The sequence below is a fragment of the Oenanthe melanoleuca genome, chromosome 2 (genome assembly GCF_029582105.1).
Source record: "Oenanthe melanoleuca isolate GR-GAL-2019-014 chromosome 2, OMel1.0, whole genome shotgun sequence".
NCBI lineage: Eukaryota > Metazoa > Chordata > Aves > Passeriformes > Muscicapidae > Oenanthe > Oenanthe melanoleuca.
In genome coordinates this window covers 114,094,720-114,213,439 of record NC_079335.1, presented here as the reverse complement: position 1 = coordinate 114,213,439, position 118,720 = coordinate 114,094,720, and the positions used below count along the sequence as shown (strand labels likewise).

General features: G+C 39.2%; 2 protein-coding genes across 4 annotated transcripts in view; both read right to left on the bottom strand.

Annotated features, from left to right (window-relative positions):
- Positions 1–3,202: 3,202 nt before the first annotated feature.
- RFTN1 (raftlin, lipid raft linker 1) lies at positions 3,203–98,457 on the bottom strand. 2 transcript variants are annotated; one of them, XM_056483379.1, is made up of 10 exons: positions 98,085–98,457; positions 87,938–88,093; positions 58,685–58,871; positions 48,165–48,273; positions 34,421–34,844; positions 29,979–30,182; positions 21,491–21,606; positions 10,865–10,968; positions 9,446–9,527; positions 3,203–5,616 (listed from the first exon to the last, which is right to left on the bottom strand). In XM_056483379.1, the coding sequence occupies exons 2-10, from the start codon at positions 88,080–88,082 to the stop codon at positions 5,176–5,178; spliced, it is 1,812 nt and encodes a 603-aa protein (XP_056339354.1). In that variant the 5' UTR covers positions 88,083–88,093; positions 98,085–98,457; the 3' UTR covers positions 3,203–5,175. The 2 variants fall into 2 exon arrangements, with proteins under 2 accessions (XP_056339354.1, XP_056339353.1); XM_056483378.1 differs by having other exon boundaries at positions 98,124–98,217.
- An 18,820-nt stretch (positions 98,458–117,277) lies between these two features.
- The window catches only part of DAZL (deleted in azoospermia like), a 15,486-nt gene continuing 14,043 nt past the window's right edge, over positions 117,278–118,720 (bottom strand). For both annotated transcript variants that reach the window (XM_056483387.1, XM_056483386.1), the window contains exon 11: positions 117,278–118,119. In XM_056483387.1, coding sequence (XP_056339362.1) covers positions 118,066–118,119 — 54 coding nt within the window. In that variant the 3' untranslated portion in view covers positions 117,278–118,065. The remainder of the gene's footprint in view (positions 118,120–118,720) is intronic.

Sequence of the window (118,720 nt, the reverse complement as noted above, 5' to 3'; positions counted from 1 at the left end):
CACTTCCTGGGTGTTGCAGACAGCAGGCCATACCTACTGCTACTCGGAACACACAGGACTTGAGGACAGGCTCTATTTTCCATCAGGAGGGGTGAATCTGATGCATCTTTAAGAGTTGCCTTTTTGGGACAATACTGTCTGATGTCGATGAAGCTTTGCCTCCAAGTTTGTGCCTTCTGCTGCCTACACCTAGGTCTGTGCTTCTGTTCCATGCAGTTCCACTGCCAGCTGCCATTGCTACCCCACTGCACGCCCGGGGGGATGTCTCATCCAATCCCTCCTCTTCAAATGAGAGGAAGATTCCTTCCGAGTACCCCCACTTCAGTGAATGCCTCCTTGTTTGTTCACTCTAGAATGTACATAGGACAGCGTGCTTGTCACAAAAAATAACACCAAGGGGGCTTTGTGTTCCCAGAGATCACAGTTGACACGTCAGAGTTTGATGCTCAAAAGCAGCAGGGTTTTCCTAGGAACGTGCAATACATTGCTACCAGGAAGTACTGGTGCCCTAAAATAGCCATGCACCAGGCTTGTCTGTATTTTAACAGTGTCATGGTAAAAAGATCTGAGAAGCCTTTAAATGTTGTTTTTCTTATGACTTCTAGATCATTTCATGAATTATAAACTGGTACAGCTTTCTTCCCTTAATGCAGAGGCTTTCTGCAGCCCAAATTACATCTCTTTCACAAACCCTTCCTCAGACCTGCACCAAAATGTCCATTTAACAAAAGGCATTTTGAAACCCTTTGCCTCTGTCATCATCCTGTTTTCCTTCTAACCTCCTTCTGTCATCCCCTGTTACCCTCAGCCTGAGTGCTGTGAGGCAAGGACACATCTCTGTAATTGTGTGGGCTCACCCACTAGAAGAGCTGGACAAAACACACATAGACTGCTCTGAAACATGGACAAGAACAATTACTTCATACCCCCCACCCCCCAAAAAGTGGTAACCTCTGTTACAGTGAGCAAGAATTCCTTTCTTACCTTGTAATAAATGTCATTTCTGAGCCAAGAAATTGGGAAAGTTGTTAACATCCCCTTCCTCCACAGCCTTTTCCTGTTGACACTTAACAATCTTTTGGAAGTCTCTTTCTAAAGAGTTTAGTGGTCTTTTAGGGAGATGCCAGTTTCACCTTTAAGTCTGTTATAGGATCTGACTCTGCCATAATTGAAGATAAAAATAACATCCCAGAAACATTAGCCCATATAAATGCACGGTGTGCAAGTAATTCAATAAACCTGAGATTGGCCTGCACTGGCAGGAACAAAGAGCAGCTGCTGCTGTTCAACTGCTACTGAGTCAGAGAAATATTCTCATCACTTTGGTGAATCTTGTCATTGTAGAAAATGTTTATTCCTCTTACATTTGTGCCATCAGCTAAGGAGAGACTGAAGGAGAAAAAGTAGACTGATAAAATTTTTTATGCAATAACAGATGAGGAGTGAGAGATGTGTCCATCTATACATTTATATTTAAACTTAAGGAGATGGGAGTGTAAGTTACCTGGTGTTGCAGCCTTATTAGACTTAATCTTTCTCTTCTCCCTGTGACACATATTGTATCAGTTTGCTGTGTGCTCATCTGATACAATGACTATCAAATATTCCTATAGTATTTGCATCAATTAGCTGGGAAAAGAGTGGCTATTCAGTAATCATTACATCATTTTAGTTAGTAGGGTGCTTTTATAAGTGAGTGACAGAAAGCATTTAAAATTGAAAAGCCTTTTTTCCCCCTTCACTGTGTAGGTAAGGTACTGATTAGAGTCAGCTGCCATATCCAGCACCACAGGCACCTTCCTGAGGATGGAGGCTTTGGCAACGTTCACCTTTTAAAGCCAAAAGCACATCTTCAGTAACAGCCTCAGAGACATGAATTGTGTCGACAACTACAATTCACAGGTGTGTTGTTTGCTGGCATTCCTCATACTTTTGAGAAACATTTATCAGCAATAGGTTAGTATTTGCTCTTCTTATGCTCTTCAATTCTGTGAGGATGAAATCCCTGCATGAAAGGCTGATCATGCTTCATTTCTGCCCTATAATTGGCTCCCTGAGGCAAATGTAGAGTCACAGCAACTACAAAGAAAAAGCAGGGTATCCAAATGCAGAGCCCTGCCTCTGCTCACCTCAGAAATCAAGGCTGACAGAGGAGCCAAATTGTTTTCTACTTAGCTTCATTTCCACACATATATTAAGCTACTTTGGGCTATTTCATTTATTCTGTTTTCAAGTGCACAGATCCAATAATGAAAGAATATTGCAAGTTGAAGTACCAGTCCCATTGTCTGTGCACTTAACCCCTCTTAACACACCTATTTTCACCATGATCCTTCAAGAGTTTGGACACCCTGTCCATCACAGTTGTACCCTTCTGCCTCCTGTTTGTTGCAGTTTTAAAACCCTTTTCCATCTTTCATTTAATTCAGCCACTCCTCTTTGACATTCCTCATTTGCCTCATCCAGTCTTTTCTTAAACACCTCCAGGGATGGTGACTCCACCTCCACCATTTGCCTCACAACCTCTGCCTCGGGCAGCCCATTCCAATGCCTGAGCAGGATTTTCTCCTTTGAACTTCTCCTATGTGACAGCTGGGGCTTGTTTGGGCTTGTTCAGATGAGCACTTGCTGACTGCTGTCTTTCACTTCCCTGGCCACTCTGGTGGTCCTGCTCTTTCAGGCCCAAAATGGCAAAGGCAGCTGATATAAAATGCAGATAACAGCTGTGGAGCGTTTCTGCTGCACCACAGGCCTGCCTTCCCCAGCCCTCATCACATCTGGATCATCTATCTGAGAGATGATTTAGGCTCTCTCACTCTCCTTGGGATGGGGGCAAGCACGTGCACAACTTCAGAGAGCTGAACCAGCTCAGAATAATTCAAAGTCACAAGTCGGAACTGATGATGAGATTATAAACCCCAAACCAGCTGCCCTTTTGAAACTGAAAAAACATGTTCTCTTTGACTCTTCCCAACCATAGCCCGGCTTTTAGGGGAAAAAAGTTTTAAATGAAGCCTTCACTTAAACAGGTGCAACTTCCCCACAGGCCCTTCTGCTCTGTTGGGAAAGGAAAACCAAGTAGCCAGTTCTGTAGCACCAGTAACTACTGCTATTTCAGTAGTAAGGAGCTTCCCCTCATCACCACTTAGCCGAGTTCCTCCTTTTGGGGATGAATAATTGGCATTTGTGCAAACACCACAAATAAGGAATCTCCTCATGACCTTTATTTCTCTTTAGTTTTGTAAGCACTTGGAATTCAGTTAAACAAGGTCAAATTGCAATCCAATAAACGTTTTCTATTAAAAAGTATTTGGAGAGGTCTTTCTACTGCAACACTTTGTACTAGCAAAACGTTCATTAAATATAGTGATAATAATAAAATAACACAAAGCTGGTCCTTGAGATAGAAACCATCAGTAAAAAGATCTTATGCTAATAAAATCTGCAAACAGGAACTTAAAAGTTGTACAAAGCAGAGACCTTGTATTTAAGCAGAACAACTGCAGCAACCTATTTTTGAGGCTATTGGAACCCCAGTGTAATCTAAATACCAAATGAAACAATTGAAAAATAGCATCAGAGCATCAGAAACTGAAGTTACTTACAGTCCTCTGGTTAAACCACTGAATTCAAAATAAAACACTCTTTAATCAATGACAAAACTACCACTGTGCTTTGTGTGTGTGAAATCAAATGGTTTAAACTTGAGTGCCTTCATCCCAATTAAATGAATATTTAAGTGATGTAATTTTTCCCTTCTCTGCAATGTTTTGCCAACTGAGTAATTTTTAGGCATGAAGGATGCATTTAAACCACTCTAGATGCACATCTGATACAAAACATATTCCTTTGTACAGCATTTTGATTTGAAGACTAAGGAAAATTATCAAGCACAAATCAGTCAAGGGAAAAAACAGCAAACCACTTACAGAGCTCTACCTCTTGCTTTAAAACAAGAAAAAGGGGAATTTACAATGTTTTTCTCACCTTGTTACCAGATTACTTGACCACTTCTAAATAAGGATGAAGGTGGTTAAGAAGAGAGAAACCATTCCTTCCTACATTTGTTAAAATACTGAAGTACTTGGAGAACATTGGCACAGAACCTATATTACATGTACATTCACTTGTAAATATTTTTATGTAACTTCAAACATAAAAATGTTGGTAATTTTTACAGAATTCTGTTAGGTATCAGTCCAGAATATGGTTACTTGTATGAAAAAAGGGTCTGCTAAGGTATTTTCATTTTGGAAGGTCTGTTTAGTAACATTTGTTGGCCACGGACCCCTGTGTACATTTTCAGTTCTTTACCACAAGGTATTTCATAACAGTGAGGAAGTGGTGCAGAACCACCTGGAAAAGGTAAAGAGGTAATATCTAATTCCAATTTTAGTGAGGATAACCACTGACAGAAGTACTTTTTACCTGCCTTTTCGTTTCCTGTTTTTCTGTCTTCTGAAGCCCCCACAGTTACTGATGAACTGTTGATTGGCAAAGACCAAATAGGAAATTGCATTTTGTAGTGGAATCATCCATCTCACAGATTCACCATGGGGTTTGTTTACCCACAGGTACACGATTTGCTGATTGCTTAAAGATCTGTAAGGGTTAATAAAATTCAGAAGAGAGTATTGTCAGTGAGTGTGCTCCTGGAGAAATGTATGGATAACAGCCATCTTACCTAAGCTTTCCAACTTCAGATTCAACCTCTTGAAGTCCAAGTATAATTTTTATGACATTACAAGCCTAGTGACAAAAAAACATCTGGCACAATAACTTCTCCAGAAAGTGGACAAGAAAGTACTACATAGTAAAATCTGACCGAACGGAACACTTGCCCTGACCCAGGCTCAAAGCTGGCTTGCTAAGTTTGGTCATGGAAAAAAGTTTGATTTCTGTCCCTTCCTGCTTTTTAGTTTAAAGTGTAGCTCTAGAAGAGCATTTCTCAGTACGTACAGTGAAAGGAATTTTGCAGTTTCTGTATGTTGAAAGGACTGGGCCCTGTGGATACTTAAAACATTAAGATACCAGAGTGCTAAGGAGCAAAGTAAGTCAAAGAAATGCAAAAGAAACGCTGAGTTGAGCAATGGAGTTAGTGGTGGGGATTATCAAAATCTGTTCTTCTGTCTTTGCAAAGTATCAGCCACTCACAGGGTTCCTGGACAGCAGCTCTTATTCGCAGGAGCAGTCCATGTCCAGCGCTGCCCCGTCGCTGCTGCAGCCGTCCAGCCCTGGCACGCAGCCCCCGCCCTCTGCAGCCTCCCCCGCAAGGCAGCTGGGCACGCTCTGGCTGAGGCAGCCCTGCCCAGCACTGTCACCAGTGTCACAGCTGCCACTGGCAGGACACGTCTCCGCTGACGCCCCGTTCTGGTGGGCACCTCTGTCGTTGGCCCCGGCCACCTCGTCTCCCAAGTCTATGACATCATCTGGCTGCTGTTCTGGATCAGGCTTGGCTGCTCTTGACATCTGTGCTTCTAAGTTTCTCGTGTTCTCAGTGACTTCAAATTCCTGCTTCTCCTGTGCCCTTTGCTTCTCCCTAGTACTTAATTTAGCCTTTGTGGAATTCTTCATTTTTCTGTTGTGCATGTCTTCTTTGGAGAACCTCCAGTGAAACTACAAAGAAGGGATCCAAATGTTAAAGACCATTAGAGGCAATCTCACATGGACATTTACTTCCTGAGTAGACTTGTTTTGATGAGTTAGTTTTAATTCCAAGAATAAAGGGTTTGACGAGAAAGACCCAAGATTAAAAGAAGTGCCTGACCAAATCAGATGGCCTAAGATTATTTCTGCCCACACAAGTATCTGCTACGCAGAGGAAGGAAAGCTCAATGCTTTCTGCTTCTGCATGTGCCTGATGGATTCCTCTCTACACTGTGTGGAAGGCAAGGATATGCAAAGCTGAATACGTACAGACAGAAGAAGCAATCCTATGGCATTATTCCAGTGTTTTTCACCAGGTTAGCAGAACTAACACCACATCCACAACCATACCCAAACAGAAAAACATTCTGAACCATCTGTATGAATGTCTTTTGATGAGAAAGTGAGGGTACTACTTGCAGCACTCCCCTTGCCACAGCCACCATTTCAGAACTGTTTTAACTACTATTAAAAAACAAAAAGGGAACTAGCAATACCTGAAATACTAACTTGACAGGTGTAATGTATATAAAGGCTGACAAATACGTTACTATTATATCTGCTTCATTTGTCAAAAAATTAATCAAGCTTTCCAAAGAAAGCCAGACCACACAATCATAAAAAGGTTTGGACTGGAAGGACCTTAAAGGTAATCTAGTTCTAACTACCCTGCCACAGGCAGAGACTCCTCCTAGTTGTTGCTCCATGTTCCATCCAACCTGGCCTTCAACAGGGAGTCAGGGGAGTGGGGCACCCACAACTTCTCTGGGCAACCTGTGCCAGTGTCTCACCACCCTCACAGTAAAGAATTTCTTTCTACCATCTAATCTAAACCTGCCCTATTTCAGCTTGAAGCCATTAAAGAAGCTGGCTTGAAGCCATTTCAGCCATTGAAGCCACCCCTGTCCTATCGCTACACTTCCTGGCCAAGAGTCCCTTTATTACTTCCCTGCAGGCCCCCTACAGATACTGGAAGGCTGCTGTGAGGTCTCCATTCAACCTTCTGTTCTCCAAGCTGAACAGCCCAAACTTCCTCAGCTTGTCTTCAGAGAAGAGGTGCTCCAGTCCCCTTAACAATTTTGAGGCCTCTTCTGGACTTGCTCCATGATTCCAAGCCACTCCTAAGGCATCCTACACAAGTTTGCTACCTCTGAATGTGCACAACCATTTTTTCACCAGTGTCAGTTGCTGATGGAAGCTTAGGAATGGATTATGAAGCAATATTTGGATGGATAAATAATCTCAGGACATTCAGCAAACCCAGCCATGTTAAAAAAAGACATTTTCTCCAGTGAAACTGGGTCTGTGCTGAAGTTGGCCAAAAGATTTTGTATTCATAAATCTTTGATCTAGCTATTTATTCCTTAATCAAAAAGCCATTCAAAACTTCATATTAGATTACAAAGCTGGAACAATGTTCTTTCCTCCTGGTAGCCAGAACTTAATGTAAAAGGAGAAGGGGAAAAAAAAGAAAGAAACTGGCTTTCACAAAACTCTTCTTGGTTTTACTTAAAGGAAGTTATCTTTCTCTTCAATAGCACTGCAATTTAGAGAAAGAGGAACGATAACATCTCAGTTCTAGAGCTCAGCTGTTTAAAATTCAGACACCTGAGGTTTTTCCTCTTTGATTTGCAGAAGTGCTGGGCACCCACTACTGTACTTAACTCAAAGCTCTCTTTGACAGAAGGTAAGATCAGGGCCCTAAATGTGAGAAAGATCCAGCTGTAGGAGGTGTGAGTGCGTAAATGTACTCAGTCAGGTACTTACACCATTATTTCACAAAAATACATTCAGCCAGTTTCTGCTGAAATAAGCAACAGTTTTGTATAAAGTGAATGAACACAATTACCTCATCTCTGAATGAATATTACACTAATAGAAGTACTTTTCAATGAAGAGAGAAGTTGTACCACTCCTTGCATATTTCCTTTTCTGTTCCTCTGACTACCTTGAACAGCAGTTTCTTGATGTGCAAAGATAGGACAGAACATTTTCCATCACTGCAATATCTTTTTAATGTTATCTTCCTATTTCCTTCCTCTGAGGGTTATCTACAAAGATTTTAGACATGCCATAGCTTAAGTTAAAAAAAAATCCCTGAGAGCCTGGGATGTTGTATGTGCAGAATATTCAGCAACTTTTAATCAAATGCTTGGGTTGGCATCTTTGATGTGACACAACAACCACGTACGGACGTTGAACCAGTCTTACATCCCTTGACAGAACTATAATCAAGGTATGTCATCCTTCCTTGACCTTTGGTATGAAAATGTGCTGTAGTGATTCTTGCCCTCAAATATGCCTGTATATTTAACACTGCCAACAAGTGAGTCCTTTGTTTTGTCATCCAGACATTGTTAAATAAGTTTTTATAACCCAGAATGAAAAAAACTCAAAGTTTTAAGTCATCTGGATGGTATGTATGTGTTATTATAATACAAGAAATCAGCATCATACTTCTTTCTCTATTTGAGGATGAGCAACCACATATGGGTTCCCATCCCTTCCACTAAAACCACACACACAGTGGTAGAAAAAGAATGACCAAATACAGGCACTCAAACACTAATCCCAAGATCTCTTTAATCACTTGAAAACAGAGAGAGAAAACAAGGAAAACAGGCCTTGTAACAAGTTCACACAATATTCTGGACTGCAGCTTCGCTAATGAGAGAGGGTAAATCCTAAATCAGTCACACTCCCAGCAGTTCTCTCCTGCTTCAGTCAGTTCAAACACTCCCCTGGTCTGCACTGTATCAAAAAGACAACTTTCACAGAAACAGGCACCAAAACAGTGAGGGCTTCATAGATGAAAACTATCTGCAATTATCTGAACTGTTGGGTAAAATGCTCCTGGTGCTCAGCTCTGCTCAGAATTTCTGATCTCCCATTGCAGCTCAGCTCTGCATGGCCTCAAGCACCCACTGCTGCAGGTGACACTGGGCTAGCAGCACTCTCCAAAGCCCACAGAGACAGAACAAAAACGAGACTACACTGGTCAGCAACCTCACTGTCATATGGTTCCAGAGATCTTTTCCATACTTCACCTGGCTTTCCTGATCCCTTGCATACTGAAAGGGCAAGGCAAATTCGACCACTGTAGGAAGGCCATCACTTTCTCAGTTTCTAGTTCCTGTATTTCTGTCTCCAGCTGTATGGCATGAGAGGTTTGGGCAGGGGCTCCCACAGCTATGTGCTTAAAAATGGAAGTGGAAATATGTACACATATTCACATCCATACATCATTAGCTGCCAACTATGCCTTTGGATAATTTAGCTGGATTCTAGAGGCTTTTCTTGGGGAAACTGCAGCAGAATTAATTAATATTCACATAATATAAACACCAGCCAAGATCAGACCTACACTGTGCCAGGTTCTACCAAAACAGAGAGAGAGAGAGAGAGAGAGAGAGAGAGAGAGAGAGAGAGAGAGAGAGAGAGAAAGAGAGCAGTTTAAACAGAAAATACAGAAAATGAGTGAGAGAAAATATGTTGGTTTCATCTTACAGGCACTGAACATGAGAGAATTTTAGGTCTAAATTGAGGTGTATGCCTGGTTTACATGAAGAAAAATCTGCATTTCTTATACTACTGTGAGTTCAACAGAGAATGAAACCTCGGAGCTTTGACACCATTTGAGCATTTTTTGTTTCTTTCATTTGAGCAGTTCCTTTCCTTGTGTCTCACTACTGTATCACAGAAACATTGAATAGGCCATTTTACTTCTATGGGAAATCAATTTCAATATAAAAATACCACCAGCAAAACCCAAAGAAACCAGAAACTCAAGGTTATTTACCTTAGATTCTTTCTTCTTTGCTTTCTGGGGCAAAGAAGGTCTCTGAAGAAATACAATTTGCTTTGTAGATAAATTCCCCTCCCTGAAAAGAAACAAATGCACACTCCTGAGAATGAATTAAATTCACATCCAGCATCATTCAAAGCAAAAATCCATCTCAGTCATTTATTTCTGCAGGTCAAAGAACAAAATGAAGAATGATCCTCACATTGCCTGTCCCTGGTGTCTCTGAGCAGCCTGGTACTTTGTGGGGCAGGGAGAGGGGAATGTTCAGAGTGATAGAGCCTGTCAGCCTATGACAGAGTTTTGCTGAATGTTTTAGCATTAGTGTGTAAACACAGAATAAATTGTTTGGAAAAAAATGGAAGAAACCCAAGAGCCCCAGTGCCTGTGTCTCAGCAACACCAGAGTATTCCCTCCCTCCCTCCCTCCTGGGGCACTGATCTGGAATGGGGCTGGGTGCTCCCTGTGGGTCTGCAGCATGGCAGGAGGAACAACCTGCACTGACCTACCTCTGTTACTCAAGGTATTACTGGGATACAGAAAGTTGGAAGAAAATTATATATATCTTTAAGAGTCAGGGATTACAAATCATAACTGTGATTTTCTATTCATTCTTATATTTAAACATTTATGTAAAACTTAAATACAGTTTCTCCCTCAACACAGATGGCCTTTTACTTTTTAGGTTTTCATGTGTAGGAGTAGTCTTCATCCAAATCTCAAAGAGCTCGGTATATTTTTACTCCTTTAAGATAAAAAAATCATGATTGATTATATTGGTGTATAGGTACATATATATATATTCCTGACCAGTGAAAATTCAGAAAGCACCACCTTCAAGATTAACAAGAGGTATGATTGTTTTTCACCAGTTACGAAGATTAAGTGATTTGCATTTATATTTAAAAACTCAGAATATAAATAATAGCAAAGTAGACCACAGAATTATTATATATCTGCACACAAGGCTACTAGAGCAGTGACACACTAATCTCACAGGGTTCTGCTCAGCTAGACACTATCAGCAGCATTAGACAGACATCTATTAAGAATAAAATTACTTTTCTTCAGCTAGACAACATCTCACTCCAAACATTATGACACATTTTGTCTTTGCTCTAAAGGACTTTATTGGAAGATCCAGAGCAGGAATTCTACAGTCACGGAGTTAACAGAGAGGCAAAAACAACACTCAGAAAATTCATGCAGAAACCACATTGCCACCTTGCAGTCCTTCTGCCCACCAGCCATGTGCTTCCTGCCACATGTGGCTTGTGATGCTCGGAAAACCCCGAGAACAGCTGCAGCAGGCTTTGCAAGGAAATCCACACTGACTGCACGGGGAATTGCCTGTGCAGACTGCAGTGCTTGTACAGCAACTTCCCTGGCCCAAAGGCAGCACCCACCCCTCCCTACCTGTTTGTCTTCACAATAGGAGTAGGAAGCACACACGTCAGCTGCCAGCCGTACATGGCAAGGGAATTCAGCAGCGGAACGTAATCTGTCTGCACTTCAACTCCCTGGGGAAGGAAAAGCAACAGTTGGCATCATCACTTGGAGTGCGACATTCAGCTTGACACCAAAAAAGAAAACAACCCAAGAAAAAAATACATGTGTAGGTTTTCTCAGAGGGAGAAAGGGGTTTTGCATTGAAGTGGGTCATGTTTTACGTTCAGCTAGGCAGGAAGGAAAACGTTCAAAAACATGAGACAAATGATCGACCGCCCATGCATCCCAAACTGTTAAAGGAGTTTGTTTAAAATGGTAAACATCTGTGATCTTGTTTTTACACTGCCTGACTCATCCATCTAGCTTTAGATCGTTCCAGATCTGAACAGGATAAATTCATTGTGTGTTATCAATTATCTCCTCCCGAGAAAAATTATGTTCAAGTATGTTAAAAAATGACAGTATTGCCTCGCTCGGATTCTGCACTTGTCTAAGCTTCAGCAAATCCTGAATATCTGCTCTGAAATCAGTTGTGTTACCCTACCATGATGGATCAAAAGGAAAAACTAGCCAACAACAGCAACAAAAAATACAAGTATGAGTCTGTTCCTTTTATCGCCCACAAATACGCATCGCTGCCTTCTTATTTTGAATCAGGAAATCTGTGGGCGAGACAAAAAGCTTTGCCTTTCAGTGCAGGAGTCTGGCTCCTGCTGCACATGTACCCAGCAGAGCCTTGCTCATTCCCTTTCAACTGAATGGCAGACCCTGCAATCCACACAGAAAGAACCACTGGTGGTTTCACAAAGATTATTCCAGTGAGGTGTCTAATTACCAAGACTGCCAGTAATTTAATGAATAGATGCTACAGCATATTTACTAGTTTTTAATTTTAATAAACACAAAGCAGACAAATGCTAACTACTAGTTTCTACAAATATAACTAAATTTGATTGGAATAACAATTACATTTGCCAAAAAGCTCAGGCACTTACACTGGTTTCGTGTGCACGTAAGGAGTTTTAACTGCCAATTCGCAACACTAGGGAAGGCACAATAGTTTTCCAGCTCCAAAAAATCCATTTATTCCACAGTAATGAAACAGTCATTTGATCAGAACTAATCCAAATCCTGCTGTAGTTATTTCAAGGTATTTTAGTGAATTCCAATCTCAGCTGTTCCTTTCTTCTAGGGAATGTAATTTAGGTCACTTATATCTTTATAACTGAATGGCTGCCTGACTATACCTATTAAAAACCTGATCATGACTACAAGTGCAAATAGCTGAAGAAGCTGCATCTATCCTGCTTAAAAGGAGAATGTTTTAAATCTCTACCCCAGAAAGTGCCTGCAAGAGAACACTGTTACTTCTGTACAGAGGCTTGTGGGGATTTAGAAAGGTGGTGCTACTTTAAAACATCACCCTGTACAAACTGGAATTTGTAACTCTGGGAGAGGAATGAGACACCCTGTGAGAAGGGCGTAATACTACATGGCCCTTAACTCGTGTCCACTGGAGCAAAGAGGACTTATCCTGCAGCTGAGATCATGGTACATTCAGAGTCTCCTTTGACTCCCACTTCTCTCTGGAACACAGATACTTGTGCACTCTTTCCAGTTTTTAAAATAGAGTTTCCAAGTGTAATAAAAAAATCATGACATCTTAGATGCCTTTAAGCTGTAATTTCTCAAAAAGACATATTAATAACACACTGAGATTTATGAGATTGGTCAACAACACCCTCAAAAAATAAAGATGCAAACACACAACATGATGATTAAGAATAAGGTAAGAGCATCCACCATCACAAGCTCTTCATGAGGTGCCACATAAAAGGACCTGTCTAAAACATTCCCTCCATCAAACAGTGTTTGCAGAGGAAAAACCAGAAGGAGCTCACTCATTTAGAGGAGGAAAGCAGATCAGGAAAGACTGGCACAGCAGAGCTTGTCTGTGCCCTGAGGAACATCTTGTGTTGTAAAGAGTATTTCTATTTTGAATTCATTGCCTAAGGTGGGTGATTAGCAGGGAGAACCTTCTTCTTGCATCAGGATGTGCAACAAATGTCAGAAATCAGAGGCAGATTATGGCAATGAGGAAGGACATCAATACCACGCAGAGCTCATTTGGCTGCTGTAGAAGCCAAATTGTTTCAGGGACATGCCATCACTCCTGCCACAGCCCTGTCCCTGCAGGCTCTGAGCAGCGAGACAGGGCTGGCTTTGGACCTGTCTGACTTGTCAGGATGAAGCATCATCTGCAGCAGATGATGGTGTATTTCACAACCCAGTGGTGCGGAAAGTAAACAAGCAGGTAAGCACATTCAAAAGGATAAAGTTATCAGAAAATAAATTCAAGTCAATTAGGCCTAAAAAAAAGGGTTTTTTAAAAAAATCTGGCAATGTAAAAAAATCAAAACCAACCAACCTATTTAAAGAATTCTACACAGCTGTTACAAAAAGGTGACCCTCTGTTTTTCCCACATGCTGGTAGCCAACACCCCAGTGTGCCTGTTGGGCTGTCTGGAGGCAGGAGGTGTGTATGTGATGCAGAGGTGTTCCCTCCTCTGAGCTCCTCAGGCCCTCTAAGGAGCTCCCTCCAACTCCACAATCTTCACTGAAGTCAGACACTGCACCTCATCTCCTGTTCCTTGGGGAATAGATTATTGCCAATTATTGGCTGAGTTTGAAGATGACAAGACAAGAGGAAGGAGTCACTCCAAAACAAACAGGTTAATCCACATGGGCTTCGAACTCCCTACTTGCAGATACAGATAAGCTTTTTTTAAGACCACGTTAAATTATTTCTCCCTCCCCCTCCTGAATCATCAGCTGTAATTCTATCCCACGACTGGAATTTGTGTACCAGCAGGAGTCACAGTTATACAGACCTTTAATTGGTGTCATATTAAATGCTTTCTAAAGCAAAAATGCTTCTAAACAAACAGTACACTGGGGGTTGGGTGCAGAGGAAAAGAGTAATCTTGTACTCGTTTTATATTTAATACAGTAATTATTTTATCTACTATTATCAGAAACAATAGAAATGAAATTTCAAACACACCGTTCCCTCAAATAAAAGTGCAATGCTCTTTCTAACTAGCAAATACTGGATTTTAACACAAGTAGAAGTAGGAAAAAACCATGCCAGAGCTCTCCTGAAAAAGAAGTGTTTAAACAATGCGTCTCAAACTGGGAGACATTTCATTCACTGAAAGGGTGGAAAATTTTAATTAACTTGTTTCCCACTCTCCTGTGGATGATAAGTAATCTCTGATCACACCTTGAGTGTCAAGAAGCCAGAGCATATTGAGCTAGGATTTTCCCTTGACTTGCATCACATGAAAAGAATTCTTTCTATTTGTAGTTGTATTGTTTGTTTCCAGCATTTTTTCCTTTCACAGTTGTTTCTGCTCATTAGGAAAAGAAAAAAAAAAAAGATAAAAAAATTACAAGAATAATATCTAGGGCAAGCCACACAAACAACTGCATTAACAATTTTTCTTTTCTTTTCCCCTCCTACTGTGGCAATTTTAACCACAGCAAGATAATAAACAAGACAACTACTAAGCTCTTGTGAGACAGAAGTTCTTCAGAAATCATTCTTTCCTGGGCTAAGTGAATGTGATTTAGTTAGAAGGCAGCTATGGATTGTGACTATTTAATATTTTTTTCCAACATGGATTAAAGAGTGGTAGATTGAAAATCCCATTAAATAAAACTTAATAAAACCTTTATCAGCAATCCTAACAGACTGCATACCAAAATCTACTGACAGATGGCAAAGAGGATGGGAAGTAAAAAAAAAAAAAAAAAAAAAAAAAAAAAAAAAAAAAAAAAATCAAGTTGCTTTGAAAGTGTAACCTACTGTTTGTTACAGAAAATGGGCACTGCATTCAAACCCAGCTCCTTACAAAAAATAGAGAGGAGAGCCCACGAGGGCAGCACAACACACTCCCAGCCAAGGCTGGCTACCACTCCCCAGCTCTGCTAAAGCCAAAGCTTTTCTGTCCCTGGCCAATGAAGGGAGGAAGTGGAAGTGCAAAGGCAGGACTTGCACCATAGTGGAAAAGAAAGAAAATGCAATGAGAGAAATTGAGTATCTGGACTGTGCAGGAATGACCCAGTAAAATCGTGCTGCAAACGTTTTATGTTTGCAGTAACACAGCTGACAGAGGGACTAAATTCAAGCTCTAAATTTGTGAATTATTTGCCTTTTTCTTTTCCAGACTTCTTCCAAGAGGTAACTTCTGATGACAGTGTAACAGTATTGAACCATTAAAAATATTTATTGGAAGCAAAAGAGAAATTTCACAAATGCTTCAGCAATAAAAAAGTTGGACTTTGTTCTTCTAGTACTGAGATGCTCCTGAATTTCCATGTGTAGCACACCACAGCACCTTGCTGGCAGACACTTGCTATACATCCATTAGCTGTGGAGCAAAGGGCTGTGGGATGACTCCTGCATCCTTGGAAACCACCACCAGTAGCTTTGGGAAGCAGATGGGTCACTGACCAACAATGAGTAGCTGCCAAATGGGGATCTTAGTGGAATGGTAACAGAAGAAAAAAGAAGAGAAATAAATCCACATGCAGGCTTTTCCCTCAATATTCTGGGCATATGTAATTTAAAGTTATTTACAATTACTAATATATATTAGTGAATTCCCGCAATGTGAAATATTTTGGAGAGTATAATAAGGCTGTAACACTATATGAGGCAGCATCTTGTTAAGAGAGTGTTTCTGCAATTCAGCTGTATCCAGTCACAATTTCAGTACACACAGGCTGCTGAGGAACATTCACACCTGGCTCCATATCTAGAGTAAAATTAAAACAACCAAAAATTTCTTCTGTGCTCACAATGCCTGCTTCTCTCAGTGACTTCTGTGGATGCAAATCCTATATTCTAGCATATAAACTAATAAAAACATCAGAGTGCTCCTGATACTGCATGCACCTGTAACACAGAAGTATATCTGCACAGCAACACAATTCTGCATTTACAGAAGCACAGGGTCAGCAGCAAAAGCTGGACAATGTAAATGTGTTGACACAGAGAGTTCTCCATACTGGAAACATTCTATGAAATGTGTTGAACTTACCACTGCACAGACAATGTACAAATGATGAAACAACTCCATGTAACTGTCCATGAAACACAAGAAATAAATGTGATCTAGCAATCCATCAGTACAGTTTCTTCAATAAATCTGGCATTTTTACTTTCACAATTCCTGCAACACTTAAAATGCCACCTTAAGGTGAGCATTGATTTTACTGTTTGTCCATCAATTTTCCTCTGGGGGAAAAGAAACAACATAAAAAACCACTATCTGAGAACTTACACAGCCCAGTGTGCCCTACACACGCAGCTTAATCATCCCCAGGCAGCTTCCCTGACACAATTCCCTTTGGTTATAATTTATTCCCAAACAACATGTGGCTTTTCCCAAAAGGCTCTGTGCACCACTCCCCAGTTATGCAAGTAATCATCTATTTCCATGCAAGCACCACAGCTGAAGCCTGGACCCTCTGCTGCCAATGGCTCACACAGTAGGAAGGCAAGTGCTGTGCTGCCCCTCAAACTGTGTGTGGCCTCTGGGGTCCCAGCACCCACTCCACAGCCCTCAACATCCTCACACATGCAGTATCCAGGGCACTACTGCCCAGCTGGAGTCAGCTGCTGGGCAAACAAAACCTGTGCCCTGTGTGGTTTTATAGAAAGTATAGAAGAGGACTGAATTACTTTTCCTCAGCTTGTTTTTAAGTGGGAAGTTTAGATCTGGGATGTTCACTTTTCCCTTGAAGATTTTATGAACAGAGAACTAATTCTTAGGAAAATGTGACAGCTAGGAACAATTTTTTAATATATATTGTGCTTTTCAGTCCCTATACTTCAAGTGCCCTTTACTCCCATGGAAGAAGCATTCACCTTGTTACATGTTCACTACCAAAGCCACAGGAAATCACGGATGTTCCAAGTTCATATTGCTAGATTTTGTTACTACATTAATCATCAAAACCAATGAACATATTACCCTATGGATTTTAAAAGATTTTAAACCTATGTCTACTGAGTTCAGCAGACAAATATGTATGTATATATGTGACTTTCATATCTTATATAAAGGAATGAAACAAGAATTACAGAACCTTTGAAAGATAAGAGGCTCCTGAAGGTTTTTGTTCAGTTCTTCTTAAAAAGCAACAAGAATTCAGAAACAGACATTGCTGAAATATTATGCCCAGGCAGCACATCTGTCCTTTGAGTGGTAAAGAGGGTCACACACATGACTCCCCTGGGCTTTTCATGCCATCAGCTCCTTGGCTGACCTGGTCATGCCTTTCTCCCATGGCCAGAGACAGCAGAACATGGCTTAACTGACATATGACCTAAATCAGATTTACAGACAAATCAAATCCTCATTTCCAGAGAATTTGTTCCAAGGCTTACATTAAGGCAACTTGCAACCTAGGCTCAGCAGAGATAAATTTTTAAATCTTTTGTTATGTCGCACTTTAAAAGGTTTACCATGCCTTTGGTGGAGACTAACCCCATTCAAGTCTGCCAGGGAAATGGCAACACCACAATATATTTGAGATTTTAATTAATGTCATTACACCAATGATATAGCATAGCAGCAAATTCAAAGTGATGAATCAGCAGCTCAAGATTTTCAGTGAGAAAATACGTGTAAATTAAGGACAATATTTTCAAAATAAACACAGCTTCAGAGGCAGAACAATGCAGCAATATAAAATAAATGTTATAGCACTCTGTTTTAAAGACAGTATTAGCTATTTTGTCTTGGGTAATGGGGAAGGGAAGGTGACAGATTTAGAGTTGGGGAGAGGGAAATCATGCAGGCTCTGATTAATCAGAACTGTCTACCCACATTTGCCTACACAAGCAGAATTAAAACCATCAAACAAGTTTTAGGGCCAGATCTCAGAGACTGCAGTGGAAATAATATGTCCTGACATTTTTAGAGTTAAAGTGATAAGGATGAGTGCAGTATTTTGTCATAACAAGTCCTGTGGTCATTTGTAGGGGATACCACAGCTCTATGAGAAGAAAGAGTTAAATTACTCAGAGCTATTACATCCTGTCTGCTGCTTGGCGGGACCACATACTGTGACAGCTGCGAGCTTTACATCCTCTACAAACTGACATTTTACACACATACTGAGTGCATCACACTGTTCAGCTTGTTTTCTCTATTAGCCTTAGCAATTAAAAAGGCAGCACTTTCCCTGCTAAGAGGTGTGCCATCCCCTCTCTTTTGTGTTAATGGTTAAACAGCAACCCTTTACCTTTTCATTTAGAAAGGTTTTCTTTCTAAAGGGCATTGATACATGCTACATGTCTCTCTTTCTAAAAAAGCTTTCTTTTGTTGCGGCTGGGATTCTTTTGTTTGTTTCTTCTTCTTCTTCTTAATTAGGATACAGCACAATAAATTTACATTCAGTTCAGATCACATCTGAACAACTCCAAAGCCCATTCGGATAACCAAATCTGATACAAATTTAAAATAAGGATCCACTATATAAATTTATGTCATGCTGCCCATCAGGGCTTCTTCCACTGCCTTGGTAGAAATGGAAATAGCAAATAGAAAATGTTAATGTAGATCAGAGCTGAATGTACACCAAAAGAGCCCAAATCTTCTACATAATGAGTAATTTACTGCTCCATAACTATCTCTGTAAAATTATACTTTGTAACACTCAGAAAGAAACCTTTACTGGCTCTTGGACATCTTCTGTCACCTCTGAACTCTGTCTCCTTCCCCATATTACAGTCCCTTCCTCTGCCACTGCATTATTCCATGTTGATGGTAAATAAAGGTGAATTCCAACAGGGTTTAACACTTGGTCTTCCGGGTACAACACTGTGCAAGTGCCTACAGATCCCCCAGCTTCCAGTCCTTTCATCGTTTCCATGACTTGACCTACCCACACCTATTATGTCCCAGAAAGCATGAGACAAGATATATCCTGGCAGTTAATCAAACTGCAGGAGGAGAAAATCAAGGTGGCTCTGCTCTTTCTCTAAATAGGTAAGACCTTTGCAAGACTTCCCTAATGCCTCAACTTTCTTCCTTCAGAAAGTTGTTTCTTCCCCATATTCTTCCCCTTTCAGCTTGCTGGGGAACATTTTCATAATGCCCACAGAACAGCCACACTTGACCTCAAAAGAGCAAAACTACCAGGGAACACCCAGCATCCAAATTTTTAATTACAGCAGAGAATAATCTGATCACACTGACGAGCTCCGTACATGCTATTAGTCAGTTTCTGAAATTGCACATCCCAAATCTTACGTCTGGGACAGGAGATTCTCCGCATTAGCCCTCACAAAGACATGGTGTGTCACAGTACAGCATCGCCTGACACACCAGATGGCACTGGGAGGTTCATTCCTTAATCTGCTGACCAGCTGTGTTCTCCAGCATGGAATTTCTAGAATTGAAAGCGAATTATACTCCACCTACGAGGCCTCTAACACTTCAAAGAGCCCTGCTAGAAAATACTCTCTGCTGTGTCCTGGTGTTTGGTCAGTGCTCTGCCAACACAAGATCCCCATTGTCCTTGTCATACAGCTTGACAGAAGCTGTCTTGTGTCCACACAGATTATGCCTAACTTTGTGACAATATCCTACTGAGATGGAAAACCTTGGATTGGTTGTTTGAGATCCAAACTGGCTCTGGCCAAGAATTTGTTTATAACTCAGAAAGCTATTTTCAACATGGCTCTAAGTGATGGTTAAGGAAAAGTAATATATATTAGGTCAAGCATGCCCCAAATATTTTGCGTACTTAGCGTGTCTGGTTTAGTTTCTATGCAAGAAATCCGGTTTGTGCACTGTGGGACCATTCTGTGAGGTGAAGTGAGGCATATCAAGGATGGATCAGTGGGTTCACGTCAAAAAGGCACCTCTGATCTGAATTAAAATGCTTCCATTGCTATCTGAATCCACAACCCTGTCCAGAAAAGAGTTCCACAGATCTGCTGCATAAATAATTATTGAAATATCTCTCTTTTGTTTGCTTCGCACCTGGCCCTGACTACTGCCATTTGGCACTTACACTGGAAGAGATGGCAAACAATCCCTATTTACCTCTTTCCCATGTTTTAGGAGCTCTCTACCTATTCCATTCTTTTCTTTTCCAGGCTGAAAGGACACACATGTAAAATCTTCCAAATATGGAAGCTGTGTGTTATCACTGACCATGCCCACTCTCTTCTCTGGACAATTACTGTGCTAACACAGCCTTCTGAAATAAGGTGCTGTCAAACACAGCTTACACAGTAGTATGAAGTTGTATATACTTGCTGTTTCACCCTCTATTCATTTCCTAACAGTTTTAAACATATGGTTAACATTAATGCTTCTTAACATTTGCCTTCTTGATCAGCCCTAAACTAATGCACTCAATGAAATCATCTGTCATTACCCCAAAACCTTGTTCCTGAGTGGCAACACTGCAATTTGACCCTAAAAATGAACAAGAAGTATGTCATAACTGGAATAACATTTAATGCAATAGAGGAATAATTTTTCAGACACATATCAGCAACAAGAAAAGCTGCTACTAATGCACAAAACCGTTCTGCAAGTTGTTTGTAGCTATTACCATTTGGCCATTTATTGCTGCACTACAAAATCATCATCTAATAACAAAACTCTTAATCTTAGTCTCCTGGAATTTTACACACATACTCTAGCATCTGTCCATTTTCCCCTAATCTGTTCTTCTGGCGTGTGTGTGCCAAAATGAGGGATTATCTGTCTAAGGATTTTACAACCTTTCCAATAAATTTCAAGTGAAATGATCAAGTATTTCCTTTATAGATACACAGCACCTATTTCTAGCAGACATCAGACTGAACAAAAAAAACCTTCTAAGAGTTAAGCAACTACTTTCCCCCCCACCCACCACCATGTTCAGGTCTCAAAGAATTTAAGCCCAGCTTTTCAAACACAGAGGTACTGTGTGTATCAAATTTGCTGTGGAAGATGGGTGCTGACCAATCAGGCCTAAGCAGTGCTTCTACTGATCTGCGTGGCCACCTGGATCTGCAGAAGGCCAAGTTGTGACACATGTGGTTTGTCTACAGGGGCCTATCCAGAACATTCAGATTTTCAGCATATGAAGGAAGACAGACAGAGCCAAGGCAATTCTCCATGCTATCCTGCTGCAGCTAAACCTGCCTACCTAAAGTGCTGCTTTCTTTAGAACTGCAATGCTACAACGACTTGTGTGATCATGTTGCCCTGACAACCAATGGAGATCCTCTGTGCAGTTAATCTAACACACATCTGTAATTTTGAGACAGACAGCCCTGAGTGGCTCACTGCCACTCACAATTCCTACCCTCCAAAACAAGCATGAGGTCAAGATCAGAAGTGTGTTGTACAAATCCAGAGAGTGGCGATCTGGCATTACTGTTAACATTGCATCCCTTCGTTCTGGCTGCCCGGCTGGTACTACTGGAGCACAGATCAGTACTTGAGAGTCTGTCTCACAGTCTTGGAGTGTTTTGATTTACAAAAGGAGGTCAAAGAAGAAAGACTGTACACATACCTTCAAGACAGTCCACTGCTCTACCACAATTGCATCATAGCCCTGCGTAGTTTTACTGTCTTCCACAGCAACATCTTCAAAGATAAATACTCCATCCATTGTCCCGTGTAAAGAATCTGTGAAAACACAGGGCTGCCTGTAAGCTTTACAGTGTAGTGAGGCATCTGAATTTATTAATAACATATTCTTCCCAGGAGATTACTACAACGTTCAAAGACATTCTCTGATAGTCTAGCTCTATTAAATGAAAGAGACTTGTATCTCTAGCAGTTTTAAGAGCAATCCTACTCCCTAATAACAAACCTTGCTGTCCAGTCTCTTATTCTACCCTCTGCCATCAAGAAACTATACCTCCCCCATTCTGAGCAGGCAAAAATGATTCAGTCCTCAGTTCAGCAGTACTGCTCACCTACCTGAAGTTATAAACACACTAAGGATCATGGATTATGTCAATGTATTATTTTCAAGGGGTTTTGAAGGTATACTGATTTATTTTTATGATATTTATGATATTGATACTTGTGACTATATCCATTTATTCACACAAGTCAGAACCCTGCATATGGATCAGTCATTGCAGATACAGTGATCCACACGGACTAGGGATGATCTGGCATATCTGAACAGTCTGAGAGAAAAGATACATTCATAACTATTTAATCAATTTACGAAGGCATTTTGACCATCTGGTTTAGTGCCTCTCTGTTCTCATTTGCATTCCCTACACATTCAGCCTTTTTTCAGACAACACATACTCTTAAAGTTACTTGAGCAGCACTTTCTCCTTTAACTCAGCCACACACTCCATAACCTGCAATCACTCCCATATACCAGAACTGAGGTTTTGTCGGCTCCATGACAGAACAGAAACAGAATAACTGGGGAAAAAAAAATATTCATCTTTCTTTGTTAAGATAAGCTGATTGATGGAACAATAGAATTATGTTTTGGAAAACAGTAAATAAGCAGGACTGTGCTCTTTATAAACAGAGAAAACTCTTCTCACATTGTCAAAAAGTGTCTTTTTCAGCCTTTCTAATATGAACAGTATATTTACCCTTTCTGACTGATTATAAAGACCTTGCTTATCCCCTCCCCAAATGCTGTATTTTGCATGATAGCTTCCTTATATTTCTAGCAACACTATATTTCTTGAGCTGGTATGATACATGTTTTTGAAATGCAGTCACACATGCCAAACTGACAGATTCTTGAACTGACAGGGAAGTCTTCTGGATAAGCCTGCTTAGGTGTTTCATCAGGGTCATCCTGCTTTCCTGGTGGATGTTACAAGGTCAAGAAATGCCAGCAGGAAGGAATCACTGCCTCCAAGAGAAAACATATATCAAACTCAGAAACAATTTTCACAAAGGAAGCAGTGAGAAGGATTAAGAGGCTTCTTACCTCTTGCAGACACAATCTCAGTCAACATCTTCCAATGTCATTATATTATCTAAATTCAATTTATTATCTGGAAATGACAAATCTGCTGCAGGCAAAGCCCACAGCAGACCAGACTCCTACATCTGGAGGCTTATGTCTACACACACACACTGCAGCACGACTGCTGCTGCAGGTGTCAGTGCACAATCCCTCTGTTTGTATTTGCACAGTTCCTTATCCTCTTTTGCTGCTGTTGCAGTCAAGCCATTAAGTTGCAAGTCAGGAGATGCAAATACTTGTCTCTAAAATAACACAGCTTTCTTTTTTTTTTTTTTTTTTTTTTTTTTTTTTTTTTTGTTCACTTGTAAAAGAAAAAAGTTGTAAACCACTTACTAGGGATTAAAAATCCCTGAGATTCTGTTCGGAGTCTGAAAGAAGAAGAAAAACTCTTTGTCTACTTTCACACTATTTCCACAGGCAGGTTTCCTGCAACTTTATTTAAAAGAGAGAGCCAAAGACTCCTCGCCACTACAGCAAGCTGGGATTACACACTGCTCCAAGGTGGATGAGCTGGACTACAAAGCAGTAACTCCTGTCATCCAGACAGATTTCTCATCCAAGTGAGAAGAACTGACATTTTTGTTGTGAAATAACAGGCCAGAGTACTAAGTAACTGGGTTACAGGTTTGAAAACACAGGGAGAGCAAGCCTGCCACATACCAAAGGAACAAGATTTAATTACTGGATTTCATTCAAAAACAGCACTTTGTTAGATCCGACACTACAAAGAGGGAACCAACTCAATTTCTGTAAAATATCACATTCCAACACCCAAACCCATATCCAAATCTATTTCAGGACACTAATGCACAAATAGCACTTTAATTTTCCAAAGCACGGATGACAGGACAGCACCTAAGATTGAAAGCAGATCCCTACTAGACACAAACATCCAGATCTTGCCAGGTCAGCTTTATACAGCACCAGTGCACTGCTCCTGTACTGTGAATTCCCTTAATGAAATTCAGTGTCACACTGTTGGCACAACTGCAGCTTGAGCTCTCCCCTCACCACGTGTTTGCCAGCTAATTAATAAGCGATCAAAACACAATCAGCAGGCGCGTGTTTGCACTCACTCGTAAATCATCCTTTATGTTTCATTCTGCTGCACATTCCACTCATGTAATTTACAGCTTCCACATATGTGAATATGATGGCACATATGCAATGTTTTAGAAACCAATAGCTGAGCTCAGGAGACCCAACAGGCAGCAGAAACTTCACTTGGCAGTGTTGAGTTTATGGCTGGACTCGTGATCCTAAAGGTCTTTTCCAACCTAAATTATTCTAAGATTCTGCTTCCTTGTTGGAAGTACAATGATTACTGTCGAAGGCTACATCCATCAATCACACAATCCATTCATTTTTAATGACGTTTTTTGCTAGTAAAGAAATCCATGGAAAATGAGAAAACTGGAAGGTGAAAATTGTGACGGAAAGACAGCTGCAAATGTAAAGAACAGTGTCTATTCAACAGAGTGATGCTGGTGAAAAACTCTACAGAAACTGGCTGATGACAATCACTGAGATTTCCCTCTCAACCAACCTCCTCTACCTGTCATGCCACAGTGTTTTAAAGATTCATGCCATGAATGCACACCTGCCAATTCTCACATCTCACACCCTGGCCACACATTTTACCTTTTACAGGTCATGTACTACACTTCCAGAGAAAAAGAGAGGCACAGGAAAGAATAATTGGATCATTAACTCCTTTACATGTGAAGCATTTGGGGTGCTGAGAATAATGGGGGAAAGGAGAATGCAGAAGAGAGAAGGCTAGCAGAGTCAAGTTTTGAAGAGAAGGCACTTATAACCCATGCTATGTGGTCAGGATCAGCAGAATTTCAGGGAAACTCTTACACAGAGCTGTGGAAGGGCAAGGAAATTAGCAGATGCACTGAGTGTGTCTGCAGTACCTTTATCACATAGATCTAAGAGCAACTTCAGTTGACAGTCACATATTCTAGAGCTGGCCCACTAAGTGAGATGTTCCTGATCCAACAGTTTCATAGAATCATAGAATAATTCAGCTGGATGGGGACCTCAGGATGCTCAAAGCAGGTTCAATATACAACTGCAGACCAGACCACTCATGGCTTTATCCAGCTGCATCTTCAAAATCTCCAAGAATGGACATGGCACAACTTCTTGGGCAGCCTCCTCCAGAGAGCGACTGCTTTCATGGTAAGAAAGTGTTTTTTTATATCCAAAAAGGACCTCTCTTATATTAATTTATGTATAAGTTTTCCAGTCCTCCTACCACACACTACAATCAAGGGCCTGGATCCACCTTTTTGATTGTCTTCTCATAGGCACTGCCAAGCACTGTTAGGTCCCCCAAAGCTGTCCTTTCTCCAGGCTGAACTAACTCTCTCAAGTGCAGGTTCATCTTGCTTGCTGCCTACTAAAATTCCCTGGACCTTTCAACAGAGCTGCTACCCAGCCAGGCTGGGGAAAGCCTGGATTAGTGAAAAGGCCTCTCCCTTCCCAGAGGCAGGACATTTGTCCTCATGGAATTTCAAACAGCTCCTGCTGGCATGTTTTTCCAGCCTGCCCAGGTCCTTCTGGACAGCAGCCCAGTTATGAGGCACAGCTGTCTGTCTCCTGAGTAAGGGATCATCCAGAAATTTGACAAAAGCAAGCCTCGTTGCCTCCTGTGCATCATTGATAAAATTCTTAAACACAACAGGTCCCAGGATAGATCTCTGTGATACTCCCCTTTTTACTGCAGGTAAACTGTGACCTATTAACCACAAACCTGAGTTTTAGCCATGTAACTAGATCTTTTAGGCTGCATGGTCCTAGCTTGGATACAAAAATATTGTGGGAGCTAATGCCAAACTCCCTTGATGAATTCACCCAAAATGACATCTACTGCTTTCTCTTCACTCACAAATCATTATTTTATCACAGAGGACAATAATTTTCAAGTATGTTTTACTCTTGTTAAATCCATGCTGAATGCCCCAGTCACTGTCCTCTCCTTCATGTGTCCAGGAGGTCCAAGAGGACCTACTCAGTGATCCAGCCAGAAATGAAGTGAGGCTGACCACTCTGTAGGTCTCTGGTTTGTCCTTTTGGCCTTTTTTTTAAAGACAGGTGCAACCTTTGCCTGTGAAGACTAAGGCAAAGGAAGTACCAGGTATCTCAGTCTTATCTAGATGTATCTGATCTCTTTTGCACATCCTGATATAGGACGAGGTGGATCACAAGACAAATCCTAACTCTATCAGTCCAAGCCTACATTTCCACTGATTACACTGGCACTTTAGGCTGTCAACTCATACACAGATTCCTGCAGGCCAGATTTTAGAGATACATTTATTCAACTGGATGCTACCTGCCTAGAAAGATCAGTTATCTAAAGCTTTAGATGGTAAGTTGGTTTTTCCAGTTTTCACTGTTTCCTATGTAAAGTATTTCCTGATTCAGATGCAGTTGTATTCTCCTTTAGTAATCCCTTGTTAGACAAGATTCAGCTCCTGGAATGTAGCTTAAGTTAAGACATTACTTGGAAATTCCAAATATTCATCCACTTGCAATAGGGTGGTAAGAAATGCCAATAAAACAAAACATTTTAACTTTGCTGTTTGTAGTATCATTTTCCAATCTCTACTCTTGAACTTCACTCTTTCTTAAAGAAAAGGCTCCAAAAGTAGAGGTTACAAACAATGTCCTTCCTCTGAAAATGTTCCATTACCACTGCATCTTTTATTAAGGTTTCCTACTGTGCACAAAAAGCTATTTTCACTGGGTTGTATAAATATTTGATGTAGCTCGATTGACAAAAACGTATTTTGATGTTCTTGCTTCTGATTTAAAGGAGGTATATGGGAAAAGATTACTTACTTCACCATGACAGCTGTCTTAGCAGGCGACAATTTTCCCCCTGCTGTCTTTGAACTACAAATTCTCCTTATCTACGAAAACTAACCTTTAGGCTGCTGTTGCTCTCAATGAGGAAAACTAGCTCTCTGTGGCTTTATGGGGCACGTGACATGAATGTCTGCCTTTTCTTTGTATTTGCATTCCTGCCCCCTTCTGAATCTTTTCACCTTCAATACACACAGAGAGAGTAATTCCATATGGGTGATAAAACTCCCAGTACTTCAGTGGCTAAGGTGACAATAACTGGTCAAAGGGATCACCAGCACATCTCTGTTGGAGGCAGATGACAGAGACAATCAATTGGACTCTCTTAAAAACCTTACTACTTTCCTCTTCCAAGCAGCTCACGTTTTGCTACTTTTGCTTTGTGTTTAAGAACTGTCAGTGTTTTCTGGCTGGTTGGCTGGCTTTTTTGAGGTTTGAAAGGCAGAAAATTCACAGACAGAATGGTACAACAAATACAAAAATGCTAGGCACTTAAAGAGCTGCAGTTCAAAACAACTGAGGATGAACCGGCTTGTGATTACTCTGTTAAGGCATCAAAATATAACCTTGAAGAGGTTTGACTCTCCCTGCCTTCTCACAGTGCTGACTGGAGACTTGCTGTTACAGGAACAAAGGAGACCCACCTGTTACTTCCTTTCCATTTGGTACTAATCTGTAGCTTGCTGCTACAGACTCCATTCCCACTAGAAGAGGGCAAGGGTGAATTCCTACAGTCACTTCAGATCACTGGGTAGGATCAGTTTGCATCTGGGACTATAGGCAGAATTATCAATTACATGAGCTGGATGAAAAACACCAGCAAGTAACTGAAGTGCAGATTTAAATAAATAACTGTTATCTGCCAACATAAGAACATTCAAGGACCAAGCAGGCTGCTGTTTCTAACTTACCAACAAAATCTGAATACATTTAATATATGGTGTAACTCTGCATGGTTTATATATTGCGATCAGCAATTGTGTAATATTTCTGTTTATAATTATCTGCTACAATAAGCAAAAAGAGACAATTGTTACCAGTGAACTTTAAAACTCCTTTAAAGACTAATTATTAAACTGTTAGCAGAAGGAAGAAACAGATTTATGACTACTGACAATCTGGAAATCTTCACTTCACTGGGTATTCCAAGGACAAGGGGGAAAAGAAGAAGATAATAACCCTGCTTTTAAGTCTAATAAGCAAAATAATGAATTCATACTTTCATCCAAAAAGAAAATCAGCCCCCAGAACAAAGAAATGTGATATGGCCAATTAAAGAAAGTATGCTGATACTACCTTAATTTGGAGGAGGATTAATCAGCGAAAAAGACCAGATATGAGGAGCTGGACAGGCTACCATAGAAGTCTAGACAAAAGCAAGGAGCTGAGAAGTCCTCAGACCCCTACTTCTCTCGTCCCTATTCTGTGTTGTTCGACTGGCATATGAGTAAAAAAGCTCTTCTATTTCTCTGCAGCATAGAAAAAAATTAGGATTTAAATGATAAATCATTTAACTGCAATTAATAGCAACTTACAGATATTCTTAGTAAATGTTCTTCTAATAGCATAATACACTTTTAGAAACCTTGTTTCAGCTTTTTGATTTTAAAACTTGTTCCTCCTGTAACCATAAAATGCTAATAAAAATGTTTATTAATTGTTCTTCAATCACTAATCTAACTTAATCCTGAGTCTGTCCACTTTTACATAATTTGTCACCCTGTTTGGTTTGAAACTTTATTGCCAGCACTCAAGCCTACTTTATCTATGTCCACAGGCAGTTATCCAGCACTCCTCACTCTGGTATCCAAGTACATGAACCTCCCACAGGGCTCTGCTACATAAATGAACTCTAAAAGTTTAAGTAACAGAAAAATGCTGTGTTTAAAACATTTTAGAAAGAACTGACAAGCAGATTTTATTTAAAAAAACTCACTGAGTCTGACAACTGAGCCTGATAGAGCCAATTAGGTTTGCCTCTGTGCAATTTATATACATAAAGCAAATGACCATTTGTTTTTAAGCAAGTTAACTAGCAATTACAAGGCTTTCCAGGAAGCCGTGTGAAAGCATCCCATCAGCTGAACTTTAGACCTTCCTTTTTTTTTGCTACTTGTTTGTAAAATGAAAAATTAGGATTGCCTGTTAATTTCCTGATTGACTTTTACCAGAACTGAGTCATATTCCTGTGTTTCATCCTGGGTTCTGGATTCAGACCAACAGTAAAAGATGCTCTGGAAACAGCTGCCCTGTAATTTTGAGGCATAAACCAACTAATCTAAGTAGGAACGTGCAATCTCTGGGTTACCACCATTCCTCTTGAAAAATGCAAAACCAACCAAAATTATGCTAAAGATTCAGGCGTAAGTACTTTAATCATGAAGTACACCACTCACATAATTTTCCAATAAAGTTAATCCAGCTGCAACTTCAACATTTTTATGTTGAAGTAGTTCCTGTTCTCATGGCTCATTGGTTATGTCTCTTGGATCTCTGTACACAAGTCTTTATCTGTACAACAGGCTTGCCTTCAAAGCCATGATGACCACAAGTGTGGTACAGACTGGCTACAGTACTAAGCTGGACCCAGTGCCACTCTTCCACAACATGCAAAAATCTAGGAATTTAAATCTTCTTAAATTAAAACCAACATTTATCCATCACTCATAGCTAAGATGAAACAAACACAGAAGACAATTTTGTAAAACAGTGTACCATCCAGGTGGAAGAGGTCTCTGCAAGAACTGGAATTAACTGACTTCTTGCTGGACAGATAAAACTCCAGTCCTTGCACTGACCTGCAATCAGAGCCAGATGCAGTGTGTGGTCGGACAGCAAAGTCACTCTTCTATTTATGTCATCTGTTTTGCAATCTTATTAATTTAATTCACTTTACTTGGTACTGTTTATTAACTCTGTATATTTCTGCAATTATAAAATAATCTCTAGAATGTTTATAAAATACAATACATGATCTGTTTTCCTTATTCAAATGCCAAAATATTTTTTGTACTTTCATTCCATTTCACTGAAAGAGGATGATCTAATAAAAATCTGCCCCAAGTCTACATTAAAACACCTCCCAAATATCTTCTCTTCAAAGATAATGGCCTTTATTAGAGGAGAAAGGAAAATAATCACAGCATAATGCTTTCTGTAATTTCCATACCATTTACCATTCCAAGGCTGAAGATGGCGTTTACCAGTGAGCCTCCTTTCCTGAAGTGATCTGTCATGTGCTCCAGCCAATTTGCTTCTAAGCTGTTGACAGTCTGCCCATTCCTGGAGATCCTCATAGGGATAGTCACTGTATAGTACTGGCTGCATTTTTGTGGGGTTTTGGGCTTGTTGAAGAGAGCGAAGATCTCTGCTTCTACCAAAGAGTAAAAAAAATGGAATAATGCAACAACCGAACCATAAAATTTCACCTACAATAATGCATAACCCACTGTTTGACCTTGACTAATTACACTATGCAACTGCAAAAAATTCTTCTCCTTAATACATTTCTGCAGTCCAACACAGTAGGACTCTCTCAAAACCCAATACAGTATTTTGTTTGCTTTTACAGTATTTTTTATTCACAATGCATTCACTGTTGATAATAAAACATTTAAAGACAGTAATACCTGAGTACTAATGCAACATTCCTCTGTGGGAATCATCAGTTCAAACATGAAATCTTACTGTAAATTTAGAAGGAATTGCATTCTGTAGATCATGGCCATTAAAGTATTAAATAACTTGGTTTTGATAACACAAAAGCATGGAACAAGCCAATGGCAGTCTCATCTCAAGAAAATGCAGTGAATCATTTATGTAAACTCTGGTATCTGCTTTGTTGATTTATTCTAGATCTGAGCCAAGGTGAGATATTAACATAACAGCAAATGAATTTTAAAAATGGAATTGTGAAGGGTCTCAAAAATTAGAACATCTAGATTATTTTCCATGTCTCCTCCAGTATATTTTAGGAGCAGTTACTAGAGGCAAAAAAGTCATTGCTGACAGAAAAGCTGAGCTTTCACAGTCCTAAACTGGAATCAACTTTAAAGCAGATATCCCTCTTGGAAGGGTATAACCATAATTAAAATAACTAACTAACTAAAATAACTAACTAAAAAAATTTTTGAGATTGTCATTTTACTTATTAATGGACATGGAAAGCAGCAGTAGAATGTCTATTGACTTCCAAATGCCAAAAATTCTCCCCAAATATATTAATATGAAAAGTAAAGACATTACATGAAATTCCTTCACTCAACAAGATCCTCATTTCCAAGTTATTAGGTTCTAACCTCAAGCAAAAGTAAACAAAGAGATGTCAAGAGAAATGTTAAGATTGCTCTCTAACAAAAATCACTAAGCAAGAAGCAGTGTGGAAATTGAAAAAGAGATCAGAAGGGAGATGCTCAGAAACAGGCTGGCAGCACTTGAAGAGAAGAGCTGGAAGCTCATAACCAAAATGAAAAGAGACCTGATGATCTCAGACATGAGCTAAATTTCAAAACAGTAGAAAGGAATAAACATTAATGTGAATCCTCTTGCTGTTCATCACTTGTTTAGAAAGAATGAAATTATGATAATCCTAGCTCAGAAAAGCACACACAGAATACTTCTCTCATCACTTTGATTCTGACCTCCAGAACAGTCTTTTGTTGGAAAAGGAGATCTTTCTGGTGGGTATTAAGACACTGATTTGAGAAGCAGGACATGACCCTGCAATGTGTGTTCACAGCCCTGAGATCCAACCCTACCCTGGGCTGCACCCAAAGCAGCGTGGCCAGCAGGGCCAGGGAGGGGATTCTGGCCCTCTGCTCTGCTCTGGTGAGACCCCCACCTGGAGTACTGCATCCAGCTCTGGGCTCCCAGCACAGAAGGACATTTGCAATGCATCCAGAGGAGGCCATGAAGATGATTAGAAGAATGAGGTACCTTTTCTGTGAGGAAAGGCTGAGAAAATTTGGGCTGTTCAGCCTGGAAAGAGCTCAGAGCAACCTTCCAGTACATGAAGGGAGCCTAAAAGAGAGCTGGAGTGAGACGTTTTACTGGGCATGATAGGACATGGGGGGACAGCTTCAGACTGAAAGAAGGCAGAGTTAGATTAGATATTAGGGAGAAATTCTTCATGGTAAGGGTGGTGAGGCCCTGGAACAGACTGCTCAGGGACATTGTAACTGCCCTGTCCCTGGACAACCTGGTCTAGTGGAAGGTGCTGTCTAACCCAAGTCACTACTAACAACAATTTTCACCAGTGACACCAAATCCTCAAGCATAGCCAAACACACCCTTCAGCTTGGTTCCAAGTAACACAGCACTTTAGGATATATTATTGGAATATCTGTGCCTTGTCCACAGGCAAATATTTTTCAACATTGCATTGAAAAGCTTTTTAAAAATGGGGGAAGTGAAGGAGCACTACAATACATTCAGGAATCAAGTGAAGAAGCATAAAAATAACACTTGAATAATATAAAACCTAAAATAAAGAACATATTTAAGATTCCACAAGTAGTAAGGAATATTAATTTTTTTCCTGAAGTTTTATGTAGGGGAGAAGCAGTTTAAGAATGGTAACTTCCTACAGAATACGTAGGAAAAAAACCAACCACGTGATGCTTTCAATCTTCACACTCCCAAGGAAGGATGGAGAACTAGTGCCAAAAACTGAAATACATTTTCCATGGGAGGAAAAGGGAGTGCTGTAATAACAAAAATTAATTCAAGAGTAATAAAGAAATCAGCAGTGTTGTACAGGATTTGGAAAAATTCTAACTTACATGAGCTATCACATAAAACTGCTTTCTCAGACCTTGAGTCTTGGAAAGTATTTGCATAACTCAGCAATTAAAAAAATGCATGAAAAAATAAAGCCAAAAAGCACCCAAAGAAAGATAATTGAGGAAGCTTAATACATTTTCAAAATAAACTCTCTTTTCTGGAAAATCAGCCGCAATCCTGGGGTGTTACAGACAAAAGTTGGGAAGACTGGAGGTGATCAGCTTCACATTATGCAGAAATATTAACAACATGGTTACTTGTAGCAATAGAATTTCAATATTGAGTAAGGAGAGGAACAGAATCAAAGAGATAATTAAACTTGCTAAGTTAACTCTCTCAAAGACAGCATAAGAAAAAGAGAAAGAACTATATCTTGTTAGACTCTGGTTAGTTAGATAACTAATTTTTAACTATAAGAGACGTTTTACATGTAAAATTGTAGAGTTGGGACAGCCCACCTCTAAGGCTGTAGACCAGAAGAGATTGTTTAAACAACAGCTATGCTTTAACCCAATCTGACTGACCCCTTGCCCAACAAAAACTGAAAAAAGTATGTTGGAAGGTTATTAGAGGGTGATCCAAATTGGATCCAAAAGCTAATTACACCAAACTGCAACGGAAACCAAGACAATAATCCAACGAGCACAATGCAAAGTCATTCTGGGTCCTATATACGAAATTCCCAAAGGGGTAGGATTGTTTGACTGAATCTATGTAGAGTCTTAGAGAATAGGGATAAATTAAAGTCAAGGACAGTACCAGCTTTAGAAATTTCACCTACATTCCCCCTGCATAGATTTGTAGCGTGTAAGGAAATTAAGGAAAGCAGTAAGAGAAATTAGTGTAAACATGGTTTTCTTGGATTTAAACAAACATAGAAATGTATTTTGAGGCTTAAACTGGAAACAGAGCAAGAATATTCTTCATTTCAGTTTTCTAAATTACTCTGGTCTGCATCCTATTTTGAACTACAGTTCCTGCTATGGAAGTAACCTTTGAGCAACAAACACCTTAAGGAGGGTATTTTAGACCTCAGCTAAGACTTGTAGTCTTCGATGGCATTTAAAAAGTGGAAAGCCCACCTGAGGAAAAAAGATGTCAAAGAAATGAAAGAAATAAAACTAGTATATGGGTAAAAATCTTTAAAAAAAAACCCCAAAAACTGGAAGGCAAATTATTATGAGCCCCATTACCAAAATTCTAATATGAATTAGCAAACATGAGTCATTAACATAAATAACTGCTGTTTTCCAGTAATTACAATTCTGACTGGAGCACTGACCCACACACTGACTGTAGGATACCAGGAGATATCAGAGTCCAGATCACATATATTTATGCTATTCCTGAGGTGGTTTAATTCCAGCTATCTATTCACCTGCTACAAAGGGACTAACTGTGACAAGTCTTTGTGAATTACTCCTTCTATGGCTGCAAAAGCTTGTCAGGCAGATTAACAGGGCTTTTTATTCAAACAGACAAAAAGGACACAAAGATCAAGAGCTCTTAGGGTATGGCAACAAATACAGAAATGAACCAATTCAGCTGAACATCAGACAAAAATAATCTTCACACTCAGGCATACATATAGGCCATTACAAGGCTGCACATGCTTATATCATCTCCTCCTTTGCCATCTGACTCCTGCACAGTTGTTGTGAACTGTGTAACCATGCTGAAATCAGGTTAAGTGGCTCATTTTGGGCATCTTTTCTTCACTATCTCAGTGGCAATGTCCCCCCTGCATCCCCACCCCCAAAAGGAGGTGGGAATGTAACTGAGGTGATTTTAACTTTGCTTTTATGTACAAGAGGTCACTGCAGTACTTACTGCCAGTAAGTGGTTTCAAGCATCGTGCAGGCGTTTCACTCTCTGCAAGTCCATTCGTCTTGTCAGCTGCTTCTCTCACACTCGGGCTCTCACACTGGGACTGTTCTTCACTTCCCTCCACAGGTTTGGAATGCAGCTCTTCAGTAGCCTGTCCTTCACCTCTACAGCCCTCTCTGGATGTGGCACATTGGTCAGCACTTTGCTCACTCTGTGTTGGTGTACTGCATCCATCAGTGCTGTCTATTTTCTCGCCATCCAGTGAAGCATGATCCTCAGGGTAATTTGAAACATTTTTATTATCTCTTGATTGCACAGAGTTGTTACTGGCAGGTGTCAGGGAGGTGCTGACAAGGCAGTTCTTTCGGGAATGGTACTGAGGTATAATTCCAACAAATTTCAAGCCTTGACTTGCAGCATCTTGAATCTACAAGTTGAAGAAGATTAGATTTTTAACTGTCAAGCTGTCTTAGCTAAATAGAAACACAGAAAATAACACCCTTCAAGGCAGTGAGCATGTAATTTTGCTACTTTTGTCCACTATCGCTAGAAATTGCCGTGTTGCATTTATATAAAAAGGTACATTCTAAAGAAGCAGGATGAAAAGTTGCCCAAACCATCTGATATAATGTGAAAATGGGAGGGGGAAGGAAAAAAGAAAATGCCTACATATTTCTTCACAAGAGATAAAGCTTATTTATAATAAAATACTAGAAGTGGTATTTTTTACCAAAAAAAAGTTTTTGTTTTGATCTTAAGAAATCAGAGACTTATTATTTTATCTTCTGCTGTATTAGGTGTGTGATTATGACATTTATGCAAGGAAGAGCTTATTAATTCTATAACAACAGTTGTTGTTTGTCCTATTTTGGATTGAGACACAAATGGCAAACTTTCACATAATGAGCGCATAAAAGCAAAGCTATTTTAATACACCACTTTGGGGAAGATACAGAACTCAGAACAGAAAAAGGTGTTGTGACATGAGCTAAGAAGAAGAAAAAGGAAACTAAAAGGCTCTATAATTAACACTTTACACTTCAGGTAAAGGAGGAAAATGAAGGAATCAGATCACAAATGATCCTAAGAAAAAAATGATCAGGCTAGTAGTAATGACAATTAGATAAAGCCAGCATTAGCTAACGAATGTTTGAGATAAAGCAGAAAGAGAAATCTCTTTCAGGCAGGCTCAGCACTGTGGAGTCATCAGCCTCACACTCTTCAAACCCAGGAGAAGTGTGAGTGCGAGACAGACTTCTGTGAAAACATATGAGTGTCTACTGCTTCATTTATCAAAACCATTCACCAAAGTGAAAAGGCTTCCATTTAATGCATACTCTTCACATAATGTAAAGTACAAATACACATAAATCTTTTAAAAATAAATGCTTGAGAATGGAGAAATAATTTCACTTTGCATAACACAAAATTGCAGAGTTAAAAGTCAAAATTCTTTGCCCGTGCTCAAATTAGCATGAATTTAAGAAAAGCAGTTCAGCCGGACTTTTTTTGGTAGCAAGTAAAAATGAAGAATTTTGTATCTTTTTCCAATTTAAAAGGAAGCTCATTTTTGCATCTTCTCTACACACTTTTTTCCCCCCTTAGTCTGTTTTTTTTCTAGTGAATCATTTACTTCCTGGTAACATGTTACTGCTCCAAACACACAAACCTACAGATGACTGATCAACAAGAACTTCCTCTTTCAAACCTCTATTATATTTTCCATGTTAAATTAACTCTTAATTTCATGATCACAGGAATTTAAACAGAGGCCTCCAGGAAACAAGGCAATGGCCTTCACAGGTGTTTAGCCTGGAAACATGGGATGCTGACTTAAGTAAAGCTCATTGCTAAACAGGACAATAAAAATACCATTAGCAGTATCCTGGCCAAAAGGGTATCTGTCTACAAAGAAAGTTAGCTTTTACTTTGCTCAGGAAGGTTTAAGTATCAGTGACAGATGCATTTATATTGTACTCAATGGTCCCGGCTCTCCACTGTATCTCAATTAACTTTTATACAAAGTTTATATACTTAGTGATAGAGTTAGAAATTAATTTCATCTCTTAACACTCATGTATAGACACAACACTACATTTGTTCAGTAGGCTGCAGGGCAGCTAATTATAGAAATCTAACTAGTGTGCAACTGTTAGAGAATTTGAGGACAGTACATATGTGGTAATATTACTGGTCCTGGTCAATAAAGACTGCTTGTCAATCTACATCAGACTCCCACGCTGTGATATGGAGGAGAGAGAACAGCTTTCACAGATACTGCTGCAGTGTTTTACAGTCTTAGCTTACTCAAAAACATTGTCCTTGTTCTAAAGAATACCTGAAGCTGAGGTGTTTCTTTTGAGGCTCTTGTTCTCAGAACAGAAATGTGAGGAACTGAAAACCAAATTACAGTCTTACCTGTATTGGCCAAACAGCTTAGCAGGAAGATTGCAAAAAAAGAGTTTGCATCTTCAAGGCCCTTTCCAAACAAAGTTAATACTGTACACTACAGAACACAAAATCTTATTTAAACATATATTTCAAATTTTCCCAATGACATATGGCAAAACCAAACATATCCTTCTTCTCAATAAAGCAAAATGTAGCAGGAAATGCTACATCAAAAGTGTGATGCAAACTGCAGAACAGGAAAGTGATGTATCAGGAGACACAGTCTCTCAACTTCTCACAAAACCATGAAGAAGCTAGCCTTCATTAGAAAGTGTAAAGACTGAAAATATTCAAACTACAAGGGCAATTTGTTTTTCAGGATCCCGCTGAGAGCTTAAATATTATGCAATTTTAGTTGCCTTCACATCCAGACTGGATCATGCCATTCAATAGAATCATATTTTCTGTTTCCTGCATTTCAAAGATTGAATATACAAATTTAAAAAAAAAAAAAAAAAGAAAAAGAAAAAAAAGAAGCAAAACTAACCCAACTGACCAAACAAACCAACCAACCAATCAAACAAAAAAGCCCCACAAAACCAAACCCACACCTCAGTAACTGGAGATATACAGAAGGACTTTTTCTGCAAGCCACCTGCAGATTTTGGACCTTCTTGTGGTATTCTGTGCTGGTACACAGACAGTTATGTCTGTCACAGCCTTCTGGGAAAATATCTCAGCAGATGTGGTGCTGGGAATGAGTGAGAAGGCAAAGTACAGGAGAAAGAAGGGGTAAAGCTGAAGTGGATGGGAAGAACATGATACTACTTGGACAGAGTCACCCAAGATTTATTCCAGCTCAGATAAATAACACAATTACTTGTCTTTACACGCCAGTGTAGAGCATTAACAAAGAGGCCTAACAAAGGTCTGTGTCACACTGCACTGTTTGACTAAATGAAAAGAAAAAATGTAGAAACAACAACTACATCGCTGCCACTTTTCACATCAGATAAAAATCTAGATTTTAAATACCCTTATGCTAAGTGATCAATATTAACTTCAACTGTTTTATGACAATGTTATATCTCAAATATACTATATACTTGCTCTTTACACCTTGGGAAATTTTGTAAAGGGAAATTCCAGCAAGATTTAAAAAAGAAAATTCTTTGCTTCTTTCCCCAGATGGGAACAGAAACATTTTCACTGCCTCATAAAGTGCTGCTTGGATGATATTAACTACAAATACAAGACCAGATCTCCATCACAAAGGACGTTATTGTTCAACCACAGAAGCAGAACTTAACTCATTTATTTCAATCTGGATAAACCCTCAAGTGGGTACATACAAATTCATTTGCAACTGGCTCGCAACAAATTGGATTTATGGCAGTTTAAAAATAGAATCAGCTTAAAGATGGGGTGAAATTTCATGTGTACAGAGGGCCAAGGCAGTTAAAGAATTTAATGTCATCCCTATAATTTGCTTGATTAGAAACCTGGCATTTTCCCCGAGGGGAAAAAAATGACAGATTTAGCCTTCACTGTCTGTGAAATAAATACCAAATCTCCCACGAACTTTAGAAGGAATAGGAACAAGCACCATGTCCAACCCTGATGTCACTACCTTAATTGAATTTTAGCTGGGGCACTTGTGTTAACATTCTTAACATTTGGGAAGTGTTATTGTTTATTTCAGAACTGCCTGACCGCTGTTTTAATACTGCATTTGGAAGAAAAGGAACCTTCAGCAGCACAAAGCAGTGTCTCTAAACATTATGTTGATGTAGCAAATTTATGTCTCATCTTTTTAAATACTTCTCATTCTCTTGAAGGCTCCCTACTCAAAATGGCTGACAGTCCAAATTAAAGATCTGTAAAACCACACCTGGCAACAGCACGGCTGAATGATGAAATCTTCTTTTCTGGAAAGTACTTGCTTTACTCTGTGGCTCTTACAGTCATGTGAGAACTCATGTTCAAAAGCTCATTTTGAACAGTCATATACAGCCCACATAATATTTGATTCTGTTTCTTGTTCTGTTGTCAGCTCCATAATAATCTCCTATTGACAGCAAGCACTATGGTACTCTTATAAATATGGAAACTCAAGGATATGGATCCCATGCTGAACAGAATCATACACTTTTGTCAGCAATTGCTTACAAGGAGATCCTGATCACATCCCTGTGGGATGCCACACAGAGTATCAAACACTTCCAGCAAGCTCAGGGTAGTATTCCACCAAAACCCATAAAAATGTGAAATTTAATAATGAGGATCTCTCCCAGATAAGAATCTCGAACAAATTATTTACTAAGTGTTAGGGATTTCTCTTCACTCTTTAATGCCAGGAGCTGGACATTTCTGAGATGTGTCCAGAGAAGGAGCAGTTTTACTAATATCATCAAGGCACTTGAATTTACAGCAGTCCTAAATGGTCTCAAGGCTTACACTTTCTGACGACCTAGAGAAAAAACACCTTCAAAATTTAGGCACTAGGACTAAACATTTCATTAGCAGGTTTGTTAGATGGTTCATTAGATAACAAGGTACCGAAAGAATTTCACAGAAACACAGAAACAATTTATGAAGAGCACACGTATCAAAAATGCTCTTAGAGGAGCAAGGAACTGATTTTCTGATGGTCAGATGCATTTAGTAAGCTCTGCTGTGAACTTTGGGAAAGACTGCTACTTAATCATACTGATGGCCAAACATATGGCCTTGGAAACAATAGCTGGTTAATTTTGCTCAGAGCTGTCTATTTAAACAAAGTATGAACAGCTTAGCAGTAAAAGAAATGCTTGCCTGTCTGTTTATTTAGTTGTTGTTTTTAAAAGAACCAAGTTAAAGACATTAGGTGTGTCATAATGTGCACCAGAAACCAGATCAGTACATTTCTCTACCTTCTTCTTAGGATTCAAGCAAATCTCCTTTGAAAACAGACAGAACCAGGGATCTTCATGCAAAAAACACGATCTTGTGGTTTGAGGAGAATGCTATGTACTGCATGCCAGGAGTTGGAACTGGAAAAGTATGCTCAAGAATACAGTCTTCCAACTCTGTCCTCCTTCATTAATATTTAGTAGAACATGTTTCATCATAAATACTGCACATCCCCCTCCTAGTTTACTCATTTATGGAAACAGATGTTTAAAATTAAGACAAGCTTTTAGTCTGCCTCTTATATTTTCCGTAGGTCTCATATGCTCCTTAGCAGACAGGAACAGTCATCAAGAGTTTACTGCTTATTTTAAAACCAACTAAGCTTAGCTAATGTTCTAAAGGAGGATTTAGTTCTTTCTATATGACTCAAAACTTCTGAAACTTTGGTATTTTTGCATCTCAATGCAAACACATTACAAAAAAAAATAAAAAAGGTAATTCTGCTAATCAAATAGCAAAGCATTCAACTTGCTCATCATTTTCCTATCTGATTACTCTGGACTAGTTCACTGCTTGCAGATTTCCAAACCATGAAACCCTTCTGACTAGAATGCCTCTTTGTTTAAGCCTGTATTTCCCCTGCATTTTTAACCTGTTCCAGTTTACATTCATCAAATTTTGAATTTGAGATGGATGGTTCACATTCATATACACAGAAGCAAATATAAATGCAGCTTTTAGAAAGTAAAATCCCAGTCTGCATTCAAGTTTTCAAATTATCAAGTATTTTCACTGACAATTACATCAAAATAGGCCATGAGGGATAAAACACTGGAGGGATGCCTTGGAAAATGCTGCCATAATCCCATTGATTTGCCATTTTAAGATCTCACTGCAGTTGTGGCAGACGCACAAGAATTAGAACAGGAACAATGTGGAGAACAAGGCACTGAACAGGGTAAGAAAGCAAGCTTTGAGTTTTACAACATGTTTCTTGGTAGTAGCCTCTGCAGAAGGGAACTGAAGCCTACAAACAGCACAGGGAGAAACGTACTGAAGCCAGGAGCTACTGCAACTTACTGCTGTGCTGAATGAAACAGAAGGTGGGATCCTAAGGCAGTGCTGCAGGAGATACTAAATTACAGAAAGCTATACATCTCCTGCTACTCAAGCCAATAAAGTAGTGAGATTAACAACTTGAAATTCCTCTCCAGCTCGCATTGTATTCACTCTATAACCACGCTAAACATGCAGCGCAGCATGGCACAAGTACACTGGCTTCCTTCAGCATATTTCATTACATGACAGATCTTGAAACCAGTCTCATCCTCTGTGGTCCTGGGTATGATGATTCTTCTCAAATCACCTCCTTTTAGCACCTTCGCTGAAGGCAAAGAGTGAACATTGCTGGCCACATGCTACAAAGATTCAGTGAGTGTGGTATTTGTCCAAAAGCAACATAATGTACCTGCATACTCCCACCCTTCTCCTAACTCTGAAAATAAAGTCTTGAAATTATTCACATAATCTAGGATTTATTCCCTACAATCTGTTTTAGACTTGGGAACAACTGCTAGAGAGCAGCCAGCTATGCTCAGTCAACTCAAATATTTGATATTCACTTATTTTTAAAGTGTAGAAATTGTGTCCCAAGCTCTTGGTCAAGAGAACTATCATTTTTAAAATGCAGACCATGTTCTGTGCAAGAATCTTTTGTGAGTAATTCCTACACTAACTGGTGAACACAAGCAAGGGGAAAATACAGATTTACAGAGGAGTGTCGTTGATGGTTGTATGTAAAAACCATTTTAGCAAGTAGCAATAATGTGATTCATTGTGAGTGATTCTAGTCCATCTCTGTTCTACGCAGTGGAAACAAACAAATAAAAAGGTTCAGGACAACAGGGGTACTTTAAAAAGTAGGAATTCAGTCTGAAACTTGCAGATTTTACATTTAATTTGCAGGGAATACTATTTTCAACTTTATATCAACTGAAGAGTGTTTCTTTAAAATCACATTGTTTCATCAACCCATCTGTTACTCATAGCCAAAATTACAATTTGAACAATTTGCTGGTAATTTATTTTAGCATGGTATAAAACATTATCATATTTACTGTTATTTAAAAAGCTATTTTTTCCCACCAGACAGAAGTAGGATCATTAAAAATATCAACTGCATACTTTATAATATCTATTTTTATCTTGGGCAAGGGGATGACTCTGAAAGCTGATGGGGGCAAAGGATTATAAAAGCACTACCAGACTCCTGGGAGAGTCCTGAAAATAGTTTTGCAATGTCCATGGAAGATATATATCAACACCACTCTTACAGGGCTTAGTCAAAAGAACACAAGTTGAAAGAAGCTTAAGCAGGAACAGATGTTTCCCTTCACACCAGGCTGTTTAAAATAGAGTATATGCTATTTTTTACCATCTCTTGTTATATATACACTTAGAAAATGTTAACAAAATGCACTTTAATAAATATTATCACAGCAGATTACAAACAGCTGAACTATTGATGTTGAGTTTTAAGTTCTGCTTCATGACCATATCTACTGCTAACATCTAAATGCTTAAAAAAATAAAATAGGGGTTCTGCTTGCACTGGAAACATGCAGAAAACAAAGCTGTCAGCTAAGTGCTCAGCAATGGTTTTCATTACAATGCACTACAGAAATAATGTTGTATTGTTCTCCTGCAAATACCCTAGAGAGTGAAGGTTTTGTGGTGGGATTTTTTGTGTTTGTTTTAAAGGTGGAAATTATTTTAGAAGAGATTGAGATCACATTTAGGTAAATAATCCTAGGTAATAAACAAGACTCTAGAAGGGTCATTTTTTTAGCCACAGAGATAAATTTGAACTGCTTATTTATTGGAAGAACAAACCTCTGTGCAGTATTAAAGACTCAATTTTTTCCCCTTTTCTCTTTCACTGCCACCTGCTCTGACTGTACACCCTGCAGAAAACTTCTGAACAGACCAGCTAAAGCATATGTGAAATAAAGAATAAAGCTTAGGATTACAATAACCATCTAAGGACCCCTGGTACCAACAAAGCAAACACAGACTTCACAGAGAAGATCCCTGTAAGACTGCAGCATCCAAGCCAAGAAATCCACCAACATATTAGTGTTCCTTAGAACACATAAGCTGCATCTCTTTGTTCCTTCTAAAACATAAATCTCAATGTAAACATTAAGAGATGAACAATAAGTAATGAAAGAGACAAGACAAGTGCTGGAACAGTTATATGAACCCCAGCATTTTTCTTCTTGCTTTTCTTATTATAAGTAAAAAAATACAGTATCAGTACTTTTCACATTCATTATTTTCTAGGAAATTGCAGACTTTTGTCTTTTCATTTCTTGTCAGGCTTTTAACAAAAAAATAATAATATAAATACATATTATTATGGAGACATTGATATGTTTCTCATCTTCCACATCCTCTTGCCATTTCCTAATAAGATGCTGAAGAGTTTAAAAACTCAGAAGCTGAGAGTTCAAAATAATTTCTTACTGCTCTTACAAATAATACAGGTATGTGAAGCCCCTTGTTTTTATCACACAAAACAAATGTTCATTCTGATGAAAATATGTAGAAAATAAGTGAATCACTCCCCTGACTAGAAACATTCACAGAAAAGATTTTTAAAGTTCTTGACAATTTCAGTAGGTATTTAGCTGTTATTTTAGAGGAGAAACAGAAGTCCTCCTAAATACTTCAAGCCTGCTTCTATCTTGCAACTTCAAAGAAGCTGGAGAATTAACCTATCTTTTAAGAGCAACACTAACACAAAAATTCTTCACCAGTTAGAATCGTTACACAGACGACTCTCCAGAAAACAATGTGCATGAACTAAGATAGCAGAAATCCTGAAAGCTCTGAAACAGCTACAGATCAATGGAAGGGAAAAAATCAAGAGAGCAGGAAAAGAAGGCTCTCAGTATTTTAATTAAATTACCAAAGCAGAGACACATGCAGTGAGAGTGACCTGTAGTTTTTCAGGGGGTGCAGCAGTTCCTTATCCAACCACCAAGCCAGTCTCCTGCCTGAGGCTCCCTCCAATGGAGAGAGAGCAGATAAAAGGGCAGGGGAATCAAACTGCTCCACGAAATGTCTCGCCCCTCAGGAGCACACTGAATTCAACTACAAATTAGCAATGCATATTAATTTCCAGTGCATAAACTTGAAACAGACTAATACCTCATGGCAGTTTATTTCTGGCAACATTTACTTTTCAATGAAATTGTCAAGAAGGGGTTCAAATACAGTAGATCCCTTCAGCAATGGAGGATGAGAGCTCTTCACACAAATCTCAGTATTGTACAGCCTTTCTTTCAAAAAGTGCAATTCTCTGCTCAACTTGCCTTTGTACCAGAGAGAACTGAGGATCACTATTTCAAAGGTCAATTCTAAATCAAGTACATGGGTAGCAGCATCCTTGAAATGTATTCTGTTGGCAGATTCCCCCTTGGGGTCCCACTCACTCACATCTTAGAGGTACCATTGCTTCCATAGCCCACCAATGCTATTATAGGCAATAAAATAAATGTCAAAAAACTTACTGGCAAAATCACTGCATCTGCAGGAGTCAAGATTATTCATAGAGTGCTTTGGACTACAGAAGTTGTTCTGAGGATCAGTTAAGGCAGTGACATGTTACTGGCAGCTTTGGCACCAGTGGTAATGATTTGTACTCACTGAACTTGACCAAGACACAAGAGAGGGAGCAGCAACAAGCAGAATTGACGCACACAGTCTCGCCCAGCAGATTTCATGGCACAGTAAGCATTGCAAGGTGTTTCACAATGGCAGGCCAGTTATAAGTGGAACCAGTCCACATCTGAAAATGCAGAACCAATTACTCATCTGTACTGCCTTAGGTTTGCTGGAAGAAATTAGACTCTGAATTTCTGAAGCAAGTAAGGACAGACATAGAGAAATCCATGTCTAGTCAAAACCACAATGGAAGATGCCTGCATTTGGATTTCAGTTAAGCTGCACCATTTTTAAACCACACGCTCTTCTCTACTTATCATGCTTCCTGCTTCCACAAAGACAAGAAATGTGAATCCTGCAATGGTGTCACATTGAAAAAAAGATACTGTACAAGAATTCCCTCGGATGGTGCATTATTAAGGAGATAACCAAGGATGATCCAAGGATGTACTTCCTAAATTTTAAGAAGTCAAAACTGGGGAGACATGGTACAGAAAGAATCCTCCATTTCCTAACCTGTCACCAACCTGTGAAAGACGTGAACATAGGAGTAAAACCTTCTGCCTGTTACAGTTCTAAACATGTACCTCAGATTGATACAGAAAACAGAGGTCATGAGAAATATATTTGGCATTCATAAATGACTTTGTGTCCAAAAAAACCTTTACTTGGGATGTCAGCCTAGCTTCTCCTTCCCTTACTTGTCTCCACAGACTCCAGAGAACACTCTCAGAAGAAAAAATGATAACAGGATACATAGAAACAAAAAGCAACTAGGGAAGTAATTAAAGGCTATCCTATTTGACATGAGATATAAGTCTAAATATTACAAAATATGGTACCCTAGAAGTAACATCGCTACTTTCCACAATTTCAGAATGATCTGAGCCCCGGTGATCAAAAGTTCAAAAGCTAGCTTTGCTTATTAAAAAGCAGATGAGCCAATCTTTAATCTCTGTTTAGCCTGAGAGCTAAAGACAGGAGTGTTTACCCAACACAGCAGTACAATATATACATAACAGTTTAGTTACTTCTTTCACTGCCCACAAATTATGTATCAAAGACACCATGGGACTGTTTGAGCTCTTTAGGACAGGTTAAGTTGCACTAGATACACATGGGTATCAAAGATCAAGCACAGTGTGGTATGTTCACATGATTTTAAAGTAGGAGTAGAGTGTATTTTATGCTACATCATGTCCCCAATATTAAAATGTTGCCTGCCTTGCCACAGCCAGAGACCATGGCAGAAAAGCAATGGAGAGAGTGAAGAACTGGAACAAGGTCCAGCAGCACAGAAAGATCTCAGCAACAGAACAGAGGTTTGACCAGAGAGTCTTCTTTGACTTTTCCTAAATGTTTTATAGTCAGCACTAAGGTACTTTGTTTCAGTGAGCAAGAAGTGTTCTCCAGGTGAAATAACCTCCTTGTTACACATTTATATAGAGCTACAGAAGAAAAAAGCACATATTACCTATGCTGCATGCCACTGCAAAACTGTATTGTGTTTGCAGAAAGAAGCAGTTAATATTCAATATTATGTACAATTTCAATGCAACAAAAAGTCAATCCAGAAAAGTTATTAAAATTGCGTCCTTGTTCAAACTCAAGGTAAGTCATACTTGCTCAGCAGCACACAATAAAATTAATAAAATTATTTTTCTCAGTGTATAGGAATTTTTTTAGGAAGCTCAGGGAGAAATTCCTGTTATTCTGTTTTGAAAATATGGCTATTCTATTTGGTTTGGGGTTTTTAAATACATTAATTTGCAACACAGTAAGATGGTAAGCCTGTGCTAAAAGGCTCTGTTATGAAAAGCTTATGAAAACATAAAGGATTTCCCTATTTAATTAAAATATTCTATTAACTTCAATTGCATTCTACAGTTTGAGAAGAATTAGAAGGCTGTTCATTTTTTAAAGAAAGGAATTGCCTTCTCTAACAGTTCTTTGTTACTACTTTGTTTGAAGAACATCTTTTCTTTTTCCATTTTTTTTGTAAACATCTAGTTTATATGCCCTTAAAAGCAATGGATATTTTTGTTGCTCAGACAAATTAGTTAATATGACAATTAATTCCTACTCCCAAACAAGTCTTGTTTCCTGAATTAGATCTGCATAAAAGTGTTGAGACTTTCACAATGTGTATAATCAGATACAGTGACACAGCATGCACTTGACAGCAACAGCTTCAAAGAGCTTCAAATTTCTCTACATCAAATAACATCTTAGGATGAGCGACATACTCAACCTACAGAGAAAAAGTAAATATACATTCTAGCTATTAAAATTTAAATTATTATCTTTCAAAAAGGGATCTTCATAACCCCATAATCAAATGGCTTCTATCAACAGAAACATTTCTATGTCTAGAAAAGCATTCTAAAGAGTCTCAGAATTGGATATTTATGGAAATAAGATGACTCCTGGATTGTCATTTTGTTTTCATGTTCTCCATACTCCTTCTGAAGTTACAAATGCAAAGAAATTTTCTGTTTCAATGATGCACAATTTTGCTACCAGTTGTGACAGTTATGCCTATATTTCTACTCTGACTCAAAGAACTGAGGAACAAAATCAAACATGTTGAAACTGGTACACAATAACTACACCAGTTTTTCCTGAGTGTGAATATATTGAAATAATCCAAGATAACATCAGAATAGTAGTGTAATAACACAGTTAAACCTGAAACAAAATTTGGGCTCAAATTTTTGAATATTATTATGTGTTCAGAAAACTTCAGTTTGTTCTGATACTAAAATCTATAATGTTTAAGTATTAGATAGTTACAGCTGCATTATTTTTCATCCAGTTCTTACAATTTACAGTAAAAATGGAAGGCTGAAGATGACTGTGGTCTGTCAAGCTGAGTCCCCTTTAAGCTCATAAAGCCTGTGCTGTAGTTTATTCTAAAAATTTTCTTAACTATTATCACTTCAAATGGACTAAACTTAAACCAGTATGCCTACCCACACCCTGTGGCTAAATAAATACACTACTCAGTGCTAGTTTATATAATATGCAACCGGACACAGCAGATGCTGCAGAATTTGAAACAAGCATAATCTGAATAATTTTTTCATTAAAATGAACATAAACTGCTAATTTCCGGTCTGGCAGAATATTATAGTGTCAATAATAATTTTTAAAAGGAGGCAAGAGATAAAGAATTGCAGTATTCTCTTCAAATTCCCAAGTATATATTTAATACTTCATTGTAAGCAACACTCTTTTGGTTCACAAAAGTATATAGGTTATCAATACCAACTCTATCAAACACCATGTGATATTGAAACAAAAATTAAATAATCTGGGGGTTTCCCAGGAGGTAAAAGGCCTTTTAGGTAAAGAACTATCCAATAGGGTATCTGGACACTAAAATGGGAACTAGATATATTGTTTCAACATAAAATGTTGTCCATTATAGGACCATTTTCTATATTGATATCATCTGTAGGAGGTTATTCTCCTGTGACACTACAAATATAATAATAGTAGTAATAATAATAACAAAAATAATAATAATAATCATAGGATCAGACCTGTTTCTCTCAAGAAATATAACTGCTGTTCAGATACTTAAAATTCACCAAATTCTAGTGCAGTATTTCAGCTGGTCCAAATGATACGTACCCCTATTGCCAAGCTGACAGAACTAGAAACAGTAATTATAGTGCAAATAAAAGCACACTGTGTTTTGGAGTTTGCCCCCCCCCCTTTTCTTTTTACTCACTTTTTTAATAAAATCAGGGATCTCCTTTTTCTCTGAAAGGTGGTTTAAAGAGGAGCAGCATTCTACCTCCAAGACATATCCTTCATTATTGACGTCACCTTTTGAAGACCTAAAGAGGCAGACAAAAAAGAAGGATCAATTTCTATTGTTACAACTGGATACCCAGACATCCCATTTATAAGTATTTCTCGTGGAGAGCTAAATTTCAGATAAACCTTTGATTCCAATGCATTCTCCCGCACTGAGCTCAATACAGTTCTGACAAGTGGCAGCTACAGTATCGGACCCCCATGCTAGGGGATCACTTCAGGGACTTCCAGACTTCTTTTTCTGTCCAAGAAATATTTTCAGCAGCATGGCATCTAGGGCCAACACCAAGGAGATGCATGGATAATATAACTCAGGATATACAAAAAGAATGTTCCAATGCAATGCTCTGACAGATGCTCTGTGCCCCACAGGGCAGCCTGACAGAAGATTTATTTCAGACAGCAATTAAAAGAAACCCCATCTCTTTATCTAGAATCATTCCAAGTCAACATCTGAAATCAGGGGCTAATCAAAATAGTTTAACCTTCAGACTTACGTTCTGTTTCTGAGAAATATAAAGTTGTGCCTGAAGTCCCTTCTCTTTCAGAAGAAACTAATTCCTAAAATAATTCAAAGCAAATGGCACCTGCCACATGCATTTGCTGAACAAATGAGCACTGTGGAAATAAGGTATTGATCAAAATATGCCACGGGAATGTTTGGAAGTTATACTGAATGATCTTCAGAAACAGTCTGCAGGCAGTGTTACTGAAGGCAGTTTTCTTCTCCTCCAGACTCCCATGAAAGGAAACTGATACACCTGATCAATAGAGGACATCTCAACAACCACTCACTTTCTCAGTTTTTCAGAAAAATGCATGGAAGAACATTAAAAATAAAACCTAGCCTGTCGTTCTTGAGATTAGTAACAAAGCAGTTATCTAACACTTCACAGAGAATCAAAACATCTAGTTCCAAGTGAAGAACTAATCCTGGCCAGCAGTTGTTTCATACCCAGGTACCTAGAGGACAGGAAGAAAGGTACAGAAGCTTGAACTGGGAGCGCTGAGGAAGCAGCAAACCAGCAAAACAGGGGTTGGCAGGCTTGCCATGCTTGCAAAAGCAAGCCAGTGCAAAAGGGCTGTTCTGGGGACTGGGACTGTGTGACACGTAGGACACGCTTCAGCTACAGATGGTCCCAGGGGCTTTCCCGAGACATTTACAGCTCCCCCGAGCCAAGGGATGCGTAGGCTGCTGACTGCAAACTGGCAGTGTTTCCTAGGCAATACTGCAGACACCTGCTATATTTGATCCTCCCACTTTCATACAGGCTACACTCTCACTTCACTTCTCTTCTCTCACTTATACCTGAACAGGTGGTAGCAGACTGTGCATTGTTTGGTAACTATGAAGTCCTTTCCTTATTTGTTTTTCCCCTCTTTTCCAGGTTCTTCTTATAACTTGTGTTCCATTCTCTACTTCATTCTCGACAAAAATGAAGCATTAGTGTTCATGAAAATTCTCCAAACATCTTTACAGAATTTACACAAGTCATTACTGGGGGACTAACAGTATTCCAGCACTACTCCTCTGCAACAGGCCCACATAAATGAATTTAAGTAGCGAGAACAACTTTGTCAAGAAAATAAAAAATCATTTTGAGAGGGACAACACGTGTACTGCACACAACCATTTTTGGTGCTCTAAAGTTCTACATAAAAAAACCTATTTTGTGCAGACTTTCTGCCACAGATAAACTTGAGAACAGAAATAAACTTCAAAAAACTGCCCTGCTAGTGTTTTACTGCTTACAGCTGGAGCTACGTTTTTTTTTTTTTTTTTTCAATCTGAATATGACTAACAGGAAAAGTAGCCCTGATGTTATCTAGCCATTTTCCAGACAGAAAAAATATGAACTAGGGCTCTCTGATACTCAAGCAATAAATAAACATCAAAATTGCCATTCAATATTGCAGTCCATACAACATCAAGTGGAGCAAATATAACTCACCAGTGCTTTGGCTGTTGCATCACAAACCAGAAGTGTGCTACCAGCAACAGGCAGCAAGGAACCAAGCCCTTTTTAGACAACCAATCCCATTTTAAGGGGTTAACTGCAAAATTCTACAAATGCAAGGAACAAACATCTCCACTATTTCACTTCTTGGATAGAAGCTCCCTTCCAGTCCAGCTGAGGAAGCCTCTCCCCTCCCAGAGACTGTAAAATACGCCAGCTCAAACTCAAAGTAAAGATATCAAATCCCAGAAATTAAGTACATGTCATGCTATTTCTGTGCCCACCCATTTGGCAAAGGCTGTTCACAACTCAGGCACTGCTATGACCTACATGAAAACACACTATTATAATTACTCTGAAAGAATGAGAAAGACTATTTTAATGTTTGAATCTCTTGGCTACCTGAAAAATAAATCCTTTTCAACCTATATTGGTAAAGTTTATAGACAGGTATAAGGAATAGAGAAGCTGGCCTTGAACCACTCTCTCCTAATTCCTCTTCTCTCCTGAACAGCTTCTGAGCTCTGATTTTGTGCAATTTTTTTGAGAACCTGCCTCCAAACTCTTTGAAAGGAGTAAGAGTTATCTGAGATATAGATTATATCCATAAAAATACAGTGATTATTATTACAGCTGATTAAAATGTCCCGTTTAACTCCTTCAAGAAGCACTTACTTTAAAATACACTTCTGCTTGGAAATATTTAACTGGAAACAATTCCTTCTTTAACAGTTTGAGGGCTACCTCTGCACTAGGGCTCATGAAAGATACGGTATCAAATACAATTGCACTCTGTTAAGAACATTATTTTACAGAACACACTTAATAGATCCTACTAAAAGCTATAAAAACCTTAGTTAAAATCTTCCAATAGAAGGACTCTATATTTCCAAGAAGTATTTTTCTATGTTCTCAAGTAAATTATGTTTACATATGTTAAAAGCAAGTCTTTGTCTATACTGGTAGTTTACATCTTTTTAGGAAAACTTTAAAAGCCTCTTATTCTGCCAAAAACAAACAAACAGAATACGAGCCATAGCTTTTCACACAAAAATAACAAATACCTGTGGATGTCACAGACCACAAAAACAATTTTCTAAGCAAAGCAAGGTAAGCAAGTAATTGTTCCTAGTCTCTATGCAATAAATGGTGCATTTCATACATGTATCACAAAGTAGTTCATAAAGATCATAAAAGTCTGTCATTAAACTCTGAATATTGTTAATATAGTCATAGAGAAGTAGATAAATATAGGTACAGGTAACTTCTGCATTAACAGAAATTAATATAGTTTTAGTTTTATTAATTTAATGGGACTACTTTTAGGACCACTTTCATTAGAAACTATGAAATAGGATCCCCACAAAAGGTACATCTATCAAGATCCCAGAAGCAAGAGAAAGAGTCCAAAGAACACAGTTCTGTGCACTTGCATTCCTCTGCTCTCTTCTGAAAAAGGATTGATGTCAATCGTGAGAAAAAAACCAATAATCCATACCCTGGAGTCTCTTACCATTTTTATGGCACAGGAAGTTACTGGGTGTCCAACACATAAAATATTTTAAAATTAAAGCAATGGTTTTATGTAAAGTTGATTTTTACTTTCCCATCATAAAATATTTCTCAACAAAAAGCAGAAGAGAGAGAAATGCTGAGATCAGTTTAGTCAAAAATACGCGTAAGCTTCAGCTGCTCTAAAGATCTTCCTTTTCTTCTGGATTAACAGTCAGCATGTTCTTCCTTTTCCTTTCATCCTCCTAAGTTGGAAAATTGAATCTTCCTCCTTTCATTCCTGCAAACATTTGGGGGTTTTGTACTACACTACTTTTATTCCTCTCATTAAAAAAAAATTGCTGGGTTAGTTAAAGAAGGTCCAGCCCTGAAAGAAGCACACCTGGATACACTAATGCTGTACCCTTCCTGGAAGCCAGGATGAACTGGAGAAGCTGCTACATCCAGACTCACTCCAACACCCTGTACTCACTGCAACACATTTTGGGATTCCAGAGAGGGAACACAAGGGACAGCATGAACAATATGAGCACTTTTCCCGCAGTGAGGAAGGGCAGTCTCCTGCCTCCTACCCCAAGAGAGGACAACCACTGGTTGATTGGCAGAAAACTGCATTGCAACTTATACACCCTGGGCTTTCATTTGTTTTTCTTCATTATACATTGTTTGCTTATCATTTACAATTTACCTGAAGAAGAGCTCTTCTGCCACTGTAGGTGCCCCCAGTGCTCACCATGGACAACTTTAATTATAGGATGGCAAAGAATTGAGGTGGAATTTCAGTCCACCTGATGCTGAGCAGAGGGACAGCATTTGCAGGACTCTGGGGTGGGGGTAGAGAGTACTCCGAAGTTTTACCAATACGGAAAGGGCTCAGTACCACAGACTTCCAAAGTGTCATCCTGAATCCTAAAAAGGGCTTCTAGTGCCACTAAACAAGAGGATTATACATAGAATAAATAAGATTTTAACTTATAATTGTAAATTCACTGGCCAAAAATATGTTACAATGGTTGTTTCACTAGGTTATCATTTCCTGCACAGCTGTTTGCTGTTAAGCACTGTTTCATGGTAGAAAAACCATAACCAGCTGTGGTGAACCAGTAACTTACAGAGTAACTATTACAGCTGACAACTTGGTGTCCGTTACAAACTGGATTTACAATCCTTTTCAGATTCAAGAAGGAATTGAGAAAGCCAACATTTGGTCCTAATCTTCCTGAAGTTCCTTATGCCCATGAGCTCAGCAAGCCAAAACACACTTGTAAATTGCATAGGCACTCTAAAATTACTATTTCATTAGAATGATGCTAAGAATGTAAGTGCAGTTTTGAGATTTTCCACTACACTACACAGGAAGAGCTCTACCATTCAAATAGAGCTGTAAATTCACAACAAACTGGTCTACATTACAAAATCAATAAAACCACACCAAAGTGATTAACATGAGCAGCTGGTATCTCTACTATTTCAGGTTTAAAATCCAGCAAAATTCTGAAAACCAAGAAAGCAACAACTAAAAATCCATAGGTTTTATGATGTCCAGCCAAATACCACACCATTTTTTATAAAAATAAAAAAGCAAGTTTATTGCATCCTAAGAACCTGAAGTCTAACCCATGTGCCACTGTTTTAATGTTATGACATAAACATTTTCTTTACTATAGGAAACCTTAACACTGGAATATGTATTATTTGTTAGCAAAATTTATAAACTTTTTTTAATGGCAGTATATAACGTTTCTTCAGAAAAGTTTGGGCATGTATTGATACACAGGCATCTTTAATGTGCAGTGTTTATAATGTTCAGAATACAGATGAAAGAACATTTATTTTGGGTCACTGTTACAAGTTATTGTGAGGAAATATGTATTTCTTTGAACTTGTAACAAATAACAAGCCTTCAAAACTCAAACCATTGTCCTTTGAGCTAAAGGAAGATATCTGTTGAATCTTGGGCATGGAATAAATATTATCTTTTCATTACATTGAAATCAGCCTGCTGAGAGCAACAACACACACTCCACTTGCACAAAAACTTGTTTGATCCTAATGCTCATGAAGATAAATTCAGACATTTCTCATCTTCAAGCTTAAATCCTACATGAAAACCAAACAGACACACACGCATACACATTTATATTAAAAATAAAAATATATTGTATCAATGCAGAGTACCCACTTTCACCAAAGTGAAAAACCAGCAAAATCAGGAAACCGTAAAAATCTTAATTTACTATTAAACTTTTGAACTCACTCTGTCATATTCCCTTGCAGATAAGCAGAGTTCTTGTTATCCAAGTGATGATAGTTTGCATTTTGCCAGGACTAACGGATACAGGAATTACAGAAATAGAATTAGACCTATCTCATCAAGTGAATACCTGACACCTCATTATTTTGCAGAAAGGGAAAACAGCTGCAAAGCTCTTTGAAGTAAACAGAGAAATTTAGAACATTTAGAAACTCTAAAAAATCATGGTTAAATTATACTACTTAGTCTACTTCTGCATAGCAATGTTTCCCCGTTGGTTGCTTTACTGACTGAAGGCAAAACCTGTAGATGGAATGTCCTAACACATAGGTGGAACAATGGAGAGAAATTCTTTGGAATACTATTCATATGCCCTGCTTCTCTATCATGGTGAAATGAAGCATCTGCAAACAAGTCAAAACTAATCTAGGCAGACAGTTTATGAGACCAGACCCTATATCTTTTCTGGTAAAAGAGAATGGAGGTTGCCTTCCAGTGCTGAGTACTTAGAAGAGACACCAAAACATTTTGCCTGACATTGAATTTCAAAACATTAAGATACCAGACAGGGGTATCATACCACAGGTTGCTGGGAACAAGTTAAAACTGCTTTGTTCTATGGTTTTGTCATAATTTTGTTCAGGGGCTGACTTAGCAATTTCTCTGCAGGGAACAGGTAATCTGCAACAGCCACAAGCTGTCCAAAGTAAGAATGCACCCAAGACCCCTGCACAGAGATTGTTAAAGCAAAACAACAGTGAGTGTGGAAATAAAAGGCCAAGGAGAAAAAGGTTATTGTACACACAAGAACTACTGATTTCTGTTCCTCAGGGGAATCTAAGCAACATGTGTTACTTTCCTCATCTTGGTTATCCAGAACGTCCAAATACCCGGACCTTCCCCCATCCCTTCAATCAGCAGAGATGCACCGTCACATGTTCATGCTTCTCAGCTTTTATTCCCTTTCCTGAGATTCTAAGTGTCAGAGTGAATCTACTCTTCTCAACTGCAAGTGTGAACAGCAAGCCACATCTATGCTTCACTCCTGTGGCCTTCCCTAAATTCAGAAAAAAAACCCCTGTAAAACCCTGGGCTCTAAGAGTTTTCTTCGCACAACTGATACAAGATTTTTCAAGATTTCTTCTTCAAGAAGCCCACAAATCTCAGAACTCAGCAAAGACAATAGAACAGACAACTGCTTTTTAGTTAAGTCTACTAAAATTTAGAGGGGGAAGAAAGTATTCATGACCATTGAATTTATTATTTTTTTATCTGACTCTATTCTATGTAACTTTCAAAGCACTTTCCAATCAACTGCTTAGTGTATGCCATTAGATGCTACAGAAATATTTAAATTTATTATGTTAAATTTAATGAGAGCAATGGCAGAGTTGTTTAGCAACTTGGTAGACTACCTTCATGCCTAGTGCCTCTAAAGAATTAAACACTCCTACATTTAAATGATTATGCCTTTTGCACTGCAAACAATTGCACCATTGAGTTTTTAAAAATATGTCCCTTAATTCCCTATTTTCCCTAACACTTCCAGTGGATAATCCTTGGTTTTCAACATGTACAACTCTCATGTATGTTAGGGATGTGTTTCTTCAAACGTCCTACAGCAGGAATGACTCCTATTCCCATATTTACCACACATGATTACATAGCCAACAAAGCCAGAGATACCAGTACAGATTAAACACAAAGCTATCAAAGTGACTTTAAAGTCACCTTAACGTACAATGCCACATGTACAATGTAAATTCACTAGAAGTATTTTGAAACTACAGGACAATGGCAAAATAGGATAAAAGTAACACTAACAGGTATTGTTTCCACAAATTCTAACTCACAACATGCCTCAGCACTACCTTTTCCATTTTATTGTTGAACAAATTCAGTCACTGCAAATCTCATTGACAGCAGCAGCGTGGTGTTACTGATACCCATCATCTGCTGCAGCTGGCATAGCCTTTTTCTACCTTTGGAGAGGCAGAGCTATAAAACCAAGTCCTCAAAGCACAAGTCAACAGTATTAATTTTACACCATGAAACTGACATGGAAAGGTGCAACAGTGACTAAAGACTAATTCAAGCATGCAGTTCTGTCTCTGAATAGATGGAACTGGCATTACTGTAGGCACTAACACAATGATTTCATTCCTGTTCCATTCAGGGAAGAAAAAAGGAAGATGGAAAACACACTCGGTATCTGCCAGACAATGGACAGATGAAGTGCAGGGTGTTGGAGCCACCTGTGGTGAAACACCTGCAGTGAGAAAAGAGCTACAACCTCAGGTGTTCTGCACAAAGTGCCCAGGAAGCTCAAGGGTGTGCCCCACATCACCAAGGCACAGAGTTTTTTATGACACTTGGCTCCCCATGAACACCATACCACCAAAGGGATGGATTTGTGCTCCACAGCATAAATGACGTTACCAGTAATCCTACAACTGTGGCTGGACTACTTTCACTCCTAAAATCTTCTGACAGAAATAAACACTCATCTGATCTTAGCCTAAGCAGACCTAACTTCTACCCATGATTAAACTGTTATAGACAGAAACTGCCTTGAGATGACAAGACACTTGACAGTCCTCAAGGGAAAAAATATAATTTAATCATTATCAGCAGTGTAATGAGAAAGGTTAATTAAAAAAATTAACAGTATGTCTCTTTTTTTTCCATGCTGTTGCATATTTTTAGTCCTCAGCTAATGACATAAACTTGCAGTTCAGATACAGGTGGACTCTATGCAGGCCATAGTCATCATCTGAAATCTGTGCAACACCCATCTCTCTTCATCACACTTGGCAATGCAAATATTTGTTGCACCCACACACGATGGGAGAAGCTGCTTTCATACTCTCAGCCAAATTCAGGAACATTTAAGCTACATGAAACATCAAATTGATGTAATTTCCCTTTCTGGAACTTGTTTTTTTCCTGCTTCACCACGTCTCTTCCGCTTCCCTAGGCAGTCAGAAATGACAGATAAAGAGAATGCAGAGAAAGAGACTGTGAATGTAAAAGGAAATATAATTGGTTCAAGACTCTCTACTGTCTTCAATTTTGTACAGTCATTTACAGCTGTCTAAAATGTGTGACACTGGCACCCAAGTGATTGAGCAGGCAATTAAGATTTTGTACTCTTCCACAATCACTCTGCACAGATGTAAACTATTGGATACAGTGTGAGAGCAGTGACACGCTGAGTGTTCTGGCTTGAGGACCACATCACTCCACTGAGAAGGAAGCTGCTCTTCCCTGACAGGTCTTCAGAGCTCAGACCTGGAACATGTTGAACCCTCAGACCCTTAACTAACAGAAGTCATTAAGTGCTTGCTTAACATTACAAACTCATGCATAGCAATACTTTCATTGCTTGCAGCAAGGTATTGTATAGGCAGGGAAGGCAAGGCCCCAAAACCACACAAGCTCAGCCCAACATCACTCAGCAAGGCCACTGCTCGCCAAACACTCTATGTTTTAACCACAAAAATGGAAGCCATTTAAACAATAATATCAGGCAAGCCAGCATGCAGTTCTGTATGAATAAAACTAAAATCAAGTCAAGGTAAATTAACAGTTATTTTAGAAGCTCAAATTGCCTGTGACACCTAATGCCTACATATACTTGCTAACAAAATGCAGAACTTTTTCCTTAGGTCAGAGGCTGAGTTTCAACTCTGTCCATAACCTCTATCAACTGACTACTAAGCAGAAGCAAATTGAATGGTGAATGGTTTGCTTTTTAAATAGAGGTATAAACAAGTTACATCCTTTCCTTCAAGCATCAGCACAAAGAGAGGGACTAGGATTGGCAGATGGGAGGTTTAATTATCTGCCAGCTTTCAGAATTGGTAATTTTAAGAAGGGCTGGACTGGGGAACACAGCTAATGTAGGAAACCATAGAGAATGACTGCAACAATACAGCTAGTTGCAGAGCTGGGAGTGGTCAAATAATATTAAATTAAGTTTTAACCATAAATCATATGTTTACAAATATCCACATTTTCATTTTCTTCTGGGCTATTTAACAGCACATCTTTTTTTTTTTTTTTTTTTTTTTTTTTTTAAGAAATCACATTAAATCATAAAAGAAAAGAATTCCTGTTTCTTTATTAATCTTCAGACTTTGATTATGAAAAATATTCTTAATACATTTTAAGAAGTGAATAAAGCAGGGAAGCAATCTTATTTATGGAGTTTGCACTGGCTAAAAATTTGAAAGAACTTGTACTGTTTAGAGGAAAGAAGGGCCTAAAGTCTACACATAAATTTAAGAAGTATGCTTTAGTACTACAGCTCTCAAATTAATTGCGTTAACTGCAACCATCTAAACACAAAATATGCCTTTTCTAAGCAAACAATCCTCCTGCCATAATTTAATCTAATAAATTCTTAAAGGATACCAACAAGACCATCCTCACAAACTGTCATGCATAGGGCTTGTTTGTTTGCCTCTCATGACAACACATCCCAAAATACAGAGCGTATTTCAACTTATTATTCTCCAAGTCGCCTGCCAAACTGCAGACAAACTGTAAACATGAAGAACATGTTAAGCCTATTCAAGCCCACAAAAAAAAATCCCCCAAAAAAATCTTGCACAGTAAACTCTGCTATAATTTCCTGATGTAGGTCAAAACTCAGCAGGAAATCACATTGTCTATTTTTATCCCAGTTCACTGGAAGTGCTTTACCTTTCTGTTTTCTTGATAAGCACAGCCCTGAAGATTTGTTCCTGGGGAGTTTTCTCTTTTTCATCAGTTGGTTGCACAAAAGGGTGGACAGCAGCCAAGACAAAGCCCTGCTGGTACAATTCTTCCAGCTGAGCTGGAAGATCACACAAGGAGGATAGCTTGATTGCAGATGATCCTGGCAGCTCAGCTGGAAAGAAAAAAAGAAATTGGTCAATAATCTGACACTGGACTACATGTATTTTAAAATCCAGGCTCTTCAGAGTCAAGTAGGCTTCACACTGATCTACAATATTAACACCAAAACTGACATTTCCTGAGACTCATTTTGTATTTCATATTTTACACAGGCAGTCTTGGCGAAGGACTTGTATTACACAAGAGACTCGTGCAATTAAACAAGAAGTCAGATACATTAAAATGCCAAATTCACTACACAGTCTGGCAAAGATAAGGTGAAGAATTTAATAAAAACAAGGCAGTTGGTCAAAAGATATTCTGGGCTTTAGCAGTCATCATAATAATGCAAATAGAAAAGAGTGAGCCATGAGTCAAAAACACAAAACGAGAAAAGAGATAGTCGATGAAGGCAGAACATGTCAAATTCAAAAGCTACAAAAAGAAGCATCCATCTAAACAAAATCAGACTAAAAGATCACTGATGTAAGATGCTGATAAGACCAAATATCTGCCAGTATGTCTGAAGATAATTTTGTAGGTATATTGATAATAGGAACCACCAGTGATACATGCTCATAGCAAAGAGAAAACCTTTTAGAATAAACACTAAATCTTATACCTCAGGGTTTAAGCAAACCTATACATATTAAGAGATGAGGATGAGACATAGTATATGAAAATAATCCTTCCTCAATCTGCTTACTGCAAGGTTTTATGCCTTCCTGTTGCTGACTCCTGTCAGACACTTGACATACACATGGATATTTCAGTCAGTATAGCAATTGCCCTTATTTCTTTGGAGTCTTGTGGGATTCAAAAGAAAATCCCATAAATCATCTAAAACAATCTTTTATTCTCTTTTTCTCTTCATCAGTAATTCCTCATACACTTTTTATATTTTATAGGAAATGAAATCTCTCTCTCCTGACCTTTGCCTCTTCATTTCAATCTCACTTGGAGGATATTTATTATTTCATCTAAACCACACCAGGGCATACAGGGTGGTGAGGTGCTGGATGCTCTTCCCTCCCACTGAAACCAAGAGGGAGGGGATGCTGCAAGAAACACAACAGAGGCTCCCAGCACCTTGCAAGCCTTTACTAAAAAAATAAAAGCACTGAAGAATAGTTTGTATGAAAGAAGCTGGCAATGCAAAATAAGGTTTCATTGTACTGCTTTTTCCATCAAACCGTATGGCTACCCTTTATGAATAATTTAAGGGGTTATCAAAAAACTAATAAATATTCAAACCAAATAATACCAAGGAATAATTTAAATAATAATAGAATAGATGTGCTTGGTATGTTTTTTTTTTCTCATATACAACCACGTTCCAGAAAGGAATAATGGAACTTTTTGACCAGGAGTTTAAGATGTAGAATTTTTTATTATTTTTACAATTTTTAAAAATAAAATAGATCCAAGCAACATGCACATTGACAGACAATAGGGCTCTACCTTCTACAACAGCATACAAATCACTTCAGAGTCATAAAAAGAAATGGCACAATGAATAATGCATAATAAATAATAAACCAAACAGTTACTTACTGGAGCCTACTGGGATCAAAATAGGGAAACCCACATTTTAGAACTCCAATTTCCCTCTTGTGCTCAAGACTCCAAATATTTTTTACTACACTACAACTAATTAATTTCTAAATGAGAGGTTTACTTGGATACAATGGAATGACTAAACACAACTCAACACTGTTAATTCCGAGCATAGTGCTCCAATTTTTCACTATCACCTAAGAAAACTGATCCTCGCCTGGCATATGTAGGTATCATCAGGATTCTTCTGAGGATAGCCTGAGTAAGATTAGCAAAAAGTCTAGTCATTAACATGGGAGACTGACTGCTTCCTCCAAAAAGATAAACATGAGGAGAAAGTGTGGAAATGCATGTAATTGGAGCCTTGGGATGTAACTTGATTAAAAAAGAAACTTAATAGAAAATAGAGATGGGTGGGATCATCCAGTTAGTTCATCCTACTACCTAGAGGCAAGATCAGTTCTAGTTTAGTTACTTCTCTTTTTTTCTCATCTATTTTTAAAAACCTTTAGTAATGGAAATTCCACAAGGCCCCTAAGTCATTTTTCAGCACTTCTCTATTCTTCCTACTCAAAACCCTTTTCTAGCACGTGGCCTAAATTTCCCTCTCTTAAATTAAAGAATTGCTACTTCTCCACTAGAGTATTTCTTTTCTGCAACAACATTTTATAACTCCTAACACAATTCACGCCTTAATCTTACTTACTTCCTTTACACTGCATAAATTCAGTCCTTTCAATGTTCCTGTTCTCATGTTTTCTGTATTTCTACTTATTTTTTTTATGTTCTCTCCTGATTCTCTTCAACTGGCCCACATTTTTCTTCAAGTATATACTAATTTTGGCCATGATCCAAGCACAACCCTCACCAATGCTCTGCAGAACAGAAAACTCTAACCTTACTACATCATACGTCAGTTTACATCATCCAGGGGGAAAAAACAAAGGAAATTCTTCTCCCCAGAACTAACAGTGGCCAGTTGTCCTGTTCTTCATAAATTTTAGGATTTTTCCTTTCAGTTTTCAAGGGCCATTCTGGATTTGGATTTTCACAGTATGAACAGCACTGCTCAGACTGGCAAATGGTAATAAATATACTCAGCAGTCAATTGTTGGAATGGTTAATTAAAATGATTACTTTTAACAGACTCTGACCAGAACAATTTTAAGCCTTATAGTTACCATATCTTTTTGGTTTGATGCTGAACTATTACTGGTTTCTCCTTTGACTAGATATCCTTCACAGCAGAAAGACAGTTCCAGTTACCCAATTAATGCTCACAAAGTCTACAAGGTTTCTGGATCTACAGACCTGTGCTGTGCATTCTTGTATAACACCAGTGCTTAGAAGCCTTTATTTTGCCAAAAGATAATGCTGACTTCTTTTATCAGCCTCTTTTTTGCTCTTGAATTGCAGTTGGCTCTAAGTTTTAGATTCTGGTCGGTATTTCCACATTTTTTGTTCTATTTCTCAATGTGACTTCAAAAGATTCCTTTGGTTATCATCCAGATGAGCATGTACGAAGTTTGTAAATTTAAAAAGCCACATCTATTCTATTTGGTTAAGGTTGAAGAAATAGTGCTGGCTGCTTTTGGACCAGATCACTGGACAAATTAGTTTGTTGCCTGGCTGATAACTGAAGCTGAGAACACTTCCAGCAGTGCTCAGATACATACAGAAAACTACAACTTTACAGACTCATTAAAAGGAAAGAAAGTTTGTGTTATACAACTGATATCTGTAAGGTGACTTTCCTGGGTCTAGGGACTTTGCTTTGCTGCTAATGGAAAAACCTGACCAGATATTCACACTTGCCCTCATCATACCACAGAGAAATCAGTAAGAGGAGTGAATTTCCGTAAAAATCTACAGGTTGTCATGTATATTTGAAAGCAGTTATTTCTGTAGCTCCAAAAAGCAATTTATGGGAAAAAGAGAAAGGAGGTACAGTCTACCACCAGGATCCCGAGGGACTGAGAGCAGGCTGAGAAATGAGACTGGGAAGACAGATACAGATATTGAAGAGGACTTGTTGTTCCTGTGTTAAGGAGCTCCTCTTTCCCACCCAGTGGATCATCCAGCACTTCTACCACAAACAGCCATTGACTGGCTTCAAATTGAAGCATCTCATGTGACCTCTGACAACTGTGCTATGGGCCACACTAACAAGGGAAATGTCTCCTGGTCAAATATTAAGAGAGAAGACAGTTTCAGCAACTGTCTATAAAAAGTAGTCTGATTTTTCTATATCAAAACAATGATTTGGGTACCTTTGAGATGTTGTAAACCAACACTCTGAAATAAGAAAGGAATACTATGCCTTATAAAATAATCCCTGGATTCCCCTATTAGCCCATGCTTAATGACACCCATCATCAAGTACAATACATCTTTATAAAATATATACTCAACAGAATTAGATTGTTTTAACTCTATTCTATTTGATAAACAGCAACTTTCACTTCCTGACACTTACATTTAAGACAAAGATAAAATGAACTTTATTATTTTTTCATTTCTTATTAGGTGAATGATAGCTATACTCCAGAAAATCTGAAATGTTAAATGCCAAAATGGCACTTATTTAATTTCTCTTTACTGAAATGGTCAAATCTGAGGTCACATTTGGGTCTTAGTTTCTTGGCACCTATCCTTAATACTTTATTTAAAATAGCAAGCATACAGTTCTACTTTAAATTTCTATTATCCTGTGTATCTACTACCCTTTAAGATTAGCTTAGTTTGCTTACTCCAGCAAAACAAATGAAGTGTTGGGATTTTTTGGTCTTCATTTTTCAACATGTTTTTCTGATTAAGCTTTTATGCTCTTATTCCAGTCACAGCTGCTAAAGGCGGATGAAGCCCTTAATGACAGTTCACATTACAGTTTAAAATGTTCCACAAAAATAATGGGGACTCCTTTTAACTATTCCTTGTTACCTTTTAAAGTTTTCATGTTCATCTGCATTTTAAATGTTCCTCAATTTATTACGGAACATTAAATAAGCCTTTTTCATAAAATGACAGAATAGTTCAGGTTGGAAGAGAGTTGAAAGATCATCTAGTTCCAGTCCCTCAGCCTTTGCATTAAAACAATCCAAGATCATATTCGTATGTACACAGACTGTACACACTCTCTGTCCATACCAGGCACAGAAGAAAACACTTTGCCCAAGGTGTGACACATCACGGGGTCTGAAACAAAGGCAGATTGGCAAACTCAACAGACCCACACTATTAAGTGATGTAGCAACTCAGTTACCTGGTAGCTGCATCCATTTCACAAAATTCCTAAATGATTTGGGTTGAAGGCTCTTTAAAGATTCAATTCCCACAGCAAGGCCCATGGACCTCTTCAACTAGATCAGATCACATCCAATCTGACCTTGAATGTTTCCAGGGATGGGGCATCCACCACCTCTCTCAGAAACCTGTTCCAGTGTCTCACCACCCTCATTGTAAAAGAATGTTGTCCTTAAGTACAATTTAAATCTATCTTTTTAGCTTAAAACCATCACTCCTCCTCCAACTGCAACACACCCTACTAAAAGCTTTGTCCCCACCTTTCTTGCAAGCCTCCTTAAGTACTGAAAGACTGCAATAAAGTCACTCTGAGGCCTTCTCCAGGCTGAACTAGCTCAACTGTCTCAGTCTTTCCTCATAGGAGAGGAACTCCAGCCTTGTGATAAGCTTTGTGGACCTCATTTGGACCTGCTCCGATAGGTCCATGTTTTTCCCATGCTGGGGCTCCAGAGCTGGATGCAGCACTGCAGAGCACTGCAGCTCTGGTCTCACCAGAATAGAGAGGGGCAGAATTCCTTCCCTTGACCTGCTGGCCACTCTGCCTAGGATGCCTTGAACACACACTGCTGGGTCATGTCCAGTTTTTCATGCACCAGCATCCCTAGGTCTTTCTCAGCAGGCTGCTCCCAATCCCTTCACCCCCAGCTTGTACTGGTACTCGGAGTGGCACTGACCCAAGTGTGGGACTTAGCACTTGGCCTCCTTTAAGGTTCACATGGGCCAACTACTTGAGCTTGTCCAGGGTCCCTCTGAATGGCACCCCATCCCTCAGGTGTGTCACCTGCACCACTCAGCCTGTTGTCATCTTCAAACTTGCATTCCATGTCATATGACCAGACCTAACACATATTATCAGGCTCAGACCTTCAAGAAATACAGGTCCAACTGTTTCCATTTTCAAAGTGCAGGATAAGACTCTTCCCCAATCCATGGCCATTCCTGATTGAGGCACCCATAGCCAGTGAATTATGGACCCACTCGTGCTCCTCTTGTACCTCCTCTGTCTAGCATCACAAATCTTGCAGGCCCTTTCACAAAACCACAGATGCTTCAGATCTCTCACAGAAAGAACAGCATCCTCTGTCTCCTCCCCAGGGGAGTGCAGAGTCCATGGAGCCCTCCTCAGAAGAGGAAGGTTTCTGACAGAAGGGCCACAGGGGCAATCACAGCGCAGCTCTCCCACTGAGGGCTCAAAGCCACATAGCCACCCCTGAGCAGGGCTGAGCCTGTGAGTTACAAAGAAACAAACTTCAGGCACACTACCCACTTTGTCACTCCTACTAACTACCTCCATGCACCTCCTTACCCTACTCAGCACAATTTTTTTGCTGCTGTCCTTCCAAAGCACCCAAAGCTCTTTCCTGCACTACACACAGCACGTAGGAGACCATTCCAGTCCAGAAAACCTCCCATGTTTTCACACAGGACACTTTACAAGCACGTTTATGATTGTTTATAACAGCCCTGATCATTCTGTAGAATTGCAAGGCAAACACTCTTCCTCTATTTAGTATGAGGATTGCTGTTTTTTAATTTAATACTCATTTCTTTCCAGCAACTTTAATCTAATTTAAAGAAATCAAATCTACAGCAGACTAACTTCTAGAACAGCAAAACACAGCCTTTATATTAGGATCAGCCAAAGAAATTTAACTAAAAAATTTACCCTGAGAAGATGCAGTTTCACCTACCTTAAAAAAAAAATTTGGTAAGAACATGTGTCAACTGCACCACAGTTTTTAATCTGGATAATGTTCAGAAATAAAAATAATGTATTCATGCTTTATAAGATCAAAGTGGTTAAATAAGCACTTTTTTTCAGTGTTTCTATGAATTTCCACTCCACTTGAAATTTTGGAATTAGCTGTATTACGGGAATTGTGATTTCCTGATGGAAGGTAGAACTGCATTGGCAGAAGGTGCACAGTCACAACTAGGATACACAAGCAAACAAGTGCCACTAGGAGCAGCTAGTTTGGGTAAGCTGAACGCTGACAGCTAAATGAAGGACCATCCTGTCAGGCCACCTTTTGGTTTGCCAAAGTCCTTGGGTTTCTCTGAGCAGGCCCTGAGGGCTGAATGGTACCACAGCCCCTCTGAGAAAGCTGGGGATCATCAGAATTGAAGTGAAGGAAGGTGCACGGTAACAACCTATTGTGAAGTATTAGCTTTTCTCTTATAATGCAGGACAGACTATAAAAGATCCCCTCTCTGTACTATAAATAAGAAAGTTTTTAAGGCACTTTTCACTGAGTTACTCAGCAGTTAGTTTGGAACAGCTGAAGGAATCCAGATCATCATCCTTTCCAACTATTCAGGCTTGCTAAGGCAAATTTGTTACTCTGGAGAGAAGATAGCAAACTGTTACTTGAATATTCTCAAAACACTTAAAAGATTCATCCTGAGAGAAGGTTATTTCCATTCACTGTCAATTTCCCCCCCAAAAAAAATTAAGCCATCTATTACAAATTTTCCATTCTTTGTTACGAACACTAAGGAACTCTTCTTTCATGTAGCACAAATTGTTTGTGGGCCAGAACAATGCAGTCGTGCTACTCTCACTTAACTATAATTATTCTTTCCTCATTCAACTCACAAAGTTTCTTGTTACTGATGACAACACAAAGCTATCAGAGTACTTCTAATGAAAATAAAGACAAACATACTAATAATGTAACTTAAAGAACATAAAGCAGGAAATACATTTCTAGCAAGTTTTGTGATGAGTTCCCAATAATAGTTTCTGAACTAAAACCTATCAAACAAATGCTAAAGCAGTCTAACCAACCTAGCAGAAAATATATGGTACTTGTGACACTATCACACGGTTTAAATTACCTGAAACACACTAATGCTAGAACTAATGAGCTAATAGCTCAAGCCGTTGGAGTAACAACTATACAAGCTGTACTAGTCTCTTTTCCTTTTGAACAGAGCTCGAGCTTCCATAAGGTGCATATATAGGTTCTTTAATTTTAAAGAGAAGATGGATAGTCTTGGTGCACTATTCTTCAGACTGTCAACAGAGGCAAGATACTGGATGTTAATAAAAGATGTGGATTTTTCAGTTATGCTAAATGACATTCTCAGTGGTTTTTCTCTCAGTCTTGAAGACAAATACAATAAATGTCTCCATAAAAGAAAGTAAGGATGAATATCCAAGAGCAATCAGTACTTCATAAATGAAGGTGTCTGTTCAATAAGCTCCTAGTGTTTACTTTTAGTGAAAATGTAATAATGGAAGTTAAAGATATTCAAAAGCAAAGCACTGTATCTTAGAGTGGTAGAGGAGAGAAAATCCACAGAAAGACTGTGAAACTGCATATATACCTTTTGAAAGCATGTAAATACATAGAAATGTACATATACATGTATGTGTATATGTATACACTGATATACACGGACACTCTTTCCTTTAGGAAACAACAAATGTGTGCATTAGTTACACTGACAAAGTCCTAAGATAACTTACAGATGCAATGAGACTACATGAACATGTCTGAACAATTGTGTTGTTGAATCTCATGGCACCTGTGAGCTATCTTGCTTGCTGCCCAGTCAAAGTTTCCTTTCTTTTTCTTGCAAGTATAAGATAAGTATCTTAAGAACTGGGTATGTTTGCCGCAATGATGTGGTTATGCATGGGATGGCTAAATTTCTGGTGTTTCAGAAAAAAAAGGAAATACCCAGGCTATCACCTCCACTAGGTTAAAAAATGATGACTAAACAGAAGCTTAGTAACCTAAATAAATTAACAAGCACTTCTTAAATGACTCACAGCTTATACCCATTAGTTAGTAGGCAGAATTATGCAAAATGGGCAAACAGAAGACCACCTACTAGAGGTTAATGAACCCTTGTGCAAAAAACAAAATTGAAGAAGGTGAAAAAGGGGAGTGATTCTCAATTAAACTTGCACAGAAATAAACCTAGGAAATCCTATCCCTTCTGCACTTAAATAGCTCTTCAAGATACTATTTTTAAAATTTGTCACTCCCTCCTGCTTGGTTCTGCTTCTAAATTGAAGACCAAACACAGAGACAACAAAGACAGGTAATTTATATGTTACAAAAACAAGGAAACTCTAATTATATCCAACCAAACACAGGGAGGTTCGAATTTACATTTTATCCATACAGACTTGTTATCTGTGTAAGTTCCTAAAGGCAAGTATTACAGTGAACTACAGAGGAGAAAATGGGTTAATTCTGAATTACAGGAAGGACAAGCATGCTGACTCACATGTATTTCCATCCCCCTCACAGCCCCCCAAAGTACTGGTTCCCTCTCCTAACTATTCCTTTAGACATGAAATGAATCTGTTGATGGCAATACTTCAGCTGCCAAAGTCTAACACTGAACGCTGCTCTTTAACAGCTTAAGGAACAGTGAAACAAGACTTCCCATCACTTCCACCAGCAGCACAGCAAGTCATGTCTCTCACAGCAAGTAGCCAGTTATCAGATACTTAAAAGGAGGGAAAGGAGCTACCCAATGAGCAAAAAATAGTACAACTCACTGAAGAGCTCTGATAGAATCTCTGATTCTATCTTAGGAGTTGGTGGCATCGTAAAATTTGAAGGGCTGATGCATCTTTTTTGCTTTGACCCCCTCTCTAACTAATGTGCTTGCCATTTTTCCTAGCAGCAATCATAATGAATACTGGCAAGTTTCATAGCTAACTCTGCAGCCTACCAAAGCTTCATTCCCTCCCATACTTTTTGAAATGTATTTTGTCTTTTCCCCCTGTCACAACCCCTCTTTTTCCTTTCCTTCTCCTCTCTGTTGTATGCTTCACTTCAATGTTCTTTCCATACTTCTGGCAAATTTTCATTTCAGATCTTAGAACTGCAGAATATAACAAAGTAACACTGGTTTCTTTGTAAATTTTACAAAAAGCAAACCAGCACTGCAGTAAGAAGACAAAAAACTGTAAGAAGCACAGATAATATCCTCAGAGGAGTACAAAAATTGTCTACTTTATTAAGTTTCAAATTATGCAGAATTTATTCATTTTGTGATATACTTTTTGCTGGATGAGATAAATCTTCTCTGAAATGGAATTTTTAGCTTTTCTTAGCTTTCCAAATCACTATATCCTATTGTCAATAAAATGCTGACTCTTTAAGGAGGTCATAAGCAGAAAAGTACATATATCCATCTTTGTATTTCCATCCAAACCAACTGAGAATAACCTTGAGGTTACTGTTTTCAATTTTAATCAAGCAGAGATGAACAAAGTAGCTTCCATTCATTACATGGGATTTCTTTCCATACTCACAAGATAAGTTATAAACTACAAATCTGACTGAAGCCTAGTTTCCAAACTGAAAAATGACAAGAGGATTTCAAACATTTAAGGAAAAGGGAGGAGAAAGAAGTTAACAAAGTAGTAACTGTGGCTAAATACACTTGCTATGATCTCATGCAAATTTTTCATGATACAGTGATAACTGTGATTAAAATCAATGACTTGGCACAGCCTGACAGACAATAAGATAAAACTACCATCAATGTATTTTACCATCAAGGTTTCCTTTTTTTCCCCAATTCACAAGATAGTTGCTGCATACAATAAATATGTGCCAGGAGAAATAGCTAGAATCTAGAGAGAACATTTTAAAAATCTGAATTTTATAAATTCAGCCTTCAACACAAAGATTTAAATTTACAGACATATCCAATAACCTCAGGAAGAAAGGTTAGGATTTATCAAGATAGCTCTTATTCCCCAAGCCAATCCGTGCAACAGAGAACTCCAGATAGTCTCCAGGGAAACCAAAATCCTCTTGGCAGGTCATGCCTGTATATATTTTATACATAACACTTTGCATTATATATACGGAAAAGGACAGATAGCTTTAGAAATGCTTGAAGGCTTTATTCAAATGTTACCTGCTGGTTCCTGTTTCTTGTCATTTTATATCACCAGTGTTTCACATGCACTCTCCCCTTCTGTTCCAACTGATGTTTTAGACCTTCATGTAAAATCTTATTTAGGATGATACTGTGTGCCAAGTTTGTTTCATTTTTTTAAAAGCTAGAAAGAGATTTTCCCCAATCCTGTCTCTAAAGTCCATATATTACCCTGTTTCAGATGTTCTCATTTCTTGACTGCATCAACCAATGATATTCCTTTTCTTCAAAAGGCAGTCATAGATACTAAGCACTTCATATTTTAAATTAGATTAAGTATCATAGCGACTTTCATCTTTCTATCTTTTTCCAAGCTTGAAATACTATATATTTTAGATAAAGAGAAGACACTTCCAAATGATATATGTTTTTCATTTGGAAGATAACATAGAGTGTAACTTCTCACTGTTCTTTTGGTCTCCATTAAATCAAAATCCCCTATTTTTAAAATGCTGTCATTTTTCATAGATGTTAAATTGTCTTCAGCTTTCCTGGCAAAACTAAGTAAATGTTTAAGCAGCCAAAAATGTAACACAGGTTGTATAACCAAACAAATAAGTTGGGTAAGACAATGCTACAGGATTAATTCAGTATGAGCAGGAGATATTCATGGGCAAGTAAATTAAATTCAGACGAAAGGGCTTATAATGTATTTGGATTTTTAAAAACATATTACCCTGCAGCAATTCTAAGATGAACACTTCTGCGGACAACTATACAAAACTCAGAACACACAACAGCTGTCAGGTCAAAACTGCACTATTTAACTCCATCAAAATTTCCAGGAAAACACCAAATTTTAAAAAGGAATAAAAGCTAATTAGATCTGGCTTAGTTTCCAATCACTAGGCCTGCTTGGGGAACTGCAGGAAAAAAACAAATGCAAAATATTCTACGGTATTTATATTGTGCTCAGCTCTCCTGCTCTGCACTTCTATTTTTTGTTGTATTGATAATGGGAATATATTCCCACCACTACTAATTTTAAGAACATCTCTGTCAGGGCACCTGAATTTCATGTGAAGAGTCTGTGTCTACAAAAGCAAGATCAAGGTTTTACTGTCCCAGCAGTCTCATGTCACCCTCATGAGACCTATCCTCAGTGCCACTGGTGATGCCCCACAGCATCAAAGGGAGCCATCCAGCCTTCCCTGGAATTAAAGCTGTTCTGGTATTTGCAGCAAAATTTGCAGGTCCAAATCCTTGTTGTTTAAAATCATCACAGGAAATCCATGACAGACTTAACATGTAAAGATTTGCATGGGAACATACAAAAATACAGGGTGGCAGAAATACCTATCAAGCAAATTCCCCAATGGTTCCTGATTAATTTGGCATGTGGAAGAGCCATGTATCACCCCATTTATGATTTTTAGTGACCAGATAAACTAATTTCAGAAAATACAGAGCTAGAATCACCAAATGGATCAGTTATTTTGCAGTGAATTAAGCAACTGTTAAATGAGGCAAGAGGTTCCAGCCATCCAAAGAGCATCTATTTTCCTGTCCATATGTTTTTGGATTTGCCAACTCTGTTGGTACACAAGGTTGGTCAAAGACCTGATTAACACTAGCAGAAGATAAAATATTTCTTGCTGACTTTTTGCAACCTGTGCTATTACACAAATTCCTACTCAAGTTTTTCTCCATTAGCTAATGAAGAGTGGTTCCCACTAATGAAGCTTTTGTTCTTCAACCTTGCTGCCACAGGCTCAAATTTTCCTTTGGCTTTTTTTTCTTCCCAACCCTTGGATTCCTCAAACTGATGAGAAACAGTGATTATGTGGCTACACTGGAGCAATGCACTGGCTCACTGGCCAGCGAGCTGTCAGTGCACATCTTGGTCCTCCTCACCTTTCCCTGATTAATAGAGGTCTCAATCTTCTGCCCAACCGCCAGTTTCCACAAAACTAAGTGCAGCCTACATTTCTCACAAATTGCTTTGAAACTGTGTGGTTATAATTATTTGGAGGAATGAGACAGACAGACTGTGAGCCTTTTTTAACTCTCGTTTCCCTAGGAAACCAATTCAGAAACAAAACAGAAAATCCATCACACTACCACCTACAAACCCTCTGAAAAAAAGAAATCCTTCAAAAATAAAGACCTCAAAAGTAAATCCTGCAAAAGGTATTACAGGATACTGCCTTCAGTAACACCTCTAACAGAGTTTTTAACAGTGATGAGGCTTTCACAGAATATTGAAAACTACTAGCAAGCAATAGTTCACCACTGGCACCTGAAAGCAGTATGTCACTGCCAAATACACCACATCACTTCAACTTGGCAAGAATGCTTGATAGGAAGCCAAAGAGTAGTGGAAAAGGCTGTTAGAAGTTAACAAAGCACTTCCCAAAAGTACTGTTTTGTTTTTTTAGGCAAGTCTGCTAGAGCATGGGTGACGGATTTACTAAAGAAAAAAGTTTTTCTTGGCTAAAAAATTCCGCTTTTTTTGCTTAGAGCAAATTTTCCTGTCACTCTGCAGAATTTGAACTCCTACTCCCTCGTTTCAGAAAAATGTGGCCAGTTTCTGTTTTCAAGTGAAGAATTCCCACACAGTGATACTGATAGCATGGAAATCCATTGTTTAATATGGGTCATGGGAAAATGGCCACAAATTTAAGCATCATTACAATGGAACAACCGTAGAAAATTATATTTTTTTAGTTTATTTTTTTAAGTTGCAATAAAATGGTTGTTGTTGCAATTTTTTTTGCAAATAGTAGCAGAGTGTTTCTCCAAGAGTTTATGAGAAGGCACTGTTTTACCCTTATTTCTCAGAGTAGTTCTGTCAGAAAAAGTGCTGCAACTAAAAAATTTATTGGAAATTAAAAGGAAAGAAGCAGATAAACCTTATCTTCAAAGCTGCTAAGGAACAAATTAATGAAGTAAATATAATCTAATACCAAAGTAGTAAGTATATGCAATAAAGATGTAACAGATGTCCTGTCCAACAGGGACAGAATACCTTCATGGTATGAAGGTGGTAATTAAAAAACATTATGGAGACAATCTTAAGATATAAGACTTCCCTTACCCCCTGGACAGGATACCTTTTGGGTATCCAAAATTAATTTGTTAAATGCATGTTCTTACTAATTAAACAATAGAACACAGAGGCAAATGAACAGGTTGCTTTCACGGTTCCTTTTACAAGGAACATAAAATAAACTTTACAGGTGGCAGAATGGTGTGTGACACTGCATATTCACAGTTAGCATACAACAGAACTGCAGGCTGTTATTCCAGTCAGCTCCTCCTCGCCCAGACAATACCTCAGAAGCAAATCTGGGGAAAAGTGTAAATAAAGCACAGTGCCTCTGTGCCCTGGCTAATAATGTTTTCTTGCTGCTCCTGGTAAAGCAACCCAAGAGCCACACATGGCTCTAACTTCTGATCATATGACAGCCCACGTCCAAGACACTTTCACTTCTCCCCAGTCCTAAGTGGATTCTGCAAAACAGAAAGAACTATTTCTAACTTCTCTTACATCAAAAAAGGCCAGACCTGCTATTGGCTAATAATGAAATATCACTGATAGTAGTAGTCTGAACTTCCACCAATGTTTCTGGAAGGGTACCCTGAAAGTATGTGTTGATGAGGACCACTTTTTCACAATAATTTACTATAATAAAAAAAAAAACCAACAAACTAAACAAACAATGACAACAAGCAGTGCAGGAGTGCAGCTTGAAAACAAAGTGTTACAATTATAAAGTGTTGTATTCACTGAACATGTGGTGAAGAACAATGAAAATAATCCCACAAAATATGTCCAATTTTATCTATTTGATCACTTGAAATGCTTCATCAAGGCATTCAACCCAGCTGGAAAAATAGGGTTATAAGGACTGCAGAGAAAGACAGATGCTGCATCTGAGCTGAGCATTCCTGAGTAAATAAACAACAAAAACGAAACAAAACAAAAAAAAAGCAATTCTGACACAGTTCCAAACTTTATGAGACAATAACTTAACAAAAGACCACTTATTCTGTCACTCTCTTTTTGTTCTTTTGTTTTGTGATTTGAAATAGAAATAGATGCTAATTTTTTTTTGCTTACTAGTAATCTGTACAATAACTGCTAGTGAATTAACCCATGCAATTTTGGACTATTTGTCAATTCTTTTACCAGTTGTTATTAAGAAATTCAGGAAACAATTGTTCAAATAGAAGAACACCACAAAGGGCTGAGCAAATGAGGAAGTACAGCAGTAGACTGCTGTTTATTTATACTTCACTAGTAACCATGTCCTGGCTTATCTCTAACTTTCTCAAAAATTCCACCTGTTTATTTGTAAACCTCATACCTCATTCTCTTTCAGATTTAAGGCCTTTTATCAATTCATTTGGAAATGCATGGCACCTTTAGGACTTCTCACATCCTTGATGTCTTTAAATTTTTATGTGCCACATCGTACACAAAAGGCTCTGTATTCTCAGACTGAGATGAACTCTTTCAACTGATGACTGTTTAACAGAGACAGATAATATTTTTGCAGTTCTTAACTCACCTGATGACTGTCAAGCTTGTCTTTCGTGGGCTGATCAAGAGCTGCAGCTCACAGAAAAGGCTTAATGAGATTCTCTTCTCCTTGAAAGGACTGTTTCTTTTAAGAAGAATCTGTAGCTAATCACTGCAAGTCTCAAGTAGAGAGGATGACTATTTGGGGGGAGACAGAAGCTGTGAGTTCTGTACAATTCAACTAAAGAGAGCTCCATTTATATGAAATGAGCAGGTTTTGTAAAAACCAGTTGGCTGAGAAGCCTTAAGTTTGCAGTTCCTGTGCAAGACCTTATCAGAGTCCCTGTGTTACCACATACCGGGAAGAGCCACACCAGTTCACTACAGCGGCTGCTGAGCAAGCATTGGACTCAGCCGACACTTCTCACATGCCACTTCATATCTCAGAAACTCCCCTGCTTTTCCTAAGATTATCACAGAGTATAGTGTGTCACAAGTATCAAGTCATTTGCAAAACCATTACTGTACACAAACCAAGAGTCTGCTGGGTGTGCAAGTTATATCACAGAAAGCAGGCTGCCATTTCATGAAGTAATTCTGTCACTTGGACTCCTCTTAAGTCCAGGATATTACATACACTTGTATGACTGCAACAGGATAAAACCAAGCCACTGAGACTGTTTAAAACACAGGACAAAAACATGCAACACATGCTAGGGTTTTGCCAAGATAGCTGAGCGAGTGCCAAAGGAGCTAGCTGGGGAACTGGAAGCAAGACTAGCACAGTGTTTGGCAAATGTTAATAAGTTCTTGTCCTCTACAGAAGCAATGAACATATTTTCAGGCTGCCTCATCACTTAAAGAGAAGGCCACAATCTGGAGGCCTGGATCAATCTTTATCAGCTTTGTAATATGTTATGGCTGCAAGACAGTAATGATCAAATGGTATTTCACCAAGTGACTATACTGAAGAGCTCTGACACTGCTGCAAACTAGCCATGAACCAGCAAGCTCCCAGAAGGCAGCACTAAACTGAGACCTCTGGCAAAAAGGTGCATTATACCAGTCCCAATGTGAGATGCTTGCTTGGCAGTGTACTTACATCTTCAACAGACTTACTGGGCTACCTGCCACCTGTGCACACACACAGACACTGAAAAGCAGTAAAACCAGCAAAAAAGGCCTGAAGCAGGTAAAGCACCTTCACAGGCACTGGATCAATGCCTCTCTACGTACCAAGTCAAGGTAAGAAAACGCAGAGGTGAGGCATTCACACACAAAACTCATGCAAAAGCTGTAAGAACACTAACCTGAAGCACAGTTAAGATTGAGACAATCACTAAGGTTTGCAAACTGCATTATTTTGCTGAGTACAATATTCACAACCTTAATTAAAACTGCAGTCACAATTATGCTTGTTGCTAAAGCAACGTTCTGCGTATCTACAGAACGAGGCAAACAAAGTGAGAAATTGTGTAGTTTCCATGATAGATTTAAACTACTTAAATGTGCTCAGGTTGTTCTTTAAACAAAATTTTAATTGAATGTTGATCTTTTCCAGAAGTGACAGCATTTTAGAGTTTAAAGTAAGCTTTCCCCTATTCAATAATGAAATAAGTCTAACACACTCAGAGGACATTTTTCATGTCACTCACATTCACAAAAAAAAAAAAAAAGTTGTCATCAAAGACCCAAAGGGATCTGAATCCAGAAATGTAAGTTGTCTTCTTCAGTAAAAGACCATGTGCCTGCCCCATGCATGATACAGTGGGTTTTATTTAAGCATAACTTGATAGCAAATCTTGTCAGGATGACAGTTGCAGTCCCTGCCGGGCTTCATTGATACAACACAACAAAAAGGCATCCCTCTGGCACTGGAAAGCTCCCAAAACACTGAAAACTCAATGCAAGGCCATGTCTTCCCTTCCTGATAAACATGTCAAATGCTATCTGTCCCTCTATTTCTACAGTCACTCATGACCCTCAAATTCTTTTAGTTTATGCGTTCAGCAACTCCCATCCTTTGATATTTTCCCTATTTCATCTGCCCTATTTTCTCTTGATGCCCACTCCTTTCTGAAGATCTTTTCTCTTATCCCCACCACGCACGAGTGCTCCCATCAAGTGAGCAGGCATAACACAGTAAGGTGTCAGGCTAACACCTCCCTCTTAGGCTTCCAGACACAGCAAGGTGCTGCTGTGAAATCCTCTCCCTGTCCAAACACAGAACAGAGCAAGGGCATTACACACAATGTTTGGGGCCTCCATGTCCACGACCTAGAACTGGTCCAGGCCAGGGTGGCTCTACCTCTTTGGAAGAGGTAGGTGGCAGAGGCCTCAGGGCAGTGTCCTTTCCCACAGCATTCATGAGAAACCAACTGGTCAGATACCCCCCTTACGGGAACAGCAGCACCAACATGGATCTACTCCTGGAGTACTCCTACTCTTCTTAGCTCAGTGTGGGACCCGCTGCAGAGATACCCTGAGCACGGAGGCCTCATTTTGTACTAGGGGAGGCTACCCAATGGAAGGATGTTGGAAGATTTGCTTTTATTCCCTCCATTTCAACATGCAGCCTGCAGACAGGGTGTACCTCTCACGTTCTCTCCACGACTGGAGGTGCAATTCCAAGCACTAAAGCTGGTCTAAATTTTGTTCCAGTTAATTCATGCTGATCCCTGGAGGAATGTTTCTGGTGTAGGCCATAGCAGCATCCCATCACCCTTTCTCCTTGTTCCTGTAGTTCCAGATCCCACTTTCCCTCCATGTTTTTCTTACCACTTTACTTGTAACTTTGGGCCACGGACATCTTGTCTGACAATACAGTTAGCCAAAATGTTACTTGAACTCTTTTTCTGCCCCACTGCTGTTTAGCAGCAGTTGTGCCTTCCACTCCACACCTTCAGTGGAGAAGCCTAAAGTGTCTGTGCTGTCTGGGGCACAGCAGCAGGAATGCTATGGCAGGGAGCCTGGGCTAGGGATGTTATAGCTCATCATAAGGATGACAGATATCTTGATTGCAGGGTTTAGTTTTTGGTTTGTTTTTTTTTGTGGGAAAGAGTGTCGAGGCAGTTTCTAGGATTGAAGGATTCTGGCTATGAAGACCCTTTGGAGCTTCATACGAGCTGACATGTCAGCTGAGTGTTGACAGCTTATCAAGCAGCTGACAGGGCATGGTCCTCTGAATAAGATGCTTCAGCCAAAAGCCTAGGAACAGGACTGGCAGGCCATTTCCTCTGTAAGCTAAAAGAAAAGCAGAGAAGGAACAGATGCTTCCCAGGGAGAAATACATGTTTGCTTATTGAGAGTAGGGGGGCAGCTGATCTCCATACTACAGGACTTTCTCCTTCATCTCCTCTCTCCAAGCCAGGGGAGCAGAAGGACAGACTTCATCACCGTTCCTTTTGTCAGTTCTCCCCCTTTTATCACTTCTCATAAGAGCAGAGCACAAGTTTGACTCTTACCCCTCCCTTTCCTCACACGGTGTGGTGCTGCTGCTACTTTTCAGCCGTGTTTTTCCTTAGCAAAAAACTCAGTCTGAAGTCTGCTTCGATTCCCAAGGGCCACTGAATCAGCAGCCAAAGGCATCTGCCAATAGGGAGGAAAAGTCAAGCACTGAAAGCCAAGTAAGAGATAAAGTAACTATGCCCATATAAAAGGGATAAACAACCAAATGCCACCAGGAAAAGACTGGATCTCCTCACTTCTAGACACTGCTGAGCTCTGCTGAGCCTCTCTGCAAGAGCAGTGTTTGGAACAGTGTTTGTAGGATGACACTGCAAAGCTGCCCTCCCTCCTCAAACAACCTAGCTACTGACCAACAGGTACTGCAATCATGGGACTCCACAGGGCAGCAGCCACACCTGTGAACAAAGGTTTGGTCGCCCAGAATTTCATCCAACAATGGCAAAGTCACAGCAGTAGCTTGTACAACAGCAAATTCTGACCTAACACCATCCTCAGTGCGGAGAGGCAAGCACTAGCCCTACCAGTCCAGCTTTGTGTCCCACACCCACGGTACCCTCCCCAGGGGGTGTAGGGCAGAGCACACAGAAGAGCAAAAACTCATAAAAGTAAAAATACAGTCCATGTCTGCATCCTCAGACAATGGTAGACAGGAAGCAGTCAGCTCATCTGAAGTGTGCTCACAGAATAGCTGCCACAGCTGCCAGTGGCAAAATGAAGTCAAGAGAAGTCATCAGGCAGTAGCTGGATTGGTAGCATGTATGAAAATGCAGGAACAGAAAACAAACCCAGAAAAGATGTAGAACAGAAATCAGACATGTTTCTAAAACTGAAATCTCTTTACAAGTTTTACTTGGGCAGAGCAATGACAAGTAGAGTCATAAGCATGAGACAGACACTGAGACAAAACAATACATCCTGGAGCAGCTCCCAGAAGGGTCTACAAGTCAGACAGGAGCATTTTTCAGATACCTTTCCTGCAGGCTCTGAAACATATGCAGTGGGATGTCCAGTGTACAGCAGAACACATGACTTGTCCAAAACAATACCCTCAAACACACTTAATGGGGAGAGTAAACTGCAAAGAAGCAACTGCTCCAACCTGGCTGTCTGGTCCTCCTGCCCCACACTACTGGCTTAAGACAAAGCACAGCCTGACACCAGCCTGTGCTCTGCTCTGTGGACTCTTGGACAACACTCAGCAAGACACTGTTATAGGCTTTGTGAAATTGCTGAATGTTGATACCATTTCCATCTTAATAGAGACTTTTTATTCTTCACATTGGAACATGAGGAATATAAGCAATTTAAGCATTTTTAAAAGAATATTAGCGTTAAAAAAAAATCCTACACAATAAATGTACATTTGTTTGGTGCTTTCACTATCTCAATGTCAGGAGCAGTTGACACCAAAAGTTCCTTTATTCTCTCAAAACGGCTATACTCTATTCAGGATGAGCCAACCCTATACCTTTCATTTGCATTAAATTTTAGCCAAACAACAATAATTTATTTTGTAAATTATGTTAAGAACTCTATTACAATACTGCACAGATTTTGTGTATTAACTTTTATCTGGATGATGTCAAAGAATTTGTAGCAACAAGTCCTAAAAAGACCCAGCAGATTACTACAGAGGTGACTCCTAATCACTTCTCTCCCACAATAAAACCATGAGGCATTTACTAGTTGAAGTTACAAGTTTGAAGTTACTGTGATCTCCTGCTCAAGTTGAACACAGGGCAAGTTTTGCTTCTGAGAAAACAGGATTTGGCCCCTGTGGCTTTAATAATTTCACCATTCCACCAGAAATGCCTGTCTGCCAACCTTGCAGACTGCCAAGTCTGGCTCCTTGACTCTTGAACAGCATCAGGAGTACGAAAACCACATGAAGATTGGAAAAATGTGCAAAGCCAGAGGCCAAAGAAAAGACACAGCCACTCAGAAAGATCATGTGCAGTTCTTGAGTTGCTGATAGAAAGAAAAGATTACTTGGAAGTTGAGAGCTCTTTTTAGACAGTGTCTGTACTTTTCCATTATGTGAGTGAATTACAGCATTCATGTAAATGTGATGTAGGGAATGTATCTCTTGGAAGAACTCAGTAACTACATTAAGAAGAACCCTGAGCTAACAGTAGATAAAATGAATGACTGCATGGTAAGAATGGAGTATTATAGGAACCCAATATTCATTCTAACATTGGGTGCAGACTAGAAAGTTAGCACCCACATGACTATTGTGGCACACATTTTTTGACAAAGTGAAATGTGCAAATAGAACATCCTACAGATGTTCCTTTCCTCCCTAGTCCATTTCTGGTTTGCACACACCCATTGTCTAAATACACAAGCAGAATCCACACAGAAGAGGTGGCTATGACATCACTTGATATACTTGATGCATCTAAAACAAAACTATGTTTCTAAGCACAAGTTGAAAACAGAGTTCCAAAACACATCACACTTATATTCTTTAACATATTTGAGACGTTCTAATATACACACCATATTGTATCTAAGGTTTCATCTAGTCTATAATTCCAACACAAAATAGCAGTGTCACAGTACAGCTGGATCTTGAGGGGGCCGAGAAATGCCAACAAACTTCAGGCTTTTTTACATTTGAAATTTTGTGAATGGTACAGCTTTTCTGCAGGTATGTAACTGTTAAGATTTGGGCTAGAATAGTTAATTCATACTATTGACCAGTTTCTTGCTTTGAAGGCCATGATCTAGCCACCAGCACAATGGACTGCCCAGGATTTATTCCCAGCTGTCACAGTCATCACAGGATTTTAGATAAAGCTCTTTGTACTTTTTGTTGTGGTATAATTAAGTGTAGAAATAAAGTGAAACTTAAGTGATTGAAGGCTCATATCCCCAGGAATCACCCCTCTCAGTGATATAAGGGTATAAAATACAATACATACATGTGTCTGTGTATTGCACACTTTACTGATGTACAGATACAGAATATATATATATATATATATATGCGTGTTAGAAGAAAAAGTGAGTGCATGTAGTCTATCACAACAAGAAGCTAGATACAATAATTATGGAAAGTAGAGCTTCAATTTAGAAACTGAAATATATCTCACAGTTATGCATGCTTATTTAAAAAACAGTAAAGTTCAAATCTAACGACTCTTTTCAGCAATTACACTTATGATGTAATTTATGGCATTTATTAAACTCCCAACATATGGAATGCTCCTTTTTTGTCAAATTACAAGCTTCCCAAGATACACAAGTGGGTTTTATAAACTGCTACAGCAGGAGCATTTCATTCTGCTGTGACTTACAAGTGGCAAGTCCTGAAGGGTTACTGTAGATTATCTCAGCTGGCTGGAGCAAACCAAAGTTGTGGATTTGATCCCTGCCTGGGCCATTCACTTAAAGAAAGAGTTGGACTCAATGATCCCTCCAACTGAGAATATTCTGTGATTCTGTATTGCTACAGACTGGAATTCACGTGAAACAGAAAACCAAGCCAAAAAAATTCATTTCTTTATATTTGCATTAATAGAAAGGACAGAAGCACAGATTCAGCAAAACCCTTATGCTGATTCTTTATATCACATACATATAATCAAACTAAGTTGAATGAGATATGCATGTAGAAAATGCTTTAACAAAGAGGAAGCATTAGCAGAATCTGGGCTACAAAGAAGTGATCCATTGGCCTCTCCTGCTCATCATCTTTCTGCTCTGAACCTGCTACACATTAATCTGCTCTGAAGCATTGCTCTAGTCAGTTATAGACAATCTATACACAGTCTGGTTCAAGTTATCACATCTCATTAATAACCTAACAATATTTTGCCGTGCTAATTTTATTTCATCACTCCTGAGGACTAAATGGTGGTAAGAGACCTGGTCAACCTGAAATACAAAACTTGAATGCTAATTTAATTTATGTTCTTCTGCTTACAGAAATGAAAACAAAATTAAATAACTTCGGCAATGGGGAAATATTTGCTTTTATTAGTCTTAAATCAAATAACACCTGCAAATGCAGAGCTGCAGGTTTTGTTCCTTTTTCAGTCACACAGCCACTTGCTTTGAGTTGTTTATTTTTTATGTTTGGGTTTTGCTTTTTTTCCCCAAGTGAATGGTGAAGTGAAACAGAAAGCAGAAGCCAGGCAAAAATAACTGCTTAATATAATATAAAAATTACTGATAGAAAGAGAAGGTAAGCATTGAAATCAAGAAGTACTATGTTCTACAGCAAAAATAATTTCCTGACAAAAAATGCATACACATTTTATAAGAAAAAGGCTTCTCTGTCCTCTACTTGCACTTCCAGTGTATGATACTTCCAGTTCTGAATTAGACTTCTTTCTTTCTCTGAGGAGAAAACTGGAGGGACTTCTATTAATTTAAGCCAAAATTGAAATTTAATCTCAAATAAAAGATTTCAGTATGGACATATTCTTAACTATTGATTCTAACATAATAATGCCCTCTATAAAGGTCCACTAACAGATTATCTGTGTCTTTTATTAGGAAAAAAATCAATAAAAATCAAAAGCCCAGTCATAGCAGTTTTAATAACACCATAATAAGTGGTTTTTAAGCAGTATAACTGTCTCCAAAACATGATGGTAAAGTATCCATATCCTTGTCAGAACTTGAAAGATAAAAATATAAATACACTTTCAAATTTTATATATATATATACATACACATACATATACATATATACATTCCAAAATGCCTCAAATAAGAAGGTTTTATGTATGTAGTAAATTTACTAAACTGGGAGTACTGTCCTGGTAAAATATATGTCGTTACACTATAACACTTAAAACATTCAAGCAAAAAATATGGTGGGAATGTTAGAATGTAATTGATAACCTTACTTTAAAATAATTTTCCTCATGCTGTTGTTAGTTTTGGTTTTCTTTAACTAAAGATACAAATTCTTGACAATCAGGATAAAAAACACATGCTTATGTATTCACATCATAATTTGAAAACTTCTTTGGGACATGTGAAGTATTGCTATTTTTCATTCCATCAAAACATCTGGATTTTAGTGGTTTTACAGCACAAATGGCTTGTTCAGAGTATAGCCTTTCCCCATTTAAAAAAAATTTATACCCCATTCCATTCTCATCACATGGCTAGCATATGTTTCATGCCAACTTTATTCAAGGCCAAAACCTATCGTAACTCATCAGGCCAATGAATTACTAGAAGAATGTGAAGCAAAGCAGAAAAAAAGAAATTCAATCAAGTCAAAAAATTTCCCCTAAATACCAAAAATTCCACACTCTTCTGAGAAGTGAAGAGATAAATTACTATCAGATTCCTGTTTTTTTCTCAGAAGGTCATCATAACTGAAGAGATGAAAGAAAAGAAATAGAGGATAAATAAGTTAGCTTAGTTTCTGTACGATCTGTCAAAGCAAGTACAGTTTTCCAAAATAAGTAGATCAGATAAGAGCAAGGAAGGAATGTAGATTATTGAAATATTTCTCTTTCCAACAAAATACCAAAACAAAACAAACCAGCTTACCCAATAGAGGCACTGTTGAAAACATGGTTGCTTAAGACTATTCCATTTGTCAGCACATACTCTCCTGAGATTTGCTCACCATTTGCCTCATTTTCAATAAAACTTGGAGATAGCAGAGGCATAAGATGATCATTCTTCATCTCCTTTTACTTATGGGGAGAAGGATGCAAAACAGAAACAGTTTTTGACTTTTGGGCAGCTGATACAATCTTTTATTGTTTTGGGGTTTTTTCAGTAAAGGCCTGAAGTATTACAGAGTAGACTCTAATTTGTCCCTTCCAGCTTTGTAGCAAAAGGTTTGCTGAAACTGTCTTTTATTTTCCTTGGTTTTTTTATTGTTATAAAATCCAATCATTGCTACTTAATATTAGTATTGTCTCTAAGGCAGACGGAAGACAACTTCCTCTGCACTTCTTCTGACATTTCACTGAACCAGCAATGAATGACCCACCCAATTCACAAATATAGTAACATCTTCTTCACAAGGAAAAAAGTGTGATGATTTTATTGATTTCATTTGGGTGAAAACTGATGTGGTTTCACCTTAGGGAGGAAAGCAGCCCATAGGCTTTGGCCAGTACAGACGACTAAAGGATAGAACACAGAATGACACTATCAAGGGACAATACAGAAGACAGACTAGGATTTTTTGGAGGAGGTCTCCTTAACAGAAACAAGCAAGATCAGGCTCATAAGAAGATTTAGAAAGACAAAAGCTCAAAACAAGCATGCCCACCTTAAGTCTGAAATGTCTCATCAAAGTGTCCCTTACTCCTCAAGTGCCAATCCACACAAGAGAACCCTTTGCTGATCACAGTTTTCATACTTTTTTCAGAAAGTAAAGGACAGTGGCAAATCTAACCACTTTAACTCTGGAGAACCACACAGATTATCAGTGTTGTGGCACTCGATGGAAACTGATGGGTTCTTCACAGCCTGCTTTCCTTGAAAGCTTGGAAAGTCTTTCCCTGGACACTTCACTTTCAAGTAAATCAATTTCCAACAGCAGGAAACATAAAAATGAAGCTTACATTTGCAACTTTAACTCCATCTTTTGCATCTATTGCATTATTTACAGAGTAATCAAGTAAGTGATCAAACACTGTTTTCCACTGGACATCTGCACCAGTGCAAAGCAAGGCAGAAACAGAACATAATAGAAAAATGTAATAAAGGAGCATATTTGCTTACATTCTTTTAGCTGTGCATGTCAGAAGGTAAACAGTAACTAAAGACAGCAAGCAAGCAAAGTTAAGTTTCTAGCTAAGGTTCCAGAAAAATAATCCTCAGGACAGTATTTTATCCCTGTTTTCAAGAGAGTGATGCTAAGGGAATGAGCACTGCCAGAAAGTCGAGGGAGGTGATCCTGCCCCTCTGCTCAGCCCCGGGGAGGCCACACCTGGAGTGCTGTGTCCAGTGCTGGGCTCCTCAGCACCAGACACACATGGAGCTCCTGGAGCAGGTCCAGCACACAGTTACAAAGATGGTCAAGGGTCTGAGGAATCTTTCTTACAACAAAAGGCTGAGGGAGCTGGGCCTGTTCAGCCTCAAGAAGAGGCAATCGAGAGGGGAGCTCATTAATGTGTATAAAATATCTAAAGGGTGGGTGTGAAGAGGATGGAGCCAGGCCCTTCTTCGTGATGCCAAACACTAGGACAAGAGGCAATGGGCAGAAGCTGATGTACAGGAAGTTCCACCTGAATAGGAGGAAGAACTTCTTTACTGTGCAAGTGACTGGGCACTGGAAGAGATTACTCAGAGAGGTTGTGGAGTCTTCCTCACTGGAGATATTAAAAAAAACATCTGGACTCAATCATGTGCCATGTGCTCTAGGATGACCCTGCTTGAGCAGAGAGGTTGGACCACTGTGATCACTTTCAAACTCACTCAGTGCTTCTGTGAGTTCATAATAGTGTGAGCTGATTTAAAGAAGGTCCTATTTCTCTTCCTGAAAATATGCTCCCTCCAGTTCTACCAACTCCAGCATTCCTCAGACCCTTCCACAAGACACAGATATGTCAGAGTACAGCCAAACAAAAAACCTGCATAACCTGCCAGATACATGAGTTCAATTCATCAAATCAATTCAGAGTCAATAGGAGGCAAGAGAGGGGAGCAGGATTTCCCCACATACAGCTGCAAAAACTTACATCAGCCTAGCTGCCAGACAAAGTGCACTTTAATCATATGCCACGTTTTGGAACTGATCTCTCATTATCTGGGTATCAAATTTGCAAATACATGCAGTTCTAAACTGCAAATAATACGAGCATTCACCTTTATGTCTGAAGTAAGTAAGAGCTGCTTATGGAACACGAGGAAATGCTAAGAACCTGGAAAACTTTAGACAGTAACCTGTGAATTAGCTCCCACAGGCAACATGGAGATAATCACATCCTTCTCACCATTAAGATTAAACACTTGTGAGAGATATAGTTATCAGAGCAATCATTGCTATAGAAAAGCTACAGAGAAAAATTAGCACCTGTCTGCACTGCCAGGCTCACTAGCCTTGTACATAAGACCTTGTTTAAGAATACAATAAAATATTCTGTAGCCACTCATAATTTAACATGGCTTATTCTAAAGACCCAGTGAAAGAAAAAACCTGTGGAAAAAGTGATGTCACAATATATATATACACGTTGGAGAGGTTGAAGTAGATTCACAGAAGACAGACTTCACAACCCAAATGTTCTTTTTACACCGCTAGGAGCATTTCATTCTTAGAAGCCTCCAAATCCATGCAGATATAGGTGAAACACTCACAGTTAACCCTGTGTATCTGCAGATGTTATTTCTCAGCAAAAACATAAATGAACCAGTGATGATGAAAAAAGCCTGGAATGTCATAACACTACATAGTTAAACAAGAGCCTTCACACAGCCAACAAACATAATGGGGACGAAACTGCCATCCTGAAAGCACATAGTCGTAGGTGATAACTAAGGAAAAAGAGCAGGAACAACAGCTCCTTCCCCCCCACATCTGCCTATCTGCTGACATCTTCAGAGACTGGAGTGATGGGGATACAACATGCCAAAGCAGAACTCAGTAGAGCTGATGCTCTTTGGCAAGCCCAAGAACATGATAGAAGTGCTTCTACTAAAGTCTCTTCAAAGCCATGTCTCCTGAAATTGTATTATAACAATCTATGATGAGTAAGAAAAACGTATACAAGTATGCTTTACAACAAACCTATGCATTTAATCAGACTTGGAAAGGCTAGGTTTAATTTTTTCTCTTTACCAGACATCCTCTGTGCCTGAGGCAAGCCACATTGCTACCACAAGTACTGATTATTCCTCCGCAGACTGCCAAAGATGAGACTTCATGAGAGAGCAGGAGAAAGCACATGCTGAAGTTTGAGAGCCACTCAAACAGAAGAGTGATGAACATTCCAGAAAAGCCCAGAGAAGCGTGTCCTCAATATTAATTCATTTTCGCAAATGACACAACTTGCAATACATCTCAGTAAAAGCTGTCAAACTATCAAAGGACATAAATAGTTCACTTTGAAATAAAAACACATAAATGTCGAAACAACTGCAATACATAAACATGAAAAAATTCCTCTACCATTTGCTTGGTGCTCTCAATAACAGCAGTGCATCCCAATTAGTGTATCAAAAAGCATAAGAGAACACAAATACAGAAGACAGGCACTCAAAATCTGCAAAGACAAAATTTCTCAACTCTCACAACTATCTACAAGAGCACAGTCCTGTCCAATCACTTATTCTAAACCTCCACCTTTTTCAAACTCAGGTTTACTGGCAGCAGGTTTTAAGATCCAACAAGTTCCCACTACTCTGGGCTGACACGCTGAGCTGCATGAGGCGTCTCATCAAGTGAAACACCAGCAGCATTTTGTCTCACACCATGAGAGACTCCTGGCTCCAGCTTCTCCTTTGACCTGACTTGCAGCACATGAGAAGTTGCAGCACACTGCAGGGCAAGAGCACTGAGGCTCTACCTGGCATCCTGCCTGCCAGCTCTAGCAGATTTTGGTACTGGGTTGTTTTATATATAGCAAGAAGCAGGTCCCAGCCTTCTGCTCAAGCTTCAGATTTCCAAATGGTGTGAGGAGTAATTGCTTGTAGAACAGGCTAATTCTGAAGTGAAAGAGGGCACAGGCAATGGTGTGAGCAATACTGACAGAGATGCCTGACGTCAATCAGCAAGGAAAAAAACTGAGTATCTATGGATTGTCACAAGAATTAAAACAAGACTATTTCAGACTGAAGGGGAAAAAAACAAGGTAAAAATTGCATGAGACCAGTTCTTCACTCCTTTGATGTTGTAGGTCTTTAGTGTCTCCCACTATCCTGTTTCCACCTACATGAATGCACCTGTAAGTATCTATAACTGTGTAAGAGTTATTTACAGCAAGTTATCAAAACTGAAGCCACTAACTTCAGCCTTTCAAAATACCCCTCACAGAGCCAGGCAGTACAAGGAGAACAAGGAAAATGAGCAGTAAAGTACATAACCTTGCAGACCTGAGTTGCTTTACCACATGAAAATTGGATTAAATGCAAATTAAGGAAGAAAACGTCCTAATCAGAGTAAAAAATCAAAAAAATCCAAGAAAACAAAACAAATAAAAGGGGAAGGGTAAAATAACATAAAGCCTGATAATCTGTAACTATCAGTAAAGCTAAAAAATTCACACAAAATTCTCACTAAGATCTCAGCATGGAAGCATTATGACTGAAGAGAAGGCATTTACTTAAAGAAACTGAAGATGTTATAAGAACTGAACTACTATTCAAAAAACATTATGGACCAATTAATACACTTACTTTAATACAAAAAAAACATCTAAAGATAAAAATTATGTACTTACTATTATTTAGTGTTGTGAAGTCCAAGAATCGATATTCATAGCAAACATCTATCTTGGTTTCTACCTGGGGTCTCTTCAAAGTTGAATAGATATTACCAGGTCGTTTTTCATCATGCTTCTCCAATTTGTTCAATCCACAACCCATTTCAGCAGTTCCTGATACAAAGAAGTAGGGAAAAGGAAAAATGCATAAACATTATTGACTTCGGGTTTTTTTTCTTCTGGATTCATGCACCACACTAATACATTAGGGAGATTTTTAATTTTTAAATACAAGCTGCCTACAAACTACATAAAACTGTAAAATTAAATAAATCCTCAGACAGTAACTTAAGTATATACTACTCATATCTACCCTCAGGCATACTATTATTTTATTGGAAAATTGACAGTTTAATGCATGTATTTTGCACATTTCAAATGTATTCAATGGTAGACTCTGGAAGACACATATTCCATTATAAAAAAATAGCTGAAAATGCAAAATAACTTGCTAATATTAAGATTGTCAACCTAGTAACAATTTCTATATATGCAGTTACTAAGAGAGCACCTAGTATTAACTTTTACACAGATCTCTGTAATATTTAAATTAATATCTATAAATGAATTTAAAAAACAATCTCACTTCCTCCCACCTCATTTTTTAGAAAATGAGCATTTTACAAATCTGTTTTCAAAACAGAAGAGGCACCTGGCCACAGAACTGCATTAGATAAATCTAGTTCTCTTTAATAAGCTGCCAGCCCACAACATTTTAAAGGATTATTCCTGACAACCATTCCTGCTACACATTAAGTGTTTCTCAATATCCTGCACATTACAGCTTATCTGAGTATGAAAGAATGGAGGAATTACTTGGTGAAAATATCCAGATGATCCAAACCCTCTAATTCCTCTCAACAATACCAGTGGGGCTCAGGCAAATTATTTCAACCAGCAGCAGCTACAAAAACCACAAGTATGAAGACAGACCAGGTAGGCACCTGAGGTTTTTCATTACAACCCCCCCAACATCCTGCCTCCGCCTACACAGAGAAAATCATGCTCTGAGGAGAGGGAGGGAAATGCAGAATAAACACTCAGTAACGGAGTGGCTCCCACAGGCCACCCCAGACACCTAAAGGCATGGGATCCATTCAGGACACGGAGCATCAGGAAGGTCAGTGTCACAGCCTTCCTGCAAGCTCTGACATACAGCAGTGAGCACCTGTGTAAGTTCAGTCACAGATTAGGGCTGCCTTTACCTTGGCAGTTTATAAACCTAAAGCAGAAAATGAAAACCTTGTTCAGATTCACTATCTCCAAAGAGCTGCTAGTAAGCTTATGCCACAGCTCCACCCCTCAAGAGCTTAGAAAGTTAGTCAAATACACAGCCCCAATGTATTTGCAAACTACTTGCAGAAAATTACCTGCATTCTTATTTATACTGTGCTTTAGCTTTCATAAATTTTATCCCTCCCTCATACTTCCTTGCACAACCATTCTTATTAATAGTTACCAAATCCCTTGCTGTATTTTGCTATGATGAATGCATTCAAGCCCTTTTCTGCCATTTCCTAGACAGGATCTCTGCTCCCTTCATCACCCCACTCACTCTCATTTGCATCACTGTTCTCGTTTCTCTACATGAACACAGGTGGCCATATGCTCAAAATGAGATCTTAACAAGGCTTATGAAAATAACATTCATGCTTCCCTGTCTCTACTGCAAATAATACACCTACTGCACCTAAAATCATCATTCACAGCTGAATCATCACATTCACAGTTTACCGTCAACTTCCTAGCAGAAGAACCTATTTCTCCTTATTTTTATCCAACAACTAACTGAGAAGTTTCCAACTCATCCCTAATAACTTTGCTCTATTCCTTGGTGCTTCTACTGCTCAGAAATAGCCTCACCTCATTCTCCAGCACCCTTGGAAGAAGGAGCTGGAAGTCCTTCTGGGCTCAACAATACCACCCACCTTCTTATCATGTGCTAAGTCCATAAATGCACACCTACATCTTCCTGCAAAGTCCCTAATAAATAGGTGAAAATAGTGTAAACAACAGCTCAAACTTGAAACAAGTAACATAGTCAATATTTCATCCCACAGAACCTGGAAGAAGAAAAAATATTTGCTATAAAGACCTCTAGCACTGAGAAAAAAAAGATGATGTGTCATTTGTATTCCTAAAGTTTCAACATTTGGTGGACTCATCTAGCAGAAAACAACCCTCCCTGATTATTTTGAAAGAAAGTTAAAAAAGTACTTTAACAACGAAATCAAGGTTTGCAGACTCAATTTTTTTTCATTTGAAATTTAAGGTTAAAAACCCTCATGATCTTTTTATGTTCCCAAAGTGACACTTTCCGCCTTTTATTTTTTTTTTTGTAACGACAACTATTACCATTAAAGGATTATTCTTTCATATATACAGCAGTTTATTCTTTTGCCTGTGCAATATTATTTGCTTCAGTCTAAGATATTATTTATTTTAATACATAAACATGTGTTGCATATTAATGAGCCTAAGAAGAAACTAGGTATTTTTCCATGAACTATAATGGAACACATCTAGCAGTATACTTGTGCTAGAAATGAATTAAGATAGCAGTAAGTGCTAGCAAGTGCACCAAATTTCTTGTTTCAGCTATGGCCCAGTAGTTCTTACACATCATAAGTACACAGCATTTCATAAAGGAAAAAAATCCATTTCAGAGGTCATTCTGCTGCAGTTCCTGCAACCTTTAGTTGTATAAACAGTCTGAAATCCACAGGACTCTTAGACAGTGATGGCTGCAGAAGGAGGCTTTGGGGACTCTGCATTTCAGATTGCATTCTTTCCCAAACTTGGGTGAAAGGGCTAGAAAATAAAAGCCTGCGCTTCCAGCAGCAGCCAGAGACGCTGCTGTGCCTGTTCAGCAAACATTTTCTCAGCCCTCTGGACAAAAATTCCTCCACCCTCACTACCCATGAGAGCAATGACCTCTGCGAATAGAGACAATCCACAAGTCATACGGCATGAACTACCCGCCCACTTAGGAATGGACTGAAAACATGCTTTTTTTGTTATTAATTCCCTGAGTGACTGCTTCCTAGAAGACTGATTTTCACCTTTCTGATGTTTAGCTACAACTTCAAACAGTATCCCTGAGGATAAAGGCTTCCTCACATTTCGCTAAGTATAGGCAGTCATGTTACTTAAAGCATGCATATGAAAAAGGATGATGAAAAAAGATGCTTTCACTCGAAAAAAAACGAGGGATCAGGGGACAAAAATTAAGTTTCACAACATCACAATCTTTTGCACTGTAATTAGAATACAAGTGCTACAGCAGTAGAAAACAAATCTTAAAAAATAAAGTTCCTACTTCAACAGAGGAATCTCAGTATGAAAACAATTCCACAGAGGTAGGAATTCTTATAAGTTTTCTCAAATATACTGATGATGTGTGTATGAGAAGTCATCATTCAATCACCAAATTCTGCTCAACATTATCCCACAAATGTCCTTCTGGGACAGTTTGCTTTATAACCTTTCCAAGACTTTTAACAACAGTTATAACCTTCTTCCTTTCATTCACAGCAAAGTTAGTGCTGTTCGGAGTCTTCCCACCATCACCTGAAAGTATCTCCTTTTCACTTACAAATCTACTTGTCAACAGGGCATTATTCACCTTCTTAATTTTCTACGTGGCAGTAATCAAAGAGTGCTGTAAGAAATGTTCATCACTGATGCATTCGAAGTAATCTAAACCCATTTAAAAAAATTAGCACATTTTCAGAAGATGTATTACTTTGGTATAAGACATACTTAAGGCTACTTTACTACATAGATTTATCCTGGCTTTCTATACTTGCATGTGAATTCCACTTTTATTAATATTAAACCAAAATATTACCACTAATATTCACTTTTCAGTAAATTGAAAAACAGTCCTTCAAAGACACTGCCAAATTTTCAAATTATTTTTGCTCCACAGTAGGTTCTAAGACAAACATTTTCTTTTTCATTAATGCAGAAATTAATTATCTACTCAGAAGCTCTACACTTAGAAAAAAACCTTGAAAAAGTAGCATTTAATGAAGAACATTAACCCCTAAAATTATGATTTAGCTATGGGCTTTTACAGTTACACATGCCAGAAAAACTAATTCTGTCCACAAACTCACTTAGATTGCAAATTAATCTTACATGTGCTCTATGATCTTGTTGATCTCAAACTGTTCATGTGCTCAGCCACGTGATGATAAAACTAGAACTGAAACCCAAATCTCACAACAGATTGGGTTTTTTAGTCTACATTTCACTTCAATTCCGCAAAGCATCAAGAATAGAAGGTATGCTGAGTTGCAGAACAACAGCAGAGCCTAGACAATTAATTCCTTAGTTTCTCTTGTGAAGGACAGCAAAGGCCTTCACTGGTAGGGAAGGAGCAGCTTGCTTCTGCAAACTGAATGCAAAATTTAACCCAGTATTTGTAGATCCCAAACACACACCCAACTCACAAGCTGCAGAATGAACCTCTTGCTGCCACCTCCTCCTCTCCAGTACTGTCCTGCACTGTGTACTTTAGGAGCAGAGGAGCTCTGGGGAGCAACTGGAGGAACAGGACAGAAACCCATCCCAGCATATCAAACTACCTGCCACTGAACGCTCCTTCTTAGAAAGGCAAGTTTTATTGAAACCAGTACCATCATTTGCCATGAAAAAAAAGAAAAAAAAATTACAACAAATTGTAGTCAGCAAGAGAAAAAAAAAAAGTCAGCAGCATTTCCCCTTTCAATCACCTCTGTGATCCACGAAAATGAATATATCATAGGAATTTTTACAGCTCTTTTAGAGATGTGTCGAGTTCTCAGCTGATGATCTCTGAACCTCAGCTTTGCTAATATACCCTTCCTGCAGCCTGAATCTGCTTTCTTTCTCACATTGTTAGTGTGTTCAAAATAGATGAAATACAACAAGTTCAGAATTAGCAAAGAAAAAGGATAAAATAATGCTATGTACCTAACAACTTATTTTCTTGTTAACAGTGATTCAGGCCACAGGATCCTTTTCAGAAGGAAAAGAGCACAAAGAAAAGGGAAAGGGAAAAAAAACCTTGCCTCTATCTGATTTTCTTTTGGGGGTATATTGGGGAACAAATGAGGCTAATTTTCTGATTTATTGATCCATCCTTTCATGAAACTCCATAACAATCTATCTCCAAGGAATAATAATGAAAATTACACTTAAATGTAACAGAACCACATGGCTAATGGAAGCTTGAATTGATTACCAGAATAAGTAATTTAAGGGATGCTTATCAAATAAGTACATATTGGCTAAATAGTTTATTTCAACTAATCAATGCATAATGTCAATGACTACTTAGAGGGATGACTTGAAAATAATTCCAAAACAATTCTTTTAAATACTTATAATTTTAGAGTCAACTGCTAAGTATATAGCATTAGACTGAATATTCTAGCAAATGTGCAAGTGAAATACACTTGCAAGTGAAATACCAGCTGAAATAGGAACAAGGTAATTTTAGTACTTACAATGGCATACAAGGAAAACGTGCTGTATGGAAAATTAATGCTTGTCAGCTTGTTTTTAAGCAAAATTAGTGAGAACAAGCTTGCTTGCATTAACATATTTAAAGCATTTATGGGCCAGGACTAGTGAACATATTTTTTTAACCTTATCATGCACTAATTTATTTTTTAAAATACATATCCTAGATTACTGCTAATGTTCTTTTCACAAAATATAGAATATAGTATTCTTACTGATGAATGCAGCAGCTGGAAAATAAGATAACTGCAAAGTATTAATAGGCTTTCTCTCTTGATTTTGGTTAAGACCCTTCATTCTTCCTTCCACGGGTAATACTTAGGTACCTCACAGGGATGCTGGAAGGCATTTACAAATAATTGCAGGACTTTACATTTGTTGTGCAGTAATGAGACACGCTTATTTTCTTAAGCCCTCACTCCTGCAATCCTGACCTTTCCATTTTCAAAATAATAAGCACTTCATGCTCACTTCACCAGTTCACTTGCTGGCAAGTGGTCACTTAATTCTTGCATCCTTCCCAGTCCACAAAACACCAGAGTGTTTAGTCCCCCACTCAGCTCCAAACAAACCCTGACAAAGCCTGCAAATTATAGTCGAGTCCTTTTCCTAGCCTAGTTAAAGCAATGAACCAGAGGAGGAATAACAAGGCAAAAAAACCAGCATAACTGAGGCAGAGAATTAAAAACACCAGACCTGACAAACTGGGTGTACAGGTAAACAAAGAAAGCAGAATAGGATGCCAGGATGATCCTTTGTCAGTTCCCAGAAAAGAGCCATGCTCCTGACTTCTCCTCATTTTTCCCACCATGGCTTACCACTGCACAGGTTTTTTTGTGAGATTACACTATCTAAGAGGGAAATTCCTTATTAAGAGAGACCCACGTAGACTTTTTTTTTCAACAGTACTACCATCCAGGAAGATATATAAGCATATATTCAATAAATACTGCCATAATTTTTATTTGTGAGGAAGGATCTATGCTTAAGTAACAATTTGAAACATTTGGAAAAACTTACAAATACAAAGAACAATTACCATAAATCAGTCCAATCTATTGTCAGATGTTACAGCTGACCAATTTTTTTTTCACCACATACTTATGAATTTGACCAGTGCTGTCAGGATTTTAGACTTGAGGCTGATAACTAAATCTCAGCTTATAGGAAGGTTGGTGAAAGAATAATCCCAGATTTATCCCTTATGATTGATTTGATTTAAATTAAACTGCCGAGCAACCCAAGTAAATCTTCAAGTAAGGTTTTCAATTTCAAAAAGTAAGTCTCAAAAACTAAGGAATTCATTAGTGAGATGAACAGGAATGAGCAATCGGAGGATGTAAGCACAGGGGAGGTCTGGAACATGTTTAAACTACAATATGAGTATCTGCACAACTTGGAACCCAAGGAAGTGACAAGAGAATTCATAAGAAGGTTTCCAGACACAGTGAGATGAATTACCTAATAAAGAAGGAAACGTAGAATAAGCAGAGAGCTTAAGGGACAGGAACAAAGTTCAGCAGAGGAACAGTCTCGGATCAAGAAACACCAGCATAAAATGAAATGTGCCAGAAGCCAAGGCAAGCTGGAGAAGCCAAAGATACCACAATTCAACAGAAGCAGAACACAAATCAGGTCTAATCTGGATTCATACCAAGAACTCTGGAAGACCTGTCAAAATGAATTGCAGTTCCAATTGCTAGAATTAAAAACCAAACTATTTCTTTAGGTTTGGTACTGTCTCCCAGGGAGACAAGAAAATATACTGACTACACAAAAAAAAAAACCAGAGAAAAACATAATTTGGCCAATTAAGACAATTGCCAGTCTAGCTTTGAGTTTCTAAGCGTAAGGAAGAAAGCAAAGTAATACACGGATAGCTATGATACAGATTCAAAAAGTTAGAACAGACTACCCTGACAGGCCTTGTAAACACAAGTCACAAAAAAAGCACAGCACCAGCATGCAGCATGTCAAATAACACAGCAGCATGATAATGTGATTTCAACAAACTCTTATTAGGTGCAATTGTTCTCACTGCAGTGTTCACATCACTGATTTGGGCTTGACTCTGCTGCCCTGCACAACACACTTACTTTGCTCTGTGCTGTCCCTGGGCCTGCAAGTCACCAGGCCACCTCTGTGCGCTCCCTGCCACCAGCCACACTTAAACCCCTCTAGGGAAACAGAGCTGGTTTGTGTGGGTGGGCACGTGAGCAACAGGGGGGGAGGAAAAGGAGCAAACAGGATCAGGGAGAGCTGCTGGAGGATTAAGGTGAGCACTGCACTAGTGATGGGGAGCGGTGTGAGGAACAGTAGGTTGGTGGGAGAGCCTTGCTTCCGACACCTCCCACATCACCCTGTAACACTCATCCAAAATATTTAATACTTGGTGATACCACGATGCTGCCTTTTAGTAAAGCAAAAGATTCAGATAATAGCACATCTTTCTACAAAATACTCCTAGGCGGTGTATTTTTGGTCAGGATAAGGAAGTGTTAATGTCACTGAACAATGCACAGGTACAATTTATGCCAAAATACCATATGCAAACGTTCAAGCAAGTTGCCTCCATATGACAACAGGAGGCTACCAGGATGCTAAGACTTAGAGAATTACTATCAAGAACATCAAGAGAAACCACAGCAGCTTAGAAAATAAAGACTGAATTAACCTGACAGAAGCACGCACAGGAATGTTAAGATATGAATCCAACTCTCTTTTAAAGTTAATGCCACACCACTCTGAACTCACAGAACACTGGCATGAGAAACAGATGCATATTGCAATGTATGCACAGCTGCTTAAGACACCATGGTAAAACACAAAACCACAGACTTGACAATCCTGTGTTTACTGTCTTTTGCTAGCTTGCCTTGGAGTAGAACCCCAGCCACCTGATGAAGGCAAAAAAGTAAAGTAGATCACTAGTGCCAGGTGTGAAGCTGTGGGATCTCACATTAACATTAGGCATGGAATAATGGTTACATGAATATTTTTTACTTCCTTCAAGCAGAGACTTCATCAACTTTGATTTCTATTCTTCACAAGTCTGTAACCCCAGCTTTTCCACCACAGAGTCTAAGGCCAGTTCATTATACCCAATATGGTATTTGTGTTTCCCAGTATCACAGCTCAGAACTCCCTTAGGTATTTAATCACAGCTGTATATACTCATTTCATGCTTCTTTCTCAGACCGGGGAATGCCAACATTCAGGAGGTGGAAAGCCCCTTGTCTAATGAAAGTTACTTGAGGTTAAGCTAGATTCCTAAAATAACCCTTCATTCTGAGACTTTTCTTTTTCCCTAGAAAAACAGAAATTAAATACACATATGTGACCACTAGCATTGTGAAAAAGAGGGTTATTGCCACTAACTTGTTATTCAATACCAGGACCTGAAATGAACTGGATTCATTAAAACATAAAAGTAGATGTATAAAAAGATCTCCCTTTGTAAACCAGAGACCAGCTACATCTTGATAAGGTCATTCTTCCACAAAATAAATAAATAAATAAATTTTTTAAAAAGGGAATAAAAAATGAAGCAATATACAATCAGACCACAGCTTCCAAACTTTGGCTGAAAACATTAAAGATTCTTTCATGTATAGTTATAGTTTTATTATTTTAAATACAGCGCTCTCTTTAGCAGAACAGCCACCCCTACCAAGACTCCAGCACCGCTCCCTGTCCTGTCACTCCGCAGCCTCTGGTTCAGCTCCTTCTCTGGCCCGAGCTGGGAGCGCCCTGGAGGGAACCAAGCTCAGGCGTAATGGAGAACAAACGCCTCCCATTAATTATTTGACTAAGCTGAAAGTATCACAGAACTGTAAAGTCCATCCAACTAAATTCCCCTTTTCCAGAAATACACAGAAAAAGAGGTTGTGTGACAAGAATTCAATCAAACCAGAGAGAAGAGAGATGTATCTCACACTCAGACATACAAATGCTGAACCCTGCCTCTTTATATTGTAAGAAAACCGTGCTAAAACAATATCAACAACTTGAAAATGCAATAAAACTGGAAAACAGCGACTGCAAAATCCCAGACCGCAGCCAGCCACATGATGGCACGGCACAGCCGCCCCCAGGTGCCCGGCATGTAAGGAGCGGCGCCGGGCTGGGCGCCCGCCCGGCTCCCCTCAGAGCTCTCTCCTCTGCCGGCTCTGCCTCACGGCGGCGGCGGCTGGACGCGGAAAACCGTCCCACTGCCTGGAGGCGACGGCCGGCGATGCCGCCTCCGGTCCGCCCCGGCCGCGGGCAGCGCGGCGGAGCCCGGCAGTCTCGGCACCCATGGGCTGGCAGGACGGCACCGCCCGCCAGCCCCGCCGGGCGGGCTCCGCTCCGGCCCCTCGGCAGGACCGCAGCGAGCGGACCCTCCGGAGCCGCACAGCCCGAGAGCCGGCCGGGCAGCGGGCGGGAGAGGCAGCGCCCTCCCGAGGAGCCCCTCCGAAGCCGGGCACGCCGGCCAGCCCGCGCCCCGCTCCCAACTTCGGGAGCCAAGGACCGCGACGAGTCGGAGCCCCTGAGCGGCTTTCCCCGCTCCGGCGAGCCGACCCTGCCCAGCAGCAACCCCCTTCCACCTCCTCACCAAGTTTGCCCGCCGAGCCGGCGGGGTGCGTGGCAGTACCTGGGGCAGGCAGCGGGCGAAGCGCAGCCCGGTGGTGCTGAAGGATGCCCGGCGGGCGGAGACGGCCGGCCCCGCTGACAGCGTTTCCTCCTCCTACTCCGGCTGTCGCCCGTGCCCGCCCGCCGCGCTCCGGGGCCGCTCCCCCCTCGGCTCCGCGACAGGGAGGTGCCGGGGCAGCGCCGCGCCGCCACACGGCCCCGCCGCCCGGCACAAAGTTTGCGCGGCGCAGCCCGAGGCGGCGGCTCCGCTCCCGCTCAGCCCGGCCGGGGACCGCGGCCACTTCCTCTTCCTCCGAGCGGCGGCGAGAGCCCCGCGCCCAGCCCGAGCCGCGCAGCGCCGGGGCAGCCGCGCGTCCCGCCCGCTCCAGCGGCACAGCCCAAAGGCGGATTGCTCCGCCCGCCGGCCGGGGCCGCGAGTCCCCCACGCAGCGCCCGCCTCAGCCCCCACCCGGCCCCGGCTCAGCTCCCCTGTACCCCCACCCCCCCCCCCCCCCCCCGCTTTTAGCGCTGATGATACAAACAGGGAGGAGCGGCTGATACATCGGAGCCTTGTGCGGCCTTTCAGAGGGACTTCTATAGGTTGGGGAGTTGGGCGGAGAAGAACCATCTCAAATTCAACAGTGGAAAATGCAGGGTCCTTCATCTAGGGAGGAATAAGCCCATGCATCAGTACAGGCTGGGAGCCAACCTACTGGAATGCAGCTCTTCGGGAAGGACCTGTGGGTCCTGGAGGGCAACAAGCTGTCCATGAGCCAGCAGTGTGCCTGTGGAGTGAAGGGAATCCTGGGATGCATCAGGAAGAGCATGGCCAGAAAGTCGAGGGAGGTGATCCTGCCCCTCTGCTCAGCCCCGGGGAGGCCACACCTGGAGTGCTGTGTCCAGTGCTGGGCTCCTCAGCACCAGACACACATGGAGCTCCTGGAGCAGGTCCAGCACACAGTTACAAAGATGGTCAAGGGTCTGAGGAATCTTTCTTACAACAAAAGGCTGAAGGAGCTGGGCCTGTTCAGCCTCAAGAAAAGGCAACCGAGAGGGGAGCTCATTAATGTGTATAAAATATCTAAAGGGTGGGTGTGGAGAGGATGGAGCCAGGCCCTTCTTTGTGATGCCAAACACTAGGACAAGAGGCAATGGGCAGAAGCTGATATACAGGAAGTTCCACCTTAATAGAAGGAAGAACTTCTTTACTGTGCAAGTGACTGGGCACTGGAAGAGGTTGCTCAGAGAGGTTGTGGAGTCTTCCTCACTGGAGATATTCAAAAAACATCTGGACTCAATCGTGTGCCATGTGCTCTAGGATGACCTTGTTTGAGCAGAGAGATTGGACCAGATGATCCATTGATGTCCTTTCCAATGAGCTCCAGGTCAATTGAGTTCAGCTCCATCAGCCTCTCCTTGTAGGACACATACTCCATCCCCGGCCTTGTTGGCCCTCCACTAAGCTTGTCAACAACTTTCTTGGCACTGGATTCTGACAGGGATACCCGGACACAGTATGTTGTGTACGAAAGAGCCCTAGTGAGTGCCAAATAGCTGCAAATCATCAAGGTACTGGTATGCTGTTATCTTTGTTGGCTGTGGTCATGCTGCCTACTAGTGTGCCCACAGCCTTTGCAACAGAGCTGCTACCCAGACAAGTAGTCCCAAGTCTAAATCTCTGCAAGGTGCTCTCCCTTCCCAGAGGCTGAATGTTCATCCTTGTTAAATTTCAAAAACTTCACGCTGGCTTGTTCTTGAGCCTGCCCAGTTCCTTTTGGACAGCAGCACAGCCCTGAAGCTGCTTGATGGCACCTCAGTATGCAGCTGTGTGCAAACATGGCAACAGTGGATCCTGTCATTTCCTCCAGGTCTTTGAAAAACATGTTAAAGTACAAGAGGATTCCACTTGCTTCTGTCCTCCAGGCAAAGTGCAATCCATTGAAACTGCAACTGTCTGGCCCCAGCTATGCAATGAGCTTTTTACCCACCTAGCTGTCCACCCAGCCAGACTACAGAGTCCTAAGCACATACAACAATAGCACAGGAGCCAGTGCTTAGCACCTTACTAAAGTTGCCGTGGCATCAACTACCATCCCCATGCCTGCAAATGCCTACATTTTATTAAAGGTGGCAAGCATTTGGTAAGGTTTGATGGCACAGAGAGCAGCTGCTCCCAAGGCATCAGTCAGATCTTCCCAGCACCCTCAGACAGCCCAGAACCGCACCCCAGCCAGATTTATCCAGGTCAAGTTCTCAGCAAAATCACTGTCTTGATTCTCATCCACTGCTGGTAGCTCTTTGCTTGCCCAATCTTGCCTCCAAGTGCATGGTACAGCTCATTGAGGCAAAGGCAGCTCTGAGTATATCAGCCTTACCTGTGCTCTCATTCAACAGCTCTTCGTGTTCCTTGTCCAGCCCCTTACTGTTCACAGAGCTTTTTGAGAGCAACATGAGATTCCACAAGCCGTTGTGTGTGTCTACAACCAACCATACACACTTTGATATTTGATATAGTAACTCCTTCACTATAACCTTTTCATGCTTTCACCATGATATTTTTGCCATGAAGTTCAGTCGGGTGTTCCCCACTTAGCATAGCTGGTATCCCCATTCATCAGCATGGTTTCCTACTTGGATGTGTCACTCTTGCATTGGGAAAAGGCTCCATTAAAAATCTGCTTTCTTTCCTAGGCTCCCTTCACTTTTTAAAGCTGCCTCCCATTTACGAGTTCCTCAAATAAGCCGAAGTTTGCTCTCTGAAGTCTGGAGACTTGATATCCTCACCACGTTCAGGATCTTGAGCTCCATTGTATGATCATGACTATAGCCAGAATTGCCATTCTCACATTCCTAGACAATTTTTCACTGCTAGTGGATATCCATTAATGCAACCCCCCTGGTTAGCCCATTCAGGATGTCTACCCAGAAAGCTTCCTGAACTTTGCTGGATTGCTTCCATCCCACCGTGTTACTCATCCAACTGGCAGGAAGTTTCATTCCTCTTCAAGAATCGGGATCTGTGACCCATAGATGTGACAAAGTTGCTATTTTAATCAACTTTCATCAAGAGTAGCTGGTCTGTAATTCACCACTGTGACCCTCTGTAGTCATTCCTTTGATCTTGAGTGTTCCAAGCCAGTCTGATTGTCAGTCCAAGAGCTCCATACATTACAGCTGCTCCTTTTACAGAGGGGGCAACCCTCCTGCCCTCATCTTCCTTGTCTCTCCAGAAAAACACGTATCCATCCCAAATGTAATGCTTATGAATTAAGTCTGGGGCTTTGTGTATCCCCTTCATTGTACTTCCCCTTATTAGACCAGAAACCTGTTCAGCATCTTCTAAAACACCTTTGACTAGTATGGAAACTGCTTGAAGTCCTTGTGCCCAGCAGGCACAAATATATTTGCTGCACCTGGTCCACTTAAGAATCTCTCCCCACTGCGTAGGTGCATAAACGAAATTAAATTACATAAAAATATATAAAGAAAGCACTACATTGGCACATTAATTCCTCCCTAAGTGCAGAATATTTCTCTATTAAATGCTGGTGTTGTGATGGATGACATCTATTTGAAAGTACTCCCCCCACTTTTCCCTCAAGTGCCAACAGGGAACAAAAAAGTTTCTTCACTGGCCTCAAGGCCTCTTAAAGCACAACTGCCACCTTTAGCAAGTAGTCAGTAGCCAAAAGCGTAACATCAACACATTGGAAATGAAGAAACCAAGTTACTTTACTGGCACTAAACTATGAAACAAACATTAGTAATGCATTTTGTCTGGGAACTTTACTCACCTCCTTTTTCTGTTTCCTTCTGTGTGTTTTTGTTTTATCCTCTCCATTTCTTTTAATTATACACACAGGTTTTCCTCTTTCCTTGTCCTCCACCGTTTTTCCTCCACTCATTAGTTTCTCTGGCTTTCCAACCATGTGAGAAAGCAGCATGCAGTCACATCAGGGTGCCATGTAATTGAGCTGTTTTTCTATTGCTACTGTTAAAGCATATGGGGAAGGATTGCTAAGTGTGTAGGGAGAAGTGAAAGTGCACCTTTCCCTGTATTGTAAACACATCAGGTCAGAAATGGCTCCAGAAGGAACATCCCAGGCACCAGATCTTGCCAACACCATGGAAATTGCAGATCTACCTTAGGGATTGAATTGATAGAATGTCCAACAACACTGAAGACTTTTGCTGGTGCAGAATCTTCTTGGATACATAAAGGAAACTAGACAAACAGCATTCCTGGATGGCAGTAGATTGTTATGAAGTAGCAGTCCTGTACAGATGAAAAGTGTTTCAAATTAGTGTTTACAACAGGTCACAAAGCACAAGTGTAGACACTGCCAACCATGTCTCCACTGCCTACTTCACGGTCATGTATCACACATGACTGCAAACTTACAGCCATCACATATGAGGTGTTTTGATGCACCATTTCAGCCTACAATTCCTCTACTGCAGCATTATATACATGACCCATTAGGACAGTCCTGCACTTTTCAGCAGAGAAACATTGGAATTGAAAATTGGTTCCATAGGAGTTTTGGTGCAAACATGCTTTCCCATGACTACAAAAGTATATTAGAGAAGAAGCAGATTGATTACCTGAATAGGAGACTTCTATTATCACCTATTTAGGTGTCCCAATAGTGAAATTCATGCAAGTTGAAACATAGCAAAAAAAGTAAAATTATGATGTACATCTAAATTATTCTTTTTAGATTACCATTATAAGAATTTCAGAATATAATTCCAGCTTGCTAGTGTTCATATACGTTTCTAAAGTATGTACTTTTGACATATTTTGGGGTTATTTGCCTCTTTAAGAGCCATTTTGGCAAAGACTTGTCAAGATATAATCTAGAACTTAATCTGTAACAAGTATTTCACGCAGTACTTCAAAAACAGACAACATTCTTTCCATGAGAAATCTGATCAAATATTGAAAATATCCTAAACAAGCATCCCAGACATTTCAGAGTTGTGGTGAATATATATAGATATATATATATCTGTACATATGTATACACACACACACACATCTCCCTGCAGAACAATAAACTACTGCAAAACAGTAGTTACTTGGTAATTAAGTATAAAATACTACTGTAACAACCATTTAACTACAAAAAAAAATGAAGGACCTTATTGCTTTAATCAACAGTAAGATGTTGCCCCTAGACACTCCATTAGGAAGTATTAGTTTGCCCTGGGAGTTAAAAAGAGCTTTAAAATGTTTTTATTTCTGTGTCTAGTCAGTGTAATCTCTCTGGTAAATCCACACATTTAGCAGTGCAGAGCTCTACAACCTCCTGTACCATAAGCAGAAGTAATCACGTTTTCTATTTGCACTTTATAGTCCTGGGTGCTGCTGAGTAAGGCAAGTTCAGTGTAGGTGTAAATTGCTACTGGTGGGGTATTGAAGAATTCTGCTTGGCCAAATATCCTGTGTTTATTTTGGCCTTGGCAGAGAAGATTACATATCATGAAAAGCAGCATGAAATCACATGCACTGCATTTCTGTCTTGTGCAAGGTGTTTCTAGTTATGCCACTAGAAAACTCCTTCCTTCACTATTCCAAGCACTGTTAGAACAAGTAACTGGGAAAGATCCACACTAGTGTAAGTTAATTTTTTTTTTTTTACATGAGAGTGCAATGCCAGTTACTGTTATTTCTACTACAAACTTGAAATCCAACATTAAAGGTAACCACATCCCATTTTTCTAGTCTTCACACTTGTATGAAAAAGACTTAAAGCTCATTTAGAATAAAATTTGTTTCTTCTGTCAAAAAGCAACAGACACCTGCAACATCACATTGAACAGGATTTGGCAAAACTTAAGTTACTTCTGACTGACTTCCGTTAATTAGAGATATCAAAATACTAGTAAAAAAATATTTTGTCTACCACTCTGCAAAAGCATGTTTAAGAGCTACTGATTTTTTTATTAGCAAGACAAAATATGAAAGAAAATGCAAAATCAGAAAAACTAGGTTCCATTTGAGGTAAACGAGTAATTTAGCATATTTTCCTTATTTATTGCTACTGTTACTTTTAAATCACCAGTGCAAACTGCTATGAAGCATCTTAATTACTCAATGATCAGACTTTTTCTAATTTGCTGAGAAACCACATTTTTTATTTCTAATTTGTATTTGGGTTCTGTAGTAGAAAGTACCTCTGTCTTACCAATGCTAAATATATCATTCCCTTGTACTCATTTCTATTTCCTTCTCAGTTGGTATAAATTGGTATGATTGGTAAAGAAAACAATTCCTTCAGTGTTGCACAACTCCTTAGTGCCAAGCAGGCTGCCACCTGGTAGCTCCAGGAAAGGATCTGTAACTGTCTGACCCATGTCTGGTTCTGATTTGTTTTTCCAAGACTTTGCACTCAGATATTGAATATCTTGTAGCTTTCAACATTTGAGTCTTCAACAGACTGAAGCATTTCAGACACAGAGGTGATGATAAGCTTGAGTGGAAATTTAAAATTTCAGTTTTTGATGAACTCTTTTTTTATGGCAAAGAAGTAATGCCATTGGGTGTTATTCAGAACTAAGCTATAGCTTCTCAGAAATACCAGGAAAACTGCTTCCCAATCTGAAGAAGTCAGACAGATTAGAAAGCTCTGGAGAAGTCAGATCTATACTGCTGCTAAAGAGAGAATCACACCAATCCCCAACTGCTAATGGTGATGGTGGTGTAATCCTTTCTGTCCCAGCAGCAGCACACAATCTCACCCTTGCTTAGAAGCAGCAGCTACTTTTGCTTTTCCAGGGTTCCACAGCAGGGAGGCAGCCTGTGACTCTCACAATTGTGAGACTGGCTCACAATTTTAGCCCAATTAGTTATTGGGCTAAAATAGCTCACATTTTATTTCCCAAGGAGATTTAACTTGAACACAAGTCCTACCACTGCAGCATTTTAATGGTGCAAGGTAATTAAAAAAATATATATATTATTATTATTATTAAAGTGCTTCCATTGTTCATTTGAAAGCAGCTACTAGAGAGCTGCAGAGGCTAGGTGTAATTAATAATTTATTAATAATTATTTATATAAATAATAAGTTTTCTGCTTGGAAGCTCTGAAAGCTGCTTTCTACAGTCTTGAAACCTAAAATGCATTTATGGACAAATTTCTGAAGACTATACATAGTTATATAACATTGTGTGAATGTAATTTTTTATATGATCATTACTGACAAGATACGCCTCTGTAGGAGCAAGAGGAAAATTATGGCTACATTTAAGAATTGCTGACAATTTATTTAATTAATCCCTATTTATTTTGCCTTTCTTGAATGTTTTAGTACACATCTGACAGACAACACAGATTTCACATTCTCATCTCATTAATAATTTTGGTTAAATCCAAGCTGTAGAAGAACCTTCAGAAAAAGGAGAGATATGCCCCCAAATGGCTGCATATAGAAGACCATTGTCCAGAGACAGAGAGATTTATTGCTCTATCAAGTTGGCACTAAAGCTGCTCCTGCTCAACGTAATGAGAAGGGTGGCCAAATTCTCCTTGTCAGAAGGGCCACTCTATCAAGCATAAGAAAAGCTATGACCTGTTCAGATTACAGAACACAAGCTGTTTCTCTTGCATAGGTGCTCCAAAAACCTGGAAGTGAAAGCCCTCTATAAAAGGACAGCTAATTAAAAGCCAGTCCAGAAGGCTAAGACTTCTGTTAACAGGAAACACTATACCACTGAAGAAGCTGGAGTATGTGTCTTTTCCTTTATCTGGATATCCAGATTAAGCACTATTTAATACCATCAATAAGGTGCTAGATATACATATTTCTGTTTCTGAACATTGCAGTAGTTCAACAGAGCACTGTGAACGAATCACTTCATTTTTCCCTTCCTCCATTGCATTAAGTTAAATCAAATATAAAAGAGAGTAATTCTTAGAATTTCCCAAGTTGTAAATTTCCACATACCACCTACCTGGTGCCCAACTGTCCTAATGAGGTCAGCTGAGATCCTTATTTGAGAGATTTCACTAATATGAAAAAGGCCTAGACAACCAGGCACTTTAAATAATGCAAAAATTCATGCAATTTTTACTAAGTGTTAAATAGTCTATTACCTTTCTAATAGACAGATAGGTAAGATACACTCCAGAAAAGTAGTATTCCATAAATTTCATAGAATCATAGAATATCCTAAATTGGAAGGAACCCACTAGGGTCATCAAAGTCCAACTTCTGGCACTGCACAGAAGAGGCCCAAGAATCACACCATGTGCCTGAGGGTGTTGTCCAAACTTCCTGAACTCAGACAAGGCTTGGTACTGTGACCACTTTTCTAGGGAGCATGTTTCAGTGCCAAATTACCCTTTGAGTGAAGAACCTTTTCCAACATAACCTCCTCTGACTCAGCCTCATGCCATTCCCTCAGGTCCTGTCACTGTCATCAGAGAGAAGAGATCAGGGCCTGCATCTCCACTTCCCCTCCTGGGGAAGTTGTAGATGGGTATTTGCAGCAGCCCAGCTGTTCCAATGGCACAAACAGTGACAAGACAAGGCAAAAGACAATAATGGGTCACTATCTTACAGTTCTTACTTGATTCTACCCTGATTGGTAATAACTCATGGGAAGAGTTTGTTTCATTACCATCTGAATAAACTCTTCTTAGATACAGTCCCAGGAAATTCAAGAAGCAGTGTAAATAATAAGTACTAAGGAGCACTTTCTATTCTAGATCCAACTAGAAGTAACAGTGCAGGACAGAAAAGCCTGCTCCAAAAAAACCTCAGTTATCAAGAGAAAAGCATAAGCAGAGTTTCTATGGATTATTTTCAGATTTTGAAAACTGTAAAATCATATCAATCTAGGCAGTTCCATTAAGAAAGTGATTTCAGCATGCAGAACTTTCTGACACCAAAGACAGAAAGGCAATGGTGTTGAAAATAAGCTGCTTGAACACATGATGAATTAACAAAGCGAGTAGCACTCAAACAATACAAATGTGGACTCTATATTTATTAGCATTTACATACAGACATTAAACAAATCTGTGCACTTATACTAATAAACAAATACTTTAGTTGACTAACTTTCTGTAACTGCAAAGGTTGGTATTTTCAGTTTTCTCAAGTGGAAAGGTAAAAAAATGTGCTGCAAATCTCTAGAAACCTTACTTTGCCATGCAGTGCACTTGGGAAACAGTGAAAAATAAAACAATTAAGTTTCATCTTGACCTTATGGTTATAAGTATATATATTTAAAGTACGTCCTTGTTGTGACAGGTAAAAAATACAGCAAGAAAACACTAATGGCACTTGTGATTAGTCACAGCAATGCATTTTCCCCACCAGTTCCACCTTCTCTTTGTCACTAGGTATGAAGTGCAGCACAAAGGTGGAAAGAGCAGTTAATAAGATTTCTAAAACGTAATATCAAAAAATCAAGTTAGCAAACTTCATTTTCCTAAGAGGCCAAAGAAATAGAAGTTTAACTCTCCATGTTACTTAATTCAGACAAAAGTAAAATAAACTTTGCTGTTGTATGAGGAAAAATAGAGATTCTTTTTCACACAGCCTTGCCAGGGGCACTTCATGGGCATGTTGGCCAATTCCCTTAACTGCCCCTGTCCTTAATCTAAGATAGAATTCTATTTCAAATTAAGTTTGAGACATCTGCTTTCCAATTGAATAGCATTCTTTCCAAAATAACTAACAGTACTATAATATAACTCTGTTTCAATCTTAGCTTGTACATATGTGAGGGAACAGACACAGAAACATGAATTTCATAGTTTCTGAAGCTGTACATTACAAGCCAAGCAGGCTGGTTTGAGGTACTACATCACCTCCTACCAAAACACAGACCCCTGTGATTTGGATTGAGACCACTCCAGTAGCTTGTAGCAGGATCCGTCTCCAAAACTCAAAGCTTCAGGACACAGTCATCATTAGCTACAAATGTCTCCTACATTGTTACAAAAATCTTATTCAGGCAATATTTCAGCAGATATAGACTAGAACCTTCCTGACTTGTCCTGTGGCCTAAGGACCTGCTTCAAATTCTGCATAGAAGATATTTTTGAGTGCTTAGGCAGCATGTACACAGAACTTGAAACTATCATATTCACAACAGAGTACTTCTGGAGACCCACAGGTATAAATACATAATATTACTAACTACTGCATTCTATTTATGGAAGTTCAATCACAGGATTGGGTTTTCTATACAGAATTTAAGCTCTTTTCAGAACACTGAGTATGGTAAAAAAAAATCTGTTAAAGAATTTTAATGGTCTATGAAAGAAGCTGGCTTCTTCTTTTGATTTTTTTTTAAAGTAAAAGGCTTGTTACAATTTAATGGATTGTTATTTAGATTAAAACATTACTACGTCTTAAATGCAAGGATGAAAACATATTGGACTCATGCAGAAAATATAACTTTTTTTATTTATAAAAGTATTTATGACATTGTGGCAAAATACTCTAGTACAGCCTACCTTGCTACTCTCTTCAATATATACCAAAAGGAAGAATAAAAGAGAAGATGAAAACCTCAGATACAAGCTACTAGAAACCAAGTAATGTTCTCAAGGATCTATTTTTTGCCTTTTTCCTTTTCCATTTACAGACAGGTTTCCAACAATGACATACAGTACTGAACTAGACAAACCTTGATCTGGATACATAGATTAGCTCTTAACTAAGACTATTTAAGAGTCTATCAAATGTAAGAATTCAGAAAAATAATATTGCATTATTTTTTCTTTAGTAGTGTTTCTGTAATAAGATAAGCAAATATGTAAGTGAACCCTAACTCTTTTTCTTATTCTATTAACTGTTGGCTTCATAATACCCTCTCATAAAGTGTCATTTATATTGGAAAATGTCATCCAAGAAAGCAAACATTTCATAGAGCTCACAGTTCCCTAGGGGAAGCAGACATAGCAACTGAAAATTAAGTTATCCACAATTTCTGCTGGATAACCGCTTCCCCTCCTCCAACCAACCTAGAGGGATGTGGTCCTAGGAAACACTGAAAACAGCAGGTAACAGCAAGCACTGGTAGCAAGGGTAAACCACATATCTGAGTTCCCACCCACTGGCAATTCTGTGTTCCATTTACAAGAACAGAGAGATTAGGAATGAGCATCTAGTTTAAAGAAGTGATCCATGTTCTTACTCATTTCAACACCACCTCTGTAAAAAAGAGAACAAAGAAGGTGAATAAAGGAGTGGATTCAAAATATACTGAGTTTGGGTATCTCTACAGGCTTTTCTTTTTGTTGTTTTGTATTTGTCAAATTCTTGGGATTGTAGAAAAAACTAGACTTACCTGAAAGCAGAAAGGAAAACCAAAACCTTTTTTGACTTATAATCCTTTGAAATACTGTTGAGTTCATTTAAGGATTTGATTTGTAAGCACTGTAAAAGAAAGAGAGAAAATAGTCTGATGGATTTTTTCAGCTAAGGAATATATCAGTGTTTCCAACTTCCCTGGCCTGCTTCCCTATGGACAGAGCCCAGGTCTGTCCTGATGACATACTTGGAACCAGTATCAAACCTGCTCACAAATCCTGTCTTTCTCTTCCAAACCCACTACAACTCAAAATACAGTTTTTGGCAATCTACAAAACCTTCTCATTGCTTTTCTTACAGCTATATATTTTAACAAAAAAATTAATTAACCCACAATAAGAATCACTACATTCTGCAATGGACAGCTTTTATTGTAAAAAGGACAAACCATAGTGTTCCCCAAGAGAGAGGTTTTCTAAATTGCAGCATTTGGCCAGTTTCTGTTAGCTTAATGCCCCACCTGCTGGCTGACGACTAAATGACATGGTGACACTCTCCAAAGAGTCACACGCCTATTATTCTGCCACCAGCAGGTAGCTATATGCTGTCATGGAAACTGGTACCATTCTGTGTACAAGATGGACTACACAGCTGGGTCCACCCCAGTGTGAAGATTAACAGGCAGAAATAGAACCGAGAGGGTTAGAAACCAGACATAAGCCAGATTGATCACATTGAAGTATTACAAAGCATAATGTGAACAAGAAATAATACAAAAAACAGTGAAATCCTCATGTATCTTTAGCTTGTAAGAATTCCTACACCTTCATCTGCACCCATCTCAGTCACCATACTGATCTGTTATATTCAGGCATAGTTTCTCAAATATAGATCAAACAGTCTAGGACCAAAGACCAAAGCTTAAAATGTAAAAATATTTCAGTCTTACTTATTTAGAATGCTCTTTGAAAGAGCAGTTTTAAAGCATATTTTAAAGAATGAGTACAGTCTACTGCTCACTTTTTTGACCAAACCTCACTTGCCTGGAGGAGCTCTCACTTGCAATTAGTGTTTGCCTGACTTTAAGGCCTGCTTATGAGTTTGAAAAAGTATGAATAAGAGCCCTTTCAGAACTGGATGTGCTTCAATTCCCTACCAAGCTTAGGGAAATGGAATCAGTAGACACCTGCTTAGCTATGTTGAGAGATTAAACGTTTCTGCAGTGGCTCTGAATTTACACAGGAATATAGAAGGTATTATTTCCCTGGACACAGTAGGATTTGGTAAAGTGTCAGTTCCAGGATTATTTTTTATTTCCATCTACTGACTCACCAGCTCAGGGCTCCTGAACCTCTTACAGGTATTTCTTCATGGAATTAACTGTCTAAAAAGCTGTTTTTAAAAGCTGAAAAAGATAAAATTAAGTTACATACAGCATGAAAAGTAAAAAAAATGCCTTTCCAGACTTCCTTCAGCCCAGCAGCCACATTTAGTAATGTCTCCATGTAAAAGGAGGCTTTGGTGTGAGCTGTCACACAGCACAGCAGCTGCCCATCCTCCAGAGCCCAGCATTCTGAGGTGCTGTGCACCTTTCTGAGCTCAGGAAACCACAGCAGAATAAAGCTCATCAGCTCAGACTTCACAAACTTCTAACAGGCAACACAGCACTAAAATGCCATTTTAGGAACTTCACCATTATTGATCATTTTTATCTTACTTTGACAAATCTGCATTTAAAGCCTGTTAACAAAATTGCACTTTTAATTAATGAAATTATCATAGACCCCATAAGAAAACAAGTAATTTCAGAGTCTTTCTCCTAAGTTAGGGAATAACCAATGCAACAGTGAGATAAGCACAATTTAGGTTTTATGAATAGTGTAGCAAGTAGAAAGACCACATGCATCTTTCACTGTCAAAACCACATGGAATCCAGCATTTACAGGAAATGTCTTACCAATAAAGATCTGTGTGTAGTCAGTTTTCTTCACAATGGCTAGCACGAGGATGTTTTACTTTTGTGCTGAACAGCGTGCTGGTAATACAGAGATGTTATTGCTGAGCAGTGCTTACACTGACTGAGCCAAGGCCTTTCCTGCTTCTTGTACTGCCATGCTAGCAAAGAGATTGAGCGTGCATGGGAACCTAGAAGGAGACACAGTGGGGACACGTGACCCAAACTGACCAAAGGGATGTTCCAGACCACAGGACATCAGGCTGAGTCTATAATGTGGGGTGAAGAAGTGGGGGGACATTTGGAGTGATGGCATTTCTCTCCCCCAGTCACTTTACACGGAATGGGCACCTGTTGGCCTGGAAATAGCTGAACACCTGCTCGTTCATGGGAAGAAGTGAATTAATTCCTTGTTCTGCTTTACCTGTGTGAGGCTTTTGCTTTTTCTATTATTTCTATTTTGCTATTTTTCTAAAGGCCTTTATCTCAACCCAGAAGTTTTCTAGCTATCATTCTAATAGTTATCTCCCTGACCCCACTGGAGAGCAACCAGCTGTGTGGTACTTGGTTGCTAGCTGGGGTTAAACCACAATCCATCATTGCAATACTTTTCCCCTAGAAGAGATTCAGTAAATAGGTTGCTTAATTATGTATAAAGATCTCTATTCTAGTGAAAGTAAAATCAAGTACCAAGCAAGCAACCTCAGTAAACATTCTTAACCCTTAGTGCTGTATTGGTAGTTTTTTATCTGCACAAGTAAAACGTCTAGCAAAAAGGAAAATACCTAGTTTGGGGGGGGGTCTGTCATTCCCCCCAATATTCTAGGCAAATCAATTCTGCACAATTGTTCAAAATAAGTGTAATAAACAGCATTAAGGTAAATTCATTCACCAAACTTTTTGTCTATATGCTGTAAGTACGTACCTTGACCAGTGACATTTTCAGTGCAATTCTCTTTGACATTTCATAGCTACAGCCAGAGTCTGTTATGTAGGCCTGGATGTGAGAGCCCTCTGATGGCTGTAAAGAAAACATCACCTGCAGAACACTTGAAGCCTACCTGACAATCACATAAGTTCAACAAGGCACCATACAACCTGGTAAGCTGGTTTTCCTCCCGCTAGTAAAGAAGCTACCTTCAAATTCCCACCAGTTGTTCTTGGGGTACCCAGCCCCCTAACTTTAGCAGAGCTTTTGACAGTTCTTCCCTGCATTCTCCTGGGCAAACCAGCTGCTCACGGCTTGGACAAGTAGATGCTTTGCTAGGTAAAAATCTTCAAGATTACCAGGCCCAGAGAGTACTGGCAAATGGGAATTGCATCCAAATGGTCATTAATAGGGCTCCCAAGGGCTTAGTATTAATACCAGTCCTGTTTAGTCTCTTATCAATGATTTAGACAAGATCAAGTGTACACTCCCTGGGTTGTAGAACACACAAATTTGGGCAGGAGTGTTGAGTTGCAGAAGGGCAGGAAGGTGGGGGTCTGCAGAGGGATCTGGACAAACAGGATTGATGAGCCAATTTTACGAGACTCAACAAGGCCAAGTGCCAGGTCCTGCACTTGAGTCACAGCAACTGCATGGAACACTACAGGCTTGGTGAAGTGTCTGGAAAAGTGTGCTGGCAGAAAGGGATCATCTGGGCAACCCATGGTGCTGGTCACCTCTACCCCAAGCTGCCCCCTTGGGGTTCAGAGCCACAGAGTCTACAGCTGCAGGGACACCAAGCTAAACAAGGCAACACCAATAGGCAATTTGATCACTATCACCCAACTTGGTTACCCGTAAGGACATCAGGTGGGACCACAGGGAGCTGCAACCTCTGCAGCTGACCCCATCAGCAACCACAGTCCCTTCTCAAGAGAATCCCAAATCACTCCCACCATCTACTCCACTTCAATAAATTTCTTCACTTTGACATTCAGTGCACTGGGCAGAAATCTCATTGCATCAACACCCACCACAGGCCTTCATAATTCTGTTTTAATTAAACAATCAGATGCCCCTGGTCCACAAAAGTCCCAAAACAGCTGCTAGGCCCTGGATGAGACAGGGCTGCCTGAGCATAAGCCAGCAGTGTTCCCAGGTGGCCAACTGCATTCTGGCTTGTATCACAAAATATGGCTAGTCAGATCCAGGAAAAAATTGTCTCCCTGTACTGGACTCCCATAATGTCACATCTTGAATATTGTGTTCTTTTGGACCTTTCACTGGAGGAAAAATGAAGCACCACAGCATGTCCAGAGAAGGGCAACAAGGCTGTTAAGGAGTCTGAATCACAAGTCTGATGAGGAACAGCTAAGGGAGCTAGGGTTGTTTAGCCTTGAGAAAAGGAGGCTCGGAGAAGACCCTGTCACTCAACAAAGGAGGTTGGGAGTCTGCCTCTTCTCCCGAGTAACAAGACAAGAAGGAATGGGCTTGATTTTGCCAAAGGGAGGTCAAGCTTTGATATTCAGAAGAATTCCTTCACAAAAAAAAGAGATGTCAAATGTTGGAGCTGCCCAAAAAAGTGCTGCATTCACCTTCCTTGAAGTATTGAGAAGATGTGGCACTTGGGGAGACTTGTTGGACTCAGCCGTGTTAGGTTAACAGATTGAACTCAATGATCTTAAATATCCTTTCCAACCTAAATTATTCCAATTAAGTATATGGTCTCTGACCAGTTCATATGCTATTCCCTGTCTCACTATGCTCCTAAAAGCTAGAAATTCAAGTGTGTGTGCTCAAAACACATTTCTACACGATTACTTCACCACACATGAAGAAGCCTCTAATCATGTCTTGTAAAAGATATCATTTATCTTTCTGTGACATAGAGGAGCCACTAAACCCATTTTAGTAATTTAACTACTTCCTTACATTCAGGAATAATAAAATCAGCTTATGTTAAGAATTGGATGGCTGCTCAACTCAGCAAGCACATTACCCTATTAACTGCTACAGGCCAAAACACTGGGCTGTTTGCCCCCTTTCCCACCAAGGGAATAAATTCTACCACTCTGGTGAAACCCCACCTGGAGTACTGAGCACAGGAAAGGCATGGACCTGAGAGAAGGGCCAAAAAGATGATCAGAGGGCTGAACCACCTCTCCTATGAAGACAGGCAGAGCATTCTAGGATTGCCCACCCCAGAAAGAAGGATCCAGGGAGACATTATTATAAAGAGATTGAATCCAGAGTGATCCTGAATGGGGTAGGGGAAAGCAGACTCCTTGAGAATCATAGAGCAGTTTGGGTTGGAAAGGATCTACACCAAGTAGTTCAAACAATACCCTGAAATTTGGACACCTACTTACAGGAAAAGGTGAACAGAAGGTGAAAGGGCATGATACAAACACCCCAAGAAGAGATGGGGCACTGCTGACACATCAGTACTGTCTTGTAAGCAGAAATTCTACTATCCCACTACATCAGCAATGTATCAACTACAGCATGCATCTTTATTTGACTACATATTTAGACATTTTGAGATAATTAAAATCAGAAGAAAACTATCCATGCAGTAATTACTTTCAGACTAGCAGAATATTGTACAGCAACCTGTTTTTAATATAAATCCTGCCCTCATTTCTGTCTAGAGTCTCACAACCTTAAGGTGAAGGAATAAACTTTTTCATGTTTGTCTTGAGCACCCACTACACAGAAGTTCACACTACTCAGGAAAAAAAACCACCCAAAACAAAACAAAAATCCCCCAACAAATACAAAATCCCCATACACAAACAAACCAACCCTTTATTCACTGAAGCTCGAACAGTCACTGGGACCAAAGGCCCTTTTAATCTCAGCTGGGGCCTTTTTCTTTAAAAGAAATTACTGTATGAGTTCATCTCTTAAAAGCTCAGCCCAGATTTTAGAGCAGAAATGATAAAGTAGGAAGTAAGAATCCATCTGGGTTGTAAAGCTACCTACCCTAAGGATTTTTGAGATGCATATTCTATCTGCAGAAATCTCAAAATTTTTAATAGCTTGGGATCACTTTTTTAAAACTTTCTTAGCAACACTGAAAGTGTCAGACATTAAAACCCTTAAATTATAAATCTTCTAATACTGGTCTAGAAAGCCATTCCTGCAAGGAATGCGAAGTGTAGACCTGTTAGAAGACTTGAAAAAAATCTCTTTCAATAAGACATATGAAAGAAAACACTGTGAAATATGAAAGGGAAAACCCTTTTCTTTGTAGCAATAAAGGATCATATCACCTCCAGATTAATATAGTTTAGTACACAATTACCTACAAGGAAAAAAATATTTCCATTTTGACAGGGAATTAGTCTCTGTGCCAGACAATCATTCTAATGGAGATCCAAGAATACCATCTGTCTGGCTGTCTCATTCCAAGAATAATTCTGTCAGGTGGCAAAGTATGTAAAGAGATATGAAAAGGCCATCAAACAGCAAACTGGGGTAGTTCAGGCAAGAAGTAAAACAAACCAAGTGTCACAGCTCTAGAATATCAAATAAATGCAAGCATTGTTTTTCCATCTTGTCTAAGCAATTGTTTCTTTTGACAAAGAGCTGTCTTAATATTTAAATACACCCAAAGCTTTTGAGACTCTCATAGAATGTACATGGTGTGTGCAAGCAAATGCAGATGTACAAGGACTCACTAATGCCTGCTAGTTGACAGTTAACATGGTTTACTTGGAGAATACAAGGGGTACAGATTTGCAAAATGCTCCAACCATGCACTGATCTTGGAAACTTTCAGTCGCAGCAATATTAAAGAGGAAAATGCAACAGGAAAGAGATTTACCTATTAGTTTTGTGTTATGCTTTATGTAATGTGCTATAGGGTACTTCAAAAGAACATTAAAAATGCGTGGGTTTAATTATAACTAAAGAAAAAAATCAACTCTCTACAGCTAAGCAGGTAACAGAACCAGCACGACATGATCTATTGGAAGAAAAAAATAAATGGCACCCATAAGGCCTTGGCTATTCCCCTGTGATAAAAACCTCTCACCATGCCTGTAAAGAATCTAGTACAGCCATTTTAAATGCACTATACAATTAACCTGCTCACCAGGTGGTCCTGTGCATAACACTCAAACAGAAAACAGGCACTCTTGTGCAGGCATCTTCTTGTTTAACCTTTTCTTTTGGTGGTGAGACTTTTCAGTTAGAGAGCTATGCATAGGGCCTTCTGTATTTTCTGAAAAGCTACAGCACAAAGCCTCAGGTAAGGCCTGGGACAACCAAGCCAACCTAAATCAGGCCAAAAAGAAATCTGCATTTGCAGATTTCAACTACCTTTTATCAATAAACTAACATCACAGCTTTAAAAGCACATGCAGGCTGTTTAGATACTGAAAATTGGAAAGAACAGGGACCCAATTCAATACTAGAAAAACCCTTGCAAAAACTAACACAGAACTTCAAAACAATCAAGCCACTATCTTTAAAATAGCAATCTGAGAAAAACATGGCAAATCAGTATCATGGGAGCATTTAATACTATCTTCAGTAACATGAAACAGTGAGTAGAGAAACCGGTATGGGCTTTGCTTTTTCCAGGTTAATTTATGCTATCAGAACATTGGTACAGAGCTGCATAAAGTGGCTCCAAAAAAATTTATCATTATTCTCCCCCACCCTCCTTTATTAAAGTTTTATCCACACTCCTGAGAAGCAGTCCCTGAATATTTACTATCCAGTTCCCTTCTAGATATTTCACTAACATGTATTTCTGGTTAAGTCCTTGCCTAGCCATTACTATTTCTAAACCTTCTGGAAACTTGAACATGCAATCCCCTAAACAGCCTCATATATAAATCCTTAACAAGAGAAGCATGTTCTCCCTTCTTAATTCAACTCCTTTGAAACTTCAGCTAGTATCTACACAAAATGAAGGTTACTATAGATTTATAGTAACTGGAAATGTCACTTAGTGTAGTAAGTTTAACAGCTTTGACAAGTTATTAGATTTGTCACACCAGAAATTTAGGAAACAAAGGCAAAGTAAAAATTTATTTCACTGTTTCACAATACACACCTAAAATCTACATGATTTTTAAAACAGTCACACACATATAAGCCTCTGTTATGCCATGCAAAGAAAATAAGTGCAGTATTTTCTCAGAAGTTTAAAATACAGGTATTGCTAAGATTTTTCACGTAAAAAAATCTTGTATTGGCTGACAGTGTCCAATACAGGTAACATTCTTGCTTTTTAAGTTACGTACAGGAATTTGAGGATTCTTTATTACTTACCCAAAAATATAAGTGATACTCAAGACTGCAGGTACATAGACTGTCATCAATGAACATAATCACATTGATTATGTCGTCTAAAGGCAACCAGGACTTACAGGGCTTCAGCTCAGTTCAAACTTCTCATCTTCTCTTGCACTGATTTAAAGAGCTCAGTCTTAAAATACATTCGCTTGGGCAAATAACTACTTCCATTTCTAAACTGCAGGAGTTAACTGGTCAATGTGAAGTCATATTGTAGTTAATGAAAAACCATGTGCAATATGCAAACTGTACCTTAAAGCTCAGAGAAAAATCCTTACAGCAAACAAATTAACATTCCAGTCAGTTATCACAGGAAGCAACAAACAGTAACACTGAAGTTTGTCAGCTTACAACTTCAAACTTGTCAAGCAACAATAACAGTATGAACATGAGCACAAACATAACTTGAAGTAACACTGAGAAATGCTATACTCTGCATTGCTAAATTGAACTCTATACCATCTAGTTAATTTAGATACTTTGAAGTCTTGGTTGATCAAACGGTTTTGTGTACTGTCTTTCCTTTTCTGAAGTGGTATGTCTTATTCTCCTGGGATGGGACAGAAGAGAGGACAAGAAAAAATAATTATTTAAAATAAATTCTGGTTAAACTTAATCAGAATAAAGCAAAGTTTCATCAAAATTATCTCCAGACACTCTGTACTCTATTCACCCCTCTCCAAAACTGACAGAGCACTGCTTGTGCATTCCTGTTTCAGAGTACACCTGTCTAGTTCAAGTATCTATCCTTTTACAAAAAGGAAGTAAGGTCTTAGAAATTAATAACCTGAAATTACATGACTTGGAATGCAATCAGAAATTGCAAATCTACAAAGACAGAATACATACAGAAAAAAAAAAAAAGAACCAGCTACCAACCTGAACTCTGATTTATTGATTAAAGCAGAGACAAAGGAAAACTAGCCACCACCCACAGTAGTTACTTCACTGTGCAGACTATCAAGGTTTAAACTCAACATCCTCTGCCCAAACTAGGGGGTAATCTACTGCTTTCAGCCATGTCACAGAAACTACTAGCTAGAATTATGATCTAATTGTTCATTAGTTGACTGTTCAGCAATTTTTTATGCTGTCTTGATTAAACCCACTGAATACAATTTCAGCACTTCTTTCTACCATTAAGCAACTAA

Excerpts from the sequence above, each read along its gene's own strand:
- RFTN1 (XM_056483379.1), bottom strand. The coding sequence starts at position 88,082 with ATGGGTTGTGGATTGAACAAATTGGAGAAGCATGATGAAAAACGACCT. Across the intron at positions 58,872-87,937 it reads CTTCACAACACTAAATAATA|CTGAGCTGCCAGGATCATCT; the intron begins GTAAGTACATAA and ends TTTTCTTTCCAG. Across the intron at positions 21,607-29,978 it reads CAGCCTTGGAATGGTAAATG|ATTCTTTACACGGGACAATG; the intron begins GTATGGAAATTA and ends GTGTTTTCACAG.